Raw genomic sequence first — 144,179 nt, forward strand, 5'->3', positions numbered from 1 at the left:
GACAAATACGTGGGTTTGAGCAAAAGAAATGGTACCACATGGGTAAGTGGTGGAACCTGTTGCCACAGCTTTTATTATGGTCCCTTCTGCTTTCCCATCATACTTCAGCTAGATCACATTTCTTGATTATGCGAAAGTTACCACAGACCATAAAGGTAAAGTTAAAAGGTACCCCTGCCCGTACGGGCCAGTCTTGCCAGACTCTAGGGTTGTGTGCTCATCTCACCAGTGTGGTGTAGTGGTTAAGAGCGGTAGTCTCGTAATCTGGGAAACCGGGTTCGTGTCTCCGCTCCTCCACATGCAGCTGCTGGGTGACCTTGGGCCAGTCACACTTCTTTGAAGTCTCTCTGCCCCACTCACCTCACAGAGTGTTTGTTGTGGGGGAGGAAGGGAAAGAGGAATGTTAGCCGCTTTGAGTCCTGAAGGGGAGTGAAAGGTGGGATATCAAATCCAAACTCTTCTTCTTCTTCTTCTTCACTCTATAGGCCGGGAGCCAGTGCTGTCCACAGACACTTCCGGGTCACGTGGCCAGCGTGACAAGCTGCATCTGGCGAGCCAGCGCAGCACACGGAACGCCACAGACCATAGATACCACATAAAGCTTGGTTTGATTAAACAGTTTACCATATCACGTGCCCACGCTGAACTGAAATTCCTCTTTAAAGATTTTTGTTTCAGGGCTTCTGTGTATGAGATCTGCTGTGACATCTTTCCTAACTAGAAAAGGTCAGCAGCTTAAAATAGGCCCTACAGTGATTTAAGCATCAGCGACATGATTTCTAAGAAATCTGGCATACATTTATCTCTGGCTGTTTGACAGATACTACTAAACCAATTGATGGTGACCTTTTACATGTAATCTAATGCGCAGAATGTGCACCCCTTCCTTTTTCATTTCTTGTTGTCAAATTCTAACAAGGAAGCAAAGAGAGGGCAAGATGAATCCATTTTCACGCCAAAGCCCCAATGGGAATGAAAAATGGAACAATGCTATACATATTTGAGGATGGCATAGGCCTATCCAGGGAGCAGTGGAAACTTGGGAATTGAAGCAGGGGCTTCACCTGCCCTGAATGTGTTCTTGGGGTTGGAGGCAGGCTGCCAATCCACTTCTCACCAGAGATGTTGGTTGACATGCTGTGAATCAGCTGGACTGCAAGGAGCCTTTCCACAGCACATCCATTGCTGGCATAGAGAGATGGCAGATTCATTTGTTCCTAGAGCAATGTAAGAGTATCTTCTCTGTACTCTACCCATGCTGCTACAGTAATGCTTGGACTTAGAGCCATGCAGTCTGAGTCAATGATGTGAGCATTTCCTCCAGTCACATATAAATCAGCTCACAGTCTGTTCAGTTGGAGGGGTTAATGCTGAAGAGCAGTTGCATCACGAAGGTGCTTTTAAGCAGGCCCCATGTAGTGACTGTGCAGCCCAGCTCTAAGATGTGTGTTTTCCCATCGTGTTGATTTTCAATGCAGGAGCAGGAAAAGGTGGGATATCAACAAACTGGTTTTTAGCAGGCTTTGGTGGAGTGCTTCTTTATAGAATTCAAGGTGTCTGCTTAGTTGTTACAGGAATTCTCCTCTATCTAGGCAATCATTATCATAGCTCAAGGACACATTCCTTGAGCATTTGAGGAGTGTGCAGAGTAGGATCAGGGCCAAGGTGTGTCCTGTGGAAAGTCTTGAGGGCCAAATAGAGAGATCAGGAGGATATTGGGACTGGGGCTAGTATGTTTTGCTTGCCTTTTTAAGGAAAGATGAAAATATAAATATAAATGAGAAGCTTAGAAAAGCAGTAAGAGCTTTAAAAAAACTATGTAAAATGGTTTTCTGCATTGACTCTGATTTTCTGTCTGACAAGACATCCTTCTCCATATTGGTATGGACTGAACTGGGAAGGAGTAACAAACAACACAACACAAAGAAGTGTGAGTGGAAATGTGAACACGCTGGCTAAGAAGCTTGGTGTGTAACGTGTATTAATTAATTGGCATTATTTAATGACATGTTGAAAGACAAGCCAATTGTTTCCTTATTTTCTTCTCTTGCTTTGTTCCTTTCGAATTCTTAATGTATGGGAAATTTGGTTGTGTTTTTCAATACAGGCTGAGAATGGCTAACAGAATGCAATAAACAGTAAATTGGCTTCAGATCAGACCTGCTTCCCTTTATTTATTAACAACAGATTCAAGTGAAAATTGTTTGAAGGTAAGTGAACACTGAAATTTAATGAAAGGTATCATTCCAGCTAGACTCACAAAGGAGGGAAAGTCCTGTTCCAACAGATGCAGGTATACACAGAAGAAAATTTTGGGATTTCAGAGTTTAGAATAGAAACCAATATATACATACAGTAGTATAGAATAAATATATGCAATAAATGCTAGATATGTGGAATAACATAAAATATTGAATTAGGGTGCTGTCCTAACTCTAGATCTGCTGAGAATGAGCAATTTAGGATTGGGCAAATCTCTGGCTCAGGCAGCAGGTTCTCAGCTCAACCAGGCTAGGCCTGTGTGCTTCCCCAACCATGACTCAGCTGGAGATAGACTGGTGCAACTCCTTCATCCTGGCTAAGTTAGGGCTAAGCCAGCTGAGTTGAGGGGGGGAAAAGGCATTCTACAGGAATAGCAGGAACAAGATCAGAGGATGAAGGACTTATGCTGGATTCATACTCCATTGAGCTCTATTAATGTGACCTGGCAAGCTGGTGGAATTTACAATGGCAACAAGGGTGATGAAAGTCACACTCTATTTTTTCCATTTGCCAGGCTTAGCCTGGCTCAACCAGCAACAGCCCCACTCCACATGGAGTTTGGATCTGGAGTACTTTAATACTGGTTAAATTTGAGGTGACATAAATTAAGCTGACTCATCATATTTAGGATTGATCCCAATGTTATATAACAGCAGACTAGCCTATAAGTAATATTGTGGTCCCCCACCATGTATGTGAGCAGAGGTCCTTTAGGGATGTTGTTAAATGTTGTTCCTACATTTTGGACTGAGCTGAGCTGAGCACAGACATCAGTCAGCATCCGGTCCTCCCCACTCTCTTTTGTGGTCCTTGTGTGCAAAACCCGAAGCTTGGAAGACATAACAGTTTCCACTGCTAACTAATCTTCATTTGATATATTCATTTTATGCTGAAAACATGGGAGGGAGACAACGTGAGAAAGTCTACAAGGTTTACATCCATTATTAACTGGGGGGAGGGGATAGAATTTTAGGAAGCAGTGGATTGTTATCCATTAGATGCCAATACATCCCTTCACCCCTGTGTTATGAAACACAGCACAAACCAAAGCCACGGAACAAGAAAGGAAAGCCACTTAGCCCTGTTCCAATAAAGACCAGGCCAAAGACCCAAATCATTGTATGCTATTACAATGGTTTTGTTCAAGCAAGTTATAAGCAAGATATATACTTTTTGGTGTGTGTGCTTTCTTATAGAAATGTCATTTCTCAAGAAGGGGGGAAAGATAAGGAAATGATGTAATTATTGATCATTGATAATCCTCAAATATGTTCTTAGTACTGATACCTAGCCTTGCTGCCCAGAATACAATTTTACAATAATTAATATTGCATTATAAAGAGAAAAATGCTGTAAATGCAGTTAGGAAAGCTGTCCATATTGCCAAGTGAAATCTATCATAGTTATTGCAGTAAAATTATGACGTATTGAATCAATCATGTTTCAAAAATTATGCTATGGTGTTAAGGAACACAGTTTAAATGCACTGGGAAACATTACTGCTAGCTATCATTTTGGAGAAAAACAAAATTAGGAACATGGTAGTTGATTATGATGCTGATTTATTAATTTTTTTAGTCACTTTATCTTGCCCAAGGCAACCAATAGCGACTTACAATCAAACAGCCAAACAAGATGATAGATCTGAAAACTATGCCTGTTTAACCTATCCAGCCTGTGCCTTTGCATTTAGATAAATGATCAAGTTGAAGGAATAGGTGGATAAAGAAGAGCAACCAGGAAAACAGAACTTTATGTCTTCCATATTTCCGATCCACAGTCCACGTGCTATTTGCATTTAAAATGCACCATGCAAATGTGTGTAGATATTTTATCACAGAATCATAGAAAGAGCATGTAACAGTATTAATTCCCAATGGAGATGGCATGGGATTGGAAGAAAATGGGCTGTGTATCTGGGGCATGCAGTACAAGTGTATGCATTATTACTCAGAAGAAAGTCCCAATGTGTCCTAGGGGGCTTATCTGGCAACCAAAGAAGCTTATGATGATGGAATGATTGTAGTAGCATGCCACTGAATTTTACGTTCAGTGTTATGCAGCGTCTGAAAATGTGTTGCTTCACATAGCATTTCCTTCAGTGGTAGCAATTCACGTGAACATTTCCCCTTCTCTCCATAAAATTCTTCCTTGTCTATTGAGTCTGGTACTAGGCAATGATTCTTCGTCCATGTAACTTAATTTAGGATTTGGAATATTTTTCCCTTGTTGGCAGAAAGTGAGGAGGAATTAAAGAACCTTTTATTGAGGGTGAAAGAGGAGAGTGCAAAATATGGTCTGAAGCTCAACATCAAAAAAACGAAGATCATGGCTACTGGTCCCATCACCTCCTGGCAAATAGAAGGGGAAGAAATGGAGGCAGTGAGAGATTTTACTTTCTTGGGCTCCATGATCACTGCAGATGGTGACAGCAGCCACGAAATTAAAAGACGCCTGCTTCTTGGGAGAAGGGCAATGACAGGCCTAGACAGCATCTTGAGAAGTAGAGACATCACCTTGCCAACAAAGGTCCGTATAGTTAAAGCTATGGTTTTCCCAGTAGTGATGTATGGAAGTGAGAGCTGGACCATAAAGAAGGCTGATCGCCGAAAAATTGATGCTTTTGAATTATGGTGCTGGAGGAGACTCTTGAGACTCCCATGGACTGCAAGAAGATCAAACCTCTCCAGTCTGAAGGAAATCAGCCCTGAGTGCTCACTGGAAGGACAGATTGTGAAGCTGAGGCTCCAGTACTTTGGCCACCTCATGAGAAGAGAAGACTCCCTGGAGAAGACCCTGATGTTGGGAAAGATGGAGGGCACAAGGAGAAGGGGGCGACAGAGGACGAGATGGTTGGATAGTGTTTTCGAGGTTACCAGCATGAGTCTGACCAAGCTGCGGGGGGCAGTGGAGGACAGGAGTGCCTGGCGTTCTCTGGTCCATGGGGTCACGAAGAGTCGGACACGACTAAACGACTAAACAACAACAACAACAACATATACCTCAGAAGGCTGAAAAACCTTGTGGGGGGAATATAATCTTTGTGGGCTGAATTTGGTAATAAATTGTAGGCAAGTGTTTTTTGGAAGACTTGAATCCAGCCTGGTTTCAGACAGATGTCTGCACTGGTTCTCTTGCAAGGATTACCATTACAGTCTTTAAAAAGGTAAAGGTAAAGGACCCCTGACAGTTAAGTCCAGTCGCAGATGACTCTGGGGTTGCGGCCACTCATCACACTTTACAGGCTGAGGGAGCTGGCATTTGTCCGCAGACAGTTTTTCCAGGACATGTGGCCAGCAAAACTAAGCCGCTTCTGGCAAAACCAGAGCAGCACACGGAAACGCCGTTTACCTTCCCACCAGAGTGGTACCTATTCATCTACTTGCACAGGAGTGCTTTTGAACTGCTAGGTTGGCAGGAGCTGAGAACGAGCAACATGCGCTCACCCAGTTGCAGGGATTCAAACCACTGACCTTCTGATTGGCAAGCCCAAGAGGCTCATTGGTTTAGACCACAGCACCACCCGCGTCCATTACAGTCTTAGGGTGAGCTTAAAAAGTAATCCTAAATAAAGGAAGTGGTGAAATTCATACTGGCTTAATTTAAATCAGTGTAAATTATGCCTTTTCCAAATTCCATTCAGGAGCTATCACTAGCTGAGCTGGCCTAAGTCCAATGGAGGGGGGAAATGTTGAACTAAATTAGGGACCAGCATAAGTACCCCTTTCTTGGTCATGCCCCCACCCCAGTACCCCATTTTTCATGGCCTACAGCAACATCAAATCCACCAGTCTCAGTCTAGCCATCTAAGCCCCAGTTAATGCTGGATGAGGTACTTGTGCCAGCATATCTCTGGCTGAGCCAGGATATGGGGCTTGTTTGGGCATAGTTCAGTTGCGCTGAGAATCAGCCAGCTGAGTCAGAGATCTGCTGGCTCCTCACATGTGCATCCTGGTGAATACTGGGTTTGGTTTAATATTCGCTAGCATTTGTGTGTAATGTGTCTGAAAATGGCAGACAATTTCAAATCACCCAGAGATCTACCAGAAGAACCAGAATGACCTTCTACCCATCACTGCTCTGAGGTTATGATAACTGCAGGAGCTTCTGTTCTTCTGCATAACCCTAACATTTTTGCTATGACTGTCTCCTCCCACACCTCTTCCTTCCTTCATGTCAGTTCAGTTTCATCTTCCGGTTGGCGCCGGGACTTCCGGTTGGCGCCGGCGCTAATGGCGGCTCGCTCTCCGTTCTCCGGAGAGAGAGCTGCTCCGCGAGTTCGGGTCTGACCGCTACGGCGAAGCGGGGACCCCTAAAATCACAGGCGCGGAAGCCTGTGAGCAAGGAGACTCGGTGGGCATCGTTTGCGCCCCCTTTTACTGCGAAAGAGCCTTTTTAAAGGCTCCGGAGGAGCATCGGGGGAGCGCAGAGCTGAGAGTCGTTACCCAGCTCGTGGAGTGAAGCCGCATCGCCATTAGCGGAGAGCGCCGACTTCTTCCTGTTATTTGGACTGAAAGAGATTCCCGTGAGTAGGATTGGCAACCCTTTCGGGACTTTAAATTTAACTTCTTTAAAAATTTGGCCGAAAGTGGGGACGGTAAACAAAGGAAGTCTGCCTTCCCCAGATTGCATGACTGCTAAAGCAACGGACTTGGTAAGCTGCAATTGACATCTTTTAAGAAAAATTTTAAAAAAAAGGGATTAACCCCAGCATTGACTTAAGTCCCCCCCCCTAGGGAGCAGGAACGGGGGGGGGGGGTGAAAAAGAAAGGAAACCTGCAGGGAAACTTTTTAAGGGACAATCTACCGCAGACTCTATCTCTGGGAACGGACTGCCTGAGTGAAACACTTTGACAGGGAGCTGTCAAAGACATTGCAAAGAGGAGACTTTATTTGATACAATCTATTGAGACTTTGTAAAAATTATACGGTTGCAACTAAAAAGACTGAGAGAAGTTTTTAGTAACCTTTCCCTCTGAGGGTTCTTGGATTCATTGTTTCTTTGCTATATTGAAGATCTCAGCTCCCTCTAGAGGGCTGGAAGTAACAGTTGCAACACGATTGTTAACAACAAAGTCACTGGATTTTTCCATTCAAACCTGTTCCTGTGAGAACGACCTTGGGACATGAGCGGCCCTGGAGATGAGATAGCAACAAGATCCAAGTCTAAAGCAGCACATAAGAAAAGGGGCTCCTTATCAGGACTATTGCCAACAGGCCCAGGTGGACAGGAAAAGGGAATAAGTGCATTCATGGAGTCAGTGACGCAGGCATTATTGAAGATAAATGAATCTCTAGAAAGATTGAACAAACAGAGTACAGAAAATACTAAGCAACTGGCAGACCTAACGGCAAAATTGGATTTAAACACGAAGAGCGTAACGTCTAACACAGAGATTATACAACAGTTGGTAGAGGAGAACGCCACAATAAGGAAAATTGCAGAAGAGGCTAAATCTACTGCGGAATCCACACAGGAAAATTTAGTTCCTGTTTGTAGGAGGCTTGACCAGCATGAGGCGACCCTCTCTTTATGGGACATGCAGCGTAAGGAGAAGAATTTAAGACTTAGGTTGGTTCCTGAGAGTGAAGGGGACAACCTAGTGGACTTTCTCACAAAAGAAATTTCAGACTTTTGGCAGGAAAACCTAGAGGGAACAGAATTTGAGATTAAAACCGCCTTCAGATTGGGTAGAAGGCAAGGCAGGAAGATCCCAAGGGACTGCCTGATTACATTGAGGTCGAAAGAGGAGAGAGACAAGATACTTAGTTTGCATTACCAGAAAACACTCCAGATTCAAAACGTCTCTGTGCAAATTTACAGGGATATCCCAAAATATATTTTGGAGGTGAGAACTCAGTTCAAGACTTTGGTGGACCTGCTGAAGAAGAACAACATACCTTTCAGGTGGGAATTTCCACAGGGTTTGTCTTTCAACTTCAGAGGAAAGAAAGTCAAGATAAAAACTGTACAAGATAAAGAACAGTTCCTACATAAACACGGAGAAGACCTGGTGAAAGGGGTCCTCAACTCAACTGCAGACACAGATTTGGGGAATTTGACATTTGGACTCAAATCACCAACGGACGAAGAACAGCTGCAGGGTGCAGTTGGAGGTAACTAACCAACAATGTCTCTGAAAATTTTAACTTGGAACTGTAATGGACTGAACCTTCCCAGAAAAAGGCGTGAGGTCTTTCACATTTTGAAGAAAGAACAATTGGATCTAATTTGTCTACAAGAAACCCACGTGACAAGAGCACAAAGAAGATTACTTATAAATAAAAGATTGGGACAAGAATTTATCTCATCAGATAAAGTTAAGAAAAGAGGAGTGGTGATATATGCAAAAGAGAAATTGGCTCCAAGACAGATTTTCAAAGATGAACAGGGCAGAATCTTGGCAATTGAGATACAGATTCAAGGAGAAAAAATCTTGATATTTGGAATTTATGCACCAAATGAAGGGAAGGCAGAATTTTATAAGAATTTACATGAGACATTAACAAACTATCTGGATTATAAGGTGATCTTATTAGGCGATATGAACGGGGTCGTCTCTACAAACATGGATAAAGCACAAAGACAGGTGATCTCCAAGGACGGGAGACTACCTAAGACTTTTTTTGAAATGACTGACAACTTGGACCTGATCGACATTTGGAGAACAAGAAATCCCCTCGAGAGGGAGGGAACATTCTTTTCAGAATCACAGATGACCTGGACAAGAATAGATCAAATATGGATTACTAGTGGGATGGCTCCTAAGATAAAGAAAGTGGAAATCTGCCCAAAGACATGCTCCGACCATAATGCAGTAAAGATGGAAATGAAAACAACAACAGCTGGCTCCTTCAGATGGAGAATGAATGACACCCTATTTAAAGATCCAGAGGTGTACCAAAAGGCCCAAAAGACTTTGAAGGACTATTTTGAGATAAATCTAAGGACAGAAGTGGAGAAACGAGTGATCTGGGATGCAAGCAAGGCCGTGATGAGGGGTTTCTTGATACAGCAGAATTCCTTGAAAAGGAGGAAACAACAGGAGAAGAAAGATAAAATTTTGGAAAAGATAAAAGACAGTGAAAAGAAATTGAGATCTAACCCAAAGTCACATGAGATCTTGAGACAAATCAAATTGTACCAGAAGCAATATATGGAATTGATGAACCAGGAGATTGAATGGAAAATTAAACGAATGAGACAAAAGACATTTGAATCGGCAGATAAATGTGGGAAACTCCTGTCATGGCAATTGAAGAAGAGACTGAAATTGAACTCAGTTACAAGCTTGGAGGTAGATGGAAAGAATATTTCGAAACCAAATGAGATCAGCAACTGCTTTCAGAGCTATTTCAGAAGATTGTATGCACAAGGGCCGGAAAACGAAAGAGACATTGAAGAATTTCTTAAGAAATATGGATTACAAAAAATTTCGCAACAAAGTATGGCGTTTTTAAATGAGAAAATAACTGAACAAGAAATTGAGGGTGCCATTCAAAACATGCAACTGGGGAAATCTCCAGGGCCAGATGGACTAACCTCCAGATATTACAAAGCCTTGAAAGACTGGATAATCCAGCCACTTAAGGAGGTTTGTAACGAGATATTAGAGGGGAAAAGGGCACCTGAGACGTGGAAAGAAGCCTTCATCACACTTATACCAAAGACTGAGGTTGATAAAAAACAGATCAAAAACTACCGCCCTATATCACTACTTAATGTGGATTACAAAATTTTTGCAGACATTTTGGCAAAAAGATTAAAGAAGGTGCTGGTGGAGGAGATTCATAAAGACCAGGCAGGCTTTCTCCCGGGTAGGCATATATCTACTAATGTAAGGAATATAATTGACATTATAGAAATGTTGACAGTGAACATTAATACGAAGGCAGTTTTAATTTTTGTGGACGCGGAGAAAGCCTTTGACAATATATCTTGGAAATTTATGAAAAAGAATCTCCATGGGATGGGGGTAGGCCAAAGGTTTGAAAATGGTATAAGTGCAATCTATTCTGAGCAAAAGGCGAAGTTAATTGTAAATAATGTGGTTATGGATGAATTACCTATAGAAAAAGGGACACGTCAGGGGTGCCCAATATCCCCATTACTTTTTATATCGGTCCTGGAGGTCCTGTTAAATATGATTAGGGGAGATCAGCTGGTAAAAGGGATTCAGGTCGGAGCCAGACATTACAAATTAAAGGCTTTTGCAGATGATTTAGTACTGACCTTGCAAGAGCCAGACACTAGTACCAAAAGAGCTTTGGAATTAATTCAAATATTTGGCCAGGTCGTAGGATTTAAGTTGAATAAACAAAAAACCAAGGTACTGGAAAAGAACTTAACAAATGTTGAAAGGGAAAGATTCCAAGAGGAAACTGGGTTAGTGGTGGCAAAGAGTGTAAAATACCTGGGGATTAACATGACATCTAAGAATGTGAACTTATTTAAGGACAACTATGACAAGTGCTGGACTGAGATAAAGAAAGATTTAGAAATATGGTCAAACCTGAAGCTTTCCTTGTTAGGTCGAATTGCTGTGATCAAAATGAATGTATTGCCTAGAATGTTATTTTTGTTTCAGACATTACAAATTGTTGATAAACTGGACTGTTTCAAGAAGTGGCAGAAAGACATATCTAAATTTGTCTGGCAGGGCAAAAAGCCCAGAATTAAGTTTAAGATACTTACTGACTCTAAAGAAAGAGGGGGGTTTGCCCTGCCGGACTTAAGACTTTACTATGAATCGGCAGCTTTTTGCTGGTTAAAAGATTGGCTACTTCTTGAAAATGCAGACATTCTAGATTTGGAAGGATTTGATAATAATTTTGGTTGGCATGCATATATCTGGTATGACAAGGTTAAAGTGTATAAGGGTTTTAAAAATCACATTGTCAGGAAAGCACTATACAATGTATGGATACGGTATAAAGATTTATTGGAAAACAGAACTCCCAGGTGGCTTTCACCTATGGAGGCTAAGGAGGTAAAGAAACTTAATATGACAACCAATTGGCCGAAATATTCTGAGATTTTAGAACAAGAAGGTGGTGAATTTAGATTACAAAGTTATGAGAAAATAAAGTCCAAGGTACGAGATTGGCTCCATTATTTTCAAATAATGGAGGCTTTCAAACAAGACAGGAAAATTGGTTTCCAGGTGGAGAAATCGAAACTAGAAACAGAATTGTTAGAACCCAATACTAAGAATTTATCAAGAATGTACAACTTGCTGTTGAAGTGGAATACAATAGATGAGACAGTGAAGTCTGCTATGGTTAAATGGGCACAGGACATAGGTCATGACATTATGTTTGCTGACTGGGAGCAGTTATGGACCACAGGTATTAAATTTACGGCATGCAATGCCTTACGAGAAAACATAATGAAAATGATTTATAGGTGGTACATGACCCCAGTCAAGCTTGCGAAGATTTATCATTTGCCCAATAACAAATGCTGGAAATGTAAAGAGACTGAGGGTACCTTTTTCCACCTTTGGTGGACCTGCCCAAAGATTAAGGCCTTCTGGGAAATGATTTATAATGAAATTAAGAAAGTGCTTAAGTGCACCTTTAACAAGAAACCAGAGGCATTTCTCTTGGGTATGGTCGGCCAGTTGGTGCCGAAGAAGGATAAGAATTTCTTTTTGTACGCTACTACGGCAGCAAGGATTCTTCTAGCAAAGTATTGGAAGACACAAGAGCTACCCACGCTGGAGGAATGGCAGGCGAAAGTGATTGACTTTATGGGACTGGCAGAAATGACCGGCAGAATCCGCGACCAAGAGAAAGAGACTGTGGAAGAAGATTGGAAGAAATTTAAGATGTATCTTAAGAATTATTATAAAACTGAGGAGTGTTAAAATGCTGAGGGAAAAGAAGACGTAGAATTGCAGCGATAATTGGGTTTAAAATTTAGGGTGGAATAGAGAAAGAGGACGAATTTATATTTAATTGGGCAAGATAGGTTGCTGAATAAGGGTACTAAATTAAGGATGCAAAAAGGGAAAGGTATGGGGAAGTCCGGGAAAAGAGGGTTATGAAAATAAGGTTATGAAAATATGAGTTTTTTGTTTGTTTGTTTTTTGTTGTCTTTTGTTTCTGTTAAAAAATTGGAAATTAATAAAAATCTTTATAAAAAAAAAAAAGAAAAAGAAATTCATACTGGCTTAATTTAAATCAGTGTAAATTATGCCTTTTCCAAATTCCATTCAGGAGCTATCACTAGCTGAGCTGGCCTAAGTCCAATGGAGGGGGGAAATGTTGAACTAAATTAGGGACCAGCATAAGTACCCCTTTCTTGGTCATGCCCCCACCCCAGTACCCCATTTTTCATGGCCTACAGCAACATCAAATCCACCAGTCTCAGTCTAGCCATCTAAGCCCCAGTTAATGCTGGATGAGGTACTTGTGCCAGCATATCTCTGGCTGAGCCAGGATATGGGGCTTGTTTGGGCATAGTTCAGTTGCGCTGAGAATCAGCCAGCTGAGTCAGAGATCTGCTGGCTCCTCACATGTGCATCCTGGTGAATACTGGGTTTGGTTTAATATTCGCTAGCATTTGTGTGTAATGTGTCTGAAAATGGCAGACAATTTCAAATCACCCAGAGATCTACCAGAAGAACCAGAATGACCTTCTACCCATCACTGCTCTGAGGTTATGATAACTGCAGGAGCTTCTGTTCTTCTGCATAACCCTAACATTTTTGCTATGACTGTCTCCTCCCACACCTCTTCCTTCCTTCATGTCAGTTCAGTTTCATCTCTTCATTTTCTGCATTTCAGAATCATCCTATTTCCCCCATCCAGTCATTTTGCCTCTTCAGTCCATTGATTTATAAAACTAAGTAGGTGTCAAATACTGTGGTATTAGGGGAGAACTGGAAGAAGGAGAATATTTCCCCCCTATGCAATGTAGAAAGTAAGCAACACGTTAGGTCAGCTCTGCAGTAGAAATGTCAGTATTGCCAGGAGGAAAGCCATGATCTGTGTTTGTGCTCTCAAGGATTTCAAAATGAAAAGAAATCACTGTATACATGATATAAGATCACATGTGCCTTTATGAATAAAGTCAACAATCCTCGTCCCCTGAAAGTTTAAAAAATATATTAATTAAACCATCCATACAGACTGTTCACTATGGCTGAGCAGATATATGTACTGTTTTGTTAATGAACCTAACAATGTTATTTTAGAGCCTGGTTCAAATATTGACAATTGTGTGGGTATTTATAGGTCTCTTGTTAAAAAGTAAACATTTTTTTTCCTCATTCTTTTTTTTCTTTTTTGGCACATAAAAAGATGCCCATTCCAGATGATTTTATTATTTTTACCCTCAATTCAATATATGTCCAATTTTTCTCGTTTGAATGGCTTCCTGTGGTTTCTGTATATTTTGCTGCTTTGGGAGCTAAAAATAGAAGATGAAAGTGCCGCTGTGCCTATTGGTGTACAAATAAAACCCATCAATGGAAATTTGGCCTTCTGAAGAAATGTCATGTTTTCACACAAAGCCCCATGTTCTACACAAGTTTCTGAAGCTTCAGATAAGAGCATAATTCTTTAGCGCTACTTCATGGAATTATACAGAGAACGATGAGACATTTCTAATGTAAAATATGCATTTATATATTTTCTCTTACTATGACATCATCACATTTTGAAACGGAGCAAAAGTTGCACTTTGACATCACATTTTGCCAATTCAGCTCTGAAATGTGAGGGCACAACTCCCAACAGGAATCCGTCAGGCAAATCAATTTATTTCTGCAGCATGTCAATTTCATATCTGCTCATCATGTGCTGCTGCTGCATTCATTAGTGGTTCTGCCACCAAAAATAAAATAATAATCTGTACCACCCCCCCCCTATTAAAATACATATCACTTTCAAAATACGCAGTTCTAAACATATTTTTTCTCATAATGCACAATGTGCTCTTATTTTATTTCAAAATACTTATTGCAAGATGCATTTTGATTGGTTTGAACTGCTAAGAACAGTGTTGTGGCACTTAGTAAGTGCAGAGTTAAGTTTTGATCTGCAGTGAATATTAGGGAGCAATCCTATGCATAAGAAGCTGGCATAAACTGAGGTGCTATAAGATAGCCTGGGGTAAAGCTATACCAGATCCAGGCCCTGTTCAGCAGAGGGACTGCTGTTAGCTGCTGAGCTAAAGGCTGGCAGAGGGAAAACAAGCCTTTGAAATAGTGTTCTAAAACAGGTTGCCAGGTCATGTGTCTAAGCTGAACAGGCTTAGGTTCCAGTCTCTCTCCTCTGGCCCTGGCCCTAGCACCCCCTTGGGAAATGGGGGTTACATTGCCTTTGACTAAGCCAGCTTTTCTGAAGGAAATCAGCCCTGAGTGCTCACTGGAAGGACAGATCCTGAAGCTGAGGCTCCAATACTTTGGCCACCTCATGAGAAGAGAAGACTCCCTGGAAAAGACCCTGGTGTTGGGAAAGATGGAGGGCACAAGGAGAAGGGGACAACAGAGGATGAGATGGTTGGACAGTGTTTTCAAAGCTACTAATATGAGTTTGACCAAACTGCGGGAGGCAGTGGATGACAGGAGTACCTGGTGTGCTGTGGTCCATGGGGTCACGAAGAGTCGGACATGATTAAATGACTAAACAACAACAAAGCCAGCTTTGGTTGAGATGGCTGAGCCCTGGCTGTGCTGAGATGAGCATGTTTCATTGGCATATCTTCAGGTAAGCCAGGGTTGGGGACTTGACATCTGCTGAGCCAGTGATCAGCTGTAGTCTAAGCTGCTCAACCTGGTAGATCCTGCTTCCTTTACATTGCAGTCCAACTGAGGCATGTGAAAACCTGGCTGTCAGCCCTGTTTGCCTCAGGCTCCACACCTCAAATATTTATTAGTGTATATTTAATTTTACATACTGCTTTTCCACCTTTGGTGTGGTTTAAAGGTAAAGGTAAAGGTACCCCTGCCCGTACGGGCCAGTCTTGACAGACTCTGGGGTTGTGCGCCCATCTCACTTAAGAGGCCAGGGGCCAGCGCTGTCCGGAGACACTTCCGGGTCACGTGGCCAGCGTGACATCGCTGCTCTGGCCAGAGCCAGAGCCGCACACGGAAACGCCGTTTACCTTCCCGCTGGTAAGCGGTCCCTATTTATCTACTTGCACCCGGAGGTGCTTTCGAACTGCTAGGTTGGCAGGCGCTGGGACCGAGCAGCGGGGGCGCACCCCGCCGCAGGGATTCGAACCGCTGACCTTTCGATCGGCAAGTCCTAGGCACTGAGGCTTTAACCCACAGCGCCACCTGCGTCCCTAAGCGCCACCTGCGTCCCTTTGGTGTGGTTTACAACTGAGCAAATCATAGATGGCTGAACATCACTGATACACATTTTAAGAATCCGCTAATTATGTTACAGTAGATTCATTAACATTATCAGAAGAAAGTAGGGCAAATATTCCCAGTATAGGATAACCTCATAAGTGACAGAAGTGGTGCCCGTAAAAATGCTTCTTTGAATTCACTGGGAAGTGGAGGGATAAAGAGAAAGAATTCTCCAGGTTATTCTGGACAAAGGTATTTAAAAACTTTGAAGGTCAAAAACAGATATAAATTGCTGTGTATTACCTGTCATGGTTGCCATATCATTGTAGGGATGGAGGAATCATTTCATTACTAGCCCATGACTCCAACCCGCCTATTCGTCCAGGGGGTGCAGATCAGATCAGCTCATATCAGAATTTACAATGATCAAATTCCTCAAGCATCTCTGTTTCTTGATATACAGAAGCAAGCCTACAGGGCCTGCTAGCTTGTTGTTTTATAAAAAATCCTGTTATTTTAGGAATGCTAGACATTACAGTGCAGTAAGTGTGCTTAGAATGAAGCTACAGAAAAAGTAACCTTTTCAATTTTGAAAGTACTTTTTAAGTTGTGTGTGTGTGTGTTTGCAAATACATAATCTGGTGTGTTAGCCTTATAGAAATTCTAGATTTTTATAAAAATCCAGCAAACCTATAGCTGGCGCCCTTACTCCAAGAGTTTTTAACAGGTGCTTTGATTTGCTAAATGTCTTACGACATAATTCATTCTCCTCTCCTCTTTAAAAGGAAATTAATGAAGTAGTAACAGTGATACAGTATCAGAACTGGCACTGACCTGCTTTGCAGAAAGGTTTTAGAACCAGTGTGCAGCCTTAGGAAATTCTTTCCTGCCCAGCTGAAATCACATAGAGAATGTCTAATGTCAGGACAACCATTCATTGCTTATGAAAACTGGTCAGCTTTAGTTTAAAATTGTTTAAAAGATCCATGGCCTTTGAATTAAGGAGGAATACCTGCTTGCGCACTCTCCATTACAGCTCAAAAGCTCCTGCTCACAGCGGAGCTTAGAGAGCAAACTCTGTGTCATGAGTTCAGCTCAATTACGCCAATGCCCAGCCAAGTCTGCATTGCAGGCAAGATCTGTGCAGGGTACTATTCAACGGTTCAAAGACTGAACCGTCCAATTTGCAGAAGATAATCAGATGTGTCATAATCATTCTCACTGAAAAGGCAGTTCTGGAGAGGATTTTTCATTGATGACAAACATATGGAGTGACAAAAGGGAGCAGGTGTGAAATTGTCTTATATAATATAGAGAGATTTAGCATCTAGCTCAGCTTTCCTAGGATATATCAGCAAATTTATAATCTTGCCTTTAAACCTCCTCCCTCTAAAAGAACCTGTTCTTAGAGATGCCAGTCGTCTTCATCTTAATTTTAATGCAATTCAGCAATTGCATAATTTGTTATCTTAGCAATGGGTGTGTTTATTGAAGCTTGAATCGTGGCAAGATGGAGTTACTTTAGGTGAGTGGGTCCCATGTTTGAGAAATTGACCCACTGCCTATAATGGATAGGGTTCTTCTTCCCCTGAAAGAGCAACCATGCAGTAAGGTTCTGCTTTTGGATCTAGCATTGTCACTGGAAGTGCATAATATCTGACCATTGGCCATGCTGGCAATGACCTGGTGGGAGCTGGACTGCAAAAACATATGGAGGGCTGCTATTTTCCCATCCTTGCTTCAAAACTGTAAAGAGAATGGTTGCTTACCGGTCCCAGAGTGGGTGACTGTTGCGGCCAATCACGACTGGCTCCCACCCTCAGGGATCAGTGCTGGGGCTAAGCAGCTGGCATTTGGAGAATTCCCAATTTGCACCCAGTGAATTGTAGTTGGAGAAGTTTAACCACTGAGCCTAGGGCTTGCTGATCAAAAGGTCGGCGGTTCGAATCCCCGCAACGGGGTGAGCTCCCGTTGTTCGGTCCCAGCTCCTGCCAACCTAGTAGTTCAAAAGCATGTCAAAGTGAAAGTAGATAAATAGGTACCTCTCTGGCGGGAAGGTAAACGGTATTTCTGTGCACTACTCTGGTTCGCCAGAAGTGGCTTTGTCATGCTGGCCACATGACCTGGAAGCTGTATACCGGCTCCCTTGGTCAGTAAAGAAAGAGGAGTGCCGCAACCCCAGAGTCGTCTGTGACTGGACCTAATGGTCAGGGGTCCCTTTACCTTTATATGGGGAGCGAATGAGGCTTCTTTAACTCCTCAAACATCCATTGTCAAGCATACATTTTTAAAATGAACTGTCAGTGAATAAGTGGGGATAAACAAATCCATGGTAAATTGCTATAAGCCTCCTTTTTTCCCTATTCCACTCCCTTCACAATTCAGAGAATCATAGAATTTTGGGTTAGAGTGGACTCTGAGGGTCATCTAGTTCAACTCCCTGCAATGCAGGAATCTCAGCTAAAGCATCCTTGACAGATGACCACATAACCTCTGTTCAAATACCCCCAATGAAGGAGAGTCCACCACTTTCCAAGGGTGTCCATTCCACTCTCAAACAGCTCTTATTTCAGAAAGCTTTTTCCAGATGTTTAGTCACAGGTCGCAGGTCCTACCCTCTAGAACAGGATAAAACAAGCTTGCTCCATTTTCCATGTGACAGCCCTTTAGATATTTGAAGATGGCTATCATATATCCTCTCAGTCTCCTCTTAGGCAGGCTAAACATACCCAACTCCCACAACCATTCCTCATAAGGCTATAGGGAAGTTTTTAATGTTTGATGTTTTATTGTGTTCATAATATTTTGTTAGGAGCTGCCCATAGTGGCTTGAGCAACTCAGTCGGGTGTCATATTAATAATAAAATTATTATTATTAAAGTACTGGTTTCCATATTCTTGCTCATCTTTTAAATTAAGCTAAAACACTCATTTACCAGCTTCCTTGTCTTGACTAATGACTCAGCTACACAGGGCAATTTATAATATTATAAATGCATTCTAATAATGTGACACCAGATGGTGCTGTAGAGAAGCAATCTTAAGTGGATGAAAATTTCCATTGGGAGCTGTATTCTTATAGCATTTTTAATAGTTTTTTTAAAAAATATTTGTGTAGATCCAGCCTAAGCCCACAAAGGAATGGTTGAGGACACATGAAAATGCAGCACTCCTCTCTCCCTGGTGTAGTTTTTGCTGACTCTCAAAGCAAGGTATCTCAACAAAATGCTTGGCATTGCCAGCATCAGTAAGAAAAGGACCATGCAATAAATAAGCAGAAAACCTTGAAATGCAAGTTAAATGAACCACAGAAATATCAAATCAATTGAAAGCCTCAAGGAAACTTGCATACTGTATATGTAAAGAAATTCCAGGCTAGTAGATGGTTGCGGTTTTTTACCCCTTAGAAATGATTCAGCTATGGAGATTGATTTGTTTTCTAGAACATTCATATGAAGTCCCAGATTGTTGTGTATACTCCTCTGCAAATAGCTATGTTCACTTCAGGTTTGACATATTTAAAGAATGTTATGAAAAGGGGGATCTTCTGAGAACATGCTGCTCAATTAATTCTCCAGTGATGCCACTTCTGCATACTGAAATTATTCACAAATTGTGTTATATTTTAGCTTGCTTATGAGCTGCCATTTGGCCAAAAAGTTCCCTCAGGGCAACTTAGGGCTACTCAATACCAAATGAAGTCATTGGAGCAGTCATCCGGCATTTTGGAGTAAGGCATCAGCTCTACTTCTTCGTTAACTTTTGAATTATGAGAGACTGTAAATGTTCTGGATCAGTGTATAGATGGACTGGTGGACTGGATGAAGGTCCATAACTGTGCTTGAACCGCCTTGTGGGGGTTGGGGAGATAGGTAAGTCAGCTATCCTTGATGAGGTTTCACTTCCTCTGAAGGAGCAAGTACATAGATTGGGGCTACTTCTGGACACATGTTTGTCATTAGAGGCCTAAGTGAGGTATGCCTTTTACCAGCTTTGTCTGTTTCACCCACTATGGCTGTTCCTAAATTCTAAATAGCCTGCCGTAGCCCATGTGTTGATAACCTTGATGCTAGATTACTGCAATGATCTCTGTGTGGGCCTGTCCTTGGCTTAGTTTAGAAGCTCCAGCTAGTGCAGAATGCAGCAGCCAGACAGCTGGTGTGGGCACCTGGCTGGCAACATCTGACACCAGTGATAAAGTATATATACTGCTTCCCCATCCATTGCTGAGCCAGGTTCAAAGCCCTTCATATTAATATGCAAAGCCCTGGGCATCGACCCCAAATGCAGCCTTTAGTGTTATTGCTCCAGTCCTTTGGAATGCTCTGCCAATAGAGATTCAGCCAGCACCTCCTCCTCCTTCAACCTTCAAACCCCTCCTGAAATCTCTTGCACTCTGCCAGGCTTATGCAGGCAATCAAGAATACATCTTTCCATAATAGTTAGTTGATAGTCTCCGATTTTAATTTTTATGTGTTTTTGTTATATAGAGATATTATTGCAAACTACTTCAATATCTTTTATGATATAGCGGTATATAAATATTTTGCATAATTGCTCTGTTAAGCCAGGGCAAGGGACAAAAGGCCAACACGAAAAACAGTAAAATGCTTCTGAGATATGGGCCCACAGACATCATCAAGCTGGTCCTCTTCATCATGTGGGCTAGAAACTTGATTTTTTTTTAAGTACAAAAAAGGGGGGGAAAGAACTAGAAATTATCCAGATGCTGAATTCTGCAGTCATTACTAAAAAGTTATTGTTGCTTTTAAATCTCAAAGTGGTTGGTGCCATATTTTTGGGACGCCAGGAAATCAATCCTTGCGCTTTGGCAAACAATGGCTGAGTTTTGCAAGACAGAAATGAGAATCGCCGTGGGTTTTTAAAAGAATTTATCCTGATCTTTCATTTTTCCTTCTCAGAAAAGACAGCACTGCATTGTTACACTATTTGATATCGTATGCATAACATCTGGAACACAAGAGGAACAGTCTTCCGCTCTATCCAAAGCCTGGGGTGCACCCCATTTTCAACTGCGATTTCTGAAAGAAGACAGTGGTAGATTCCAAGAATCCAGGCTTCATGACAAATGTAAGTACATTTCGATGACGATCACACATCTCCAGAACAAGGTTCCCATCGTCTCATCTCAATTCTTACTTCCCACCCCCTAGAACAGGTGAGCAGGATGATGCCTGGATTGGGGTAGAGAGAGACAGGTATGTGTGTTCTTTTCCCCCCAAGGAAGGGGGGGGGAGGGAAGACATCACCAGGAACAACAAATGGACAGGAAACCTGCTCATATTAAATCTGCTTGTTTCCAGAATTGTGTGAGCACCAAGGGAAGATCGCAGCCCTGTCCCGTTTCACATTGAGAGGGATGGACACAAAGGGGACCCATGTGAACCCCAAAATCCTCAACAATGCAACAACAACAAAAAGCTTTTGTGCTACTGATGCTTTTTATGGCTTGGAAGTGTCCCCCGTCCTGGAGGTAGGCTGTATGAACTGTGTATTGATTTGTAATGATTTGTTGGGTCTCTGGACCATAATAAAGATTGATTGATAGATATAAATATTTTTATAAATAAAATTAAATAAATAAATAAATAAATAAATAAATAAATAAATAAATTGTTCTCCAACAGTCCCCACCCCCCAACATCTTATCTGAGCTTGCTCCATCACTACAGGCAATTTTACCTGTCAGCTTCTCTTCCAGATCAAATGAGTGCATTAGAAATGCAATAATATTGCTTCTTCATGATTTTATATGTGTGTGTGTGTTTTAAAAAGAATACAATATTTTTACATTTTAGTTTCAATTTATTGAAGTGCAAAAATTGTGGGGTTGTGACCCCAAACTATTGGGGTAGGTTAGCCTTGAGTTCACAAAGAAATAATAATATTCAGGGACAGAAAGGCATATAAACTCTTCCGGCCAATCGACAATGTATGCAACATTAGAACTTTTCAGGATGATTTAGTAATGTTCTAATTGTATAAGGAATAATTTAATTCTTCTTCACTCCCATTCTATTGTTTATCACTTCACTCCTACATTTCTCAGCACCGTGTTTCAAGTCCAGATGGACTCCATGCTGTCATTGATGTTTAGCACAGGGTACAATGTAATGGTGCAATTACACCTATCTCTAATGTAGAACCCTGTATGTTGATCGTAAAGAGCCAGTATGCAACGGAATCTATTGTGCCATCAGTATGTCTGAGATGCAATGATCCATATTGTCTATATTTTTTGGAAGAGCAACATGAAGTTTGTGGTTGTTGTTTTTTTAAAAAAGTAGACATAACTAGTGAAGTAACCTTCATTTCTTGCCAGCAGTCTATTACAAATAAAGATTTGACTGTAGTCCCGAAAACCGAACTTCTCCCTTTGACATCATCTATGTAGCCATTCAGTCACCAGATGTGCTCATCTCTCTCTTTGTACTCCTCTTCCTTTTATAGCAAGAATTAACAAGTCCCTAGGCCTTCACCTTTTGGTCTAGTCTTTTAGAGTCAGATATGCTAAGTTCATAATTGTGCCTGATGGTGTCACTGGTTCCCATATGGATGAATAAGGAGGGATAATGATCAGTAGGCTTAATAAGCTTAGCAATCTCTCCATCACATCCTGGATCTGTGCACTAGGGACACAACACATTGCATGTAAAATTCAACTCATTGTCTTCAAGGACAGTGGCTCCAACCGATTGTTCATCAAGGACAGTTATTCTTAACAGTAAGTGGGAAGAAGATAGCAGCCTCCACCATAAGAAAAAAAAAATGTACGAGAGAAAGATTGCCAAGTGAAGAGAATTTCAGAAGAGAATTTTTAGTATCTTCAATTCATATTATTTTTAGAATTGTCATTTTACACACCAATATATAAATGTTTAAATAATTGCATATTTCTTCCTTGGACAATTAACAGTTTCTTACTCTGGCCAGTCTGTGGAATTCCTTTGTAGAGATAATTGAAACTTTAAATCAAATTATTTAAAAGAGGGAATCTACAATAGTTAGTGTTGCTTAATTTAAAGCTGCTTCTTTAGTAATAAGGGCAATAGATTAACTTAAAATATTATGAAGAGCAATTACATTGTAGGGCTTATTTTAAAGTGCTAATGAACTGCTAGTGTTTCTTCAAGTAGATCAGCTGTGTTTTGAAATCTAATGTCATTCAAAACATTTGTAGGACTAAAAAAGAAATATATATGGATGAACTATTGATCCTGAGCCATAAAATTTTGCATTACAGCAAATTCTGGTTCTTATTTAAAATTGCCTGTTATTCATTCTTCACATCAAAGTCCACATTTCTTTGATTTTCCCTGACCTTCTGATGCCGTATGCTTCAAATATCTGGTCCTAAGAAACAATTTCCTTTTCCCTGAAATTGGCACCATCATTATCTGTTGATTGGCTGATTTATCAAAACCATTATTTTTGGTTGGCTGACTGGCATGCTGTCACAAAGAATGCCTGTAATTGCTTGTTGATTTACTTTAATGGGATAATGGCATGTTTTGCTGAGTCCTTCATAAAGGTTACATTCTTTTGTGTTGTTGTCTGGGAGACTATTCACAGAGTAGATTCATATGTTGCTGCAGGACTTCAAAAGAGTTCCTGCTCACCTTCAATAACATTACACAAGAATATGTTTAGGACCACAAGAAGCCAAAGTAAGCTTCAGTAGATGGCACTGAAGTTCAAAAGAGTAAATACTTGTCAACAGAAAATATTTCAGCACAATGTTATGGTTGTGATTTTCTCTGCCAACAACACAAAAATATGAACTTGTCACAGCTCTGGTCCCAAGCCCTCCAGCTTAGAAAGTTAATGGATGTATAGACAAAGCCTCAGCTGGCGAATTGAAACCCAGGCTGTATGGAAAACAATAACCAATAGAGAAAGGAATGTTAATGTAATAAAATAACATCTGGTTCATACCTTTAAAGGACAGGAAAAAAATACTTTTTAAAATCCGAGAAACAATTCTGTTTACCCTCAATGGAATCTAAATCGGAGTCACTTCTTCAACGGCATGTGCACTATTTGTTTCTTTGCCCAAATGCTTGAATTTGAACTCACAATGTTTTGAGTACTTTATCTGAATTTCATAAGGTTCTAACTAAATTCTACTCAGAGTAGATCCATTGAAGTTAATATACGTAAGTCAGGCTGCATTTGGAAAGCACTCTATTCCATTTCTCTGCCATTTCCTTACATGATAATTTTCACATTTTTGTGATCTTTCACACAACTTAAAAGCCACTTCTGGAAATCTAATGGAAGCTTAGCACTCATTTCCATGTAAATTTCCCCCAGGAAAAAAAATGCAGCCCTGTCAACCCAGAAGATCAAGGGAGTTTTGGATTATAATGTTCCTGTGGTTTTCATGGATCACACCACTGCTGATCATGTAGTGAAATTTGGGGTGGTATTCCAGCATAGTTATCTTCATGAGTGAACATGCTCATAAGTGTGGTCATGTGTCTGGTGATGTCTGCTGTTGTGGCACACCACACCCTTTGTTGTTGTTTAGTTGTTTAGTCATGTCCGAATCTTCGTGACCCCATGGACCAGAGCACGCCAGGCACTTCTGTCTTCCACTGTCTCCCACAGTTTAGTCAAACTCATGCTGGTAGCCTCGAGAACACTATCCAACCATCTCATCCTCTGTTGTCCCCTTCTCCTTCTGCCCTCCATCTTTCCCAACATCAGGGTCTTTTCCAGGGAGTCTTCTCTTCTCATGAGGTGGCCAAAGTATTGGAGCCTCAGCTTCACGATCTGTCCTTCCAGTGAGCACTCAGGGCTGATTTCCTTAAGAATGGAGAGGTTTGATCATCTTGCACCATAGGTCTCCTCCAGCACCATAATTCAAAAGCATCAATTCTTTGGAGATCAGCCTTCTTTATGGTCCAGCTCTCACTGGGAAAACCATAGCTTTTGCCCCTTCATGGATCACTGCCTTGCCGTGGTGAAGGGGCTTGAATAACTCAGAGAAGCTATGAACTATGCCGATTTATACATGCATTTATATTATGACATTGCTCCAGTTCTGATTTCTGTGTCCCTTTCCAATCTAAACTCATTTACTATATTACTTGTTTTCTCCTTTTCTATAAACTCAATATTTTATCTTACTCCATACTCACCAGCCATATGTGGGCAAAGTACAATAACTTAGAACTCCTATAAATCAACTTCTGTAACATTTTAAATTAGATGCCACTCAGCTATGATGCACTCATAAAACCATGCTCATCACATCATCTTTGTCATTGTTATAGGATGGATTATTAATTTGTTTTAAATTTCTGTTCAGCCTTGGTCATACTTTTGAAACATGTTAAAGAACTACCCATCACCCCACCAACAATGCACAGGAGGATCATGGGAAACGATTCTCTTTGACAACATGGTGCTAATGCTATTCACTTCAATTAACTGTATCCATAATGAGGTCTGCAAATGTAGTATTTATTTGTTTAAAATATATTTCTAAGACACCCAATAATATGCAAGAATTAAGAGTGCTTTAGAAACATTTTAAGGTATAAATATTGTGTTTGCAAAACCCATAATTCAGAGTGATCTTAAGTTGGGCACAGGTCCAACTAGCCATACTAAACGAGAATACAACAGAGGGGAGAGTTAATCAAGTAAAATTTATTTCAGAACAATTCACAACAATATAACAGCTTATAGACTCCCTAGATGCAACACTTAATTAAGCCTAAAAAGATTGAAAATATTTTTGTCCCATTCTTTGATGTTTCAGTCACATATTTTATTACACCACTTTTTCATATTCCTTCACATCCATGGGAACTATTGTGCTGTAAATGGGTTGGTCATTGTAGCTGCATGGTCCAGAGTTGAACGTTACCACAAAGTATTTGTGCTCCTCTGGATTTCTGTATGCTTTTTACACTGGATGATTCTAGACCAGCAGGTTTCAGATTCACCATGATTTATTTGGAACTCCAGCACGACCTGTCTTCAGCTGGAAAAAAAGTATGGACCCATGATGAGCAATGTTATGCACTTGTGTACTCTTGACTCAAATGTGACATTGTGCTACCCATCCACATCCCCCTGAATTATGGAATATTTAAGCTGACAGGTCTGATGTGGTGACAGGCAGACAAGTCCAGGGGCAACATTTTTCCTGCAATAGGTCACCTTCCACTGCACTTCTGTGACAGCCTGTACTCTAACCTCTCCACTAGTTCTTCCTTATTAAGTTCCAATAATGCTTTTAAGTCAGTTTCCCTTTATCAACTGGAAGAAGAAGAAGAAAGATGAGAGACCATTTTGATTCCATTCTATTTTCTTTTAATAACAGCCCACAGTAGTGACAGCTTTCTGTCTGACTGGAGATGTACTTTTGATTCATCATAGTCAGACTCCAATAATGGCTAAAGCAATAGCTAGCATGTCACTTGAGATGGAGTTTAAATTGTGTTGGGTGGGACACAAAAGAGTGAATGTGGACATCCTTCTCTTGCGTTATCCACTTTCTTGTTACATCTAGCTCATTATGGGTTATAAATGATTAGCACAGGAATGCTGAAATGAGGCTTTACAAAAATACAGAAACTACACAGAGGTGTGTGTATGTGTAAAAAAGGAAAGAAAATGAAACTACAAATCTAAATGGTTTCTATGTAATTTAAGAGCTGATTTATAGAAAGAGAAGTACTGCAAAATTGCATGATTATTATGTAATACAGGTTGCATTCTGTTAAAACAACAGAAATCCTGATCCATGTAAAAGCAGAGATTATTTGTCCTATGTGCATGAATTTTCATATCCTGGGAAAGAGAACTACTTGTTTCAAATTTAAGAAATGTTATTTCCCCCTGGGGGTTTCCTATTTTTGTTGATGTTGTAGCGTGGGAACCAAAAAATCCACCAGGGATACCTAGATGGTAGTTCAACACTCATGATGTGTAGTAGGAGAAGACATAGGCAACAACAGTACACTAGCAATATGTTCACTTTACAATACATTTGGGGACAGAAGGTCCTGCAAGGCTCCTAGCTTCAAGGGAGCTGCCTCCCCTGCCTCCCCCTCCAAAGCTGAGTGTATACTCCTGGGGGGGCAGGGATGGGATGTCAGATAACATGGAGTGAGTAGCAGAATGTGCCTGTCTCACTTCTCACCTTCAAAATTGAACATATACACACTCTTCTCCAACCCAAGTGACATCACTTGACTATATGTTTGGCTCTACAGTCATATGCCCCTTCATGGATCACTGCCTTGCCGTGGCGAAGGGGCTTGAAGAACTCAGAGAAGCTATGAACTATGCCGAGCAGGGCACCCAAGATGAACAGGTCATAGTGGAGAGTTTTGACCAAACGTGATCCACCTGGAGGAGGAACCGGCAAGCCACTCCAGTATCCCTGCCAAGAAAACTCCATGGACAAAGACAACAGGCATATAAAAGTTATGACGCTGGAAGATGAGCCCCTCAGGTCGGAAGGCGTCCAACATGCTACTGGGGAAGAGCGGAGGGCAAGTACAAGTAGATCCAGAGCTGATGAAGCGGCTGGGCCAAAGCCGAAAGGACGCTCAGTTGCGGATATGCCTGGAAGCGAAAGGAAAGTCCAATGCTGTAAAGAAAAATATTGCATAGGAACCTGGAATGTAAGAACCATGAACATGGGTAAGTTGGAGGTGGTCAAAAATGAGATGGCAAGAATAAATATTGACATCCTGGGCATCAGTGAACTAAAATGGACGGGAATGGGTGAATTCAGTTCGGATGACCATCATATCTACTACTGTGGGCAAGAAACCCGTAAAAGAAATGGAGTGGCCCTCATAGTCAACAAAAGAGTGGCAAAAGCTGTACTGGGATGCAATCTCAAAAATGATAGAATGATCTCGATACGAATCCAAGGCAGACCTTTTAACATCACAGTAATCCAAGTTTATGCACCAACTACTGGTGCTGAAGAAACTGAAATTGACCAATTCTATGAAGACTTGGGACGCAGGTGGCGCTGTGGGTTAAAGCCTCAGCGCCTAGGACTTGCCGATCGAAAGGTCGGCAGTTCGAATCCCTGCGGCGGGGTGCGCTCCCGCTGCTCGGTCCCAGCGCCTGCCAACCTAGCAGTTCGAAAGCACCTCCAGGTGCAAGTAGATAAATAGGGACCGCTTACCAGCGGGAAGGTAAACGGCGTTTCCGTGTGCGGCTCTGGCTCGCCAGAGCAGCGATGTCACGCTGGCCACGTGACCCGGAAGTGTCTCCGGACAGCGCTGGCCCCTGGCCTCTTAAGTGAGATGGGCGCACAACCCCAGAGTCTGTCAAGACTGGCCCGTACGGGCAGGGGTACCTTTACCTTTACCTTTATGAAGACTTACAACACCTTATAGAAGTGACACCAAAGAAGGATGTTCTTCTCATTATAGGGGATTGGAATGCTAAAGTAGGGAGTCAAGAGATAAAAGGAACAACTGGCAAGTTTGGCCTTGGAGATCAAAACGAAGCAGGGCAAAGGCTAATAGAGTTCTGTCAAGAGAACAAGCTGGTCATCACAAACATGCTTTTCCAACAACACAAGAGACGACTCTACACATGGACATCACCAGATGGGCAGCATCGAAATCAGATTGATTATATTCTCTGCAGCCAAAGATGGAGAAGCTCTATACAGTCAGCAAAAACAAGACCTGGAGCTGACTGTGGCTCAGATCATCAGCTTCTTATAGCAAAATTCAAGCTTAAACTGAAGAAAGTAGGAAAAACCACTGGGCCGGTAAGATACAATCTAAGTCAAATCCCTTATGAATACACAGTGGAAGTGAGGAACAGGTTTAAGGATTTAGATTTGGTGGACAGAGTGCCTGAAGAACTATGGATGGAGGCTCGTAACATTATACAGGAGGCAGCAACAAAAACCATCCCAATGAAAAGGAAATGCAAGAAAGCAAAGTGGCTGTCCAATGAGGCCTTACAAATAGCGGGGGAGAGAAGGCAAGCAAAATGCAAGGGAGATCGTGAAACATACAGGAAATTGAATGCAGATTTCCAAAGAATAGCAAGGAGAGACAAGAAGACCTTCTTAAACAAGCAATGCAAAGAAATAGAGGAAAGCAATAGAATGGGAAGAACCAGAGATCTGTTCAAGAAAATTGGAGATATGAAAGGAACATTTCGTACAAAGATTTCCATAATAAAGGACAAAAGTGGAAAGGACCTAACAGAAGCAGAAGACATCAAGAAGAGGTGGCAAGAATACACAGAGGAATTATACCAGAAAGAAATGGATGTCTCATATACCCCAGGTAGTGTGGTTGCTGACCTTGAGCCAGACATCCTGGAGAGTGAAGTCAAATGGGCCTTAGAAAGCACTGCAAATAACAAGGCCAGTGGAAGTGATGGTATTCCAGCTGAACTATTTAAAATTTTAAAAGATGATGCTGTTAAGGTGCTACACTCAATATGCCAGCAAGTTTGGAAAACTCAGCAGTGGCCAGAAGATTGGAGAAGATCAGTCTACATCCCAATCCCAAAGAAGGGCAGTGCCAAAGAATGCTCCAACTATCGCACAATTGCACTAATTTCTCACGCTAGCAAGGTTATGCTTAAAATTCTACAAGGAAGGCTCAAGCAGTATGTGGACCGAGAACTCCCAGAAGTGCAAGCTGGATTTAGAAGAGGCAGAGGAACCAGAGACCAAATTGCAAACATGCGCTGGATTATGGAGAAAGCTAGAGAGTTCCAGAAAGACATTTACTTCTGCTTCATTGACTATGCAAAAGCCTTTGACTGTGTCGACCATGGCAAACTATGGCAAGTTCTTAAAGAAATGGGAGTGCCTGATCACCTCATCTGTCTCCTGAGAAATCTCTATGTGGGACAAGAAGCTACAGTTAGAACTGGATATGGAACAACTGACTGGTTCAAAATTGGGAAAGGAGTACAACAAGGCTGCATTTTGTCTCCCTGCTTATTTAACTTATATGCAGAATTCATCATGCGAAAGGCTGGGCTGGATGAATCCCTAGCCGGAATTAAGATTGCCGGAAGAAATATCAACAACCTCAGATATGCAGATGACACAACCTTGATGGCAGAAAGTGAGGAGGAATTAAAGAACCTTTTATTGAGGGTGAAAGAGGAGAGTGCAAAATATGGTCTGAAGCTCAACATCAAAAAAACGAAGATCATGGCTACTGGTCCCATCACCTCCTGGCAAATAGAAGGGGAAGAAATGGAGGCAGTGAGAGATTTTACTTTCTTGGGCTCCATGATCACTGCAGATGGTGACAGCAGCCACGAAATTAAAAGACGCCTGCTTCTTGGGAGAAGGGCAATGACAGGCCTAGACAGCATCTTGAGAAGTAGAGACATCACCTTGCCAACAAAGGTCCGTATAGTTAAAGCTATGGTTTTCCCAGTAGTGATGTATGGAAGTGAGAGCTGGACCATAAAGAAGGCTGATCACCGAAGAATTGATGCTTTTGAATTATGGTGCTGGAGGAGACTCTTGAGAGTCCCATGGACTGCAAGAAGATCAAACCTCTCCATTCTGAAGGAAATCATCCCTGAGTGCTCACTGGAAGGACAGATTGTGAAGCTGAGGCTCCAGTACTTTGGCCACCTCATGAGAAGAGAAGACTCCCTGGAGAAGACCCTGATGTTGGGAAAGATGGAGGGCACAAGGAGAAGGGGGCGACAGAGGACGAGATGGTTGGATAGTGTTTTCGAGGTTACCAGCATGAGTCTGACCAAGCTGCGGGGGGCAGTGGAGGACAGGAGTGCCTGGCGTTCTCTGGTCCATGGGGTCACGAAGAGTCGGACACGACTAAACGACTAAACAACAACAACAACAACAGTCATATGTACTATACATATCACTAGATCATCTGCAAAAATTACAGGGTGTGTGCAGCACTTATACATTACAGGTAAACTCTGTGCAAGTGTGCAGTCTAGGAAACTCCGTCTGTGTGTAGGGACTGTATGAAGAATCAAGGAAAGCGATTCAGCAGTCATTATGCACACATGGGAAAACATCAATAGTATTCGGGTTGAAGGTCCTCTGACTCACAGACCAAATCTATCCAGGTCTATTTTGAAGTTATCTCCCTTGATTCAATGCAGCTTACACATAAGAACATTAACAACCTTAGCCATGGACTTCAGTCTTGTGGCTGTTGCTACTTTGTAGCCCTAAGCTGTTGCACAATGCTCTTGTGAAGACAAACCAGTGGTATATGTGTGTGCCAGGGACATGCACTATACTCAGAGCTGGGCAAGCCATTAGGCATGATGAGGCCACTGCCTCAGGTGACAGAAGACACCCAGGTGGCATGCCTGTGGGTGCCCTGCCCGCCCCACCACCTCCACCAGTGGTGGTGGAGAAGTGCTGCCATCATCCATACCAATTTTGGGTGAGATCACACCAATCTGGGGGGGAGATCTTGCCCTAAATGAATGAGACCTTGCCCAGAATTGCCACCAATGGCAGTGGTGCTTCTCTGCCAGCAGTAGATACAACAGGGTGTGCAGTGCTGGCAGAGTAGGCAGCTGCTGGAGCAGATAGGTGGCGGTGGGAGTAGCAGCAGTGGCAGGGCACGATGGTGCTTACCGTTTCTCCTCAAGTAGTCAAGCGAGACATGCTGTTCTTTACTATGCTGACTCAGACCATTGATCTGCATAGTCAGTAATGTCTAGTTTGGCAGTCTCAAGTAGAGGCCTTTCAGTGCCTGAGTATCTCTCATTGCTATTTATTTATTTATTTATTTATTTATTTATTTATTTATTTACATTTATTGCCCATCCTTCACCATAAGGCCCCAGGGTTGTTTACAACAATATAATATGCAACTATGGAAACAGACAATGATAAAACAGAGAAAGCCATTCCAGATGGAATAGAAAAGGAAGCAGAAGCAGAAGCAGAAGCAGCAGAAGAAGACCATGGTGGTGGTCCCACAGAACAAAAGAACTGACAAAGAACAAGCTAAAGAAGTGCATCTTCAACATACACTGAAAGTTGTGCAACGCTCTGTGGGGACGAATTTCCACAATGTAGCAGGGTGGTGGGACTGGTCCTAGTCCACCCTTCCCCACACTAGACATACCAAGGATTAGACCTTTTGAAGATTGTGGCTAAGATTAGTCTGTGAGAGTTGCATATTAGGCAAAATTTCATCAGGCAATGCTTGCTCTATCGCAGTTTTGCAAGGACAGAAGAAACCACTCACGGTGGGTGGTATTTTCCATTGAATGTAATTCCTGCAGCCCACTCCTTAGATATGCCTATACCCATTTGTTGAACATAGGACAGGGCTGTTTAAGCTGTATGGGCCATTATGACAGTCAAAGGAAAATTGTTTCAAAACTGTACTCATATATATGTATACCCCCCACTGAAATGTCTTAATTGCCAATTAGTAGTTATTAGTTGTTGTTCAACCTAACCAACTCATTTCTCCCTGTCATCTGCTATGCAACCCTCTCTAAAATATTGGCAGAATACTATCATACCACCCCAGCATCTTTTTCCCCTATGCTAAACAAGCCAAGTTCTTTTAATCTCACCTTATAAGATATATGGACTTACTAAAGTGTTAATGTTCTTGTAGTATGTTTGAAACATGTGCTGGGAATGCTAATTAAACCAGCTAAGTTATTTATTTCTATGTACTTCAGGTGAGAAGCAAAGTCACCTGTAGGTTGTATCAAGAAAAAAGTAACGAAGAATTGCACAGGGGGAAAACAAATACTGAAGGAAATGAATTTATAATTTTATAATTAAGATTACTTTAATTTCTTAATATATACTAAAATTGTAAGGCTGTTGTCATGATGCAGTTGTCATGCCAACTCCAGCACGATAACACAGTGGCAGGCAGGTGAGCGAGCAAGCAGCATGGGTGACAGGCAGCCAAGCAAGCTGTTTAAAGCAGGGTGGGGGGGTGCTTCAGCAAACTGCCCTCTGAAGCACCTCCCGCCTCCATTACATAACTGGGGGAGCGGGTGTTTAACAGAGTGTGGGAGCCACTTCAGAGAGTGGTTTGGTTCATCACTATGTGGAGACTTTTTCCTATTGAATCGTTGATATTTGTTTAGTAATGGCTTATGTTCCCTGCTCCACCTTACTCACAAGAGAGAGAACAACCTGTTTTTCATTTATATTGACTGAAATTGTTATTTATTTATTTATATATTATTAGTCAGTTAAAGGTATTATTATTATTCATAATACTTTCCCTAATCTATCTACAACATTACAGTGGTACCTCAGGTTACAGACTCCGCTAACCCAGAAATAGTGCTTCAGGTTAAGAACTTTGCTTCAGGATGAGAACAGAAATTGAGCTCTGGCGGCACGGCAGCAGCAGGAGGCCCCATTAGCTAAAGTGGTGCTTCAGGTTAAGAACAGTTTCGGGTTAAGTACGGACCTCCGGAACGAATTAAGTACTTAACCTGAGGTCCCACCGTACTCAAGAAGGTTAACAAAATCAACACAGTACAAAATAAGATTAAGTCAGAGAAGCAAGTGTAAATTTTACTTTACTGTGTTAAGCTAGTTTGTACACACACTCACACATTCTTTTCTATCCTCCATCCAGATAAAGAAGGGCCATTTATTAGACTTCATTGATCCATTTCAAACAGGCAAAAACAAAGGATGTGAAACAGGGTTGGGGAGAGAGGTGCAGGTCGAGAGGCCTGGAGGAACACATTTGGCACATCATCCTGAGGGCCCCCCACCCTTGGCTTATGGAGTTGTGTAACAAAGACCCTTAGGGTAAGTGCTAAATTACTACAAAGGCATTCCCCTCTTTGCTTGACTGAAGACACAAGTCTACCTTGGAACACAACAGGCTTCATAAAGGGCTTTCCCCTCTACTTTACCCCAGGGAATCCAATGGAGAAATTATGGGCCTCCAGATACAGCTGAGCACTAGCTCCTGTCATCCCTGACCATTGTGCATGCTGGCAAGCGCTGAAGGGAGATGGAGTCCTACAATCTCTGGAGGGCCACAGGTTCCCATTCGCTGACTTATACTGCCCTGCCTCTGACCACACAGAAAAACCTAATTACATGATGCTTCTGTCAGCTGATCACCTGGTTGCATTAATACAGAATTCTTAGAACCTCATTTTCAAAGCTTTGGGCCCAAAAGGATAATTAGTACATACATCAAGCAAATAATAAATAATATACCTTGATATATTTTTAAGGTGCCTATTTGAAAAGGTACAATTCTGCCATTTTGTATCATTGTGATTCAAAAAGAAATTGACATTTGGGAACGGTCTGAGTATTTCAGATAAGAACACAAAAAGGTGTTGATCAATAATGACTGTGAAGGCCACTGTAGGGCTTTTATTTATTTATTTATTTCCCCAGGCAGATATTGCTTCAGAGCTGCTTTATACAGGGATAACACAAGCAACATACTTCATGAATTGTTTAATTAGTGCATCAGAGGTTTGTTTGTTTTCACATTTGTTTTGCTCTACTCTGAATCATGACCAAAGAAATTACAATACTTATTTGTGTAGCTGTAGAAGCTGAATATTCACTACTGCTTGATTAGCTTTCAACGGAAATAAAAACATTAGCAGGCTCCCACAAGTCACAAATGTCAGTGTACTTCAGATATAATTATAGTAGATACTGAAACATGCAATTATATACCAAGTAATTAGTAGGCTATTACAGAGTAAAAGCAAAAAACGAAAACGAAAAATGAAAAATGAAAAATGAAAAATGAAAAATGAAAAAAAATAAAATAAAATAAAACCAAACCCTCAGCTCTTGGCTTGACATCATAAGAGGGAGAAGGAAAGAATAAGGGGGGGCGGGGATTTGTCAATGAGCTTCACAGTGGAACAGAAAATATAAATGCAAACATCTTCCCGTTTTGTTTACATAATTGTTAGTGTAAGGCTTAGAATTTCCACCAGTACATTATTTTTATGGATTGAAAAACCTGTTACAGATGGAATTTGTTTACCTGTTTTGCCAATAATTATGTTTCATAGTTTGATCCTATGCATGTTCCCCTGTGTTCAATGGGGCTTATTTCCAGGTTAATGAATACAAGACTGCAGCCTAAGGGCACAATATGTGATGCATTATTGCAAGTGTGATAATTTTATTCCATTTTATGTATCAGCAGCCAATCATTTCCAAGATGTTTCATATTTTATTTTATTTTTTAAAAAATACAAAAGCGTCATGGAAATAAAATAAATTAAATGTATTCATTACACAAATTAGAGCAAAGATAACCTTAAAGATCCCACAGGAATCTATCCAGCTGCTGAGATCATTGGCATCGGTCCAGATTTGGCTTCCCCTGCGTTACAAAATGTATTGGGTGCTTATTTGGGAACAAGATCCTTTCAGCAGTGTACTCTCATGCCACTCTTTGCCTAAATCTGTTTAATGCAAAAGAAGAAGAGAGGTCACTACTGGTGACACTTTACTCCAGATACCCCAATACCAATTCCCAGCAGGTTAAATGAATAGCAGAACAAGATGGAACCCTGTTTCTAGCAAAAATCATTGTTATGTTAGCCTTGTGCAGGTTAAGCTGAACATGCAGAGGTTGAGGTGGTCCCATCCTGCTACAACTCCACCACTCCTATTTTTTCAGTATATTGTGCCTGTAAATATAAAAAGAGTTTAAAGTAACAACACTACATACTTCACATCAATTGAAATACGAGACAGATACCAACCGTGATAAAGATTTTAGAAGGCTTCTTGAAATAGGAAGGCTTTAGCAGTCTCAAAAAAGACAATGGTGGAGATGCTTGTCTGATATTCAATGGGAGGATTTTCCAAAGGGTAGGTACTGCCACACTAAAGGCCTGATTCCAACATCATGTGGAAATGACCACATTATAGGATTGTATCTGCTGGATATCCTCTCCTGCAGAACCCAGTGATTGGTTGGGTATGAGGTAGAGGGAGATGTTGCAGGAATCCATCTTCCCTCATTCCTTACCAGTTACCATGCTGGTTGGGGCTGATGGGAGCTGGAGTCCAATGACATCTGGAGAGTCAGAGATTCCCCACCACTGATGTAGATGTTTTCCCAGGGAATCTCACAGGCACAACAGTCACCTGCTGAACCGGCCATCAGGTAACTCATAATTTCCCAGAAGAGAACCCAGATATACATTAATTTGATGTTATACATTATCATATTGTGAGACACTTTTCTGCTGGTTATCCCATGGTGCTAATGTTAGTTTAAAGGCCTGCAATCACATTGTAATGGGTCCAAGTTGACAAAATGTTAAAGACCCATACAATCTGTTCCACATGTGAGGCTGTGAGCCATTCCTTCAGCATGTGTCATGGAGACTAAGAAAACAGGTCTGAGCATGCTATAATTTGTCAAGCAGGTAGGTCAAGAAACCCCATCAAGACTGTGAGTTTATATTAGGAAATGAGAACCTCCAGTCATCTAATCTGGAAACCTTTCAGTTATTGCTTACAAACTGGCTGTATTCAAACGCAACCATGGTTTAGTATTACAGTGGTACCTCAGGTTACATACGCTTCAGGTTACATATGCTTCAGGTTACAGACTCCACTAACCCAGAAATAGTGCTTCAGGTTAAGAACTTTGTTTCAGGATAAGAACAGAAATCGTGCTCTGGCGGCACGGCGGCAGTGGGAGGCCCCATTAGCTAAAGTGATGCTTCAGGTTAAGAACAGTTTCAGGTTAAGAATGGACCTCCGGAACGAATTAAGTACTTAACCCGAGGTACCACTGTATAAGAAAGAGCCTTAATGAGCTTCAAGTCCCCCTCTCCCCTGTCTTTCCCCACCATGGCCACGAGGAGGATATTAGAAGCTTCTGTTTTAGATTGGGGGTCAGACAGTATCTCACATTGTAGCTAAACTGTGGTTAATCTTAACTATGGTTGGTTGAAACAGGCCAGCTTCATACATTTGGGCTTGAAGTTAGTTCGTCAGCTACATGCAGTTAATATGAATTGAATTAAAGCCATAATAAGATTAAGGATTAGCCAAACCATTTGATCAAATGACATAATAAACTGTGGCTAATGTGGAGCAAAAATGAAAGCTTCCAACCTCCTCTTTGCAGCTGCATCAGAAGAGAAGACAGAGCGTGTGAAACCAATGCTCACTGTTGCTTGCAGAAGATCCCAAATTTAACCCCCATCATCTCTAGGCAGGGCTAGGAGAGACACCTACATATAACCCTAAAAAATCACTGCTAGTTCAGTGTAGACAATGCTGAGCTGGATGGATCATTGGTCCAACTCAGTATAAGACAGTTTCCTACATTCACTTCCATTTTAACTGAAATTGCCAGATAATATGTCCAAACCAGCCTATTCTATATGAGTCAAAATTCAAAATTATTTTAAGCTCTCTTTCTCTTGAATAAATGAATGAGGTAAAACTAGAGATACTGAGCCCATTATAGAATGCTAGAAAAAGGTTGTTGGTTCATGACCACAGGATGCAACAAAACAAGGTTTTAATAAATAAATAAATTGTTATTTCAACAGTTTAAACATGATTCCAAAATTGTTTTTTGTCTTTTATTAAGCACCAATAACTGGGCAGAAATACATGTAGTTCTATATAGAAGGAACTGATTTCCATGGAAACCTTATGCACATGACAGGCTTAAAAAAGAAGAAGAAATCATTGCTTTCCTGGTGACATTTTAGCAATTCCAAAGGTATTAATATTGCAAGTGGACCTGAAATTTGTGAGATGCAATTGTGTGTGTATGTATGTGTGCATGTGTTAAAAGAAGCCAAGTCTGACTTTTCATCTTTTTAACTGTAACTTATGAAAGTTCAGTCACCAGTTCTAGAGTGTAGCCCAAAAGTTTCTTGCAACTAAATGAGTTTGTGGCGTGCCTGATTTGAAACATATGTGACTCTGGTGAAAAAAGCAAATGAGCTCCAGTATAATACATAATAAATTCCCTATACATTTGAAGGATTGCCTTGCTTTCATGCATTCCAAATTTGCAGGCAATTTTCTTGCTGCCGTCCGAGACTGCCTTACAAACTGCTGGCAACTAATTGAGAGAGAAATGTGGCAGCGTCTCTGAAATGCTTTCCTGAAAGAGTGTAACTGGTGAACCTTGCTATCTTGATTAGTACATTCATTATGAAGCAGGTGTTAGTGGACTGTGTTAATGGGCTTCAAGGAAAGGTCAAGAAGGTTTGACTGTCATCTCTTCCCCTCAGATTATTGAATATTTCACAGCTCTCCTGATTTGAATATGTCTGTGGAGGATTAGCATCTTTCCAGAGCGGAAATGAGAAGGCACTTTTCTTTCTCCCTTCTTTCCTTTGCAATTGTCAGATAAAAAGTGAATTCGAAGCAAAGGTGCGCAGTTAACAAGTCAGAAGGTGTGGGGGTGGAATGATATTCAACCAAGAGCTAACACCTTGACAGTTTTCAGTCCTCATGACATTCTAATACTGGGTGTGTACACACAGCCATAAAGTGCATTTGCTTTCTTCTGCAGACACTTTATCTACCATATTGGTGGTAGATCATTCTTCTGGTGTTTTCAAAGAACCATTCTGCAGAATGGTTATAAGCCATCTTACATTTAGCAATGCATTCCAAAGCGTCTCTTCCCTTGTGTCGAAACTAAGAGCACTTTCTCTTAGAACCTCCTATTGGGTTAATGTGCCATGATGTGGCTGGACTACACTTGTATAACCCCTCCATCACATTTCCATGAAGATTCACCTGAGAGATACCTGAGCCATTTGATGTTCAGGATTGCCTGGAAGGATTTGGTTTGTTTCAATAATTTATTTTTATTATTATTATTATTATTATTATTATTATTATTATTATTATTATTATTTTACACTCCGCCCATCTGGCTGGGTTTCCACCGCCACTCTGTGTGGCTTCCAACCAAATATTAAGAACACAATACAGCATTAAACATTAAAAACTTCCCTAAACAGGGCTGCCTTCAGATGTCTTTTAAAAGTAAGATAATAGCTTATTGCCTTGATCTCTGATGAGAGGGCATTCCACAGGGCAGGCGCCACTACCGAGAAGGCCCTCTGCCTCTGGTTCCCTGTAACCTCACTTCTCGCAGTGAGGGAACCACCCAAAGGCCCTCAGAGCTGTACCTCGTGTCTCATATATTTCTCCATGTATGGGAAAATATATGGATACAGTATTTCAATCTTTGGAAAGTTGCATAGGCTTCACAAATGTTTTACTCTTTAAGAGAAGGAGCAGAAACACCCAGCATTAACTCTTTCTCCTCTGTGCTAAAACCCCATTGGAAATGAGGTGGCTCCAGGCATATCATATTTTTATTTTATTTGAATTTAAATAGCGTCCTATACCCAGAAGTATATAATGAATAGAACAACCCAATAACACCCCCCAACACCCCCCCACACATTTTAAAGGGGCATAGGACATACTTTATTTTTAATAAAGTAACCCCTTCATTTTATCGCAGTCTCAAAGTTTTGCTCAACTTAAAAGCTGCAATCACACTTTTTTCCCACCAAGAACTGTATTATCTGACTACTTATGGCAGTTCAATAGATTTGAGGCCCATCAGTTTTGTGCATTGCCTTTCAACACAATGAAGCAAACGTTTCCAGGCCTCTCTAGTCAGTACTCAGAGCTCCCCTAGCTGCACCCCTCACTGGATCTGTTCTATGTCTCCCTTGAAGACTTTTGCATGACTGAAATATGTCCTTCAACTATGACAATGCCTCTGGCTTTCCTCAATGAAGAAATGTATGTGTGCAGATTTCTATAGTATTTGCTCACAGAAATACCTGATTCTTGCAGGGCTGGAATGTAGGAACGAAGGCAAGAGTCATAGCCATTGCTCTGTTCCACTTTTGTCTCTAGCCTAGGCCACCACTGAAATGGGCTCCCCAGAAAGTTAACCATGAGGGAATTTGGCCCTCAGACTGAAAAGTGTTATCCATCCCAGCACTACACTATACTTTCTTCCTACCTTGGGCCAATATTCTACTCTAAGCCTTGCCTACCTCATATGGTTGTTGTGAAGATGTACAGGGAAGTATAAAATGGCTACCAATTTGGATGTACTGCTTGCAGGGATCAAATTTTGGTTCCTTTAACCAGAGTGATGCATCCTTTTACCATGTTTCTCTGCTCCCTCCCATCCAAATTAGTGCAGCTCCAAGTATTCAACTGATCTTAACCTGGTATTCTCATTGGGTTTAATTGAGCATGTTCCAAAATAAATGTGTACCGGTTACTGATTCCTGAGGAGTTATTTTAGCCTGTAACAGCTTGAAGGTTCCCTATGTCTTTACAGCCTGTTTCCTTTGTCTCTACTGGGCCTTTGTCCCCCTTTCTAGGGCTGCTATATCCTGCAGGTTTCCCCAACATTCATTCTGTCTGATGTCCTGCAGTTGGGTTCCATCCCTCCCATTAGGCTAAAGAATGAGGGTGCCCACTCTACTCCTTTTCCCACAGGTAGAGCCTCCAGGCAATGTCCAAACATGGTCTTCTCAGAAGCCAATGCCTAGTTGGCACTTTGGTGGAGCCTACTTAAAGGGCAGGGTGCCAGCAAAAGACAAACAAGCTCTGGCAGTCCATTGCAGTGTGGTACACATAAACATAGGCAGACTGTAGTGACCAATGATGCTGCTGAGCCCAGTATTTTTTCACTTCCAGCTTGGATAAGCTTGGTCAGAGGATACAGAACGCTTTTCATAAGCTGTGTTGTCCATGGTTTAAATCAATCTTTTTCATACCATATTGAAAACATAGCTGACAATGCCATTGCAATTGGGGATATTTAATAACAATGTGCTTCTCGGGAAGCAGAAAAATGACAGTTCAAAAACTGTTCACAAGGGTAACCATTTGCTAACTTGGTTGTCAATGAATTGCACATTAGCAAGGCAAAAATTATATGTTACTTTGAGAAACTAATCCCTTTCAGTGTCTGGATTAGATCGGTTAAAATTTCTACTCACGCCAAAGTATCCTTCAGCTATTCCCTTGTGGTCTATGTCAGGTTTCAACAAAGCTGATATTCCAGTTTCCCAAATTAGCCTATATCCAGTACTTATCTCAAAGTCAGCAATATCTCCCCACTCCTTCCAAATGGAGCTTATATATATATGTCCTGTATGCATACAGACATTACTTCCCCCCATATTTAAGCCTCTTCTTCCTTGATAAATATGTTGCGAAGCAGCTTGATCCCATCAATGCATTTTGCATTACTATATGTTGTCTCTTCTGTCACTTGCATTAAACGAATTTATCAAGGTGTCTTTGGTACACCTTGGACTCCATTTCATTGCACAGGAGTGCTTCCCCCCTCCCCCCCTCCCTGCTCCTTCCAAGTGCCTGAATCAGGTCAATTGAGGAACAGCAGCAGAGTCATTATGTGACAGACGAGACCGCCTTTGGGAAACTGGCAGACATGAAAGTACATTGGTGGGGGGAGACTTCAATTAATTTGATAGAGAAGCAGCCCAGTCCTCCTCTCTTTGAAAAGAAAAAAAAAGAAAAAAGAAAGAAGACGAAGAACTGAGGAGCCATGCAATTTTCTGACAGGAACTTGAAGAAATAACCAGACAAATATGTGCAATCTCGGAGCCAATCTTTGGGAATCAGGCTGACATAAATTATCTTTGAAAAATGCTGATCGGAGAAAGGGGTTTGCTTCCAGCTCCCTTCCACAACACTATGGGATTCTGTCCTGACAGCCTTTAGTAGAAACTGCTCAGGCAAGGTTTAAAAACAGGTTAGTGTCAGGAGCCATCTGAGTTTGTTTCTGCAGATGAGGAAGAACCCCACCCTCATTTATATATATATATGGGGGGGGGCTATAGTAAATTATTCTGAGGACAATATGGTAAATGATTCTCTGGATCTCAAGGAGAATATGGAAAGCTGGAAAAGGTGCACAAAAGAGTAACCAAAATGATCAAGGGACTGGGACACCTCCCCTGAGAGGAACGTTCACAATATCTGAGACTTTTTTAGTTGAGAAATAAGGTGGTGAGGCGCCCTCATTACATATGTTTAGGTGCAAGGCAAGAGCATTCCTTTTCTCCCAGGCCTTTGGCTAATTAACCAATTTACGGCCTTTTGATTGCGTGTGGGGGCATTGTTTTTGCTTATTACAGTGGTACCGCGGGTTAAGTACTTAATTCGTTCCGGAGGTCTGTTCTTAACCTGAAACTGTTCTTAACCTGAAGCACCACTTTAGCTAATGGGGCCTCCTGCTGCTGCTGCGCTGCCAGAGCATAATTTCTGCAAAGTTCTTAACCTGAAACACTATTTCTGGGTTAGCGGAGTCTGTAACTTGAAGCGTATGTAACCCGAGGTACCACTGTACTTACTATGTTATGTATTGTTGTGTTTTTATATTGTAAACAGCCCTGTGATTGTCAGATGGAGGGCTTTATAGAAATTTAATAAATTTAATAAATAATAATTTTATAGAATTAGCAATCCTGCTTGCTTAAGGTTTTAGCTTGCAGTAACTGTGTCTGGAATCAGAAGTCTGTTCATGAAGCACTGAAAGAGCATCATAGCCACATGCTCCTTCAGACTCATCCCTTCAACTTATCACATACCAGCTCTGGCACAGAAATTCTGGCATATATTAAGCCAGAATTACCTGTAACTTCTGAACTAGGGAACTCAGATTTAATATCAGTTAACTAACCGGAATAATTAGCTCGGTCCTGACTTATTATCCTGGTTTCTTAAGCCAATTGGTCCCTTGGCTGAGACATAACAGGGGATGCTGGCTTAATGCAAACAAAGATATTCATGCCAAAGTCTGTGTGTGATGGGAGGAGGGAAGGAGCATGAAGCTATGACACTTGCTAATGGCTTCATAAACCATGGTTTATGAACCATGAATGAACTTTATAAACCATGGTTTATGAAGACATGGATGAACATCCAAATGCAGCCAATCAGTTTAAGCACTACATTGTCCTTGGCTTGCTGTCTCTTTCCAGCAAGTAATTACAGTGCTGTGGTCTAAAGCAGAAGCATAACTTAGGAAAGTAACGTCAAAAATAGGAGTGAAAAAGGATGAACAGGAACTCACAAATAATGCTTATTTCAAGGAGCAGCTTAGTTGTTTTTTTACAGCTCCATAACATTAAATGGGATGGGTGTGCACTAAGAAATTGCTGGATGGATAGTATTTAACTCTGGGACTCATTGATCAAATAAAAAAGTTGACCTAAAGTTATCAGGTCTGCCCTCATTAATCCTTGTACTACAAACTATTCAGAGGACTTGAAGTGAGTAATTCAAAAGTTCAAAAGCAAAGCATTAAGAATGAGAATCTCTGTATTTCTGCCAATAAAACCAAAGTATCATTTCAAGGTTAACACATTAACCCATACAGAGCAAAATTTAGATAATTTAAAACTGTATCTAAGGTCTCTGGCATTTTTGTGAATTCACATTAGTCGTTGACACTGATTTCAATATTTTAGAGCATAAATGTTTTGGCAATCGAATTCCTGTGTCCTGTGAATGATATTCCTCCAAGGTTCATGTACTGTAGGCTGATCAAACATAATTTAAAATGATTGACGCCAAGTGCTTTACTGTGCAAATTATCAAGCATGATATTTCCATAGATTTGCTCAATTTTATAAAGAAGAAGCCTGTTTTAATTTATGCAAACCTTGCACTGTTAGAAGGTCAGCTGTTCCAAGTACCGGTAAAGAATGTCAATATGTCTGCTACTCTCTAAAGTGTGCTGTAGAAAATGTCTATGAAAGGTTCAAAGTTTTTAGTGCTGGGACAACAACCCCTTTCTTCATGCATTAGTACGGAGAAACCATTGCAGTGCAATGCAAGAGTCTTGCACAATGGGATTTTTAAATGTAGGGGTAGGTTGGCCGGGCGATAGTGCCTTATTCTTTGCGCTCTTGAAAGGTAAAGGTAAAGGACCCCTGACCATTAGGTCTAGTCGTGACCAACTCTGGGGTTGCGCACTCATCCTGCTCTATAGGCCGAGGGAGCCGACGTTTGCCCGCAGACAGCTTCCGGGTCATGTGGCCAGCATGACTAAGCCGCTTCTGGTGAACCAGAGCAGCACACGGAAACACCATTTACCTTCCTGCCAGAGCAGTACCTATTTATCTACTTGCACTTTGATGTGCTTTCGAACTGCTAGGTTGGCAGGTGCTGGGACTGAGCAACGGGAGCTCACCCCATCGCGGGGGTTTGAACCGCCGACCTTCTGATCGGCAAATCCTAGACTCTGTGGTTTAACCCACAGTGCCACAGATTCCCTTAGCCCTCTTAAGAAAAGGTAGAAAAGGTAGAAAAGGTAGAAAAGCTCTGATGCTCTAATGCTATTAAACTTTGACTTGACACTACAGCATAAGATTCAGAACAGATTTGCCTTATACTGGGTGCCAGCAGATTTGGTTCCTTTGGGGTAAGGTCCATGGTTCAATAGCTTTGCATGCAGTAAGTCCAAGGTTGAACCCACAGCATATCCAGGTAGGACAGGGAATGTTCCCATTCTGAAACCCAGGAAAGTCACTGTCAGTCAGCACAGACTGTACTGAGCTAGATGACCTATTTGCTTGACTTAGTATACGACAAAACCCTCTGTTCCTAAAGTCCTACACAAAATGAGGTTTATGTGCAACCTCCAGGTTTTGGAGGCCATATGCCTCTGTTTGCATGTCATTTGCTACGGAACAAATGGTTCTCCATGTTAAATAGGAAGACACAAAGTTTTGGGTTTTTTTTAAAGGCATAATTCTTATTTGAACCTGAAGTAGTACATCTGCCCTCTGAAACAGTCTGAGCCAAATTGACCCACTTCCTGAAGCACTGAAGCATGGACTGAACCCACTCTTGTGTTCAGTGCACAATGCTATTTCAAAATTAGATATTCAGGAAAATATAAAATATTTGAAGGATACATCATAGATCTCTTGAGTTTACATACACAGCTCTGATCTGAAGGATAAATTATACATTTTTTTCAGGTTTTACAGATTTATAAATTATAAAATATCATAAATTATGATGTGGACATAATGATGTTGGAGCAAGGGACTAAAGAGGAGAGAATTAACATATCCCTAGAAGATCCAGTTTAGAAGCCTGAGGTTTCTTAATATTTGGTTCACATTCCACTGAACTCTAACACACTTTAATTAGTTGCCATTCACATATAGACAAATGAAGCAAGATGTTTTGCAGTATGCACACCATTCATTTTCTTTTATTTCCATTAGAAATAGATAAGTGCCATTTGGTAAGTTATCCAAATATTAATAAAATATTTTTATTTCCTGAAAATATTCAAAGTAGTTTAAGAACTGCTTTGATGCATTCGGTTGGTACTGCTAAGTTAGTGCTAACTAGCAGTGAGAATAAGATAGAGATACGTAGGTAGATACAGATAAAGATAACATAGTACATGAATGAAGTAACTCAGGAACAACACCTCCGAGCCACTGCTTGAGTGTGGGTAGGTAATTCAGCTCCAGCTGTTTCCAGAGTATACATTGTCTGACTCTGTTTCTATGTGGTTTTGGCCATGGAAGTGTGTTTTGGTATGGAATTGTATATGAAGGAAACACCTGAAAACTGTGTTTGGGTTGAGCTGACTTACACTTATCCACACATATTGGACTCTTCCAGGCAACCTGTTTATTGTATTTTCATCCTTGTTTGCTTCTACAAAGTTCACACACAGGTTACACTATATGTGGAGTAGACAAGCATAAAAATTATGTATTTATTTTATTACCCCTCATTCTTTTCTGGAAATAAAAGTATAGGGAACATTTCTCTAAAAGATTTGGGATGATCTTTCTTCTTCTTAAGGTTCCACATATTTGATGGGTTCCCCCCAATCATTTACCGAGCACATAGCATGCTATATTAAAGTGTGTCATTAGCTTGAAGGCATATTGTGAAGCAAGCTGACAAATCACTTCTACCTGTAATACATTTGTTAATTGGAAAAATATGTCTCTGTCAATTGAGCTCATTCTAAACTGTTTTCAGTTCATTAACTGAAAATATTAAACTTTAACTTTCCGACAAAGTTATAGATTTTAGTTAGTGCTCATTTTAAGTACAGAGTTCCCCCTTCACTCCTGCAAGAGAGACCTGTTGCGAATAAATGGCATGGAAATTGCTTTGACACCTGTGCTGAAAGTGTTTTAAGATTTTTTGTCAGCTGCAATTACACACTTAGGTAAGAAATCTAGACTGAAAACAATGGTCTCATTAGTCAATTTCAGTAGAATTTGCCATCCACTGTGACAAGATGTATTAGACATTATGAATTCAGTTGCCGTCAATGATGGCTATTATCTGTATTAAAATATATTTTTCCCATATGAGCCAAGAATTCTTCAACATTTGGGTTCATACCATCACACAAATTAAATTAGCAATTATCCACTAAATTCTCATAGGTAATGTTTCCATTTCTTTTCTTTTTCACATAATTGCTGGAAAAAAATATGTGATTTCTGCAAGTTGGGAGAAAATTACAGACAAGTATATCAAATGTACTCCTTAGTGTATTATATATTTGCATAGAAAAGGAGCCTGGCAATTACAAAACTTTTGAGCTCATTCTGTATAAAAAAATGTTTATATTGTCAAAGATTCCATGACTTTACTTTTACCTTCCTAGACAATCTTATATTAGATTCATTGTAGAAATCAATACAGTGGTACCTCGGGTTAAGTACTTAATTTGTTCTGGAGGTCCGTACTTAACCTGGAACTGTTCTTAACATGAAGCACCACTTTAGCTAATGGGGCCTCCTGCTGCCGCCGCGCCGCCGGAGCACGATTTCTGTTCTCATCCTGAAGCAAAGTTCTTAACCCGAGGTACTATTTCTGGGTTAGTGGTGTCTGTAACCTGAAGCGTATGTAACCTGAAGCGTATGTAACCCGAGGTACCACTGTATATATCAATTATTTTAGGATACTAAAATGCCAATCACTGGGTTGTTGTGAGGGCTAGCTAATTTCAATTGCTGGTTTCAAATGCATTTTGATGGCTTTTAATTAGTTTTTAACTAGTTTGTTTTTATTGCCTTGTATTTTATAATGTTGTTTTTAAAATATTGAATCCAAACCTGAGAAAAAATTGGATAAAAATACATTTAGTAGGATTAGTAGTAATAGTATATTGTCCACTCCCAGGAATGAAGAAATGAAGCAATGTGGGAGTAAGTGGACACAATATTCAATGAACATATTACCAACAAGCTAAAAAACCCTTCAGTGTTGGATGCTACATGTCAAGTGAGATCTGGAAGAATACCTTTCACATGATTCCATCCTACCTACACTGAGCCTGCCAAAGGTTGAAAATTAGTTCATCAGTCAACTTACCACAATAACCCCCCAATAATTACTTCACATAAGATCAGTAGCAAACATGTTTACTTCTATCAATTCTATGTGTAGCATCCAATACTTAGCTTGTAAGCTGCCTACATGCCCACAAGCTAATTGAGAATATTATGCAATGCTGCCATCTTGGTTTCTGGTCTTCTGTGATGAGGGCATAAGAAGTGATGGGATACAAGACTACCACAAGTAAAAAAGAGATAATATCATTTACAGTCTACAACAACAAAACCAAAAGAATTGGTTGAAACTACATTGAGAATTTCATCCAGAGGTATTGCACCAAGAAACAAAGTGCTAAATTATGGAGGTGAAACATCATTTTGACAATGTGCTTACAGAGAAACAAGTTTGTCAAATTTAGAAACAGCACCTTCAGCTCCCTGTACTCCTGGGACAGTCCATCATAGAGACCTTCCTCATTCTGAGTTCAGATCATTCCTGGGCCAGAGCTGCAGCTCACAAAAGGTGATTGGACACAAGCCCAAACTATTGCTTATTCACATAATAGCAGATATGGCTCAGGTGGTCCATGAAAAGTTCCTTACACATGATAACCCCGATTGATGTGCTCTTCCTTTCTGTGTGAGAAAAGAAATGTGAGAATCACTTCTTCAGGATTACATTCTTGAACTAGCTCCTTTTAAGAAGTAGTTTTCTAATTTAAAGACATAACAAAGTTTAGAGAAATGTGTGTATACAGATGGGTGGGAAGCAGGTAGCGCTGTGGTCTAAACCACTGGGGCTTGCCAATTGGAAGGTCAGCAGTCTGAATGTGCACAACAGGGTGAGCTCCCGTTGCTCTGTCCCAGTTTCTGCCAACCTAACAGTTCAAAAGCACACCAGTGGGAAGGTAAACAGTGTTTCTGTGTGCTCTGGCACTCGTCACAGTGTTCCATACACCAGAAGTGGTTTAGTCATGCTGGCGACAGGACCCCCGAAAGTTGTCTGTGGACAAATGCCAGCTCTCTTAGCCTGAAAAGCAAGATGAGCACTACATCTTTGACTGGACTTAACTGTCCAAAGGTCCTTTACCTTTTACTTTTACCTATATGGATGGGTCAGTGGGAAGTGGTAAAAAAATCTCTGGAAGGAATCTCGGCTAATTTGTACCATCTTCCAAAACTTATGATCTAATACAAATTGTATTTCAAAGTCACCATGTAGGGGGCTACATGGTGACTTTGAAAAGGACTTCTACGTGGTGATGTGTCTAACTCTCCAGTGGCTTGATTTTACCCTCAAAGGCACACTCTTCCATTTTTTCTAGACAGACAGATGCCAACAATCTGCCTGACTGCTGCATCACAACTGTAGATTTATTAGTATGTATAGGAACATAGGAACCTGCAGTCATACCCATTGCAAACACTCATCCAACTAGCTGAGTTTAATCTATTGTGTCAAGATTATTAAACTGACTGGTGATTTCTCTCCAGGGTTTCAGACAGTGGACAGGATTCGCTCTACCTGGAGGTGCCAGGTTTTGAACCTGACACTTTATGCAGGCAAATCAGATTCTCTACTATAAGCAGGTGCATGTTTATGATCATAAGGGAGCAATGACTGTTCACATTCAAAGATTCCAGCAGCCTAGACATCTGTAGTTTCCCTCTGCAGTTGAAATAGCTCCATGGTTCAGAATCCAGAGGAGAAATGTGGGACAGACAGACAGAAGAGATATTTAGACATTTTATGATACAGAAGAATGAACTGTATTTCACTCTAGGCATATGTATTGTGTATTTTCTTTGACTACTACTCATTTTCTGTAGCAGATAACAGTATTTGATAGAACTGAGATGCTAGTTCAATTGAACTTGTTGCCAGTGTAAGACAATTTAAATGCTACTATGGCAGTTAAATTGGTTCATGGCTATCTGCCATACTCCTCAACCCTTACTCCTTTTCTTAATAGGAATACTCTATCTGACCCTACTTAAAAGCAAGACATCTGCCTAATTTCTGAATGAGATGTACAGCACATGGATCGACTAACTATTTAAAACCTAAGTTTTCTTCAAGCGCAGCTTAAAAAACACACCACCCAGTTTCATGAGAAACCTGTACAAAGCAATTTTCATGCCAGGTTAATATCATGAATTTTTCCTGAAAGGACTTTTATCTCAAGAAATGTATGGGCCCTGGTGATTGATGGACACTCTGACAAATGTATAGATTTGTAGTATCACTAAGCATTGTAGTGGTGATTGCAAAAAATAGACATTAAAATTATTTAAAAATGGAATAGGGCCCAAAAGGGAGAAATTCACAGGTCAGATGTTTCAGAAATATTAAATTGCTCAATTGCCAACCATTAAGCTCAATTTCATTCTTGTTTTTGTGCCCAGAAAGAAGATCAAACATATCAATGAACAACTTGGAGAGTGCCAGAAACACCATCAAAGCCCATATTCATCCACAGAACTGCTTTTTCAAAATTACCCTTTCAATTTTAGACAGCAGAATTAGGGTGATGACCATAATTGTTCATGTTTGTATGAGGACTTGAGGCTGAAGACAGGTTTCTTTTCCAGGTGTGCGCACAGCTCCTATTTTCATAAAGCGTGTTCTCCTTCATGGAGAGCCCGTGTTGCGGTGGGGTCTGCTGAGCCACCCCTCTGTTACCAGGCAGGGTCTCTAAAGATGGCCTGGGGCAGTGATTGGTTCACTGGGTTGCTAGGGTAAAAGTTATGTTGCAATTTTGGTGGGAGGGGTAAAATGTTTAAATACTCTGCACGCAGCCTGGAGCTTTCTCTTTGCTGCATGCAACGGATCACCCGCCCACCTGCCCTTGAGTAAGGGGTTGTTGCATTGACCTTGCTATGCCTGTCATGGGGTCGTCTGCCATTGGGGCAGGAGCCTGGTAGGAATTTTGTCCATCTGGCTGATTGGCTGGGCCATTTGGTTTTTGCCTACTGCGTAGCAAATTGTCACAACTTGTAAGGTTGCGGTTAGGCATTGGTTATAAATTGGTGGAGGAGGGGTTAGGATAGGCTGGGCCTGCCCCTCCATGGTTGCTGCAGAAAGGGAATTCCATTAAAGGAATCCTGGGGCTTGCCATCTTTTCGTCCAATCCCTGGAATGGGACTAGGGCCGGCAAGCCTTCGGGGAGCATGCGGATGAGAATTGAGGGTCTGTGACTCAGCTCCATTTCTCCCCGACTTGCTTCCCCCGCACTGTCTTTCGGTGGTGCCCGGAAGTCAGTTCTGTCCCCAGGCGGGGGGACAGATAGTCTTAACCAATGCCTAAACAACCACTCACGGTTTTGTATTTAAATAAAGTTGTGGCCAAAATCATGCCAAAAACCTTAAACAAAAAATAAGTGTGCGTTGTGAGTTATTTGGGGGGTGGCTTGGGGACCTCGACACACAACTGCTTAAGAATGGCTTGCTAGGTACATGTCTATTATTAGATATGTGTATTGCAATCAACACATCACTGCTGTATAAGAGAGAAGATTATTCAAAGTAATCCCCCCCCCCATTTTTTGAACACAAATAAAATGACTTTCAGACCAAAAATCAAAGACCAAATAACTAACAAAGAAGATGGGGGTGCTAAATGGGCACAAGATGTTGGACATAACATAATGATGGCTGACTGGGAACAATTATGGACCACAGGTATGAAATTTATGGCATGTAATGCCCTAAGAGAAAACTTAATGAAAATGATTTATAGGTGGTACATGACACCAGTCAAGCTTGCAAAAATTTACCATCTGCCCGACAATAAATGTTGGAAATGTAATGAGATTGAAGGTACATTCTTTCACCTTTGGTGGGCATGCCCAAGGATTAAGACATTCTGGGAGATGATTTATAACAAAATGAAAAAGGTACTTAAATATACCTTCCTGAAGAAACCAGAGGCCTTTCTCCTGGGCATGGTCGGCCAATTGGTGCCAAAGAAGGATAGAACATTTTTTATGTATGCAACAACAGCAGCAAGAATACTCATCGCGAAGTATTGGAAGACACAAGATTTACCCACCCGGGAAGAATGGCAGATGAAGTTGATGGACTACATGGAACTGGCGGAAATGACTGGCAGAATCCAAGACCAGGGAGAAGAGTCGGTGGAAGAAGACTGGAAAAAGTTTAAAGATTATTTACGGAAATACTGTAAAATTAATGAATGCTAGGAAAATGTTGGAATGAAGTTATATGGCTTTAGTAAAAATGTTATAAGGAATTAAGTATAAATAGATTAATAGAGTATTAAAGGAAAAAATAAGGTTAGAATGTGTTAAGATAATTATAGGATAGAAAACAGAGAAAGATGGAAAGGAATTGCTGAAACAGTTAACAGAAGTGGAATACAAAAAGGGAGGTGTGAGGAGGTCGCGGAAATAAGTGAATGAAAGATAAGAACTGAAATTATTTGATGTGTTTTAAATTGTTTTTGTTTTGTTTTGTTTTGTTAGTTTAAATGTGTTGGTATTGTGTAGTCTTTTGTGTTGTATTGCATTGTTCTTTTTTTGTAGTGTTTAAATTGTTGGGAAAGTAATAAATATTATTTAAAAAGAAGAAGAAGATGGGGGTGCTGAAAAAGATGGATTATAGTGTTCTGGCCATATACAGTGGTACCTCGGGTTAAGAACTTAATTCGTTCTGGAGGCCCATTTTTAACCTGAATCTGTTCTTAACCTGAGGTATCACTTTAGCTAATGGGGTCTCCCACTGCCGCCGTGCTGCCACAACGCAATTTTTGTTTGCATCCTGAAACAAAGTTCTTAACCTGAGGTACTATTTCTGGGTTAGTGGAATCTGTAACCAGAAGTGTCTGAAACCTGAAGTGTCTGTAAAGTCTGGAAAGTTTGAGTATGTACTGTATGCTGATTTCCCCAGGTGAATGCAGTCAAAAAGCCCATCCCCATAATTCTCTATGCCAATATGAAATGTCAGTTGTTTGATTTAGTAAATACACCTGCTCCGAATCTGGCAGTGTCAATCCACCTTTAGGTCCTCCCCCTGCCTCACCTTCATTATTGTCTGAAATTATTTTCCAAGTGTGCGGACACAGAAAGTATGTTCATGCCTTTCTATGTTCCCTCACCAGACAGATTGAAGGAGGGAGGGAGATAGAGAAGCAGAAATGCTAAAGAAACACATACCAACTGATAACTAATTCCCGCTACCACTTTCTACCATCTACATGGTAGTATTGCATGGGCTGAATAGACCTATGAAGAAGTCATAATCAGAGCCAGCAAACACTCAAATCGTTTCACAAACTACCTGTTTTTTTTTGTTTTTTGTTTTTTTAAATGATATTTATTAAGATTTCACAAAATATAACAAACAACAACAAACAACAGACATCAGAAATACAAACAATATCAAAAAACACAAAAAACAAAACATACAAAAGATTCAACATAATAATAAAAGAAACATTAAAAAACAACTCTAGTTCATTCTAATAGTCTTCAAAACCTTATTTTCCTTGCTTCCTCCCGCCTTCCCTTCTTATATTCCACTTTAGAAAATTTTTTCAGCAAGCTCATTCAAATTCGTTTTATCCTTTATCTTTCCCTTTATACTCTTCCTTATCCTAATCACTGGATCCCCATCATTTCATTTACACTGCCTTTAGCACTCATAAATTTTGCAATGATTTTGTAGATAAACTTTGAACTTCTTCCAGTCTTCTTCCACCAACTCTTCTCCTTGATCTCGGATTCTGCCGGTCATTTCTGCCAGTTCCATATAGTCTATTACTTGTATCTGCCATTCTTCCAAGGTGGGTAGATCCTGTGTCTTCCAGTGCTTGGCGATGAGTATTCTTGCTGCTGCAGTAGCATACATAAAAAAAGTTCTATCCTTCTTTGGCACCAATTGGCCGACCATGCCCAGGAGAAAGGCCTCTGGTTTCTTTAGGAAAGTATATTTAAATATCTTTTTCATTTCATTATAAATCATCTCCCAGAAAGCCTTAATCCTTGGGCACGTCCACCAAAGGTGAAAGAATGTACCTTCAACCTCTTTACACTTCCAACATTTATTATCGGGCAAATGATAGATTTTTGCAAGCTTGACTGGGGTCATGTACCACCTATACATCATTTTCATAATATTCTCTCTTAAGGCATTACATGCCGTAAATTTCAAACCGGTGGTCCACAACCGTTCCCAGTCAGCGAACATAATGTTATGACCAATGTCTTGTGCCCATTTTATCATAGCAGATTTGACCGTTTCGTCCTCAGTATTCCATTTCAGCAACAAGTTATACATTCTCGACAATACCTTAACACTGGGTTCTAGTAATTCTGTTTCCAGCTTCGATTTTTCCACCTGGAAGCCAATTTTCCTGTCCACATTATAGGCCTCTCTTATTTGAAAATAATGTAACCAGTCACGCACCTTATCTTTAAGTTTCTCATAACTCTGCAGTTTCCATTTATCTCCCTCCTGTTCCAGAATTTCACAATATTTTGGCCATTTAGATTCCATGTTAAGTTTTTTTAAGGCCTTAGCCTCCATTGGAGAAAGCCACCTTGGGGTTTTATTCTCCAAAAGATCTTTGTATCTGATCCAAACATTAAACAACGCTTTCCTGACAATATGGTTTTTGAACGACCTTTGTACTTTATCCTTGCCATACCACAAATATGCATGCCATCCAAAAGCATTATCATACCCTTCCAGATCAAGAATGTCTGTGTTCTCAAGAAGTAGCCATTCCTTCAGCCAGCAAAAAGCTGCCGCCTCATAATATAGTTTAAAGTCCGGCAGGGCAAACCCCCCTCTCTCCTTCACATCAGTAAGAATTTTATATTTAATTCTGGGCTTTTTGCCCTGCCAGACAAATCTAGAAATTTCTTTTTGCCACTTCTTGAAACAATCCATCTTGTCAATTATCTGTAACGATTGGAACAAAAACAGTAGTCTTGGCAATACATTCATTTTAATTACTGCTATTCTACCCAGTAAGGATAATTTTAAGTTTGTCCATATTTCAAGATCTTTTTTCACTTCAGACCAACATTTTTCATAATTATCCTTAAATAAATTAACATTCTTTGAAGTCATGTTCACCCCTAGGTACTTTGTTTTTTTCACCACTGTTAAACCTGTTTCTCTCTGAAACCTGTCCTTCTCCATTTGTGTTAGGTTCTTCTCTAAAACCATAGTTTTTGATTTGTTGAGTTTAAACCCTGCCACTTGACCAAACTCTTGTATTAATTCCAAGGCTCTTCTAGTACTAGGGATTGGCTCCTGTAATGTCAAAACTAGGTCATCTGCATAGGCTTTTAATTTGTAATGTTTCACTCCGACCTGTATACCCTGAATTTGTTGGTCCCTTCTAATCATGTTCAGCAATATCTCCAGGACTGAAATAAAAAGTAGAGGGGAGATTGGGCAGCCTTGTCGTGTCCCTTTCTCTATCTTAACTTCTTCTGTAACCGCATTATTCACAATTAACTTTGCCTTTTGTTCAGAATAAATCGCCCCTATACCATTCCCAAACCTTTCTCCCACCCCCATCCCTTGCAAATTTTTCTTCATAAAACTCCAAGAGATATTATCAAAGGCTTTCTCAGCATCAATAAATATCAATACTGCTTTCATATTGATATTAACTTGTAATTTTTCCAAAATGTCAATTAAATTCCTTGTGTTATTTGACATATGTCTACCTGGAAGAAAGCCTGCTTGGTCTTTATGTATAATTCCTGCCAAAACTTTTTTCAGTCTTTTGGCTAAAATGTCTGCAAAAATTTTATAATCCACATTAAGCAGGGAAATGGGGCGGTAGTTCTTAAGCTGTGTCTTTTCCGCTTCATTTTTTGGTATAAGAGTGATGTAAGCATCTTTCCACGACTCCGGCGCTCTTTTCCCCTCCATAATTTCGTTGCAAACCTCCATTAGTGGTTGAATTAAATAGTCTTTCATCACTTTATAATATTTGGAGGAAAGTCCATCTGGGCCTGGAGACTTGCCGAGTTGCAAATTCTTTATGGCACCTTCCACCTCCTGTTCAGAAATTTTTCCATTCAATATGAGTTTATTCTCTTGCGAAATATTTTGTAATCCATTTGTTTCTAGAAATTCGTCAATCTTGGTCTCATTCTGTGGCCCTTGTGCATACAGTTGTTTAAAATATCTCTGGAAACAATCTTTAATCTCCTGTGGGTTTTGTACATTCCTTCCATTTACTTCAAGATTAGTCACAGTATTTAATTTTTGTCTTTTCTTCAGCTGCCATGCTAGCAGCTTTCCACACTTATTGGCTGATTCAAAAGTTCTTTGTCTCATTTGTTTAATCTTCCATTCTATGTCCTGATTGACCAGTTTCAAATATTGTGCCTGATATAATTTAATTTCTCGCAGGATCTCCTGTGACTTTGGTTTCGTCCTTAGCCTCTTCTCTCCATCTCCAATTTTCTCCAGAATCTTTCCTTTTCTTTCTTCTTGAAGTCTCCTCTTTAAAGTATTTTGTTGAATCAGAAAACCTCTCATAACCGCCTTACTCGCGTCCCAGATTATTCTTTTTTCTACAGTTGTCTTCAAATTTATTTCAAAATAATCTTTCATAGTTTTTTGGGCCTTCTTAATAGTTTCACAGTCTCTAAATAAGGTGTCGTTCATTCTCCATCTAAAGGAACCAATCGGTGTTAATTTCATGTCCATTTTCACCGGGTTATGGTCGGAGCAGACTTTTGGGCAGATTTCCACTTTCCGTATCTTAGGTGCCATCCCTCTTGTAATCCAGATTTGGTCAATTCTTGTCCATGTCATATTAGCTTCAGAGAAGAAGGTCCCCTCTCTGCCTAGGGGATTTTTAGTTCTCCAAATGTCAATCAAGTCCATATTGTCTGTCAATTCAAAGAAAGTCTTTGGTAGCCTTCCATCCTTTGTGACTACCTGTCTTTCAGATTTGTCCATATTTGTTGACACAACTCCGTTCATATCTCCCATCAAAACAATGTTTTGGTCCATGTAGTCGAGCAACGTCTCATGCAGTTTTTTATAAAAGTCTGATTTTCCCTCATTAGGTGCATAGACTCCAATTATTAAAACTTTTTCTCCATATATTTGTATTTCAATTGCAATAAATCGTCCCTGTTCATCCTTAAACAGAAATTTTGGTGCCAATTTCTCTTTTGCATATATCACTACTCCTCTTTTTTTGACTTTATCCGATGAGATAAATTCTTGGCCTAGTTTCTTATTTATCAATAATTTCCTGTGGAATCTGGTTATATGTGTTTCTTGTAAACAAATCAAGTCCAATTGTTCCTTTTTTAATATATGAAAAATTCTCTTCCTCTTACTGGGGGAATTTAAACCCCGGATGTTCCAAGTTAGCATCTGCAGAGACATGTTGTAATTATTATGGCGTTCCTCCGACTGCTCCTAAAAGTTGTTCTTCCTCTGATGGTTGTGTCTCTTTCTCTGGTCGATCCAACCCCAGGGGGTGCCTGTCCAAGTCAGGTGGTCCCAATCCTAGTGCCTCCAAATCTTTTGTTCTTGCCTCCTTTCGTAGTTCTTCACCAAAGTCTTTCAGGAAACTCACTTTATCTTCCTTTGATCTTATCTTAATTTTCTTTCCTTTGAATGTAAACGAGAGGCCTTGCGGAAATTCCCACCTGAACAAAATATTGTTCTTTCTTAGTAGCACGACCAAATCACTGTAGTTGGTTCTAAGATCTAATAGGTATTTTGGAATATCTTTAAAAATTTCAATTCTCTCACTTCCAATCTCAAGTGCTTTCTGGTAATGTAGGCTCAATATTTTGTCTCTTTCTTCTTTTGATCTTAACGAAATCAAGCAGTCCCTCGCCTTGTTCTTCCTTCTGACCCTTCCCAGTCGGAAGGCACTCACTATCTTAATTTCTTCAGGGTTTAAACCCCAGAAAGTCTCAAACTCCAGTGTGAGGAACTCTGTTAATTCTCCTTCCTCTGTTTCTGGGACTGCTCTTATTCTCAAATTGGTCTGCTTTTCCCTAAGTTCAATCAAAGACAATTGTGCCTTGTAGTCATCCAATCTTCTATTAATTGGCGGTATTTTTTCCTCTACCGCCAAGATCCTCTCTTTCGCTTCCTCTGCTGTCTGTTTTGTCTCCTTGGATTCCTGCAGTAACCTGTCAATTGCCTGGGTGTTGGAGTTCACTTTCTGCCCCACATCATTCACCTTTTGTCCAAGGTCTTTAATAGTTGAAGTATTTAAATCTATCTTGGTTGACAAATTTTGTAGAGCTGAGAGAATCTTATCCAATATTGCAGAATCTGATCCTACTGGTCCTGCTCCTTTGGCTTCTTCTCTTTCTGTGACTTGTGGGACAGAAAGGCCTGTTAGAGATGGTCTTCTGTGATGTTGTTGTTGCTGCGTCAACAATTGCTGCTGTTGTCTGGTTTTATATTTTATGACTTTCTCTTGCGCCTTCTCCTGAGCCTTATCTTGTGGTTTGTCTTGATCCATTCCTACGGCTCAAGAAGTCAAGGTCACTTACACAGTTCTCACAGCTCCCAGGATTGTTCTCAACAATAATAAAAAGACAGCTGCAGTGGAAAATTCCCAGCTATAACACAAGATGCCTCTGGGGGAGCAGAGTAGCTAAATGTTCCATGGATGACGACTATAGAAACAATGTCTTCGTAAATATAATAGTGTTACACAGGAAGCAACAATTACCAGCTCAGATAGTCCAAAAAGTTACCAATCTTTTGCAGAGATCTACTGTAATAGTTACAATGTCTATAAAACGGTGCATTCAAAGTGACCTTTCAATTATTTAAGGCAGACCGAAGTCAAGGATTAAGTGGTGGATTCAATCCCCCCCTTTCCCTTTTTTTTGGGGGGGTTCTTCTGTCAGGCAGTGAGATTTAGCTCTTTATAAAATTTCAAATTCTATGGTTTCCAGCTTCGATGTCCCTTGCTTTAAACTGTCTACAAGTCGGCAAAGCAGGCTTCCTGTTTAAACTTTGCCGATTTCAGGTTCAAATTCAAGATCAAAGTCCCAGGATCAAAGTGTCAAAGTCAAAGTCAAGTTACTGGTTCACTTATATTAAGTCCTTTCCTTTGATCCTTTCAGAGTTTCCCCAGTCTTACTCACGGGTAGATGTTTCAAATCGATGTTGCAGGAAAAAGGTCAGTGCTCTCCGGCAACTGCTATGCAGCTTCACTCCGTAGAAGTAGCGATCGACTCCCAGCACAGCGCAACCCCGCTCCGCTCCGGAGCTCTTTACAGAGCCCCTTTGACAGTTCGGGGTGCGCTCCGCATGCCCACTGAGCCCCACGGCCTCAGGCTTCCCCCGCCTGCAGGTTTTTTAAGGGTCCGCCGCTTCGCTGCAGCGGTGGACCCGATTTCTACGGAGCTTCTCCCTCCGGCTAGAGGGAATCCGCCATTGCCGATAGGCGCCGCCTTCAAACTACCTGTTTGAAGCACTTGTAATGACATGCAAAATCAGAATATGACTGCAAGCAAGGATGGTGAATCTGTTGGTTTTCATTTTTCTCAATTTTTCATTTCTTAACATTCATTTCAGTTCTCCATATTTTCACATCTGCTTTTATTTATTTTTTAAAAAATTCCTCATGAGATTTTACCAGCATTTTAGTGCAATTAGCTCCTACCATCTGTATGCTTACATGAAATTTTGCCTAATATACTGTTGTTTTTATGGGACGCAGGTGGCGCTGTGGGTTAAAGCCTCAGCACCTAGGACTTGCCGATCGAAAGGTCGGCGGTTCGAATCCCTGCGGCGGGGTGCGCTCCCGCTGCTCGGTCCCAGCGCCTGCCAACCTAGCAGTTCGAAAGCACCTCCGGGTGCAAGTAGATAAATAGGGACCGCTTACCAGCGGGAAGGTAAACGGCGTTTCCGTGTGCAGCTCTGGCTCGCCAGAGCAGCGATGTCACGCTGGCCACGTGACCCGGAAGTGTCTCCGGACAGCGCTGGCCCCTGGCCTCTTAAGTGAGATGGGCGCACAACCCCAGAGTCTGTCAAGACTGGCCCGGACGGGCAGGGGTACCTTTACCTTTACCTTTACTGTTGTTTTTGCAGAGTCCTGAGCACAGCGGAAGGATGAGCAGTACGTGCCACATACTTTACATTACTTTATTTACTCTTCAAAGCTGATAGATTACATACATGCATCTTGCTTCTGCGAGAGCAGAGAGGTAACTCCTCTCTCCTCGGAATCACCGAGGGAACTGTGAAAAACAGGAAACCAGTGTACGTCACATCCAGTCTCCCTTTCCCGTGGGAAACCCAACAGCAACTCTGACTGTGGAATGTAAACAATGCCTTGTGACTAGCATTTCGCTGCACAGTGAAGAAAGCAGAAACCAACATATACAAGGTTATAAATTTTTGCATATTACTTTCAGTGATATATTATTTTTTGATGCACATTCTACCCTAGTATATGTATTTTTCTATACATTACTTGACTGGAAAGCTGCACTGCAAAATTCAGAAAAGTGTGAACTTTGAAGGATGGCTTTCTGTTGTAGTTCAGGTATTGTTCCGTTAAGTGTAAATTGGGTAAATTAACCATAAAATGCCAACTGAATAAAATTTATTCCCCATCCTTAGCTGCAAGGAAGCATGCTCAAATGACACTTGAGCATGTCTCTCTCTATATATGTATGTCTGTGTGTTATGGCATGTAGACAATAACAAAAGTAATATCAGTCAGAACTGCCCCAAACCTCCCAAGTCTTCACTGAGAATCAGTGCACCAGTCCTGAGATTAAGCCACTGTTTCTGATAATATATTAGCACACCATGTTCCTTTAACCTCCTAATTATTTAATTACAGCTGCAGCAAGTTTAATGATTGGCTTTGGTTCAGATCTGGTTGCTCATTGGAACTGAATGATCAGCTTATTTAAGAAAAAATGGTTCCAGTGTCCTCAACCAAGAGCTCTGTGTGCACTACTGAATGAGGAATGACTATACTAACTTATTTACTTTAACTGGGGAGAACAGCACACCACCCATATCCACATGGGTTTGTTCTTTCCATTTAAGTGAATGAGGAAAACAATCTGTTTTGTAGGAGTACAGTGGAGCTCCACAATAGAGTTTCCATAGCTGCAAGGAACCACTTCATTAAGACAAATGCCTCTAGATGATATGCTACATGGAGAAGAAAGAAACCCAATAGGTTGGCCTTTGTGTAACAGCTTTCTCTAAAATAATGTCTGATGATGTGATAATCTACTGTTATGACTGGCTTTTTCTTTCTTTGGTGGAAAGCCTTCCTTTGTTCTTGGATTATACATTTTAAAGCAAAGTATTTAAGGGGAGATGGCACTCAACACCAAATTAAGCTCATAGGGTTTCGCTTGTAATTCTGGGATATAAAAAGGAGGAAAGTATATTGAAGTACAATAAAAAGGAACCCAGAGCTCAGGTTCACAATATGGAAGAGTGATAAAAGAGCAGCATGTATCAAAAGAGAATTTGACACGGCATGGTAAAAGTGTAGTTTCACAATATAATAAGAAGGATTAAAAAGAGAAAGACAAAGTAATGAAGTATAATAGTGTAATAACGAGAAACGATGACACTGTAATATAGAAAAGAGCAAGTGGGAAAATAGAATACATGGAGAGAGAGAAACCCTAAGGCATACAGCTATGGAGAACAGAGAGGAAATCCAATGATTGGAGAGCCACAAGACTTTTAAAAAACTGTTGCTTGTTAATCTGTTACTAGGATAATTGATTATGTCTAAGCCCCATCAGCAGCAGTCAAATGTTATCTTCCATTGTTCAAATTATACCTGGGGTATATTAAAGAAACTTTTGTAAGTTGGTTTATTTGTATTAAAAAGGCTGAGATTAGATATAACAAACAGTCTCTTTGTTGAAAGCACGGGGAATAAATAAAGTTAAACAAAGAGAAACTTCCATGTATGCATGATTACACTTAAATGGCTGAACATTATGAAAATATTGTTTTTTGTTATTTGGTTAAAGAATAAAACAAGAATTCCCTGGATGCTTAGATCCAGGATTGAACAAGTACTCTTTGAAACATGCAGCAAAGTGAAGTATAGAAATACAGACGGTTAGACCTTTAAAATACCCCCTTCTAAGTTGCTTCCAAAGCTCCCCACTTCCTCTTAGCATAGAAAGAGACCACACATTTGGTAAGTTTAAAATGGTTTACTTACAAACTCTTTAAAGGTCAGATTCATGTGTTTTCCCATGCAGCCGCAAGAAAAGACAGGCAGTACAACTTAGTTTCAAAAAATGGTAAGAGTTTCTAAATTATTTGTTTAGAAACACAAAGATGGCTTGCTAAAGACCACAGTTTAAGCTTGGCGCATCCAGCTTAGACATAATTACCTGTTAGATTAGAAAGAAAAAGAAAACAAAGTGTTTAGTGAGGGGGGTGATTATGTTTAGAGAGTGGGGGTGACTAGCTATGCCTGGCAAGATAGCTTACTCTATGGTCTTAACCCTTTTAGTCATTAGAGTTACACATGTTGGTTATATGTCAGGGAGAAAAATAGTAGATTTACTAAGTCTCCATTGGAAAATCATGTATTTTATTCAGTGACCTAAAAGGAACAGGCAGCTGATGCTGTTACATGACTGGCATTATTTGTGTTTTTCTTTGCCCAGTGGTGGATGGTGTCTGTTGGGACTGGTGGAATGAAAGGCAGATAGCCAAACAGACCGCAAAGCCAGAGCCAATGTCAGCTGGAGCAAGAAACAATGACAAGCAGAGTCAACTCATTCTAGTTTTGTTTGCAGTCTCCTCCCTGCTGAGTTCTATGGGGGGAATAGTGATACTAAAGAGGAGGAAGGCTATGACACACACACACACACACACCCGTACAGGTTGTAAGAAGGTAGGCAGGTGAGGGCAGACTGAGGTTGGTGACCTATTTGCCCTAATGGACCAGCCTCCACTGTTTTTGCCCAAGCGAATAGGCATGCACAATGGCTGACCACACCAAGCAGTCCACTAGCAGGATGGGCCACCAGGTGCTCATTATGATTTTTATTACAAACTGCCTTTATTCAAGTATTTGGCAGGCCACAGTTCATGGCTGGGCATTGCACAACCTGATAGGTCAGAAATTGTAGAGGTCTGATTTATGAGAGGAACTGATGATCACTCCGCACATTATCTTGACTTTCTGAAACAACTGCTATTCATTGAACTGGCTGACTAAAAGGCTCCGGTGTCCACTTATGTTTAGACTAGGCATTTATTGATCCATTTACTTATATATTACTTCACCCATATTGTTAATTTAATATTGAGCCATATCTAGATCATTACAAGGCAATCTAAGAAAGAATTTAGCCTTAGGTTACTGGCCTAATTTGCCTGTGTGATCCCCAAAAGTTTTATTTGAATCTCTTAATTGTAATGCTGTTTCCTTCTGGAAACCACCTGGTGAGAGAGCTGGCTTTGGAAAATACAAAGAGAACCCCATGAGTCTTGGATAAGCGGCAGTTGACTGTCTTCTATTGAAGTCATAAAACAATTGATGAACAATTAGAACAGCAGTAAATAAGAGCAAATATAAAAAACGGTTTTAGAAAGCGTAAGTGGAGCACAACAATCTCTCTATGGCGTGACATGACCAATGGGGAAAGAGGAGCTAGCAGATAAAAGCTGTCATGCTGACACCACACTTGGCTCTAAGGGTACTTCTGTTTTGTACATCCCTCACACAAATCCACATTATCACTAACTTTAATGTGTGTTCCATTGAGTTAGTCACATTGGGGTCAAAATGGATATGTTAAATGTGCCATGATGCTAGATGTGTCTTTGCATCTAACCTGCAGCATTTTTCTTCTAAATGCAAATTGCATCAGCAAGAGAATGTTGATAATTAACAGGATTAGAGTGATCATAGACGGGGCAATTTGCCCCTCTCACCTGCTTCAGCATTTGATTTGGTAGATGGAAACTGCTTATGGTGCAAGCTAGGTGACACTAATGTAGATAAACACTTTTTGTATCTGGTCCCTGAGCTTCATGCTGATACCACCACCAGAATCTTGGGGTTTTCCTGAGCACGAACCTCCCTCTTGTTTCTAAGTAGCTCCAATCTGGGTACATGGCTAACACAAATCAGCTGAATATAAGTATTCAATAAGTGTTCTTATTGTTTACTTAATTTATATACCACTTAATTGCCAAAGTGGTTTCCAAGCTATTTACAAATATAAAACTAATAACAAAAAATATAAACACACATTGAAATAAATACCCACAATTAGAATGCTCACTAAAACAGCATAACCATTAAAAGGCTCAGCAATTAAAGCACAGCAGGAGGTTGAAAGCCAGAGGAATGCTTACCTAAACAGGCATGTCTTTATGAGCTGGCATAATGCCATAACTGTTGGGGCCTTTCATATCACAGAGAGCTCTAGTGGTACATTGGTGCCACCTCTGAAAAAGCCTGCCTTCATCTTACCATGGCTACTGATCGCAATTTAAAAAACAGGTAAGTATCCTAAATATGTCAGGTGAACTTTGTACATGAGAAGCATCCCTTCACCCACCCCCCAAAAAGACATTATTTAGGACCACAATCATATACATAGAGCTAAAAGTTGTGAATTAGGATCTCTTTAACAGCCAAACACCTCAGCAGATTATGAGTTGCATGACAGAAAGTAAGATTCAACAAGGCCATGTAGCCAGGGAACGGTAACTCCAGTTTCAGCACATTAAGATATATTACATCTACCATCTGCTACCTTATAAGCATATAACAAAGTGGTCTCTTGGTACAAGAACATCCATGGGCAATTAAGATTAGTGTATTCTGATCTGGAGTAATATCCTAGAGGGATGGGGCTCTTCTCCTGTTAGAAATCCTATGGAAGACAATGTGTAAATAGCTTTTTCTCCTGGTGATTTGACTCAGCAAAGCAGGGCCTTAGATTTTACTTGCCCATTAGGTTGGCATTATATTTTTGTTTGTGTCTTATTTCTCTCTTAAACACCGAGATAGCAGATTGATGTTTGGCACTCCAAAAGTTATCATGGTTCCATGAGAAAGCAGCAGCACTCGCCTTCTCAGGCTGAGCAAAATGTAATTGCAGTGTTCAAAGTGGGCATCCAAAATACAGCTTAGTGGGCTGCATGTGCTGAGTGAGTCATAAAATAGCATGCCCCTGAGTTATCTCAGGTTCAGTGGTGAGGGGAAAGTAATAAAGAGCCAAAAAGTGTAGTGGTAATATGCTGTAATCTGCAAATCCAGGATCCTTTGCCTCAAGAGTTGAGTATTTAGCTGAGTATGTGAGTTGTGGGATGGAGAGTCCCAGATAAGTCTTCATCTAAGCCTGAGACCCCCAAAGGAGGGTTTTCCCCCTCCCAAGTCTTTTTTTCCCCTCTTGACAGGAAAACTTCTGACCTCAAAAAAGTGTAACTTCTTCTTTTGTTGTACCATTGCAAAAAGGTATTAGAGTCCAGGGAAGAGGAACAAGGACTTCCTCCTGTTTCCTGAACCTCTAAACCCTTTTTGCAATTCTGCCACACAATAGGGCATTTTTTTCCAAGGTAGAAAAAAAGAGGGTTCTGATTTTAGCAGAGGGCTGGTGGTTTCATGATCCTGATCTGGCTCACGGGCCACCAGCAACCATAATTATAGGAAGCCAGGCTGGTGCAAGTTCCCTCCATTTCAGGGGCCTTTGGGAGGAGTTACTGATGGCTGAAGCTAGCAGGTGAATACGAATTTGAGTGTTGACAATTGGGCCCTAGGCAACATAACTGAGCAAAACAGGGTTTGGGGAATAGCACTGCATACATTCCTCTGTTTTACGCTCTGATGGCTGAGCCCCAGTTTAGTTGGACTGATTTATACTAGCTGAGCCCTGGCTCTGCCAGGAAAGCCCAAGATACGTTTCATTCAAACTCTTTCATCCCAGAAGATCTTGGGTTTGCATTCCAACATTGCAAATATGTTCAACTTTATAAACATGACATTCACATCTCATTTAATTTCCAAACAATCTTATCACTCAAGTGGTAGAGGGTACAACCAACCATTCATGTTTGAACCCAGGGAATGAAGATGGCCAAGGTACAAGCACTCTAGCTGAATCATTCGAAAGCCAACTTTGGAATGAATGGACCTGTTTTCTACTTAACATTTAATGTATTCCTCCTGTGCTTTTATGATAAAGACTGCTTATTTAGCACCAGTATGCAAATAATTCTGGTTTAGTGATGAATCCTACATTTGTCACCTAATAAAGCATGATCAAAGAAGAACCCCAAGCAGCTGACCAGTGAGTTGGACTCCCCTACTGGATGGTGATGAATGGAGCTATTGTCAGCTGCTGTTTATTATAAAAAAACTCAGGTTATTATAGAAAACATGCCAATCATCCAAACTATGGCAGAAAATAGCAGTTGGATTGGCATATTAATGATCACAGGAGACTGATGTAAATGTCATGAACTATTGGGGAAGAATAAACTGAGCAGGAATACTTCTCCTCATCTGCTCCCAGTGTGCACAGATAAAAATTTTATCACAGCAAACAGCATGGTAGTTTGCATGAATTATTAAATCATATGCATACAAGAGGGTTAGTAATTAAACAGGAAGACTTACTGAGGATTATCATAACTGACAATGAGTAGAGCTTGCAAAGTCCAGCTATAAGTCAAGAGACTAACGTGTATGATTGCTTTTAATTTGTATGACAATTTGTGAGTTATTAATTTATAACACTTTCAGATGTTGCCATAGGGGAGTTGAACGTGCAATTAGTCTTCCAGTGTGCATATGTCAAACAGGCATAATAAATGGTGAAGATATGGTGTTATTTATACACACGTCTTCCCGCTTTCAAAAGATGAGCAACTTCATTGCCATCAGCTATTTAGTTCAAAAAACTCAGTTTAAAATGACTGCATCATCTCTTCCTATGCACAATGATGTTTGACCACCCTAATATGCTGCCTGTGTTACGTTTGGGCTGCTCACAACAGTCCAAAAGGCTTGTTGTTTGATCGTTGCAAAGAACTCTTTGGACTAACGACACTTATTTCAGATCGCAAGGCCTATGACATTTAGAATAATACTGGAGGTCCCTATTCAGCCAATTATTTGCTCAAGCACTGTACACTGTGTGTACAGAGAGCAGGCTGTGCGTTTGAACCTTTATTCACTAGGAAAACTAAAGGATCATGATGCAAGGATATACTGGATAGCACTAAAATAGAGATTCCTATCTCCTTATCTATGTTGCTGAACTGACACCAATATTCACCAATATTCGGGGGGGGGGGGAATCCAAGGCTTCATTCATTATCTTCATATTTGGGAGATGCGTAATGTAGTCCAAAGGTGTGATCAAATTGGGGAGGGGAACAGCTGAGATCACCTTTGAGCTCACATTTCATTCCTTCCGTACCCTCCAACTTTTATCCAAGGAAAATTGGGACGTCCTCTTCTATAGTAGAGGGACGCGGGCAGCGTTGTGGTCTAAACCACTAAGCTTTGGGCTTGCCGATCGGAAGATCGCAGTTTGGATCCCCGTGACAAGGTGAGCTCCTGTTGCTTGGTCCCAGCTCCTGCCAACCTAGCAGTTCAAAAGCATGTCCAAGTGCAAGTAGATAAATAGGTATCACTCCGGCGGAAAGGTAAACAGCATTTCCATGCACTGTTCTGGTTTTGCCAGAAGTGGCTTAGTCATGTTGGCCACAGGACCCAGAAAAACTTTCGACAAATGTCGGCTCCCTCAGCCAATAAAACGAGATGAGTGCCGCAACCCCAGAGTCGTTCATGACTGAACTTAACTGTCAGGGGTCCTTTACCTTTTTTATTCTATAGTAATAATTTTACTATTTATACCCTGCCCATCTTATTGGGTTGTCCTAGCCATTCTGGGTGGCTTCCAACATATATAAAAACACAACAAAACATTAAACATAAAGAAATTCCCTATACAAGGTTACCTTCAGATGGCTCGGGTGTTGGATAACGCCATACACTCTGACATTTCTCCAATGAAAATATGGACATCCTAATGAATAGCAGGACATTCCAGAATCAAATCAGAAACTGGGATGGCTTCTGTAAATCCAGGACTGTCCCTGGAAAATAAGAACGCTTGGAGGGTCTGTCCTTCTAGTTTAAGAAGGTTGTAACAGAGAAGCATTTCTCCCCTTTCAATTACACTAGTGTTTTCCTAACATCTATCTCTCTAATCCCCTTCTGTCTGTGCCCCATAACATGTACTTCCTCTGGGCTATTACTAGCTTTTCCAAATGCTTTCTTTCCTTTCTTTCTTTCCAGCACATTCTGTTCTCAGCATTCAGTATCTGGCTGCCCCCACCCATTTGGCCATCCATAGATGTATCTGCAGTTCTATTTGCTAGTCCCCCACTATCCTCTTTAGATATCTCTCCTATAGAACACTCTTCTTTTTCTGCACCACTAGAGGACTCCACTATAGACAGGGGACAAATTCAATTCAGTTTACATTTAAAGGAGAACTTGCTTAATTTGCACCGAAATGCAGCCATCCTTTGAAATTTGAATTTCTACAAATTGTGCCAGCCAAGTGATGGGCAAAAATATTAAAAATGCAGGTGTGTACATATTGGTGAAAATGACATTAAGACCCTTTATATTAGGGGAATATTTATAAGGTGCTTGAGGTTCTAAGATTTATTGCCAGTATTGTTCTTCTTGCCTAAATTTCTGCTGGTTAATATTATCAATAGCTTTTCCTTTAGATAAGTGCAATTCAAGTTCTCTCAAGGTCTAATCATTTCTTAAATGGTCAATATTTATTTCATATGAAGACAGAATTGCTCCAATGTCCTTCCAGTCTTTTGAACCTGTTTCTTGTAGGATTGATGTGCCATATTTTTACTGAACAACTTACAGCTAAAACAAAAACCACAAGTCCCTAACTCATTGAGGGTTTAAGACCCATTGGCTACCACCACCTGGTTTAACCAGCCAGTCAAAGCTATTCCCAGAGTGTGGCCAGTCAGCTGCCAGGAGCCACAGGTTAGAGCTGAGTGCATGGTGGCAACCAAAGGTGGACAAACTACCCCAGAAGGAGCAGAATGTGTCCCCCCCACCAGAGGTACTGCCCCTCCTCTAACACCCCATACACCCAAAATATCAAATGTATGCATAATTTTACCCTTACAATACCAACCCAAGCTAATTGGGCTGCTGAATGTGTCACAGCTTAGGGCTGCGTCAATAGCTAAGTTACATTAGCCTGAGCTTAATTTGCTCTGAAGCGTTTATGTTCCTGTGTTTCAGAAGAAAAACTGCTTTGGGGAAAAAATCAATCTGCATAGAAGTCTAAACATCAGTCAGATTTTATTCTGCATTAGTATTCATACATGCATTCTAAAACAGTGATCGTGAATCTGGTTCTAATGGCCAGATTCCACAGAATTGTGCTGAAATTACATTTTATAATACACATATAAGAGTGTGTACAGTTAATATGGATTTAATATCCAATATGTCCCATTTATTGCATGATCTGGATAGGCAAGCATCATCATCTGAAAATTGTAACTATCATGGTAACAGCACTTGACCAATTTATTTCCCATTATTCTCCATGGTTGCAGGAATATTTTTCATATTCTGGCTTTGATATTAGACGTCAAGGGACAGGAGAATGGGAAGTGCCCATAAGAATAGAATGCAGCAAGGTATGATGGAGTGTATGTGTGTTCATTTTTCTTCTCTTGCATTCACTTTTTTAAAAAATCAGGTATCATCTATAAATTCAACAAAATGAGGTAGAAGACTGCTGTGGCAGTAGGTGGGGTGATGCACCTGAGGGGTCATGCTGCCATGCTGCTGCTGCTGCTGCCTCCCTTAATGGGTTGCATGGCACTGCCCGTGAACTGATGTCAACAACAGCAGTTTCTGGTGTGATATTGCAAGATTTTGGTAAGATCTTTCCAGAGGCCAGCGCCATTGCTGTTGGTGGAGGTGTGGCATGAGTAGGACTCCCATTGGCTGCTGCCTCTTGTGAGGCAGCTGTGAGGCAGAACTTGGGCCTGAAGTACCTTAAGGATTGCTTGATTCCTTATGCTCTGCCTCCATCATTGAGAGCCTCTGATGGGGCACTGCTTGTGGTTGCTCATGCCCATGAGGTTCGATCAGTTTTTACCAGGGCCAAGGTTTCAGGAAAGAGGGCCCTGCCCTGTGAAACTTCTTCCAAGCAAATGTCTGGTAGGAGTTGTTCCTGCTTTCTTTAAAATGTCTCCTAAAAGTGGTGTTATTCAGATAGGCCTTTGCAATTTGAATTTCTTTTAGCAACCAGTATTTATTGATGTTTCTACTGATGCTTTTTTATTTATCTTATTGTAATTTTGCTTGCTGTATTTTACAAAAAGTGCAGTCTATAAATATTTTAATAAATAATAATTGTGCCACTCAGCTTGCTTGCTATCAACATCTCCTCCACCTCCACCACCCCTTTTGGTCGACTGACCTACGAACATCATATTTAACCTTAAATTACAAAGTGAATGATTTCTGTTGCTGCAATATGTTTTTTATAAGAGACTTTTAATGCTTCCAGTCAAGCTTCTAAGGATAACTCTATACCTTTTCTTTATATACTGCATTTACATTCCTACAATATTGTCCCCAAATGTATACCAGTCTTTAACACAATGAATCAGCTATGAATGGTGTGAGTGAGGAATGGATGCTTAGCTTAGAAAAGAATATACTGAGACCAGGTAAGAGGCAACAGAGAATATGAGAGCTTTGCCACACAAAGTTTCCAACACTGCAAAACAAAGCTGGCCAAAGATGCATGCCCAAGTCCCCGATGGTTCCCAGCAACTGGTATTCAGAGACACGCTGAAGATATATAAAACTCTGCTGATGTGTGTCCTTGAACTCCTCTAAATAGGACTTACTGGCATCCCAGTGGTATCAGACACATAAAAAATGCACCTGAGTATGCTGTAACTGCAAGCCAAGAACATTTGATACAGGTATTTCAACATTACAAGGCCTTGAAAGCAATCCCTGAGGAAAGCCTGGTTACAGTATTTGCTGACTTGTTCATTGGGGGATAATGCTTTCCCTGTAGTCATTCTTATGTGGTAGTCCCCAAACCATCTAAAAATATTTGAGCTAAATCAAATTCTCAGGTTGCTTCTTGTAATCTTCAGGGGCACACAATGGTCTGCAATAGAGGCTCCATGTCCATTAATTTCATTTCCCTTCAGTTTGCTTGAAGTTGAGACCATTTGAGCTTGATGTGAGGGCAATCTGGTTGTGACATCTGTCACCCCATTGATCGCTAGGGTTGATTCGGCTGCTTTGGTTGGCTAGGCAGATGTCCCCTTCTTCTTGGATTCAAAAATAGTTTTACATTTGTTCTTTCTGCTGTTGCTGTTGTTGTGAACTAGCAACCTGACTTTCCTAAGGCTGAGTCAAGGCTGCAAACAACTCAATGACATACAAATTTCACTGTTCTTTCTACTGTTCCAGGTACATGTTCTGTTCCGGTAGCTTTTCAGATATTTCTAGACTACAGCTTCAATCATCCCTGATGATATGGCTTTGCTGGCTGGGGTTGATGGGAGTTGGAGTCCAATGAAAATCCCTGTTCTACTCCATTATTTGTAGTACAGTAAGTCCTGTTCCTGTTCTAGTCCATGGTTTATTGTAAATCAGAACATATTGGTATACACCACCCCAATCTCCCTCCAACTGGTGACAGAATCTAGGGGTTCTGGCATTTACCCAGGGTTCAGTTTGCTTGGAATGAAGGTCAGTAGAGATTATGGTGTCTTTAGGATATATGGTTTTATTTACACACACATATATAACTTGATCATAGGATGAAGGGGCTCACAAAATTAATATCTCCAAAGATCTTGCATCCCCATTTGGTTTCTGTGTGATCCTCAAATCCCAGCACAGAGCAAACATGTCTCTCTCCCTTGCTTCTGGCTCACACAACTCCTACATAACAGCTAGATGAGGAGGGTGGGAGAGACTCATCCATTTGTTCTGTGGCACATAGCAAATTATTTGTTTATCCTAATTGTGGTGCTTAACTAGCTAGTCAATGTCATTGACTTAATAAAGGAACTGCTTTGGCAAACTTGCTCTTATACATTCTACCCCCACGGGTACAGGTTCTGAAGAACTAGAAAGGACTCAAGGCATTGTGCAGACTGACCCCCAAACTCATAACAATACTTTGAATATCATACACACTACGGAATACTGTGATTTTCACTCAACCCTTACCATCTAGAATGGAAGCTTCTGGGATCTTTATGCTTTGGCAGTTGTGTTTCATTGCAATGCCATTCTAAAATTCCATATGTCAATATCTTCCTGGAAGAACTGTCTGAAATGTGGAAATGCAATGCAATGGCCTACTGGGGTAGCATTAGAAAGACCTGCACAGAGCAAGCAAAAAATAAAATAAAAAATCCCCCATTGCATAAGCTTAGAAGTGCTCTAAAGCTTTTAGTAATTGTTTTGTTTCTTTTTCTTTTCTTATTTATGTTTCCCTGCCTCAGGCATTCCCTGCGGCAGTCAATAAGTCATTTTAAGAGAAACCTTTCCACACCTTGTAAAAAAAAATAAGAGAAGTAGATCGCTTGATAGGAAACAAAACTGGGAAGGAAACCTCAACTTTCTGATGCTTCTCTACTCTGTATATTTGTTCTTAGTAGACTCCAAATCTGTTTATGGTATTTCAAGACTGAAAAGAACTAAATTATGTAATAATTTGGCATGAAAGTTGTATACTGGAATCAGATTAAAACTAAAGGTTGAGCATCTTTCCTTTGATTGTCCTTATATAGAGAAACAATGCTACAAGCTAAGTACTGCATACTCTGCTACAGAGCCAAGGTGGTGTAGTGCTTGGAGCATTGTCCTAGGCTTCTGAGACCAGGGTTGGAATCTCCTCTCTGCTCACTAGGTGATCTTGGGTCAGTCACCATCTCTCACCTTTAGCTACCTCCCAAGGGTGTTGTGGTGTTAAAATTGGGAGAAGAGCTTTGTGCACCATATTGAGCTCTTTGAGGAAAGATGGGATAGAAACATAATCGTTAATAATAACATAATTATGTACTATGTAATTATAAATCTGTATAACTGGTTAAGGTGGTTTTTGCTTGTTACCTGTAAATTCCATTTGGATGGAAACCTGGACATGACTTGGATATGGCTGAGTGTTCAAAACATGATCCAGGTAGTTAAATGATTGGTTTCACTAACATGATAAATGGGGAAAATAAGAAAGAGTTGTAAGGTCAGTGCCTTTCAACAAAAGAAAGATCCTGGATGCAAAATCTACACACACACACACACACACACACACACACACACACACTGCCACCCAAACATTTGGCCCAGCTGCTCCAAGGGAACAAGACTTATAGCAGAAACAAATTATTCATAATTTGCATCTCTCTTCTATTTCGATTTAAAAGCCAGATACTTATTTCTCCTTGTTCAAAATTTTGGTAGATATTCCCTGAGGGCAAGTAGTAACAGTGCATTAAACAGTATATTTTAATCAGTCTGAAAATATATTTTAATGACCTTATTTGTCATTTTTGACACATACCATTCATTTCATTTTTGAAACACGCAGCCCATACTTTTGTCAGGCAATTCTTTTTGTCTGCTTCTGATAAAATTGCCCAACCATTGTCTAGTCGAAGGATAGGCAACCTGGTGCCCTCCAGATTTTGTTCGACTGCAACTGCTGATCAGCCCCAGCTAGTGTAGTCAACCGTCAGGAGTAATGGGAATTGTAGTCCAGCATTTGGCAGATGCCATGTTGACTACTCCAGTTCTGATCCATCTAGCCATCACTTGAGGTTTCAGAGCAGTAACCTAACTGACAAGGTGGTGTAGGGTAAATTGTAAATCACTACAACCAGTTAATAATCACACAGCTAGGCAAATACCTTTTCTTTCCATCCTGAATTGAAAATATGATACTTATAGGATCTGCAACTATGAAAAAAAAAATGAGTTCCATTATATTTTGAAGGTTTTCATCCCTTTTATATTTTTCAGCTTATTGTAAATAAGCTGATTCTGCCTAGTGGTAGTAGTAGCAGTAGTAAATTATTTATACCCCACCCATCTGGCTGGGTTTCCCCAGCCACTCTGGAAAGCTTCCAACCAAATATTAAAAACACAATACAGCATCAAACATTAAAAACTTCCCTAAACAGGACCACCTTCAGATGTCTTTTAAAAGTAAGATAGTTGCTTATTGCCTTGACATCTACTGGGAGGGCGTTCTACAGGGCAGGCGCTACTACTGAGAAGGCCCTCTTCCTGGTTCCCTTTAACCTCACTTCTTGCAGCGAGGGAACCGCCAGAAGGCCCTCAGCGCTGGACCTCAGTGTCTAGGCTGAATGATGGGGGTGGAGATATTCTTTCAAGTATACAGGACCGAGGCTGTTTAGGGCTTTAAAGGTCAGCAACAACACTTAAAGGTCAGTACGGAAATGTACTGGGAGCCAATGCAGATCTTTCAGGACCGGTTTTATATGGTCTTGGCAGCCACTCCCAGTCACCAGTCTAGCTGCCACATTCTGGATTAATTGCAGTTTCTGAGTCACCTTTATAGGTAGCCCTATGTACAGCACATTGCAATAGTCCAAATGGGAGATAACTAGAGCAAGCACCTCTCTGGTGAGACAGTCTGCGGGCGGGTAGGGTCTCAGCCTGTGTACCAGATGGAGCTGGTAGACAGCCGCCCTGGGCACAGAAATGACCTGTGCCTCCATGGACAGCTGTGAGTCCAAAATTACTCCCAGGCTGCACATCTGGTCCTTCAGGGGCACAGTTACCCCATTCAAGACCAGGGAGTCCTCCACACCAGCCTGCCCCCTGTCCCCCAAGAACAGTACTTCTGTCTTGCCAGGATTCACCCTCAATCTGTTAGCCACCATCCATCCTCCAACTGCCTCCAGACACTCACACAGGATCTTCATTACCTTCACTGGTTCTTATTTAAAAGAGGGGTAGAGCTGGGTATGATCCACTCTTGAATTATCAAGGTGTATTGAATTATCATGCACTGCTTTTGAAACTTTCCTTAGTTACAAAGGCAGTTTTCTGTTTAAGAAACCCAAGTCTGAAGTCATATTGGATGTATGGAACTAGTTGCAAAGCTCTTTGGATTCTTGGATGAGCTCCGCCTTTGGCTACATCTGCACCTTAGATTTCATAGAATCATAGAGTTAGAAGAGGCCACAAGAGCCATCGAGTCCAACTCCCTGCCAAGCAGGAAACACCAAAGATGACTGCCAGTGGTTCTGAGATCACATCTGCCAGTTCTTTTAATACTCTTGGATGCAGTTCATCTGGCCCTGGAGACTTGAATACATCTAAACTAGCCAAGTATTCTTGTACTATCTCCTTAGTTATTCTGGGCTGTGTTTCCTCTGCTGAATCATTTGCTCCAAATTCTTCATGTCGGGCATTGTTTTCTTTATTGGAGAAGACTGAGGCAAAGAAGGCATTGAGGAGTTCAGCCCTTTCTGTGTCCCCTGTTTGCATTTCACCATCTTCTCCTCTGAGTGACCCCACTGTTTCTTTGTTCTTCCTTTTGCTACGGACATGCCCATAAAAGCCTTTTTTGTTGCTTTTAATCTCTCTAGCAAGCCTGAGTTCATTCTGTGCTTTAGCTTTTCTGACTTTGTGTCTACACATGCTGGCTATTTGTTTGAATTCCTCTTTGGTGGTTTCCCCCCTTTTCCATTTTTTGTACGCATCCTTTTTTAATCTTAACTCAGTTAAAAGTTCTTTAGATAGCCAACTTGGCTTCTTTAGGCACCTTCCATGTTTCCGTTTCATTGGTACTGCCTGAAGTTGTGCTTTTACTATCTCCCTCTTAACAAACTCCCAGCCATCATGAACTCCCTTTCCTTTTAGTATTACTGTCCATGGGATCTCACCCAGCACTTTCCTAAGTTTTATGAAGTCGGCTTTCTTAAAGTCAAGAAATTGAGTCCTAGTATGCTTGGCTGCTCCTTTCTGCTGTATAGTAAACTTCAGAAGAGCATGATCACTCGCGCCTAATGATCCTTCCACTTCTACCCCACTAACCAGGTCATCAACATTGGTTAGGACCAGATCTAAAATGGCTGTTCCTCTTGTTGCTTCTCCCACTTTCTGGACAATGAAGTTGTCTGCAAGGCCAGTGAGGAATCTGTTTGACCTTATGCTCTTGAAGCACTATTACACCACTTTAACAGCCATGGCTCCCCCAACATAATCCTGAGAACTGCAGTTTGTTAAGGATGCTAATAGTTGCTTGGAGACCCCCTATTTCCTTCACAAAACAATCAAACATATGGTCAGTAGAGGGGTGGGAGAATAAGGAGATTATGTGTTTCCTTCTCTTCCTCTTGCCTTTGACTGTACTGCAGACAGCAGGATTTAAGATTTAATCCTGAGCTTAGTCCTGCTGGGTGCTCCCTGTGGGGAACACACTGGCAAAGGATACCCCTGCAGCCAGCTAATGGGAGGAGAGTTCAATTATGCTGGGGTCTGCTTCAGAAGCATGTTCCCAGCTGGTGAACAGAAGGTTCAGTTCTGCTCTTTGCAGTGGAGTTGGGAAGGGAGAGGTTTCAAACTCTAATAAAATATTAGGACTGGCCCTTGAATCAATTCAGCACTCTAATCTGGGTTGGATCGACCAGATTGGGACTAATCTGAAGTCTCAGACTGGGCTCTGGCTTGGATCACTGGGGCTATGCATAGCTCTAGTTGCAGCCATCCCAACCATTCAAGCTTAATTCCTTCTGGTACATTTAGAAGGGTTTTTTTTAAGAGAAGAAGAAAGAAAGAAAGAATTTCTACACCAGTAACTTTTGAAGTTGTTACTCTCTATTTGTAGCTAAGATTTAAAAGAAAGCCAACAATTTCCCCTCTGTGGCATAGCTTAGAATTTAGCATGAGCTGTGAGCTGAAAAATCTCTTTCAGATTTTGACCTCAGCATTATGTGAGAATTGCAGTGGATGAAGTGATGCATTGCATTCTGTCCAGGAACAGATCTCACTCAGAAAAGGTATGTACACAATTTAAATCTTGGACACTATCATCTCCCACATACCATGGATTAAAATCATAGGCAGTAATGAACACCTAGAGAAAAGAAACAGACAATTATAGCTCTTTGTTGAAGTGTATTTCAAATATCTGCCAGGTTTTTAAAGCTTATGGTGGATTAGTATTTAAAATAGCTGCTATTAGAATAGAATCATAGTGTTGGAAGAGACCACAAGGGCCATCGAGTCCAACCCCCTGCCAAGCAGGAAACACCATCAGAGCACTCCTGACATATGGCTGTCAAGCCTCTGCTTAAAGACCTCCAAAGAAGGAGACTCCACCACACTCCTTGGCAGAAAAATCCACTGTCGAACAGCTCTTACTGTCAGGAAGTTCTTCCTAATGTTTAGGTGGAATCTTCTTTCTTGTAGTTTGGATCCATTGCTCCGTGTCCGCTTCTCTGGAGCAGCAGAAAACAACCTTTCTCCCTCCTCTATGTGACATCCTTTTATATATTTGAACATGGCTATCATATCACCCCTTAGCCTCCTCTTCTCCAGGCTAAACATGCCCAGCTCCCTTAGCCGTTCCTCATAAGGCATCATTTCCAGGCCTTTGACCATTTTGGTTGCCCTCCTCTGGACACGTTCCAGTTTGTCCGTGTCCTTCTTGAACTGTGGTGCCCAGAACTGGACACAGTACTCCAGGTGAGGTCTGACCAGAGCAGAATACAGTGGCACTATTACTTCCTTTGATCTAGATGCTATACTCCTATTGATGCAGCCCAGAATTGCATTGGCTTTTTTAGCTGCCGCGTCACACTGTTGGCTCATGTCAAGTTTGTGGTCAACCAAGACTCCTAGATCCTTTTCACATGTACTGCTCTCAAGCCAGGTGTCACCCATCTTGTATTTGTGCCTCTCATTTTTTTTGCCGAAGTGCAATACTTTACATTTCTCCCTGTTAAAATTTATCTTGTTTGTTTGGGCCCAGTTCTCTAATCTGTCAAGGTCATTTTGAAGTGTGATCCTGTCCTCTGGGGTGTTAGCCACCCCTCCCAGTTTGGTGTCATCTGCAAATTTGATCAGGATGCCCTTGAGTCCATCATCCAAGTCATTGATATAGATGTTGAATAAGACCGGGCCCAAGACAGAACCCTGTGGCACCCCACTAGTCACTCTTCTCCAGGATGAAGAGGAACCATTAATGAGCACCCTTTGGGTTCGGTCAGTCAGCCAGTTACAAATCCACTGAGTGGTAGCATAGTCAAGACCGCATTTTACCAGCTTCTTTACAAGAATATCATGGGGCACCTTGTCAAATGCCTTGCTGAAATCAAGGTAGGCTACATCCACTGCGTTCCCTTCATCTACCAGGCTTGTAATTCTGTCAAAAAACGAGATCAGGTTAGTCTGACATGACTTATTTTTCAGAAATCCATGCTGACTATTGGTGATCACAGCATTCCTTTCTAGGTGCTCACAGATTGTTTCCTTAATGATCTGCTCCAGAATCTTCCCTGGTATTGATGTCAGACTGACTGGGCGGTAATTATTTGGGTCCTCTCTTTTCCCCTTTTTGAAAATAGGGACAACATTTGCCCTCCTCCAGTCTGCCAGGACTTCGCCTGTTCTCCAGGAATTCTCAAAGATGACTGCCAGTGGTTCTGAGATCACATCTGCCAGTTCTTTTAATACTCTTGGATGCAGTTCATCTGGCCCTGGAGACTTGAATACATCTAAACTAGCCAAGTATTCTTGTACTATCTCCTTAGTTATTCTGGGCTGTGTTTCCTCTGCTGAATCATTTGCTCCAAATTCTTCATGTCGGGCATTGTTTTCTTTATTGGAGAAGACTGAGGCAAAGAAGGCATTGAGGAGTTCAGCCCTTTCTGTGTCCCCTGTTTGCATTTCACCATCTTCTCCTCTGAGTGACCCCACTGTTTCTTTGTTCTTCCTTTTGCTACGAACATACCCATAAAAGCCTTTTTTGTTGCTTTTAATCTCTCTAGCAAGCCTGAGTTCATTCTGTGCTTTAGCTTTTCTGACTTTGTGTCTACACATGCTGGCTATTTGTTTGAATTCCTCTTTGGTGGTTTCCCCCCTTTTCCATTTTTTGTACACACCCTTTTTTAATCTTAACTCAGTTAAAAGTTCTTTAGATAGCCACCCTGGCTTCTTTAGGCACCTTCCATGTTTCCGTCTCATTGTTATTGCCTGAAGTTGTGCTTTTACTATCTCCCTCTTAACAAACTCCCAGCCATCATGAACTCCCTTTCCTTTTAGTATTACTGTCCATGGGATCTCACCCAGCACTTTCCTAAGTTTTATGAAGTCGGCTTTCTTAAAGTCAAGAAATTGAGTCCTAGTATGCTTGGCTGCTCCTTTCCGCTGTATAGTAAACTTCAGAAGAGCATGATCACTCGCGCCTAATGATCCTTCCACTTCTACCCCACTAACCAGGTCATCAACATTGGTTAGGACCAGATCTAAAATGGCTGTTCCTCTTGTTGCTTCTCCCACTTTCTGGACAACAAAGTTGTCTGCAAGGCCAGTGAGGAATCTGTTTGACCTTATGCTCTTGGCTGAGTTTGACATCCAACAAATATCCGGGTAATTGAAGTCCCCCATTACTACTATCTCCCTTCCTTTTGCATGCTTGGCCATCTGCTCCAGGAAGGCATCATCTATGTCCTCCGTTTGGCTTGGGGATCTATAGTAAACTCCCACAATGAGATCCCTGTTATTCTTCTCTCCCTTAATTTTGACCCAAATGCTCTCACTTTGGCTTTGAGGTTCTAAATCTTGGATCTCTTCACAGGTATACACATCCCTGACATATAACGCCACTACTCCTCCTTTCTTGTCTGGTCTGTTTCTCTGAAATAGATTGTATCCCTCCATTATTACATTCCAGTCATGGGAGTTATCCCACCAGGTTTCAGTGATGCCTATTATGTCATATTTAGTTTGCTGTACCAAGAGCTCAAGCTCATCTTGTTTATTTCCCATGCTTTGCGCATTAGTGTACAGACATTGAAGTCCATTAATCATTCCTCCGTGTCTCTTATTTAAGGATTTTTTCCTCCCACCACTAGGTCTGCGTGCTGTTTGCTCCATTCGGTCTATGACATTTGGATGATCATCTTCATCAATTGATAGACTCCTGCCTTCAGGAGCACTGTCTCCCTCCCCCACATTAGTCAGTTTAAAGCCCTCCTGATGAGGTTTCTGAGATTTTTGGCAAAAACATTCCTCCCAATCGTTGTGAGGTGCAGCCCATCCCTTGCCAGAAGTCCATCTTCAAGAAACTGCAGTCCGTGATCTAAGAATCCAAACCGTTCCTGTTTACACCATTTGCGAAGCCAGCTGTTCACTTCCACTATTTTTCCCTCTCTCCCTGGGCCACATCGTCCAACTGGGAGGACAGATGAGATGACAATTTGTGCACTTAATTGCTTCAATTTCCTGCCCAGAGCCTCATAGTCTCTTTTGATCTTCTGGAGGCTATTGCTTGCAGTGTCATTGGTTCCCACATGAACCAAGAGGAAGGGGTATTTGTCAGTGGGTTTTATGATTCCTTGCAGTCGTTCAGTTACATCTTGGATCTTAGCCCCGGGGAGACAGCACACTTCCCGAGACATCTTGTCAGGCCCACAGATCACTGCTTCTGTTCTCCTCAGTAGGGAATCCCCTATCACCACTACACGCCTCTTCTTAGGTTTGGTCGGGGTTCTTCTGTGAGCTGTCCGTTCCAAGGTCGCCTGCACATTCCCTGAGGACTGACTTTGCTGCTTGTCTTCATATACCTGATCGACTTTAATGAGGGAGAGATCCTCAAATGGAGTCTGCTCTTCGTCTTCCATGCTAGGGGAGAGGACCTCAAAGCGATTGTGTATTTCTAAACAATCAGAGCGAACCCTGGGCCTCCTACTTCTTTGAGTCACGTTTCTCCATATATCTGGCTCCTGTGTTGGTGAACTAGCCTCCTTCTCAGGGGAGTCCCCTGTCTCCTCTTTGGTGGAGACGGTGTGCTCTGTTGCTTCCAAAAAGAGCTCCAGCTCTCTAATTCTTTGGAGCGTAGCTACACGTTCCTCCAGTTGCTGGACTTTGTCTTTTAAGAGGGCAACCAACATGCAATTGCTGCAGGTAAATCTGCCTGCAACCTTTGGCAAGATGGCAAACATTGCGCAGGAACTACAGGCAACTGCAGCTGTTCCCTCACTCTCCATCTTGAGAACGTGTCGTTGGGGGTGGCTACAGCGGTCCTCCATCATAAGAAGCGTGCAGACAGGACAAATAACTCCCCCCAGAAAACCCTAGGTCTCCCCCAACAAACGTTTGAGACTTGCTCCCCTAAATCTAAGAGCTCCTCCCACAGCTAATCACCTACCTCAACAGAAACCCTGCCCCCTCTGACCTTTTGCACTGGGAGAGCAACTAATAAGCCACAAGAAACACACACAAGAAAACCCTTTTTGCTCCTTCTTCAGCTGCTGCCCTGCAAGCTCTGATAAGCTCCTCCCACAGCTAATCACCTACCTCAACAGAAACCCTGCCCCCTCTGACCTTTTGCACTGGGAGAGCAACTAATAAGCCACAAGAAACACACACAAGAAAACCCTTTTTGCTCCTTCTTCAGCTGCTGCCCTGCAAGCTCTGATAAGCTCCTCCCACAGCTAATCACCTACCTCAACAGAAACCCTGCCCCCTCTGACCTTTTGCACTGGGAGAGCAACTAATAAGCCACAAGAAACACACACAAGAAAACCCTTTTTGCTCCTTCTTCAGCTGCTGCCCTGCAAGCTCTGATAAGCTCCTCCCACAGCTAATCACCTACCTCAACAGAAACCCAGCCCCCTCTGACCTTTTGCACTGGGAGAGCAACTAATAAGCCACAAGAAACACACACAAGAAAACCCTTTTTGCTCCTTCTTCAGCTGCTGCCCTGCAAGCTCTGATAAGCTCCTCCCACAGCAAATCACCTACCACAACAGAAACCCTGCCCCCTCTGACCTTTTGCACTGGGAGAGCAACTAATAAGCCACAAGAAACACACACAAGAAAACCCTTTTTGCTCCTTCTTCAGCTGCTGCCCTGCAAGCTCTGATAAGCTCCTCCCACAGCTAATCACCTACCTCAACAGAAACCCTGCCCCCTCTGACCTTTTGCACTGGGAGAGCTGCTATTTGCCACTTCTGACACCATTCTTAAAGGTTGCATCCTCTGCAGCACAATGTAAGAAATAATGAAGTTCATTAGCTGCCAATTATTTACAAACAACAGTTTACATCATATTAAATTAGTCAAAAATCAATGCAAGCTAAGGAAAGGACTGGGAGATCTGTTTGTTTGTTTTTATCCTCAGCAAGGAAATTCTGAACTCGTAAGCAAATCATGAAGAGGGTTGGTGTGTTTTTTTTCAAACTTGTACCAGCAAAAAAGGATTAAGGCCCAATTTATCAAATGCAAAAAGCAGCCTTATAAATCATGCCATACTTCCAGCATTGTGAGGATGCAATAACTGTGTTTCAGGCAGATATATGAGAACAAACATTTAGAGCTAAGTTGCCTATTAGTGCATAATGTATCAGTTGGGCTTGTAACAACCCTAAACCCAATCTGGGTGTGGCTGAACATAGTTTTTGATCAATTTTAGCTTTGCTGTCTGAACTAGCTGAGAATACACCAATTTCATGTGTGTAGCACATGCAGTAGTAGCTGGTGTAGTAGAGTGGAGCCACACTCCCAACAGTGGCATTGCTGCACCTTACCTGGTTGGTGCTGGGGTAGAACAGGGCAGAGGTGAGTTTGGGGCTCTGTGGAGGCACCAGTAGGAGTGTCAGATTGGCTCCACCACTGCTTCCAACTGACTGTTGTTGCTGCTGTACAGCCCCAGTTCCAATTTGTAAGGCAGCATTGCAAATCCTCTGATCTCATGTGGGTGACTAGCCCTCCCCATTTGGCCCAAGACATTGTTTATCTTGAATCATGTCCATCTACTTGGACTGAAGTAGACATACAGAAATTTGGAAGCCATCAAGGACCACTTGAGTGAAACATTTGCCTTAGGAGGTTTCCTGATGCTGTAGAGCAGGGGTGGGGAACTCTGATCTATGGGTTAAACTTGGCCCATCAGCCTCCCCATTTGGACTACTAGGACATTTGGTGGGTGTCAGCCCCTGCCAAACCCTGTGCAAAGCACTGTGTGCCTGGCTTTGCAAGCTCTGACAATCAGATCACTGGGTGCTGCAGACCAAAGTGCATCTAAGTAGGTTCACACTAAATGCAAACTGAACCAAATTTCTGCCCCCACACCATCCCTGCCATATTCATAAGATCAAGTCTGGCAAGAATTTAAGCAGTCAGGATTCAATGAAGCTACAGTGTATGTGTGTGTTCTGTGTGTATTTCTTTCCTAGATTTGGAATCCCTTCCAAATTAATGTCACTAAAGAAATTGCTCTCATGCATGCTACAGAAATCCAAGACAATGAATGCATTTCAAGTCACTGCTGAGTTTTTTTGTCTCTTGGTCTTAGAGGGGAAAATGTTAAAGTTGTTCCTGGAACATCTCTTGGCTGCTATTCTAATGGTCAGCCTAACCTTTGCTGTCAAGAAGACAAAGTGCTGCTGCTTTCCTGTAAATCCCTCACAATATAGTGGGGGAAAACGCTGAAATTAGCTGAGCTGTGGGTGGTGCCGAGATCATTCTCAGTTATCACCAGATAATTAGTTTCAAAAAGTAAGCAAAAAACTTCGGCCATGTTTGGTTTTCAATTGCATTAAAAAGATTGTTAGAGTTATATACTCAGCTCATACATTTTAGTACAGTAAACCCACAGCTTACACACAATTAACTTCTGTGCATTCAGCTTTATGCATATTTATGAATAAATAAAAAGGGGGCGAAAATCTACTCTGGGACAGGTTTAGGGGGTGCATAGGAGGAGACAAGAGGTGGACATCACATTGTGTGCATGCATCTTGTTCTGCTTGCAAATACCCCACTTATTGCTACATTGAATTCCACCTCATATGTACCGGTATTTCATTCAGAAGGAGGGTGTCCTTAACTAGAAGTCCATCACTGAAAAAGTTATTATTACTGCAAACCATTAGCCTGGCATTGCTTATTGAAGGGCCAGAGAGCACCGCTCGCAATAGTAGGATCAGTACCCTGGATTGGATTCAGACTTAGTCATGTTTAGAGTTTGTTGGCACTGGTTGATGATCTCCGGCGGGCTAGGGACAAAGGTGAGAGCTGTTTCCTAGTTCTGCTGGATCTCTCAGCGGCTTTTGATACCATCGACCATAACATCCTTCTGGACCATCTAGAGGGGCTGGGAGCTGGGGGCACTGTTATACTCCTTCCTCCTGGGCCATGTTCAGAAAGTGGGGGGGGATGAGTGTTCAGACCCCTGGGCTCTCACTTGTGGGGTGCCTCAGGGTTCTGTCCTCTCCCTCATGCTTTTTAACATCTATGTGCAGCTGCTGGGAGAGATCATCAGGGGGTTTGGGCTGGGTGTTCATCAGTATGCAGATGATACCCAGCTCTACGTCTCTTTCAAATCAGAACCAGTGAAGGTGGTGAAGGTCCTTCCTGTGTGAGTGTCTGGAGATGGTTGGAGGATGGATGGCAGCTAACAGATTGAGGTTGAATCCTGACAACACAGAAGTACTATTTTGGGGGGACAGGAGGCAGGCAGGTGTGGAGGACTCCCTGGTCCTGAATGGGTTAACTGTGCCCCTGAAGGACCAGGTGCGCAGCCTGGGAGTCATTTTAGACTTGCAGCTGTCCATGGAGGCACAGGTCAATTCTGTGTCCAGGGCAGCTGTTTATCAGTTCCATCTGGTACGCAGGCTGAGACCCTATCTGCCCTTGGACTATCTCACCAGAGTAGTGCATGCTCTAGTTATCGCTCGCTTGGACTACTGCAATGTGCTCTATGTGGGGCTACCTTTGAAGGTGACCCGGAAACTACAACTAATCCTGAATGAGGCAGCTAGACTGGTGACTGGGAGCGGCTACTGAGACCACATAACACCAGTATTGAAAGACCTACACTGGCTCCCAGTACGTTTCTGAGCACAATACAAAGTGTAGGTGTTGCCCTTTAAAGCCCTAAATGGCCTCGGTCCAGTATACCTGAAGGAGCGTCTCCACCCCCATCATTCAGCCCGGACACTGAGTTCCAGCGCCGAGGGCCTTCTGGCGGTTCCCTTCCTGCAAGAAGCCAAGTTACAGGGAACCAGGCAGAGGGCCTTCTCAGTAGTGGCACCCACCCTTTGGAACACCCTTCCACCAGATGTCAAAGAGAAAAACAACTACCAGACTTTTAGAAGACATCTGAAGGCAGCCCTGTTTAGGGAAGCTTTTAATATTTGACGCACTATTGTATTTTAATATTTTGTTGGAAGCCACCCAGAGTGGCTGGGGAAACCCAGCCAGATGGGCAGGGTATAAATAAATTATTATTATTATTGGTTTCTGCTCTCTTCACTGTGCAGTGAAAGTGCTTGTCACGAGACAGGTGTTTACATTCCACAGTCAATTGCTGTTGGAGTTTCTCACGGGAAAGGAGACTGGATGTGACGTACACTGGTTTCCTGTTTTTCACTGTTCTCACAGTGTTCTCTCCGTGCTTTAGAGGAGAGAGGATGCTTTCTCTGCTCCGGCAGAGGCAAGATGTTTTTCTGTAATCTACCAGCTTTGAAGTGTAAATAAAGTAATATAGAGTATGTGGCACGTACTCCTCATCATTCCGCTGTGCTCAGGACATTGCGAATTCAACATTATTGGTTATCGGGCCCAGAAAGACGCAGTCATCTGAATGCCGGCAAAAGGATCGGAATGCAGAGGGACGGATCGGACGGTATCTGCTCTGCGCGTCAAGATGATTGATGAGGTATGTGCTCATGCTCCGGGCAGCCTGCCAGCTCCTAGTTAATGGCTTTATGGCTGGACTTTGGACTTTTAAAAGCCGATTGCCATGGCACTGGCATAGGCTCTAAGGCAAAGGCCTGGGGAGGCTGGAAACCGAAAGCAGTTTTGAACTTGCCTTTGGAATGAGGCTTGAAGCAGCAGAGACGCAGCTTGTATAAAGCAGCTTGTTTAAAGCAGCAGAGATGATGCAGAAGGCTAATGCCAGAGTCATGATGGCTAGCTGCAGAAGGCTGGCTGATGCTTGTGGCACTCAGATTGCTGATCCAATTGCTCAGCTCACAGTAGCCTGTGATACTGCCATGATTCAGAATAAAGCAGACCGCCAGGGTGATAGCTGCATGGGTAAGGGGGAATCTTCACAGACGTCATCCCAGAGTGCAGTGGAACCACCAGATGGCGCCAAAGCTTTGAAGGCAGTGAAATGCTACTCGTGTGGACGTCTAGGCCATATGAAGAGGGAATGCAAATATCCCAGGGCCAAGACAGAGCAGCGCAACGGAAGCTCATCGCGTGGAAAAGGCCGAGGCAAAGGCAAAGGTCCGGTGTCCAGGACAACGCAGCACAAGGCAATGGTCTCACGCTTCACTCCAGAGGTTGCAAAGGTCCAGAAGACGTCTAGATCTTTCTTCATTGTTGATTCGGCTGCAACGCACCACATGTGCAACGATAAGCGTCTGTTCGTGTCTTTTACACCGCAGGAAGGTGCAATTCACCAGGCGGATGACCACACAATCCCCAGTAAAGGCTACGGAACTGTTGTTCTTCACAGTTTGGACTTATCGATAAAAGATGTGCTTTACGTACCAGATGCCAAACATAATCTGCTCAGCGTTGGACAGCTGAATGAGCGGAAAATTGACGTTTCCTTTAAGAACAAAAGGTGCATCATCACAAAGAAAAATGATTATGTATTGCATGCTGAATATGTTGATCGTTTGTATGTTTTGTATTATGATGATGTTGTGCAGGATGACACTTGTTGCATTGCAGGTTCTAACAAAAGTTTGCATGCAGAATGTATTCATGATTTTCATCGAAAATTTGGTCATTTGCATTTTGAGGCAGTATCTAAAATGCCTGCCTTGGTTGAAGGTATGACTATTAAACCCTGCAGCTACCACATGAAGTGCAAGGCATGCGCAGCAAACAAGGTGAAAATGGCTGCGAAAGGTAAGGTGTCTAGTAGGCAAGCTACAGAACCATACCAAATTGTTCATGCTGATTTGGTTGGACCACTAGCGCCCTCTTTGGGTGGAAACAAGTACTTCATGGTTCTCATTGATGCATTTTCCAGGTATATTTATGTGTACAATCTCAAGCAGAAATCAGAGGCTTTTCCAAGGTTCAAAGAATTCTGTGCTTGGTTGGAAAATGTGCATGGTAAGAAGATAAAAATTCTTTTCACTGATCGTGGGGGGGAATTCACTTCTCAGCAGTTTGAAGCTTTTCTGACTGAGAAAGGAATTCAACACGATTTGTCTAGTCCTCGCTCACCATGGCAGAATGGACTTTGCGAGAGGGCAAATCAAACATTGCTTCAAGGGTTAAAAACCTTGCTGCATGATGCAAATCTTCCAGAGTTATTGGGCTGAATCTCTCTCGTGTTTTACTTACAGTTATAATCGCAGGTTGTCTTCAGCGATTGGTTGTACCCCCTATGAGAAGATGTTTGGCAAGAAACCATGAAAATTTTTTCTGACATGTGGGTTCACTCACCACAAAGCTCCAAGTTAGACAAGCGTGGATTGCATGGTATCTTTCTAGGTTATCAGAAAGGTTCTTACAGAATAATGATGACTGACTCTAAGACAATTAAGCTCACAAGAAGTGTTGAGTACAATGCCAAGTGGGGGGAGAATGTGGGAATTTTCCAATGTTATCCTGATGACAGTGATGAGACTGAGTATAGTCAACAGCAAAAGCAGCCGCAACAACCCACACCCACTGATGAAAGTTCTGATTCTGAGTCTGAAACTGAATCGGGTGATTCAGAGGATTTCAAGAGTGTGAAAGCCTCTATGCGACCCTCTGAAAGCTCTGATCAAGAATTGGAGGAACCATTGTTCACAATAGGCCACTTTTCTCCTAAGAAGGAAGAGGAAAGTGTTGAAGACTTAAGGCTAATTCGTAGGTCACAGAGAGCCACAAAAGGCAGACCTCCAAAGAGATTTGCTGATGAGTTTGCCAAGATAGCAGTAACAACTGTTAAAAGCTCCAAGAAGGTATTTGAACCTTCAAGTTTCCAAGAAATCCAGGATTTGGATTCAAAGGAAGCTGAGCCATGGTTAAATGCCATGAAGGCTGAGCTTGATTCCTTAGAAAGGAACAAAACTTGGGAGCTTGTTCCAGTAATTCCAGGAATGAAACTGCTTGGAAGCAAATGGGTCTTCAAAGTGAAGACTGATCAAAATGGCAAGATAGTCAGACACAAAGCCAGATTGGTAGCCAGAGGTTTTGCACAGGTACCAGGTGAAGACTATCACGAGACCTACTCACCCACAGTGAGGTATGAGAGCATTAAGCTTATGCTCAAGCTAGCTGCAGAGGAGAATCTACACATTAGTCACCACGATGTGAATACAGCTTTTCTGTACGGATCTCTAGATGAATCACTTTATATGCTTCCACCTGATGGCGTACAGGTAAAACAGGGATATGTTTGTGCTCTGAAGAAGTCCCTTTATGGTCTCAAACAAAGTGCACGGTGTTGGCACACAAAACTCACTGAGGTATTGTTTTCTCTAGGTTTTCAGCAAGGGAAAGCTGATCCATGTGTATTTATCAAAGAGGAGGGGCAAAAGAAATTGTATTGCTTGTTTTATGTTGATGATCTTTTATTCTTTTGGGATGATGTCACAATGTACAATAACGCCCTAGCTCAACTGAAAGAACACTTTGACATGAAAGATCTTGGTGAGGTAAACAACTACCTATCTCTGGAAATAGAGAGAGATCAAGATGGTAATATTCTAGTACACCAGTCACGGAAAATTGCTGATGTGTTAAGCAAACTAAACCTGATGGATGCTATCCCTGTAGACACACCGATGACAACAGGTTATCAGGTAGATGACACTGAAGAAGCATTTTCTGACACTACACTGTACAGAAGTGTGCTAGGCAAGCTAAACTTCGTTGCCAGATGTTCAAGACCTGACATTGCTGTTAGCTGTAATTTGCTAAGCAGACAAGTCAACAATCCTACTGTTAAGGATTGGAAAGCTCTGAAACACATAGCGCGGAATTTGAAAGGCACTATGCATTACAGACTGAGATTTAACAATCAGAAGTCTGGTGGTCTTGAGATATTTGCAGATGCAAGTTTTGGAAGTGACACTACAGACAGGAAAAGCATGTCTGGAGTTTGCTATATGTACAATCAGGGTCTATTTGATTGGTCATGCAAGAAGCAAACAACAGTTAGCTTAAGTACTTGTGAAGCTGAACTGAATGCACTGTCTTATTCACTCAAAGATTGTGAATGGTTGTTACAATTGTGCAAAGACATGAAAATTCCTGTCAAATGTCCAATCCAGGTTTACCAGGACAACAAAGCATGTTTGGCTTTGCTGAATTCTGAAGGTTGTAAGCAAAGCACGAAGCACTTGCAATTGAAGTTGCAACATGCTAGGGAACGTATTCAGAAGGGACTCGTAACGGTGTCCTATATGCCAGGTAATGAAATTCCTGCTGATGTATTGTCCAAGATTGTATCAAGGGATCAACACTGTACCTATGTGCAGAAGTTGGGTTTGTACTGGTATTGTACGAACACGCTGCCCAGTGATGTTCACAGAAAGGGGGAGGATGTTGGTTTCTGCTCTCTTCACTGTGCAGTGAAAGTGCTTGTCACGAGACAGGTGTTTACATTCCACAGTCAATTGCTGTTGGAGTTTCTCACGGGAAAGGAGACTGGATGTGACGTACACTGGTTTCCTGTTTTTCACTGTTCTCACAGTGTTCTCTCCGTGCTTTAGAGGAGAGAGGATGCTTTCTCTGCTCCGGCAGAGGCAAGATGTTTTTCTGTAATCTACCAGCTTTGAAGTGTAAATAAAGTAATATAGAGTATGTGGCACGTACTCCTCATCATTCCGCTGTGCTCAGGACTCTGCAAAATCAACAATTATTAGTCTGTCTCAAAAGTGGAGTGTACCTCCAGGTTAAGTCAAACCACTGCATTAGCAGCACCTGGGCTCCCAAGATGGCAACCCCCCCCCCCAGCATTGCTGATGTGGTCTAAAGGAAAACAGAGGAATATGATTGACACCAGATAATTAATTTTGTCCACTACAATCAACACCAAATTGCTACCAGCTCCAAAGTCTTCTAAAAGCATTATTTCCCTTTAAAATAATATAAAACTACAAAGCAAAATGTGATAATAAGCTTTTGAATCAGTTAATGTTTGGCACTGAATCTGCTTGATAAGCATGGTTATTAGGAAGAGCTAAGATTATATTTTCATTTTAAGTATAAGCATTCTGGGGCTTCTAAATTTTGTGAGCTCTAATATAGCCCAGAAATGGAATGCTTTGGGAAATTACTGCATACATTGAAAATCTGTTTAGATCATTTTCAAACTGTATAAAATATCAATATAAAATGAGGAGTCTAATATAAATTGGCTTAGCTTCATTGACTCCAGGAAGGCCAGTATATGCTGTTTGAGAACCAATATGTGATAAGCTCCCATCTTATCCAGAATGTGAACTGGCAACTGTTTTAGTTGAGTACATTTGCTCTTAAAATAGGGAAATCCCAGTCGATACCTCAAAATACAGAAAGAGGAGTGGTGAATTGTACAATTCAATTTCCAGAACAATTACTTTTATAGAAATCCTCTCCCTTTAAGACTCATGTGGAACCATCTGTCAGGAGCTGAGGTTGTGGCTTAAATCCAACACCATTTGCTTGTAAGTCTGCTGCAGTGAAATCAAAGGAACTTGCTTCAGACTTGATGTATTTAACATTGAGGACTTAACAGAACCACTCCCCGTGATCACTCTTCAGTAATCTGCATTTTATTTTCAGTTCCATTGTGTGCATTAAAAAAAGGACAAAAAATGAATGCATCTTCATTAGCCTGACAACTGCTATGTAATGTAAGTTTTAAAAAAGTCTGAGAAAGAACAGGTGCATCACATGAGTCCTGTATTCAGATGATGGTTTGAAGTATGATATGGTATGTTGAATCCATTGTGTAGAAGGAAACTAGATCACACCGACTGGACTGGCCTCCATGAGTAGAGTGGGACATGAGACAAGACTCTAAATGCATACAACTCCACAGATTTATGGGCTGTACTCATGATCAGGAACCCTTCCCAATTGCAAATATAGATCCAATGCATGGACAATTGTGGTCTCATGTTCTACCAAATTCTTCAAGGTTTGGGTGAGACCAGTGGATGCATTTAAGCTAGGACCAGGAGATGTGATCCCCTTAAAATACAAGGCTGTGATAGACCCCACCCCCTTCTCTGTGCTCCACAAAGAAGCTACAACTTTCAAAAACTGCTGGACCAACTGCCCTGCATTCCCATCTACCCCCATGAAGTAACAGGTGAGGGCATATTTACAAAGGTACCTTCTACCTGCCCCTGTATGCTGCAATCTGCCATCCTGACCAGCTCCAGAGAACCCCCCTTTATGCTGCCTGCCATGTAAAAACAATCTATACTTGCCACCTCTTCTTTCCTCCACTTCCCCCTCCAGCTGTCCACCACTACTTCTGACACTTGAGATGGACCTGGCCCTCTGCACTTTCTCAATAGCGATGGAGCGAAGAAGGTTCCTTACCCCTACCTTACGTTGTGAGACATTGACCACACTACTCTGTCTTATCTACATCTCCTTCATTGCCTGACAGGCCATTTCATGCCCACCTGCACCACAAATGGGGCTTTCCACAATACTAGCACTGCTATCATTGCTGGCTCAGTGCTGCACAGTAGTAGTTTAGAGATCAAGGGTAAAAAATATTCCCAGAAGCCATCAGTAGGAGCTGCCAGGGCCCTGCGCTGCTGCTATTATAAGACTAGGCCATTAAGGCTTAAAGAAATAACTCAGTGACAATGGTGTGTGCTGTGGCCTACAGCAATATGGTTTTATGCTAAAATAAAAATGGAAGTGGTATGTTTCTGGGTTCCGCTTCTTTTAAATTCTCTAATGCCTTTTTAGCACTTAGTGGAAGCATTCTGTGAGCCCATTTAAAGCTGGTAAGTAAGTACCTGATCGAGTGTATTTTACTGGCTTTTTTTTTTCCTTGAGGAAAATGGGAAATTTTGCACAAACAAACAAAAGGCTCTTTATCCAAAACGATCTCTTCAGGCAAACCATATGTGGTAAACAAATCCCAATATGTTTCAATCACCTTAGCGGCAGAAATGTGTGTCATACTACAACTTCTGGCCTCTCAGAATAAACATCATATGAAGCAATTGTTTACTTTACTCTTTCCAAAACCAATGTGCAATTTCTATCTTGTTTTATTACCAGCTATCCCAGTTTATGGTGGCTGGCAGTGCACTGTAGGACGTTTACGTTCATTATGCTGATCCATCTTTAGGAGGGCAATCCCGTTGCAAGATCCTCTGGGATGAGCAGCTTAGGATATAGCAGATCCCTAGCTCAGTAGGCTGATTCCTATAGCTCAGCCAGGGTTAAGTCCCCAGCTGCAGCTGAGTCAAAGATATGCTGGTGTAACTTGCTTATCCCAGCTCAGCCTGGGTTCAACTAGCTGAGCTGAGGTCAGTGTAAGTCTCAAAAAGTGGGCTTTCCAGGGATATAGGCAACATCCTAAGCCCATTCAGATGGGTGACGTGATTTGGCAACCCAAATTGAACACTAATTTAAAGGCTTGTTTTCACTCTGCCAGGTTTAGGCAGAGCAGCAGCAGCAACCCTGCTGCTGAACAGGATTTTGATCTGCTGTAACTTCACACTGGCTTGCTTTACATCAGCTTCTTGTGCATAGCATTGTTCCCTATGTAATAGATAAGCATGCATAAACTTCACAAGGCCACAGTCCTAAAGCTGGCCAAAGTCTAGATGGTGCAAGTACCACTGCACTGTGGAGCCCAGTGGTTGCGACACCACTTAGGAGCACTTACTCTAGACAAGCTCCTCCATATGCCAACAGAATGTACCAGTGGCAGTGTGTAGTGACTAGGGATGGGCAAACTTGTTGGTTTTGGTTTCTCTCAATTTCTCATGAAAATTCATCAGCATTTCAGTGTGACTTTCTCCTAACAGACACATTTTTTGTATGCATTTTTGCCAATGTACATTTTTGCAAAGCAATTTTCCTTGTATAATGCACAGTATAATCTATGCATTTATATGCAGACTTAAACTAGTATATGGCTTTTTTGTGCACGTTGCTTGGCTAGAGAAGGGCATTGCAAAATTCAACACTGTGTGAATGTTGAAGGATGGCCCGGTTATATTGTTTTGGAATGTGCAAATTAGGTAAGTTCACCTTTAAATACAAACAATCAAATTACTCCCAATCCCTGGTCACTACCAATAGGGATAGGAAGGGGGTATGTCAGGACATGCTTGGGATGGATCATAGGAGGCCTGGTAGCCACAGGATTCAATTCGCCCTCATACACCTGGCAGGTTCCCCCCAAAAGAGGGGAAACTGTCAGCCCTGTTGCTGGCATAGCAATATTCCCTTCAAAACAGACAATATTCCCTTCAAAATAGACACAAAAATCAGCCTGCCACCATCCAGGCTTAGCGGGTGGCCATTCCTCTGCTATGGGCTGTCTCTCACCACAACTTCAGGGTTTTTGGGGAAATTGGTTATTACAGTGTTTGAGTTATGAGAAACCCAGAGCAAGTGGATTAATATTATTTATTGGATCAAACAATGCAGCCATTTAAATTGCTGCAGGTTTAATTTAGTGGCATCTACTCATGTAGTGGTTCAGTCCCATCCTCTGTAATTAAAGTTTTGTTTTATATACTGTGTATACTGTGGCGTAAGTCCTTTCTCCACATGCCACCTATATAACATCATGTATGACATAGGCACTCGGCCAGATAAATAAGTACTGTGTGATGTTTGTATTGGTGAGAGGAGATTGCATCCTCCTGAAAAAGCTTCATGCAACCAATATTATGCATGTTTACTCTGATGTAAATCTAGCTGAGATCAATGGGGATCAATCTCAGGTAACTGTTCACAGGATTGCAGCTTTAGGACCATAGTACACAGATTACACCACAGTGGCGATGCAATACCTCTTCCTGGCACTTCCCAGCTACTTTATTGGAGACCCAGTTTTAAGTATTTATGAACCGCTTATAAAGACTATAAATTTCCCCAGCATGAATATTTTTGCAATATTTCTGACAAGTTCATCAACTTCTTCAAAATACACACAGGTCTTATTTTGTATTCATTGAAACTCATTCATGGTATATTCATGAATTTTTATATAAGTGTAAGTACCACTGGAAAATGTGATTTGTGATAATGTGCATAATTTTTTATTCAAAAAAATTACAATGCAAGATTACTTTGATATAGTTTCTATGTATACATTAAATCAGAAAACATGAAAGAAAAGCAAAAAAAAGTAAAATGAGCTTTTGATATCTAAGGTGAAAGATTGATTTAATGAATGAATTAAGTAGTTCTGATTAAAGTTTAGTTGGTAAAGCTGGAAACTTTGGTGAGTGATTACTCACTTCCTCACTGGAAAAAAAATGAAAAGAAAACTGTAAATTATTATTTATTATATTTTTGCACCACATACCATAATTATATCCATGCAGTACAGAAAAATTGAAACCAATACAAAAATAAAACAAACCACCATCAAAAACACAGAAAAATACAGTATATTTACAAAAGTTCACAGAAATATGGGTCATCTTCAAGAGATGCTTTGCTGGAATTACAAAATCTTAAGATAGCACCTAAAACACCTAACAGATGCAATCATGGAGGGCAAAAAATCCACAGTCTTGGTGCCACCACACTCAATGCTCTATTTCTAGTTGTTGTTGTTGTTGTTGTTGTTTTAATGTATTTTTATAAAAGATTTCTTGGCTTACAAAAGTAGGTGCTATGTCTCTTTTTTAAAGTTAAATTTCTACAGATCAGTTTCATTTGTTGAGAGATTAATGTTACATTAGGAGGAAAAGAGGGAAAGAGGTGGAGGGGGCCATGGTGAGTGGGGTTGGAGTCGGGTGGTGATGTTTCACTTTTACTTAATGTATGTGTGGGGTTTTGTGTCAGCGTTCCTTGTGTGGGTTCTCTTTACTATTCGCTTGTGTTCCTTTGGTGGTGAGAGGGGTTTGGGTTGGCCTAGGGTGCGGTTGTTTGTTTGTGATTGGCTGTGGTGAACTTTTTTTCATTTGTGAGTGGGTGTTTTTTAATCAGGTTAGTCATATTGACATGTATGCTGTTGGTGGATTCTTGTTATTATCATTTTGGGCTGTGTATGTGATAAAGGGGAGCCATAACAGGGTGAAGGTGTCTTCTTCCATTTGTATGCCATATTTCTAGTTGATGATAACATTACATTGCAAGTAACGCCATTCAAGTTTCCTTTTGGCCCAACTTGTCCCAACTTAGCAGCATAATGTTGCTGATGTCCTCTCTTGCTCTTAGAGCAAGTGAATTTGGGGAGTTGCCTCTCCAGTAGTGTGTGGGCCTTTACAGGTTAGCTGCACTACCAACCATCTCCACTGCTACTGTACCAAACACCAGGTGAGTATATAATCAATGCTGCCATGAGTTCAATAGGTTTTTCTTGCGTTCAGGTCCTTTCATCTTTATGGTCCATCACAATTGGGTATAACCTACAATTTCTGGTGTCCTTGAGCGGTGACAGAAGAGTTGTGGACAATGTTCAGCTTTATGGCCCATTTCTGCTTCTTTCCACCTTCCACACCCAAAGTTAGGGTATTGAGAATGCCTGAGGGATCATAATGGATGGGCCTGCTCACTACCAGCCACTTTGGACAGGTAGCTGCCCATTACCAGTTTGAGTGGAGAGCTTCAGTTGGTGGAGACTGTTTTGTTCCCTGCCGTGGCCTTGGTGGCTTTTTATGGTGCCTTCTGGCCAAATGAGCTCCAGTGGGAGGACATCTTGCTCAATGAGCATTTTGAGTGCAGAGCATTTTGAGATGGCATTAAGACCAATCAGAAGGGATGGGAGATTGGGTATGGCTGGCTCCCTCCCCATACCCTCTACTAGGTTCAGTCTATGTGCTGCAGAGTATGCAGTTGTACAACCTGAAGGACCATTAAATTCTTTTATCTGTATGGATAGTTCTGTACTGACTCTGTGCCAGATTTGGATGGTGCTCTGCCAGACCTTGCTGGCCAAACCCTAAGATCCAACTGCATCTCAGTGCACTCACTGCATGTTGATGCTGCAGTGGTGATTGCGCTTGTGGGTTGGCTGCATCTGAGCATGCTCATGACAGATTGTTGCTTCAGTGTCAGCTGCCCTCGGGGTTGCCCTCCTTTCTATGTTCTCAGTAGAAGACATACTCGCTAAAAGAACATGCTGGTTCATCATACTTGTGTGTTTTGCCTGGATTTCTGTGGCTGAGTGTCAAATTCCTATTCTGAATTCTCATTCCTTATTAATGAATGACAGAGTTCAACCCTCTTTTCCTATCTGGGTTACTTACATAAGACTTTCAAATGCTACTTTTAATAGCTTATGATCCTTGACCTGACCATTCACTGTGTGTCCTTGTGTCACATATTGCCCTCTTCAGACCTCTCAGCACATGACAGATCGGTCCTTGAATGCTATGATCATCTTCATGGCTTGCAGTCAGAAACATTTTTCTTTAAACTGCTCAGAGTGTTGACTGAATATTGGTGACATGGTAAAGGAACAATAGGTCAATGTCTCTTCACTTTGATAATTGCTTCCATGAATGCCTCTTTGAGTGTATGGGCTGTGTGTTGGGTGGCAGGCAGGAGAATGCATTTCTGCAGCTACCATACTGATAGAGATATTTTCTCGCCCCTGTCCTTCAAAGAGTAAAGGCTCTCTGGGAACCTATAGTTTGAGATGAAAGCAAGGACAATGACAATGGCGCTTTCTGTATTTGAATCTCTTGCCCATTGTAGCCTCATGGTGAATTGCTTCATTTATCAGGAACATATTAGATGAGAGAGCTTAAAATAATGCAATGATAGATACTCTCTTTCCTCTTGTTTTTCTTTAAAGATATATAAATGGCTTACTGTAATTGTGGAAATTACAGCCTTTGCTTTAAAACTTCTGGGAACTTGAGCCATAAGAAACCCTAACATCATTTGTCTATTTCTCCTGTCCTTCTAAATCCCAGTTATTGCGCTCTCTCTCTCTCTCTCTCTCTCTCTCTCTCTCTCTCTCTCTCATTAAATATCTCTGTGGTTTCCAAGCATTAGGAGTGCCATTTTTCAAAATCATGTTAGGTGCAAAAGTGGAAGAAAGAATTCCCCTTATCAACTTTGCTCTGGTCTTCAGGCTATCAATCGCTACAACGATTCACATGCTCCTTTCTTTAGAACTGAAGGTCCACAGGTTTAATTACACATAAAGGGAGATTTTTACTACTGGCAAACAATCGTGAAATGCATTTATTTAAATTGTGCTTATAAATTATACAGAGGTAATCACTGAGCAAACATCTCATCAAGTAATTTCCACTTGTATAAGTAAAGCCCAAAACTCCCATCAATAAAATGGCATGTGGGAAGAGATGATTTATTCCTTTCATTTGCATGCAAAGCCATTTATCTCTGCAATCCTACAGGCACCTGCAAGTGATCCTAAATTAAGAGAGGTGTAGAAATACACAAGGAACTGACACTGGGATATGAGACTGATGTACCATCCCACATACTTTCTATGGAGTTAATGCATGATTGCATGCTTGTTGTTTTTAAACATGTGTAATAAAATAGGGAAGGAACATAACTCAGCAGATGAGGATCTGTTTTGCATGCAGAATGTCCCAGGTTCAATCCCCAGTATCTCCAGGTAGGGCAGGGAAAGGGTTCCTCTCCAAAATGCTGGAGAGCTATTGCCTGTCAGCATAGACAATACTGAAATTTATGGACCAATGGTCTATTAAATACAGGCAACCTTGGTTAGATTAGATGCACTCCATTCCTGCTGATTTTTGCATTGTTACATATTTTTTTTATCCCGTCCTGTGTCCAAATTGCTCGAGGCAACTTCTATGACTTTTCCCTTTACAATCACAGCAACTCTGTTGGGGTAGTATGATTAGCCCAAGGTCACCAAGTGAGTTTCAGGTTCACACCAGGATTGGAATCCAAGTCCAACATTCTAACCATTTCACAATTCTGATTCTTGTTTCCCACAACACACACCCATTTCATTCTGCAGGTGAAATGTTTGTTCCATCTCACCACACATTACTTCAGCATTTTGGCACCAGCTCCTTGTCCTTTGTTCACCAAATTAAGTGATTCAGTATGTTGCCATACTGTAAAAGACAACTTGCATCATAAATGTATGTTCAATAAGATGTGCATTGTGTTTGTTTGTTTTTTTTAAAAAAATGTTTCTAATTAAAAAATGTTTCTTGCCATCTCTCTTCCTTAATTTAAGTTATTATGAACTCCAGCTTCTGTTGTGATAATTTGAGGCATTTTAAAGCAAAAAAAGGAGCTTTCCACATTTGAAGGAAACTTCAAGGTGGGGCGAACCGTTCTGAAGACCGTTAGAGGACCTTTGAGTGGCAAAAGTTTGGATGAAAGAGCAATGGTACTTACATTTTAAATTACTCTGTAGCCTGAGAACATCTTCATTGCTACCCCTTTCTAACCTTTAACTGTGGTTGTACAGTTAACAGAGCAGTCGCCAGCCCATGTGCCTTGGAGATTACATTGATAACAGCTATAATATTGCCCAGAGCACAGCCCACACATACTTTCAAAATGGTGTTCAGCATCTATTTTAATGTCGTGGGAATTATGTAATATCATCATAAAAGCCCTACTGGTGATGCTGCTGAGCACTGCCTAACTGGTCCTGTCCCATGACAGGATCTTCTCAGTGGTGATTCCCCATTTGTGGAATGCCCTCCCTTGTGATGCACACTTGTCTCCCTCATAATTGACTTTTAGGTGCTATTTTGAAACTCTTGATGGCTGAATGATACTGTTCTGGGCAACATTGGAGATATTAGCTGTGAGGATATGTAGTTGTAATTTTAAATGAATGAATGAATGTTTTCGTTGTGCTGTTTTTCTGTGTTGTTTGCTGTCCTGGACTTCTTTGGGATGAAAGATACACACACACACACACATATGTATGTGTGTGTATCTGCTCAGAGGCATTTGCAGTGCCATTTAAAAAATAATAATGGGAGTGGTGTTTGGTGCTCTATTATAGCAGTTATCAGTGCCACAAGCCACCAGGAAAAAGTTTCAAACTCACATGCAAGGAAATAATATATCCACAACCAGATCTCAGATGACAGAGCTGGAGATCAAGAGACCCCAATGCTATAATGAACTTAAGTGTATATTTTTGTACTGCTAACTTCATTTTGTCTCACAGGAAAAAAGGCCTAATATTTTATTTTTTTATGCCACAGAGTAGCTCTATAACCCTGAAGACATTAAGAGGTATTCTCTATATGAAGAAAAGCTAATTATCTCTTAGCTTTTTTCCCAAACACTATCCATTTTACTCCACTTCAAAGGGAGCAGCAAAAATGGGTCAGCACAGAAATACAGTGGGCAAATATCTGAGTAGGTTGTAATTCATCCTCATTGAAAAATAACTTTGACTGAAGACATATAAGAATTATGAATTAGAGATTGGCTTCATGGGGGTGATTCTTTAAATAATGAGATATAACAATTATATATTGTGACACTTTATGTCTTGCTAATAGTGCATAAATATAAATTAACAAAGGTTCCTGATTCTATTATACAGGATTGTCATTTCCAGATTTTCAATGATCGGGGGCAGTGCTCTTTCCTATAATATGCTTATCTTTATAAAGCTGTATAAAAATCATTGCTGAAATAGAATCCATTGGTTACTACAACATTTGAACACAGGCTCTCACCTCACATAAAGTTTGGGTTGCATAATTCAGACTTCCTTGGCAAATCTAGTTTTCTTTTTATGGCATTGTAATTTCAGGACAGAAGCTTTTACAATTTCAGTTTCTCTCTTTCAAGGTGAAATGTCATGGTTTGACTTGTATATATTTTGAAATCATATGAATTTGAGTATATTTTTAATACTGTTACATAGCTGCAACTTGTGGGTAGTACATTGCCTGTGATTACTTTCCGTATGTCATTTACATGACCACTTGAAATTTTTCTAGGAAAATTTGAAATATGCTGTAATGTAAAAATATGACTGATGCTCACAGATTATAAATATTTTTTAGTTGCTCTATTGATATTGGCATATATTCACATTTCAGACATGTGTGTATCAGTATTTCTTTATACCAACGCCATGGAGATGTCTTGGCAGGGATGGTCAGAGAGGGAGGAGGTTTGACATGAAACCACTGAGTATGATGTCGGGGAGAGGCCTAATGGTTTGTTAGGAGACATTCCCACCCAGTTAACAGTGGACACCCTGGCAGAGGAGGCAGAACCCCTTGAACCAGCCCCTATCCTGCCTTAATGTCTGCATGACTGTCCAAGCAACTCGGGAGGCACTTGAACCTGATTCAGACAGGGATCCAAGCAAGCAGGATGTCTTGTCATATGTGCTAGCACAAGCAGACTCACAATAGTGACTTCTTTCTTGTCCAGTGCCTACCGCCCCTCTTCCAAAGGGGAGCCAAGGGGGCATGTCAGGTGTTCTAACAGCGTCTTAGTATGTGTCTAGTCATGTATCTTCGAGCTCTGCTTTTGAATTTATGAACGGTGTATCCTGTAACTTGATCTATGTTTAAACTGTGTACTGACTTGCGGAATAAAGCCTTCTGGAATAACCGAGCCAAGAGTCCTAGTTCTTTGTTTGGTGGTGGGAGCCAGAGCAAATCTTACTCATAGCATGTGCTGTGTTGGGCTTAGAAACAGTGACTTACACTTCTAGCACATCATCATCTTGCATACACTGGCACTAGGCTTCATAAGAGATACACGTTGTTGAGTGGACATTCAAGCAGCACAACTCTCACTCTTACAAGAACAGTTTTTATTTATTTTTATGTATTTTTCTATCAAATATATACCCTTTTAGGCATTCAAGTTGCTAACAAATATATCAGACTATTACTGTTGCCCCCGCTTGCTTGAGACACATTTCTATAAATGTCTAATCCTCCCTGTTCAGGGAGTAAGCCTTCTTGAAACATGAATGACTGGGGGAGATTTAATTTCGCTCAAATGTACTGAAGAATCATTTCTCACTTTGACCCTGGCTCTATTCCATGGGAGGGCAATTTGCTATCTGTCTTGTTGAGCTGGCTTGGAAACTAACATGTTTACTAATATAAAAGAGCACCGCACAAGAAACTTTTTGTCATTTAGTGGAAGTAACGGAGAGCCAACGTAAGGTACTTAAGAAGCAAGAGGAACGAGACGAGAACTTTCCCAGAAATTGAGTTTTCTTGGGAAAGTGTATCAAAATGGCAATTCAGTGGTTAACCATGAAGGCTGTCCCGAAGAAATGGAGATGAGAATTGATGATGCAGTGATGCTGTGTGGTGGATTGCTTTGAGGGAATAGAAGAACTGCAGAGTGAATTGAAACACTGGCAAAAGAAAAAGAAAAAAAGAGCAAGAAAGTGAACAAGAGATAGGCCTTTCCTTCTTGATGCTCCATCCAAAAATGTGGGTGGGGGGCATGGGAGTTCTTAGAATCGGGTTAAATAAAAAAAGAAGGTAGGAAGTCTTTCCTCAGCCGCAGCAAGGCTTTATCAGGCAGAGACTATTGGATATGAGAGTGCAGGAAAAGGCAGAATGTGAGGAAGCAAAGTGAGATGGGATTGGGTAAGATAAGAATAAGGTCAGGGGATCTTTGAGTTGGCAGTGGCTACCCAGAAGCAGAGCTACTGCAACCAACCTGGAGCTCCCCTGCGATCGCCATCGCCCTGCCCATCCCTGCCCTGGTAAGTGACTACTATGAGGGTGCCCAGTGCACGATTTACGTATAAGCTAAACAAGCTATAGCTTAGGGCCCTACTCTCTTGGGGGCCCCCAAAAAATATAAAGAAAAAAAATGGATGTACATTTCCAAAACATAAGTTTAAAAAAACAAATAAAATAAATCCTACATACAACAACAGTGTTTTGTGTTGTGTAGGCTCCTATGGTGTAAGTAATGGGCCCCGCCTGCTAGCCTGCTCCCTAAAATATCACTGCTTTGCTCATTTCTATATATAGGGTGCCTACATTCTGCAAGTGCAAATGGCTTTAGATACCTATTAGATCCATAAATTACCATATAGCATATCTTCGACAAAAAACAGTGACAATTTGTTGTTAACAAAGGACAGTTGGACATATAAAGGGCCCCATTAGCTTCAGTAGCTTTGGGCCTCCTCAAACCTAAATCCAGCCCTGAGGGTGCCACTTAAGCTCCATCCACTCACATACTGCTGCTGCTCAAAGCTGGGACTCTGAGTCCCACAACTGTGTGTAGGGGGTGTTGGCACAGCACACTCCACCATTACAATACAAGGTTTGGTCTGAAAATGTTCACGTCTCCTTGCTCTTAGATCTTTACTAGATCATGTTCCCAGGCAAAATGTAGCTTTCAGAGCCAAGCTCAACATAGTGGCACAATAGTGCCTTCTGGCAACATTACAGGGTTTTTTAAAAAAAATATTATTTAAGTAAACAGAAACTTCATATAATAATGAATAATTTCTCCAGTATATGTAATTAGATTGCCATTGGGAATTCTGGAACTGGAAGTTTCAATCCCATTACCCAGTGGGAAGATGCTGCCATCTCTACCTTCCTGTACCCCAAGGTAAGCTTCTAGGCCTACAAGTGTTTCTGGTTGAGTGGGATGCTTGTCCATCCCCATACCTAACATATCTACCCTCCTGTCTCTGCTTGGAAAAGTCCCTGATGCCCCAATGGATAAAAGTCAGAATAATCCCTGAAAGGTCATTTCCACCAGGGGCAGGGGCTGGAAATACCTCCCTGGTTTCATGAGGACAGATTAAGGATCAGAACAGAAATGGTAAGATTACCTTCTTAAATGTATATACACTCCATCCTGAGCATCTCTCTTGTCAAAATTGTTCCACTAATCTGACAACTTCTGCATCCTATCCTGAAAGACAAGAAACATTAAAGATTGGAAACATTGTCTGACACTGCAGAATAAACTACATTTTTTAGAACCATGTTGTTTCCCTTCATATGTACTATGTTGTGTTCTTCAGGGGTTAATGAAACTGTGGCCATAATTAAGGCTGAAGTTTTTTCTTAAGTTGGGGAAGCTCCACAGTTTTAAAATAGCCAACTACAGTAACAGCAGACAGTGCACTTAGCTGCTTTTGTTTCATTGAGAAAAGATGTTTCTGCTAAATCTTCAAGCATCATGGGTGTATTCTCTTGTCTAGTGTCTTTTTGTCAAAGCTGACAGTATGGTATTTCATTTTTTTTTAATACAAATTTATTGAAATTTTTGGATAAAAATACATAAATAAAGAACATTACTTATATTATAACATAATTTCATCACTTCTTTGGACTCCCCCACGTCTCCCGCTCACACTTACATCGTTACAGAAAATAAAAATTTTCCAAGCAAATTACCCACTTGTTTAGAATCTTATCTCCGCTCCTTTAAATAAAATCTAACAATTCTCCAATAAATTTATATTTTCCTTAATCTCGCTTATTGTCAAAATCAGATCTAATTCAGTGGTAGGCCATTATTTATGATCTAGCATCCTTCTTAACATTCAACCAGATTACAATATTTTTGTAGATAAGTCTTAAATTTCCTCCAGTCCTCCTCAATCCTCTCCTCTCCCAGGTCTCGGATTCTACCAGTCATCTCGGCCAGTTGCATATAGTCCATCAGCTGCATCTGCCACTCTTCCAGCGTGGGTAGATCTTGAGTTTTCCAGCTCTTAGCGATAAGTATCCTTGCTGCCGTTGTTGCGTACATAAAAAATGTTCGGTCCTTCTTTAACACCTTCTGGCCGACAATACCCAGAAGGAAGGCCTCTGGTTTCTTAGTGAAGGTATACTTAAATACCTTTTTCAACTCATTATATATCATTTCCCAGAAGGCCTTCACTCTAGGGCAAGTCCACCAAAGGTGAAAGAATGTACCTTCATGTTCTTTACATTTCCAACATTTATTATCAGACAAATGGTATATTTTGGCAAGTTTAACTGGGGTCATGTACCATCTATATATCATTTTCATTACATTTTCCTTCAGAGCATTACATGCAGTGAAGTTCAGCCCAGTGGTCCACAACCTTTCCCAGTCCTCAAACATAATATTATGCCTGATATCCTGAGCCCAATTTATCATAGCCGATTTAACCATTTCATCTTGTGTATTCCATTTTAACAGCAGGTTTTTTCTTAAGTTGGGGAAGCTCCACAGTTTTAAAATAGCCAACTACAGTAACAGCAGACAGTGCACTTAGCTGCTTTTGTTTCATTGAGAAAAGATGTTTCTGCTAAATCTTCAAGCATCATGGGTGTATTCTCTTGTCTAGTGTCTTTTTGTCAAAGCTGACAGTATGATTCCTGGTTATACACGCACTGCCTTTTAAAGTTCCCTGCTTATTATTAGGGAGGATTATTTCAATTATGGGACCACTAATGGATTGGAACTTTAAATCATAATTGGGTTCGATGCCCCTAACTGGGTACATATGCGCTGCATTCTGTAAAATTCATGGGAACATATTCTGCTACTCTGCTGTGTTTCATCCTTTAACTGCTCTCTTTCCTCCTAAATTGAATTAAAGTAACAAGCTATCTTCATGAATATAGCTTTAAAGCACTCCTAAGGAGATGGGGTGGGGGAATTGCAAATGATTAACTATGAAATGTGTATTGTATCTTCCTCTTAATAAAACACAGTTCCCACTTTGTTCATTGAATCTGCTGAAGAACTTGGTCATTTCATATAACTGTATTGTTGGCAGCTGTCTGTCTTGTGAGACAATAGATTCAACCTCCTGGGGGTGAAGTCAAACCTCTGTGTTAGCAGCACTGAAGGGACCTCCATGAAGCACAAGTCTGGGCAGTGTGTATGGAGGTCCTGGGCTGCCTGGACAACAAATTCCCCCTCTTGGCCTTGCTTATATGATCCAAAGAAAGGAAAGCAGTACATTTGGCACCAGCTTGGCTGCAGGGGTTGCTAGAAGGAAGCATAGAAGGTGCTATCCAATCATTCCAATCATTTTAGGGACTCCACTTGGATTTATGTAGGGTTCACTTCATAGCCTTTTCTTCACCTAAAGATATCCTGAAAGGGAGAGGAGATTTAGGATCAGAGTTTTCCTTCTCCTAGACGGCCTACCTTCCCAGGTTGACAAGCCCCCTACAACACATGCAGAAACAGCCTTCTTGACCCATTAGGCAAAGGTACTCACATTTGGGCAGAAGTGTAGTCACACTGTTGTTCCAACAGTCCAGCTTGGAAGAGGGGATGCCACCTACTTAGTTGCCAGAAGTGTGTGTGTGTGTTCAGTGCACCTTCGGAGCTAGTGCAAGTGTGTGCTTTGTCAATAAAGAAATTACCAACTGTTTGCAATCCTTGGGCTGGGTGTGCTCAGAACACTAATGCAGCAGAAGGGAAGCAGTGCTGCATGCAGCAAATACAGGGCAGAATTGGAAATGATGTCTTCTTTCACTCCTGTTTCAGCATCACTCAGCATGGGCACTTGCCCATGAATGGTCCACCCCTGTGTCTGGAGACAGTTGCCACCATCAGCTATGACATACACATTTCATGACAACTCTACATCCTCAGTTCCCTTGGCCCTACAGAATGCTGAGACAGCAGAATCCATCTTGTATCCAAGGCTGCTATTCTGCTTCCACAGCAAATATCTGCTTATGCTAAGGAATTTCCTCCTCCTCTCCCCTTCAGCATGGTTGGGGGATCCACCTGAGAAGGCTGGAGAGAGGGTGCAAGTAGGAAGGGGAAGTCCCATTGCATGAACAGAATTCCACTTGTGCAGCATTTGATACTGCCCTCCATGTCTCAGTTGCCACTATGCTGATTCCTCTAGTAAGAGTGACAGATTACCATATCCATGCAGCAATAACCAATGGTAGTTGATAGCCCCCAGCAAACTGTTGTGCCATCACTGTACAGAAATGCTTATGTAGAAATGCATCACAACACTCTGGAAATCAGCCTTCTGCAAAAATAAAAAAATTACAAGATGCATACTTTATAACAAGTCTCATCTATATATGCATATCTCAATGGAACTACAACATTTTATATTGTTACCACAGCTGAGAAATAGCAAACACCGAGGCACTTGTTTTATGTGACAAGCATAGGCCATCAGTTACATATGCCTGTACATTATTTGTTTTAAAATATTTAATAGGCAATAAAATCCTGTTTTCATGGATCAATGGGAAATTCTTTACAAAGCCAGAAGGATAATATAGCTATCTACATTTCAATTATGTGTACTCTGCAAGTAGAAAATGAAGACAGTCATTTATTATGACATTAATTAAGTTAGTGCACTTGCAATAGTTTGCACATGCAAAACATGCCATAAATTATTGTAACCACCATTTAACCCTTCGTGAGTCTGGCAAAGAAGAGAAAAACTTCTAAATAAACACATAATCCGGAAGAACCACCCTTAATGAATTTTTGCCTTTAAAAGCAATTTGCATTTCCTCCCCCCCCCCCAAAAAAAATATCTGGTGATGATAGATCACTTGGACAGCTTTATGATGCAAAGAAGACCCAAAGCCCATGGAAATATATGAACCAGGCAGTGTCACCAGAGGTTCTCTCTTTGGTAAAGATAATTTCACAATCAAACTTCTTTTCAATAAAGATGTATTTGAGAAGTGCAGTGTTTTGAAAACCCATAAATTAAACATTTGAAGTAAGGGCATTTTAAACTAAGATGCCTATACTTGAGACTTAAATTATCTTAATATTGGTATCTTTACTTCTAGCTTCACTGAGCAGCTTGACCAAGTCAAACCACTATGAGCATTTATTCTATAAAATATCATATCGTAATGTCTCATGTTTAGGAAAGTGGAGATGTAATTAAATGTTGCACACACAACCAATGTCAAAGTGGCGTGAGATTTCAGGGGTTCCAGATGCTTACCCAGGGTTCTGTTTGCTTGGAATGAGAGACACTGGAGACTATGGTCTCTTTATGAAATATGGCTTATTTATTCAACCTGAGTCTACAATGGAGAGGTCCATAGCATCAACATCCCAAGAAGGCCTCCCATTTCCACAGCCTAGGATTCAAGCAGAAATCAAGCATGTCTCTCCCTCTCCAGCTCCTGCCTGCAGCTTGCTTCTAGCCCAGCTCAAACACACAAATAAAAAAATGACACACCAATAACACTTAAACAAAAAAAGAAAATGAATAAAAAGAAAAACAGACTTCATCTGTTAGGAATTTAACTACCTAATTAAATACTGAAATTGCCCAAAATTAAAAATAGGGAGGATCCTATGAAGCAGATGAATTAGAAGCTTGGAGAGGAAAGATGTGCTTTCAGAATGCAGTACAGCACTGGTAAAGTTTGGAACAATGTGCCAGGGCAGGGAATTATACCAGCTGGATGCCAAAACACACACATACACAAAAACTCCCAACACATCAGAAAAGATGAATGCAGCACTTTTTTCTGGGGGTACTCAAGGCTACAAAGTATTGGCACTTTTTTTTCTAAAAGGTTAAATGTGTGGCACTTACTGTAACAACTTCATGGTGAGAACTGGCACCTTTTATTCTAAAAGAAAAAAGCACTGGATGAATGTATCAATACAACACTCACATTTCATCATCTCCTTGCTTCCATCTTGAACAGCATATGGGAAAGCTAGGCTCATGTGTATGAAAGCTCATTCCCCATTAAAATGTGTTATAGCGGCAGCTTTTTTGTTGCTGTTCAGCCCTCCCCAAAGGCTAAATTATTGTAGGTAACAAACAGGCTGCTTGCCTGATGAGTCAGAAAATGGAAGGATCTCCTTAACTATCCCTCTGAGTCCCTGCTTTGCTACAAATGCAAGAAACCAGAAGATTCTGTCCTAAGAACTAATGAACTTACTTGACAATCCTTTGAATGACTTCAGATGCGTAAGAGAAGATACATGTAAGACTCAGAAAGACATATTCAAATCTTTGGGTATATCCAAGGAACCATCTATGGAAGCAAAATTAACCATTACTTAAGAATCTTTTCAATGTATTTCTGCTTTTTTTGCATGGGAAGAACATCATTTCCACTGTTTCAAAAGCAGGCACCGGTCTCCCCATTTGCTGCAATGTCATAGTTTAACTGCTGAATAATCAAACAAACCATAACATTGGTATTTAAGGATAATTGTTTGAAAAGCAATGCTCACCTGGAAACAAATAATGACTGCACGCCTGCTTTGTATATGACCTCACAGCAATATACCGTGAGAACAGCATATGGTTTCATTGATGGAAGCTTAATGGGAAATGACAGGCTGGTTGAAGATGCTCTGGCGCCAATTTCATGAATAATGCATTAATGTAACAGGTATAATCAGTGTAGTTTAATAGTCTGCAACCTCCAGAGAAATAATAGCAGCATACATAAAAAAAATTATCCCTATATGAAGACCACCTGCATTAACCTTCTTTTCCCCATGTCTCTTCTTTTCTGACATATTTCAATTATTTTTAACATCAGCATTCTAAAATGCTGAAGAAATTAAAGATGAGTTTTGGGAGAGATTACTTGGTGTGTCTATCAAAAATAAAATTGTGCTATTGGTTTAATAATTGCAAGGCACTTGAAAAATCAATGCACATTCAAACTGTGATTCCCATAATTTAAATGCTACCAACACTGACATCATTTCTATTAACCAGTGTCATTTAGTTCCTAAAGAAATGTGCAATATATGGAATTGTTTCTGCAACATAGTTGCTTCAAGAGAATTATCATATTTATACCACCATGTCTGTATTCTGTATAAATGATTACATCTAGACTTTATAAACTATACAGAGGGAAACATGTAGGAAAGATATGTACCACTTCTAGCCTTACTATCTCTGTTCCCTCCCCTCCCCCTCCGTACACACACACACACACACACACGGAAAATGTTATCCTGCTAACTAACATTTCTTTAAACTCAGCTGGATTATCAAACACTGCAATCCAAGGAACAGAACAGAAAACAAAGATAGGCATTGAATAGATGCACTGATTAGTGCTGTTGTTAAAAACCACTTAATTATTATACATTGTCAGGCTGGAAAGAGATAAAGATTTGCTCAGGAAATGGATTAGTTTTGCCAGTAATTTAATAATATAACAAAATGAACATTTCACAGAAAGATAGTCCAGTTGGGCAAATCCTTATTCCAGATTTGGAATGCTCGATTCACCCTCTGTTCTTAATTCACACACCACCACCACCCCCACTCCCAAATGGAACAGCATACCTGGTAGGTTGAATAAATGTTGGAATGGAACTTTGCCCAGGCACACTCATTCACCTGTGGCTAGCTGTGCTAGTGCTAGTTATGTAGGGTGCCAGGCCTCAGCTTAGGGTCCTCAGGTGTTCTGGATGTTGACTACACATGGCTCTACTTCTCCTTCACATCTGCAGGTCTGGCAGTGGATGTCTAGACCAGTGTTTGGCCTCAGTGTCTGGCCAACAAACTGAAGACAGACAAAACTGAGGCACAGTTAGTGAGTGGCTCCCAAGAACAGATGGATGGGAGCTGGCCTGCTCTGGATGTTGTTACACTCCCTTCTGAAGGAGCAGATTCACAGTTGGAGGGTGCTTCTGCATCCATTACTGTTGCTCAAGGCTCAAGTGGCCTTGGTGATATAGAGTGCATTCCATGAGCTTTGACTGGTGGCCCAGCTCCACCCCTACTTCAACATCGACCGCCTAACTTCTGGTGGCTCTGCTCTGATAGCCTCTAGACTGGACTACTGCAGTGTGTTTATATGTTGGGCTGTCATTGAAGATGGTTCAGAAACTGCAGCTGGTGCTGAATTCAGCAGCCAAATTGCTGACCATGGGAGGGTGGTCTGAACATATGCAATCTATTCTAGCACGAGGGCACTGGCTACCAATTAGCTTCCAAGATCAATTCAAAGTGCCAGATGTGACATGTACCTCAAAGACCAATTCTCCCCACAGCAACCCACCCAGACCCTGCAATCAGCAACTGATGCCATTCCCCATGAGCTTCCTACAAGAGAGATTAGAAGGGTGATAACACAAGGGACCTTTTCAGTGGTTGCCCCTGCTTGTGGAATGCTCTTTCCAGGGAAGCACACCTGGTAACATCATTATTTTTAGGTGCCAGGCAAAGGATTTTCTTTTAGCTGGGCTTTTGGTCCTTAATTTGAAAGTTATGGCCTCTTTTGGTGGGGTAGAATCTGTAAATCCTGCCTTTAAGCTGTGTGACTGTTTTTTTCAGAATTTTGTTGGATGCTGTTAATTGGTTTCAATGTAAGTTGCTTTAGATTATTCTGTGAGAAAAAGTGACTAGATAATAACAATATTTTCATACACACACACACACACACACACACATACACACACATACATACACACACACACACCATGTATATATTGCCATCTTCATCTAGAACCTAGACTCATCTTAGAATGGATACAGTAAGCCACTTGAAAAGAATTGTAAAAGATAAGTGGAATACAGTAATAGAATTACTATGAACAATTCATGGAAACTGAAAATTTAAGCATACTTCAATTATGGATTTAGCTCTTTAAATAATTTCCCTGCAACATCTTCGTTTGAGACATACCCTTCAATCTGCATAATTATAGTCTTCTTTTCTTTTGCATATAACCTGTGCAGCTAAATATGAAGCGGGGGTGGGGGCGCACTGAAAATTCCTTGCTTTCATATACAGTTGAATCACAGCTTGGATACACTGCTCAGGTTACCATAAAAGCATATAAAAACCTTTATTAATATGCACAGCTCTTGCGTTAATTAAAGAGCACTGTGACTTTTGAATCAAGAACCTCTAAAATAGGTAAATTAGCTTTTTAATTGGCTCCTGTATCAAGAAATGATGATCTCAATATAGGCATATGTATGTGAAAGGGAAATGAAGGCTTCTAATCTATATTTTGTCAATGCAGGATTTAACCTGACAAAAGTAAGAAGTTCTTTCACAACCATTGTTGCAGAATGAAATCAAAGCATCATATGCCCAGCATACACATGTTGTTTAAAACATGAAGACATGAATACGGTATGTGTTGTTTAAAACATGAAGACAGACATGTGACTCCAACTCTGGTGACTTTATTAAGAGGTATTTTAAATTCTGAGGTGGTGCAGACATTTTTAATAAGGTGTGAGGTTTGAATTTGCCTTCATTGGAGCAATGCACGGGGGGGGGGGGAAGGACATATAATTAACAAATTTTATTGATTACAAATATTCTATCCCAACTTTCCACCTTAAGAAGATCCAAGGTGGCTAAATATTCTATGATATAAACCACTAAGAACAAAACCAAATTATGAAAAACCTTAGCTTGTGGCGATTGCAGTAGTCACCACCCTGTTCATTGTTTTATTGTCGTGAAGCAATAGCAATTTCCACAACTCATTCAGCAAGTCACTCTAACTCTTCTAATAAGTTAGTCAAGAAGAACAAAAGTTAAGTGTGCACATGATATGGTTCACTTTTCCAAGAATCCTCTCTATATCCTCAGCCTTCACAAGTAAAAAAACAAACAAAACCCCTATAGAAACATAAGAAAGGGTCATAGACACATCCAGTAACAAAACTGAACTTATAGAACCTAAGGAGCTGTAAAGTTTGTAACGTGGTCACAGTGTTCCACCCTGGGATCTTTTTTTTTAAAAAAAATATTTTTTATTAACCGACCAATCAAATCAAATCAAATCAAATCACATCACATAAATTCCGAATTACAAAGCCGAATTTTAAATTTTTTGTTGGGGGACCCATATTTCAAGATCCGAAGGAGATTCCAATCATCTTCTTGCTGCTGCGTTAATATCCACAAATCTGTCCAAATAATGTTCATAATTCTATCCAGTCCTATCTTGCTGTTCCCACATCTCATCTTATTCATATATTTTTCTTTTTTCTTTGTGAACTCTTCTGATAATTTCCTTAAGCAGGTAAACACCAGTTATAATCCTGTGTGAATTTTTCCGTTCGTCCAATCACCATATCGAGATGGTTTCCATATATCATCACTTCCATAAATAAAAGCAGTCTTTCCATCATTAATCTTCACAAATCTGTCGCCTTCTTTAGTCCCTCTGAGGAGGCTCGCCCACAATATGAAAACAGATCCATTCCTCCTCCCAGACATAAGTCTTTCGACAGAACTTGCCAAAATGGTGACGCTGTTTTTTATTGCGTCATCCCAAAGCTCTTATACTTTCCACGATCTCCTTAAAACATGCTTTTGGTTAGAAAATTATCTCCACACAGTCTTAAATCATCAGCTTAGGTCATTTAAGCGGCATTTCTGACTTGTGGGGGGAGATTCTTGGTTAATCACATAGAGAAAAGAAAGGAAAGTCCCCCCCTCATCCAGTCCCGTTGCCGACATACCGAGCCTTGGTGTGTCTTCTCATGATATATTCCTGTTTATCCGACCCGTCTTCTTTCTCAGAGATCTCTTCAATTAGCAGTCTTTACTCCGCATTCTTCCTTGAAATATGTGCATTAGCTTCCTCCTAATTGTTTCTTTTGAAGTTGCTGCAGCTAGAGGCGCGAATCAGAGACAGCGTCCAGGAGATCCGAAGTCCACACAAAGGCTTTCTGCCTAGTGCCCCCACCCCCTCAAATTCAGGGGTGGTATAGGGCACAGCAGGCAAGGGCAGTCCCCCCCACTCGCTTGGGGGGGTCGGGAGGCTGCTTACTCCCATCACAGCCTCTTAATTACCTCATGTGGGTCGGAGAGATGTTATTGTTGGCCATCTTCCAATGCGCCCCTAGTGCCCCCCCCCACCGTGGGCTCTTGAAGGAGAAGCTGTGAAAAGCTACTAAGTACTTGAAAAGCTCTGTTGGATACCAATGAAAATATGCAATTGTGGTAGGAGAGCATGTGGTAAATTTGGGCCTTATGCAGACAACCTATTTACTAAGCATTTGTCCTGATTGCCTTGCACAAAGTTTACATGGAAGTTAGATAATATCAGGTCATAGAATCATAGAATCATAGAGTTGGAAGAGACCACAAGGGCCATCGAGTCCAACCCCCTGCCAAGCAGGAAACACCATCAGAGCACTCCTGACATATGGTTGTCAAGCCTCTGCTTAAAGACCCCCAAAGAAGGAGACTCCACCACACTCCTTGGCAGCAAATTCCACTGTCAAACAGCTCTTACTGTCAGGAAGTTCTTCCTAATGTTTAGGTGGAATCTTTTTTCTTGTAGTTTGGAACCATTGCTCCGTGTCCGCTTCTCTGGAGCAGCAGAAAACAACCGTTCTCCCTCCTCTATGTGACATCCTTTTATATATTTGAACATGGCTATCATATCACCCCTTAACCTCCTCTTCTCCAGGCTAAACATGCCCAGCTCCCTTAGCCGTTCCTCATAAGGCATCACTTCCAGGCCTTTGACCATTTTGGTTGCCCTCCTCTGGACACGTTCTAGTTTGTCAGTGTCCTTCTTGAACTGTGGTGCCCAGAACTGGACACAGTACTCCAGGTGAGGTCTGACCAGAGCAGAATATAGTGGCACTATTACTTCCCTTGATCTAGATGCAATACTCCTATTGATGCAGCCCAGAATTGCATTGGCTTTTTTAGCTGCCGCGTCACACTGTTGGCTCATGTCAAGTTTGTGGTCAACCAAGACTCCTAGATCCTTTTACATGTACTGCTCTCAAGCCAGGTGTCACCCATCTTGTATTTGTGCCTCTCATTTTTTTTTGCCCAAGTGCAATACTTTACATTTCTCCCTATTAAAATTCATCTTGTTTGTTTTGGCCCAGTTCTCTAATCTGTCAAGGTCATTTTGAAGTGTGATCCTGTTCTTTGGGGTGTTAGCCACCCCTCCCAGTTTGGTGTCATCTGCAAATTTGATCAGGATGCCCTTGAGTCCATCTTCCAAGTCGTAGTCCATCATCCAAGTCGTAGTCCATCATCCAAGTCGTACTGAGCATTCTGTACTGAGCATTCATTCTGATTTGTTTGTGAGGAAGCCATATAACAGTGAACATTCATTTTGAATTCCTTGTGGGATATTTATACTTCTTCTCACTAACAATTCATTCATTCCACATGTTTGCATTCATTTTCGCCTCACTTTCCTAACAGCAAAAAAATAATTTAAAAAAGTAGATTTGTTGTGCTAGGACAGCAGAACCCTTTCAACCACTTTACTTGTGCAAATCTACATTTATTGGAATGTGCTTCCTGCAAAATACTTACCCTCTGCAGGCATCCTTAATGATGCACATCTTCCAGCACCACAGCTTATGGAAGTTGTCATGTCTAATATTAATGTGCTACCAGTTCATCATACTCACAAAATATAGATGTGACCTGGTGTATCATTGTAATCAATCTCTAGTTTACATCACACATGACTAACAAGACAATAGCTGTTTTTATGGCTTACTTGAAGTATGATAATTGTGGATTTGTACATTTTAAAACCTAATTATTATCTCATACACATTTATGCTATATACTGTAACTTGTAACAAAAGGAGATGCAAAACATGAAGCAATATATTACACCATGGCAGCGAGAAACTATCACCAGGGAGTTATAGTTTTGTTTTATAGTGGTTTCAGCATAATTAGTGTCTCACCAAATAAATGATTACCAATAAAAATACAAATTGTCCCTTTCAGCAGGAGTAACATTGTAACATTTGCAAGCCAGAGAAGGAATAAAAAATCTTGCTTTTTATAAAAATACGGTCACAAGAAGAAAAATGAATTTGAACTTGGCCAATGCAGTGTTTTTGTAATAGCCTCTTGAAGGAGTTTCTTCTAAAAAGTATTTTGGTGAAGAACCTTACAGTCCTTAATATTGTTAATCAGTAACCAAATGATTAATCACTATTGGGTAAATGTTACTGTATTTCATTGCTGCACTAGTCTTGCAAGCTTCTGTGAGACCATTCATGGTGAAAGACAGGATACAAATCCCATAATCATCAACAGCAGCAGCAGCAGCAATCTATGAAAGCTAAAAGTCTGAGACCATGGTTCCCTTTATGTTAGACCAGTGACATGGGAACTCCTTTTGTATTATTTCAAATATTCATTCTTTGACACACTTGACCCTGGCTGGGTTGAGATGGCATGGGGACGAGGGACTCCCTTCTCTTGCGGGGGCCCAATTAGTGCCAGTGCCTTCTGTTAAGAGTTTGGGTGTAATCCTTGATGCCTCCCTTTTCATGGAGGTGCAGGTTACAGCAACAGCCAAGGCGACATTTTTCCACCTTCGCCACATCAAGCAGTTGGTCCCTTACCTTTCCTGCCCCGATCTGGCCACAGTGATCCATGCGACAGTCGCCTCCCGGCTTGACTACTGTAATTCACTCTATGAAGGGCTGCCCTTGAAACTGTCCCACAAACTCCAGCGGGTGCAGAATGCTGCAGTGAGGCTCCCCACGGCGTCCCTGCCATGGGAGCATTTTCACTCAGTGCTTTACCAATTGCACTGGCTCCCGGTGGAGTATCAGGTCAGGTTTAAGGTGCTGGTTTTGACCTTTAAAGCCCTTTGTGTCTTAGGGCCCTCATATTTATGGGACCGCCTCTCCTGGTATGCCCCGCAGAGGACCTTAAGGTCCATGAATAATCACAGTTTAGAGGTCCTGGGCCCTAAGGAAGTCAGATTATCCTCTGCCAGGGCCTTCTCAGTGATGGCTCCAACGTGGTGGAATGCTCTGTCCCATGAGACCAGGGCCCTGCAGAATTTAACTTCCTTCCGCATGGCTTGTAAGACAGAGCTATTCTGCCTGGCTTTCAATTTGAACTTAGCCTCCCCTTCCTTCCCTCCCTCTCCCCTTTTTATGAAGATTACCCGCTCTGGGATTCCACAGCTAATTCTCCCCTGGTCTCCTCGCTGGCCCAAATAGGACTAATTTAGCCAGCTAGCCCTGGTGATCATCTAATGTTTATTGGATGGATTTGTCAGAATTCAGGCTCGATCAGAGGTATGTGCCTATCTCTCCAGGCACCGGCTGAATTCTTTTGACCTCCCTCCGGCGACTCCCGGCAGGAAATACACACGAGGTCCGTTCCGGCGATTTTCCTCAGGCTGTGAGAAAAACACACCAACTGCTCTCCTCCTCCCTGCTCTCCAGCATATCCCCAGGGAGGGGAATCAGACACAGACAGAAATGTACCTACATTGCTTTTATTCCTGTCTTTCACTTCAGTACAGAGAAAACATGTCTGCTCTCTTCCACAAACAGAGAGAAACTCAAAACTCCACCCATGTACATCCTCTACAGGTCATATGACACACACACTGAGCTAACATCCGGTGCTCAGTACAGAATGGACTGCTCCTTTGTTTCCATGGCAACAGTCACAAACTTCCTGTTTGGCTTTCCAGCCACAAGCAGCTGACTGAGCTGCTGGGGCCTTTGCTTGCTGCAGCATTGCTGCTTTAGAATAACATACTCCCCCTAAAGTATCAATGCGTGCTGCGAGCAAAGCGTCATCCAGAGAAGAAAACAAACAGTTGTTATACTTATAACACTCCCCTGTTGTTTCAGTTCCACCCTTGGAACTACACGCCACTGGTTTTACCAATGTACCTCTCTGGTTGTGTGACTTCCAAGGAATGAGTGCTTCTGCATTACCTTGGTCAGCAACTCTCTGTTGTGCCTTTGTCTCTGACTCAGACACAGCTTCAATTTGACCTTGGTCGTTTACAACAGCAACACATGCAATAGCTTGGTTGGCAAACTCTTTTGAATACCTCTTGGGTGGTACACCCTTCGTTGCTCTCTCAGACCTACGTAAGAGGTGCTGCTCTCCCTTGCTTTCTGGTTCAGCCTCTGAACTCTCTGAAGAACCAGTACTAAGCTTAATCAGTGGTTCATCCTCCTCTTCTGAGGGTCTAGTCATTGTGTGAGATTTCTTCTCAATGACTGTGACAACTGAGCTGTCTGAGCTATCGCTGTCATCATCAGTACTACTGAACTCAATAAGATCAAACTCATCATCATCATCATCAGAATCATCATCATCTCCTGTGGGAAATGTGTGAACAATCACTCGCTCCTGTTCAGGAGCACTCTCTAGAAATTTTGTGAGAATCACCTGACCAGATTCAGACAAAATTACTCTGTAGAGACCCTTTTCATAACCCACAAAAATGCCTCTGGCATTCTTTACTCCACCTGGAGCTTCTGTTCTCACATGAGACCCAAAAACCTTGAAATGGGCAACAGAAGGTTTTCTGTGGAACAGTTTCTCAAAAGGAGAACATCCCAAGTCTTTTGAAACCTTTCTCATCCACGTGTAACAATATGACATTAGCGACTCAGCCCAGTACTCATGTGGCAGATGTGAACTAAGCAATTGCGCATGCATTCCCTTTTGCAATTCTTTGTTCACCCTAACACAGACACATCTGTTCCAAGCTTCTTCGGAAGCTGCAATTTTGTGTCTTATCCCTTTCTTCTTCAGGAACCTCTGGAAATCCTGTAAGAGAAAAATTGGCTTCTCATCTGTACAAAGACAATCTATGTCAGCACCATGCATATTTTTAACCTTGTCACAAAACTCTTTAAACCTTTCTAAGGCTTCTTTCGGTCTCTCCAAAAGATAAATCCAGACAAAACCTGTGAAAGAATCAACACATATTAGGTAATACTTTGCATTGCCTCTAGATGGTGCTAAAGGACCAATCACATCAGCATACACCCGCTGAAATGCCTTGTCAACCCTCGAGGTGACCTGCTTGGCGTTCTTCTTGGCTACACCTGCAAAAGAAATCATGTTAGAATCACAAGAATTACATTCCATATAATCACTTTGATTAAAAGTCAACAAATACAGTCCATCTTTCTCTTCGGCAGAAAGATACAACTCTCCATCTTTGTAGATCTCGCAGTGTTGATCATCATAGGACAGTTTTAGTCCCTTCTTGGCAATCTGCGAAACGCTGAGCAGATTGTACTTCAACTCTGGAACCAAATAAACATCGTTTATAGTCAAGTTCAGACTTTTAAGATACACAGTCCCAATTCCGGTGGCTTCCAGCTCTTGACCGTTGGCTTGTTGTACAACGAAACTTTGCTTCTTAAACGACGAAAACAAATCCCTACGATGGGTCATGTGAACCGTCGCTCCTGTGTCTAAAACGAAGGAATTCCCCACTTGTGGTGTGGCTTTTAGGGACATCAAAGCCTTTGCAGGCTTCGCCTGTGACTTGGCATGACTTCTGCCTGACGCCTCAGACTTCGTGGAGCTTCCCTTGGCTCCTTTGTTCTGACGTGGCTTCCTGCAGTTCCGCTGAAGATGCCCAGTCTGTCCACAATTGTGGCATCGGACAACGTTCAAAGCTACGGCGTCTCCTCCAGTAGCTACAGCAGTGGGGGTGTCAGAACTCCGTTCTTGTCTCCCCCTGTCCTTGACTTCCAGGGCGGCAAGTCTGTCATGTTCGTTCAGAACCACGGCAAAGACCCTGTCCGAAGTCAAGTCTTGCGCTGGGAGAGACCCCAGCTGACTGGCAACCGTTTTGTAAGTCCGATTCAGGCTGTTGATCACCATGAAGCAAAACACTTCCTCATCCAGACGGAAATTGCGTTCCACCATCTGCTGACGCAGAAATTTCATTTCCGTCAGGTGCGCTTGAACATCTCCATCAGGCGCAAGCCTCAGGTTAGTCAGCTTTTCAAAATACAGCAACGCTGAAGAACCTGCATCTCTCTGATGTGTCCTTCTCAGCGTGTCCCAAACATCTTTCGCGTGCGGTAAATCTTGTATATGAATAAGCTGAGAGTCTGACACGCACAGAATTATAGCGGTTCTGGCCTTCACATCCTGTGACTCCCAAGCACGCGTTGGTGCTGCAGGGATGGGGTTCTCAATCACCTCAAACAGTCTCTGATTCTGCAGCAAGGCCTTCATCTTAATAGACCAAGATGCATAATTGTCACTGGTCAAGAGGGGTGGAGAAGGCAGGCTTCCCTTCTTGGCATCCATTTTGAGTCCTTGCATTGACTCTCAAACACAAGCCTCTAAAATCCAATAGCTGGCTTGTTTACACTCTGTGCACCTGGCAGCAATAACACTGGCTGCTTGGAAAGTCCCCTTTCACAGTTCCTTTGTAAGGGCCTAGTCAAAACACGAGCTGTTTGTGCCTCTCTGGGCATAGCCTGACTTCCAGCCCTTATCTGCGTTGCTAAGCAACCACATTCCTTTCCTTGGACAGGAAAAACCACAGGAATGTTTGGAATGCAGACTCTTCTCTCTCGGAGCTGTTTTTCCCAAACGTTGCTCCTATGAAGCAGAGAATTAATCCATCTGCATTCACACCCTTAAGCCCGAAAATCTCATACCTGGGCTCCGTAGCTTGGCTTTCAGCTTCTTCTGGTCAGCTTCTAGCTGCAGAGAATCAGCTTCCATCTCAGGCTTCCATGGAGAGGGATGAATACAGTCTCCTTGATGCAGACTCCCATGGATCGTAGCAACCGTCAACTGCTACCAATGTCAGAATTCAGGCTCGATCAGAGGTATGTGCCTATCTCTCCAGGCACCGGCTGAATTCTTTTGACCTCCCTCCGGCGACTCCCGGCAGGAAATACACACGAGGTCCGTTCCGGCAATTTTCCTCAGGCTGTGAGAAAAACACACCAACTGCTCTCCTCCTCCCTGCTCTCCAGCATATCCCCAGGGAGGGGAATCAGACACAGACAGAAATGTACCTACATTGCTTTTATTCCTGTCTTTCACTTCAGTACAGAGAAAACATGTCTGCTCTCTTCCACAAACAGAGAGAAACTCAAAACTCCACCCATGTACATCCTGTACAGGTCATATGACACACACACTGAGCTAACATCCGGTGCTCAGTACAGAATGGACTGCTCCTTTGTTTCCATGGCAACAGTCACAAACTTCCTGTTTGGCTTTCCAGCCACAAGCAGCTGACTGAGCTGCTGGGGCCTTTGCTTGCTGCAGCATTGCTGCTTTAGAATAACAGGATTTTCCCCTAAATTGATTTTTGAATTCTGAATTTATTGTTATTCATGTTTTATACTGTATTTTATGCTATTTTTTTGTTGCATCAATTAAATGTTTTAAATTTGTTGTTAGCCGCCCTGAGCCCGGTTTTCTGAACTGGGAAGGGTGGGGTATAAATAAATTGTTGTTGTTGTAATGTTTAAAATCCGAGCACCACATCCAATCCTCAGTGGGCAATAATTGCATGGGAACAAATGTGCAGTTGGGTCTCAGACCATGTAAGGCCTTTAAATATTACAGCAGTATCATAAGAGGAAGCAAAAAACAATGAATTAGAAATGTTTTAAATAAATTAAAAGGTCTTTCATTTCCCAATCCCTGGATTCTCAAGCCTCGAGAAGTCACTTTGTGTCTTCTCAGTACCCCTAAGTGCTAGTCAGTGATGATTCATTCTCCTCCATCTCTCTCTCTCCCCGACCTGCCAACTGTGACCAGATATGGGTAGTTTACCCAACTTGAAGGTTACAAAACATGATAAATAACATAAATACTAAGAAACGAGGCAAATAAGTTACAACCAGTCCACTAGAATAATATCAACACTAGCACTTTGTGGCTTGTGGGTGCAACTTACACAGAGCTGTAAGATAAGGGGAGCGGTAGTGCAGGCATGTCTTTCTGAAGTCTTGCCAGAAAGAATGAGAATTCTCCTGATATAGCTGCTCAGATTCGAAGCCAAGGTTAAGTTTAACTGAAATTATTCAGAGGCAAGAGAGTGCTTGGCATCTCCTGCTGTAACCCTAGTGCTGGTTTGTGCTATGTCCAATTTACTGAGGATCCCCTATGCAAAGGGATAATAAAGTTGTGAAGGCTGGTTTAAACCAATAACATGAGTCTTGCCTCCCATTACAGGTGTAGGCTTCCACCCCTTCGGCCATCTTCTTAAAGAAATGATTCAGTTCGCCTTTCACTTGCCTCCAGGCATGAATAATGGTGAATAGATCCCTATAAATAATATTATAATTCTCTACTTTCTTTTCTCTACAGAGAGCAGGGCAGTCTAGATTTAAAAACCTGCCCTCTGACACATAACACAGTTGCCGTGCTCACATTTTTTTCTTCATCAATGGGCATGAAAGAACGAAAACATTAACATAATAATAAGTCAGCCTTCCGTGGATGCTCTCTAAAGACATTTCAAGGAACTTATCTCCAAATTCTCTACAAGACCTCCCCAGACAATTAGACAAATAGCAGGGTTAAGAACAAAAGAACCATATGGATGCTTTCTCTATTTGTATGAACATACAATTAAACCCAGGCAATGGTTCATTACATACAAGGTTGGGATGATATTATTATTATTATTATTATTATTATTATTATTATTATTATTACTAATATTATTTGTAAAGGAAACTCAGCTGCCTACAGCACAGTATATGACTCTTTTCACAAATTTTCAAAAGGATATGTATTCTAAAAATTGCTGAAATGGCACTCTGTGTGCATGTGTTGCATCCTAAACCACAACGTGGTGACTCCTGCCACTTCATACTATTTTGAATTAGTCCAATCCCTGCTCAGTTCAGGAATACTGCAGCTGCACCACTTCAGAGAAAAAGCTATTTAGGGAACAATCTGTCAGGAGCTCATTCTACAATCGAGTAGGACCCTGGTAGAGACACATGCCCAACTGGCATGTTCTCTCCCTCCTGGTCGAACGTTCGGGAGCTTCATTAGCTTTCTTCTGCCTGAACATCACAGCGACCGATGCCAACAGACATCGGCACACTCAGGTATCCACAGAGTCTTCGCAGTTTGCATGACAGACCTCAGCAACTCAGCATTTTGGCTAATCTACTTTTATTTACATATAAACACACACAGAGCACTGCAACATGGCTCCCTGTCTCTCTAGCATCAGACAGCAAGGAGAGAGAACAAAGGACAATAGTCCCATTTCGGAGAACACAGTAACACAAACATCCTGTCTCTGTCACTTCCCACTCTGTGGAGTCAAAACATACACCATCATGTGATATGCAACAATCCCAAGACTGCAACCATGGAGCAGGAATTCTAACACAATCCTATGGCAAGATCCACTGGGATGACTACCTTAGGATGCAGTGGAACTCTGATTCAGCCAGATGATTCCCAGCTTTGCATAAATTTCTCGTTTTGGATTAGCTGGCTGAGGCAAAGCTGGCTGAGTTGAGGCCCAAATAAGTATGGTGGGGGAAGGATTTGAGAAGGGGTGACTTAGGTTGGATCCTAAGCCCATTCAGTTTGGTCACACAAACTGGCAACCCAGCAAAAAAGCACTATTTTTAATGCTTTGCTCCCCACCCCACCCCTACCCTGGTCAGGCTTAAGCAAAGAAGCAGTCCCAATGCTGAAAGAGGTTTGAAACTCAAGCTGCATTCAGACTTGGGGTTTATTGCTTTTGTTTTGCTGATTATAATGGTAGTCCTTCTGTTCTGATTTCTGCCTACATACCACCATGTTGTGCTAAAGTTCATTCACACCAGTAGCTGCTGCAGTGAAAAATGAATATTAGAAATTGGGACAGAATCACTACTGTTATAATTGTCCCCTCTGTTCAACAGCAGTTGAGAGGAGAAGGCAATCCTGTTTCAGGCAGGGGGAATGAGACTCTGCAAATGGCTTAACCTTATGATCTGGATGTGTGAAAGCTGTTTATATAGTCTCACATACAACCTGCAGGATCCAGGGTGGGTGGAGTGGGGCTCTGAACCCTGCAGGATCCTGGAAGCGGGTGAGGGAGACAAAAGGTGGCTGGATCAGGGTGCTTGTTCACTTTGGGACTGACCGTGTTTTCTGTAGAATTTGCTTGGCACAAGTTGGACAACAACAGTGACACATAGACACTTGAGCAAGACCTGTGACTACCACAGAAGAATTGAAGTGTAAAGCTCTTGTGTATTTTCCAGGTCCATGGGAATGTAAACAGATTATTTCTGGAATTGTAACACACAAGGATGAGAGCAAAACATGCACCATATTCTGTTAGTTTTCTAGAAGTAGCTTTTTATGTTGTGTGAACACTCAAATATAATGCACAAATTGATAGTAAGAGAAATACCAGCATGCTTGACACCAGGATCTTGCACATAGCATAGCATCCTTGGGCTGTGATTACATAACCCCAGAGTAGGAGAACACAGTAGATCCCATGGCAGTCTGGTCCACTGATGAACAGATTTTTAAAAGGCTTCTCCTGCTGTTTAGCCAAAACTGTAGGACCCATTTTCACCCATTGGTTCTAGTGCTAATGGAGCAAGGGAGAAAAACCCTGCTCCATTTTCTATGTGGCAGCCATTCATGTATTTGAAGACTTCTAACATGTCTTCCCATGACCCAAAAGCTGTCTGCGGACAAATGCCAGCTCCCTCGGCCTATAGAGCGAGATGAGCGCCACAACCCTTGAGTCATTTGCAACTGGACTTACTGTCAGGGGTCCCTTTACCTTTAACATGTCTTCCCTTGATCTTTATTTTTTCAGGTTCATGTGCATGTGGAAAAACATCTACACACTTATTCATTCCATAGATGTTTGTAAGAAAACAGGGTCCATTCCCCCCACAACTAAAAAAGAGTAAAAAAAATCAGTGGTTTGATGTTTGCTTTTAGGCTCAAGCTATCAGCTACAGGTGATATTGCTAGTAATGATCAGTATGAGCTATCTCTGGCAAATAGTCCATATCTGGAATACAGTATGATAAAAGAAAATGAAGGTTTTGCACAGAGTTAATGTGACAAAGGGCTGTTTTGAATGACAGGCCACAGCTCTGGAATATCATAAAGAGAGCTGGTTGCCTCTGAATTTTGACAGATTGCACTTCTTTCAGCAAGGAAAAATAATAACCCAGCCATTATAATCTGTAACCAGAGGGCAAAGGATTCTGGATGAAAGGATGGGGCTTTCAGAATAATAGCAGTACTGAGCTATATTCTTAATCAATACAGGCAATTTTGATTGCAGTGATAAACCAAATGCACAACTGAAGGCGGTGTCAGGAATTGCTCAATCCCATCCTGCCCAAACCCACAAAATGTGGATTTACTTGCTGTCACTAGTTGCCCTGCTTTCCTTGTCTCCAGTCCATAATGTGTGTGGCTAGTCTCTTTAAGAGACATGCCTACTCTGTAAAAGAAACTCCCCTCCACTGTCTGGTTGTATACCTGGACTCACATGTGTGCACCTGGCACTCATGTATACACAGTGCTGAGAGGTTTAGGATCTTTTCCTGCAGTTATGAGGTGGGCTTGTTATAAATGGGTGTTAACCCTTAACCTTGTGCCCACAAAATGCTCTGACACAGAGAAATAAAGATAGCTTGGTTTATTATATAAAATAGGCACAACAGTGTGTATATATATATATATATATATATATATATATATATACAATGCTTCAGACAGCAAAGTTAGAATCTAAGCAAGTAGCAAATTCTACAATACATACACACCTTGATTAAAGAGAAAACAATTCCCTATTTTTAAAAGGTTCCAGAAATGTGGGCATGACAATTTAGCCATAAACCTACACTAGAAGTAGAGAGGGGTGGGGAGGAAAGTATACTTGTCCTCATAGCAAAGGGAGGGGGTTTGGGATGAGCCATTCCTGTCTTTCCCCCTGAGTTCCTGCTCATTTCTCACCCTGCCCATCCTAATGAGAAATGGACTAAAAACTGGCCATTCAGTTTGTGTAACAAATCATATCCTCCAACATGTTGCAGTGGAAAACTGGGATGCCCTTCTTCTGGGTCCATGCTCCTGCATGAGTCACAAATTGGGATTTCCCAATTCAACCAGGACAGTTGAAGGGTATGTAAAAGGGTAAAATACTTTGATAGGGGGCTTCCAGTTCCGCTCTGCCTTAATGGAGGTAGCCCCCATGACAGCAGGAGATCATAGGTGAAGGAAAAACAAGGATGATTTAGGGTAAAACATCTATGCAATTTCCCCTCAGGGCAGTGGGGGGGCCTTCACTCGCAGTTCATTTTGGTACCTGGCTCTTGCTCCGGCATGGAATGATGGCAGGGAGGCACTGAGTACAAAAGCACTTCGCCTGGTGAAAACCCTCCAACGCCACCATTAATAAGCAGAGGTTCTCCTGTTAATTAGAGCTCAATTGGAGTAAAGTACAGGCATGTGCTAGAAGAGATGAGATCACAAACTTCAGAACAAACCAACTGCAAGGACTTTAAGGTTTGAATTTTAGATAAAACTTCATTTGTTGCAAAAGACGGTGGGGGGACAGGAGCCTGTGGTTTCTTTATTTAAAGTTTTCTTCTCTGCCTATATGATTCGGCAGCCCTCCTCTGGATGTTAGTTCAAATTATATTTGTACAAGTGATGATGGAAGAAATTGAATTATAAATATGGAATATAACATCAAACAAAACTGTGTGCGTCAAAAAAAGGAAAAAGAGAGGGAAGCTCTATTTTGCAAAAGGTTTACAATGGAAACTTGGAGCTGACTCTTCCCCATCTTTTAATATCTATGAAGTGAACTGAGTAATGATAAGAGGACTTGGAATGTAATTTAATTGAGAGAATATTTGGTTATATATCTTCAGCTGGAAGGAAGGATGAAAGGAGTCTGTGAGCTGCTGTGAACTGATAAGGTTTTTTATTGAGTCATCTGCAGTTTGGCAGATCACTCTTCTTCCCAAGCTAAGAGGAAAAATGATGAAAATAGTTTATTTACTGGGACAGAGTGACTTTTGCAGCTGTTGTTAAAGTTCTTGATGCAAAACAACAAAGCACGGGACGGAGCAATGGAGAAATTTCTGGAACAACAATGGGATATTGGCTCTGCCCAAGGCCCAAGGATAACAGCAACAATTCGGGGGGGGGGGTAGAGACATAAAATCTTACTAGGACAGGAATAAACACCACGGACAGTATAATTGTCACACACAGGAAGAACAAGGATATAGTTCAAATTCCTCACTTCACATTTTGTAAATCATTTAACCTGTCAACACAAATAGAAGTTATAAATATTGCAGTTGTTGTATAAGGGATTATTATTTTTTTGACTGGAATAAAATTGAAACTAATAAGATTTTGGAAAGCAGAAATAAAGAAAATAATCAAATCAAGCACATGAGGGGCCACTTTAACTAAATTATATAATTCGGTATTTGAATGATTGGTATTAATACTTGTATTATACATTGGTATCATTATAATGAGGCTATTTTTGGACTGTAATTGAAAATTAATGAAAATTTTATTATTTAAAAAAGAGACTTTGATTGGGAGCCATATTCTGAACCTGGCCATCTCTGTCTGCCATCTGCCTTCAAATCACCTTATCATTGCATGGATGTTTCCCATTGAGAAGTTGAGTATCCTGTACTTAGTAACTAAATGTGCATGTGTTAATATTTAGGTCAGATGTGGGTGAACTCAGGATATGTCTGAGTGTTTTTCTGAGGCGGGAAGGTCCAGAGTCACCAAAGTTCATCATAAGATTGACATATTGGACTGTGATCTACAGAGATAAACCATATTGTAAGTTCCAGTTCACACACATCTCTTCACAGTTCCCTCCATAGCTAAGAATGAACCAGTTGGAGTCTTAGGCTACATTCACATGGCAGTTTATTCTCTCTCTTTTTTTAAAAAATTAATTTTTATTAAATTTTCCATTATACAAATTTGCCATATCAAACAATTTTCACAAATTTCAACTTTTTGGACTTCCCTCAGCTTCTCTGCCAATCATCCACATTTTCCCATTTTTACACATTTTATAAATTTAATATTGCATTTTTAGATTACCCTTACTGTCCACGGCAGTTTATTCTCAGGTGAACCATGTTCATCCAGAATTTTGGCATCCAAAACTATTACATCTGGTAAACAATGGCATATCTGAGAAACTGTCAGCAATGAAGAACAATTTTTTTAAAGGTCTTTTGTTAAAATATTTTCTAAACTAGAGGTGATATTTTTAAACTTTGTATGAAGAAAAACACTTTAGATATCAAATGCTAATGAAACAGTTTTGAGAAAAACAATGACTCGATAGGATGCTAGGCATCGGAATCATGAGTAATATATGCTGTTTTGCTATTCCTGGTGGCCCAGCAAAAATAAACCCTCATTTCTTAACTGTAACTGTGATGCACTTATGTTCCTCGTATTGTTTATAGTACTGTATAAGATTTAGAAACTCATGTATTCAAGTTCGCAGACAAAACTGGTAGTGGTCCATATGGCTGTGTGGTGCTTAAGAGCCCTAGTTCCAAGCAGCAGAGATAATGATGATAATAATAATGATGATGATGGCATGTGGCTTACTTAGAAAAGGATTCATGAGGAAATCACATGGTTTAAATTCCCATGTAGATATGTGAGGAAATGTCTTCTCTGTCAGATCTCTATCAGAAATACATGTCTATGGCATGAAAACAACTATGCTATAATGTTGTTGTTGTTAAAAGATGCTCATTTTTCAACTTCCTGTTATTTTGATTAGGCATTTTATATTTACTCTTATAAAATCCCAGTGGTTGTTCTGGTGGAAAAAAATTAGAAGCAAGAAGGATATTCAATGCTTCTTCTTGTTGTTAATAAGGGGTTTTTGTGTGTTACTTCTGCTCTTAACAATCAGAGGTGTTCCCATAATGTTGAAATGTTGATCATGAATATTCATAAGTGATTATGTATTCGTCAGAATGAAACCATCCAGCCAAAAATCTTACATAAGCCAGTTTCACTGCAACTATTTATGGTTCATAATGCTTTTGGAATTAACCATGAAATTGCATCAAGTGTTTGATATTTGACTCAATGTAATTCCTAATGCTATTGTTTCAGCAGTTCTTTATGATTGGTTTGAGCATAATCAAAGTTTATAATGGGTTTGGGTGGCAAATGGGGGAAATAAATGAAGAACTTTCCAGATGATGACTCAAGTTCTGCTATGAATATGAAAATGAAACAGCTAGTAACTACATAAAACAACTGAATAATCTGAAGCAAATGCACAATATCATTAAATTCCCTACTTTTAGTTATTTGACAAGTAGCTCTTAAAATGGGCTTTTTACAACTTTTTAATAGGGTACTTATGTGCCTGTGTGCTGGTGTTTTTAATCCCCCGAATGAGCCTATAACCAACTATCTTGATTGTCAGTTTGCAACATTCGTTCAGTGACATAACTCCTGCTTCTTCCTAATGCAAGGTGTCATATACCAACAGGACAAGCCATAATTGTACCAAGGATGGAATATGAAATGCAGTTAGTTGCTTTTTCTTGACAAGGGATTTACATTTATATGAGCTCACATGCAGCTGGATCCCAAAATATGGAGCAGGCCTGCGGCCAAACCTGAAAAATAATGCATACAGTCATAGTTAGTATTTACCCAGAATGCATCTGCAACCATTCCAACAGCATTCTTATAGAACTCTGAAGTTGCTTTTCTAAATGCAAAGTGCCTTTCATCCATTTCAGCTTTTGACCTCTGTTAAAAAACAACAACTCAAAACATATTGCATACGAATGTGTGAAATAAGGTTTAGAAATTTGTAAGAAGTTATCTGGGGGGGGGGAAAGATCTTTGTGAAAGAGGTGTTAATTAAGGTAGTTCAGAAATACATTTGTGTAGTCCAATATTACAAATGCTTACTTGAAAACAAGTCCCACCAAGTTCAGTGGGCTTCCTCTCAAGTCAGTGTATACCTTAAATATAAATTAATAACAGGTGAAATGGTGCTAAATTAACCTTCAAGGTTCCCCACCTTCAAACAGTTTTTATTTTAATTCTATGCCTCCATTGCACTGTAAAAACCTGAAACATAGCCAAGCAAGTCAATTCAGATCTAATGGTGTTAGGCACAGTATAAGCCCCTATGTAGAATAAAACCTAGGGATAATAACACTTGTCTTTAATTCCCCACATATGGAGCTTTCATTTTTTTTTTTAAGTGCTTTCAGGATTTTCATTGTAGTGTAAAAACTGAAACTTAGCCAAGAAAGTCAATACTGATCTAATGGTGTCAGCTGCAGTATAAGCTCCTACATAGAATAAAATTTAGGGATAATAATTCTTGTCTTTAATTCCCCGCATGCAGAGTGCAGTCAGCTTTTCCTAAAAGGATGAAGATAATGTAGTTGGTGAGAGGGTAGGGAAAGACTTAATACTCTCATTTGATATTCATATATTATTTGGGCCTTTCTGTAAGTTTCAGTGTGTGACAATCACAGGCGAGCCAGAAAACAGTTTAACCCCAGTATATTCAAACTAAGATGATTGGGGGAAATCCAATGGGGGAAGGGGAGTAGAACCAGGGCTGAGGTGAAACATTATTCCCAACTTCATAGTGATATTTGTGGACTCCAGGGGAAAACTACCCTTGATTATTTTGTGGAACCTGCAAACATGGCTGCAAGGATCACAGCATTCCTGTGTTACCTAGGCGACTGGGCAAAACACCCTTCATGGAGACTTACAGTATAGTTCAGGAACATAGGGGGAAATATCCTAGTTATCGAACCAACTGGTTGGCTTTTGTTCCCTTACAGTGGAGTGATTTAAGCCTCTTGGGAGAAAGGAAATGTTATTCGGTTGCCTTGGAAATGCAACACCCCTAGCAGGTTTGAGAGGACCCTGGATGAAAAGGCATTCTGGCAGGCAACCTCCTTCCTCAGGAAATGCTTACAGCCTTAGGTGGTGGCAGGAAGCATAAGCTCTGTGAGCAGTACAGGACAGCTGACAAGCCATCATTTTGGTTTCCCAATGTCATGTCTATCCAGGGCATTGTGGGAAATGAACTGTTACCCTGACACTAAGAATCTCTGCAGTGTCTTTCTTGCATTTTGGACAGAGCACAACCCTCTCTCACACACACACCCTCTCTCTCCCTCTCTCTGGCAAGCTTTCCAATTCTTATGGCACTTCCCCCCACCTTGTTTTCCTCGGATGTTGTGTGGTAACATAGGCATCATAGGAAGTGCTGTGAGGCAAAAGGTCATATCTGTAAAGTATTCTGTGAAGCTGTGAGCATGTGCAGAGTGTTTCAAACAAGTTGCACAGCCTCCGGTCACCTCTTGTAATATGAAAGTTAAGAACACCACCCATTGCCACCTCACTGAGAATATTCTCTGATGTTCTCACCTTGTGGAAGGCCAGATGAAATATTTTCTTTTCCATAGGGAGGTAAGATTTTCATGGAAATAGGGGGTTCCACACAGCACTGGTCTACGCTGCTCTGCCACCAAGACGTGACCTCATGGTGGCACAGGAATTTCCAGGTACAGTTCTGCTGCTGGCAGTTTAAGCACATCCATATTACTGATTTTGATTTATTGGGGGGGTACCCCTCTACTTTTTCACAGTGCAGAATGGGATGTCTCTTTCCCAACTGGTAAGTACAAACCACTATTTTTTCAAAAATAGCTCAAATTTATTCATGGGGACAGACTGTTGAGCTAGATGATGGATGGGCAAAAAAAGTACAGAAGGGACATTTGGAGTATGGGGTGGGGGTAGAAAGCAATTTCACTCATGGGGAAGAATGATCATTTACAGATTGAGAACTGCAGCCTCCTAACCCTTTCCTCATCATTGCTAATTAGCTCCATCATCAGCCAAAAATGTATATTTGCCGATCTTGATAATAGCACGTCCCAATTTCCTGTGACAGTACTCTGAAAGATATATTTGCACTTTTCAGTCCCTGACAGCTATGTTCATATATTGCAGAATATGAGAAACTAAATTTAGCTGGCAGATAATAAAGGCAAGAGAGATTTTCTTTGTTTCATGGAAGGAAATTACCACATAGGGATAAACTGGATATGTGGATGGCCAGCATTCTCATTTTCAGTATTTAATACATCTGTCATCCACTATAATTAGCTTGTTCGAAATCTTTCTCAAAAAATACACTGTAATAGCATCAAATGTTACACATGACAAAATAACAGACATTCCAGCATTGAAAGCAGCAATTAATAATATATATGATGTTTATAAAGTTAAATGACCTATTGGGGAAAATAGAAAACAGTTTATTGTGAAAATCTTTTAATTTTGATCAGTAAAAAGAAAGCATATTATTTATAAACTTTGGGTTGTGTCCAACTAGGTTTTACTCCATGGACCCATTAAATTAAGTTAGTCATGTCTATTAATTTCAATAGGTATATTCTGAATAAAATTTAGTCTTACTGAACACTTCCTTTTCTTCTTCTTCTTCTTCTACTACTACTACTACTACCACCATAAAAACCAGGAATCAATGGTGGCTGGTGCTCATTGAGACTGGTAGGGTGGAAGGCAAGGAGGTCAACCATAGGTGTAGTCAGTGCCAATGACAGGCATGGCCAACTAATTCTACTTCTGTCCCCATCTTTCTCCCTGCTGATTTCTACAAGCTCAACTCTGAAACTAAGGAGGATGAAGCTGACAATCAGGCTCACCTGGACTAGTGTAAGAAGGCAGGCAGATGGGGGCTGGCTGAGGACAAACTGAGCTTGGTGGGGCAATGTCCTAATAGAACAGCTTCCGGTGCCAGAAATACTGCTCAAATGATGGCACTGTCCTTTGATGAAATATATACTTCAATCTGGAATAAGAGCATAAATCCACTATTGATTTTTTTTTTATTGTATGACTGTCTTGCATTTTGCACCATCAAAGCAGATCATAACAAATAAAATAGTTATTCACATCCAAATACATTAACAATCCTAATTGCATCAACTTAGAAGGATGTCCCAGTTAGCTCAATGGGTCTTCCTCCCAAGTAAATCTGTGTAGCCCACTAAGTTACAGTGATCGAAGTAGAATTTTCTTCTGGGTAAGCATGTACAGGATTCCAGTGTCAGTCAGAGAAAGAGCTCTCTGAACCTTTTATTCGTTTTATCTTGTTTAGAATTCTTGTGAGCTGATATTCAACAAACACAGCATAGAATTATAAAATTACAGAAAAATACAACAAAACCAAATTGCAGTCAGAAATCGTAAACGACCAGAAGGGAAACTAACATATCACAGATTAACCACTGAAGCATCAATAAATATTATTTTACCAATTTTGATGCCTAAATTAAGATAAAATAAGTGTAAGCATAAAATAGTGGAGTGTCGGCACTTATCTGTGTTGGGGGGGGGATACAGGTGGTGACCATTTTAGGCATGTCCAATTGATGCACGATCACTGATGCTCATGTCCTTTTGGTCCTGAGAGAAACTAGGGCTGGGGCATGATGGGTAGGGGCACACTTATATGTGTGCTGGTGTCAGGAATGGACCCCCCCCCAAAAAAAAAAATGGAGGGTGAAGAAAGAGCTGTGAATGAAGCAGGTCCTTTCCCCATCCTCTGGACCCCCTGGGAAACCTAACAAATCTTTTGCACCTGGAACTGTGTGTGGAATGTGCCACTGAATACAACACAACTGTGGGCAGTCTGAGGAAGTACCAGCCACCTTGGACCTGCCCATAAAAGCAAGACTAGAGTGAGAAATTGGGGTGATGTACACTGTTTTCAGGAACTATTCTTGTTGTGAGACTCTTATGAGTGAGCAGAAAGCTTGTTTGGACCCTGGATGAGAACCTGGAGACTGAGAGGGAAGGTGTGTCAGAAGGAAAATGAATGGATATTGATCTACAGTGGTACCTCGGGTTAAGAACTTAATTCGTTCCGGAGGTCTGTTCTTAACCTGAAACTGTTCTTAACCTGAGGTACCACTTAGCTCATGGGGCCTCCCGCTGCCACCATCGCGCAATTTCTGTTCTCATCCTGAAGCAAAGTTCTTAACCTGAGGTACTATTTCTGGGTTAGCGGAGTCTGTAACCTGAAGCGTGTGTAACCTGAAGCATCTGTAACCCAAGGTACCACTGTGTGTGTGTGTGTGTGTGTGTGTGTGTGTGTATATATATATATATATATATATATATATATATATATATAACCAGTGCTATTTTTCTAGAAAAAGAGGTGCCAGAACTCACCATGAATGCCTCACTTGTTGTCTTATAAAGGTAATGGCACCCACCTGAGAGGTGCTGGAACTGAGTTCCGGTGAGTTCCAGCTGATAAAAGCCCGGTTAGTAACTTTGCATTAATGTAACATTTGTCTATGTAACTGTGTATATGTAACAATATTTTCTTTAAGTTGTCTGTTGGTGCCTTGGTTTCTTAGAGATAGTTTTAATATATTAAACAGTGTAGAAATTAAATAAGCAAATCAAATATTGAGAGGGCATTACTGAACCTTCATTGTTGCTGTTGTCAGCAGAGGGGAATAACTGTTCAGGGTAAATCTAACTGAAAACAGCCTAGGGGTAGGCACCTGGTTTTAACTCTTAATGATAATTGTTTCAGGTAATGAGTTTTTGCTTAAATCTTCACTTAAACATTCTGTTATTCCACAATCATTTATAATCCCTGCCTCACTTATCTTCAATAAACAATAATAGTTTGTGCGCAAACCACCAAATCTTTCCTTCTGTATAGCTGCCATTCATTTTCATAGGCAGGAGGAAGGGGATCATGCCAGCAGCACAACTGAAATGAATGAAGCCCGTGTGACTGGCAGTGCTTAGTAAATTGCTCCCTTTCGGAGGAATGTTATTTTAAGCTTCCAGTGACTAAATGTGATGCTTTGTGCTTCGTGAGCCGCTAACTTGTTGTCAATTTGATATGTCATGCCCTGCTTCCAGGTGCAGCTTCAAGGCTATAAAAATGCTAACAGATTTGTTTTCCATTTGTCGCAGAAGGAAACAATATGCCTCTGAGTGTACTGGGGGATGGATTGTCCATATGGTCTAGTTGACTTCATGCACTTCAATTTCATATCCCAACCCCCTTCTTCATATTATTTTCTCCCCAGGGCAAAATGAGAACATAAATTGCACAATCTAAATGGTCACATATACAGGCTGAGCATAAAATAGTGCCTGAACACTCCCATAGATCCTGCTCCCCCCTTTCGTTTCTGAGGGAGCATCCCACTGGCCTAGCACTGGATTCAGCATACAGGACTAGTCGGGCCTCTTTTCGTTCAGCTCAATACCAAAGACAAAATTTCACTTTGTTCTCTTGTTTTATTTGTTTAATTATTTCACACTTTACGGACACCACTTTCAGGTGAGCAAGCTGGAATACCTGCCCACTTCTGCTCACTTTCCATAGGGTCTCCAGCTATTGGCTTCTCTGACAACTTACTTTCCTAACCACATCATAGTATCCCAAATCCATTTTGCTTAAATAACAAGTCTGTTAATGGTGTGACCCTAAACAGCTTCAATTTCCAGGAATTTTGGTGCTGTGGATATGGAAAATCCTGAACAGAACATGCTAAAACTGAAAAGTTTTTAATTGAATTGAATTATAGCCCAAGTGCAGCTCCCAAAAACAAAAAGGAATTCGTCATAAGCAACAGAAAGTTCTACGTGCTGGAAATCTCCTGCTCTTTAATGTTAACTTGCTCTGGATTTTGCATGTAATGTCCAGGCTATGCCAGTGCACCATAACTGTGAAGCCTTTGCTGTTAAGTTGTGAAGGGACACGGGTGGTGCTGTGGTCTAAACCACTGAGCCTAGGGCTTGCCGATCGGAAGGTCGGCGGTTCGAATCCCCACGATGGGATTAGCTCCCATTGCTCGGTCCCAGCTCCTGCCAACCTAGCAGTTCGAAAGCTCATCAAAGTTCAAGTACTGTAGATAAATAGGGAAGGTAAACAGCGTTTCTGTGAGCTGCTTTGGTTTCGCCAGAGGTGGCTTAGTCATGCTGGCCACATGACCCGGAAAAACTGTCTGTGGACAAACATCGGCTCCCTCGGCCTGTAAAGCGAGATGAGCGCCATAACCCCAGAGTCGTTCGCGACTGGACTTAACTGTCATGGGTCCTTTACCTTTACCTTTTTTGTGCTGGCTTTATTATATAACCTGATGGTAATGGCCATTGTGAAGGCGTGACGCTGCAAAGCCACCCTATCAACATGGACCTCACTGCATCATACCTGGGCAGGGTGGTGATGTCAGGGTTGCATTGATGCATGGCAGAGCTAATCCAGCACTCTCCCCAGTGTGTCCACACAGTCCTGACCTTGCTCCTGCTCTGCCACACCCCCATCCCAAGCCAGGAAAAGCTGCTGGTGTTAGGAGGGACCTGGCCACTTGTAAATATAATTTTGGCCACTGGGCCACTGACTGAAGAGAGTCACACCTGGTAATACAGGAAATGGCCATCTCTGTTTTCCGATTCAAAAAAGGCAGTAAAGAATAAGAGGCTCATATTTCAGAAACAGCCTTGGTTCGTAGAAGTTCAAAGCAGTGTGGTGGTGTTATAAAACTGTCCCTGTGTACGAGTAAATTGCTAATTGAAAATTGAGATGTCTCTTTTGGCACTGTGGGGTTGACAAAATACATATCATGTTTGCTTTGAACGTAGTTCTTCTTCTAGTTTTTAAAAAATGTATTCAACTAAATTCTTCTTCTCTCATAGGAGCAAATGTGTGATTGCACACTATCATGAGAGATGGGAAATGAATAGTAAATCAAAGAGCTTATAATTCAGCTGAGAGACAGCTACTTGGTAGCAGATAGGCCATTCAGACCTTAACCTGGCAAGCATGACACTTCTTCTAATTTAAAAGTTAGCATTAATCCTGGCTGCTGCTTTGATCTGAAATTCTACCATGTGTCTGGATTGTTCCTCTGTCACTTCGGACTCACTTTAAATTGTTCTGCTTACTGCTGTTTGCAAGAGATTTTATGAAGAGCGGGAGGCTTCATTTTGCTCTTTTTGTCTCATCACATCGCTCACTTGCAATGCTGGCTACAATGCACATTTGCTTAATTTCAACATTTCCAGCACGGCTAGACAGAAGCCATGTCTACATATATACAGTGACAAGTTTTACAAGTTACATCTCATGTAGCTGCTTCTTTTATGTGCAATTCCTTTCCCCAAAATCCAAAGGCAAGATTGACTACTGTGTCTACTGTAGCATTAATACTAAAAGGCTCCTGTGACATATTACTCTCACAGTGATGGAGTTTCTCTGGCAGCCTGTAACTTAATACTTTTCATTTCAAAACAATCTCCAACCAAACCACTGAGGTGTGTCTAAATCAAAATGTTAAACAATGGATAACCTCCTGCTGCCGTGCTCATAAACCTAGAAGATTAAAAATGTACACTTATTTTTTGCTCATATTAGTATCACTGAAGTTAGTTCGGGAAGTGGGTCATGAACTTTATAGCATTATCCTTTCCAGAGCGGTTCCATTCCTGCAAATGATTGGTGACTGTTGACTATCCAGAGAGTGCAATGTTCAATACGTCAGGCAAAAGAAACGGTGATGCTTAGACGTTATTTTTATTTATTTCCCTTTTATTTCGTTCACCCAGGGCACCTCTAGTGTGCTCTCAAGGCTGTATTGCCATAATCTTATTCTCTGTAATAGCTTCGAGTTCCTTTTATTCAAAATATTCATCTTGAGATTTTGCATATTTTGTATAATGGCTTTGCTATCTAGCCGAACAATAACTCATGTGAAGACATAACAAGACCAGGGAGAAAAGGCAAATGAAGTATGTAACAAAAAAAAAAAAAAGGTTTCACTTTGTCTTGACTTTTGAATAGGCATCCTTTTATTTCTTATAACAGCCCAATGGAGTGGCTGTATTTTTTGGCTTGAGCTGCTGCAGCCATATCAAAAGAGGTGGCTTCTGCCCTGGAAGTGGGTACATGTCTGCTCTTGCTTACCTTTCAATGTACATTTAAATAAATAAATAAATAAATAAATAAATAAATAACTTACTAGAGCACTGTTGAAGAGCAATATTCTGCTGTGGAAAGAATTGCTACTCCAGCTCTTATATAGGGGAGCCAACAGCTCCCAATGGCTACCACTGCACCTCTACTCCTCTTCTAGAGGGGTCAATGTGTTCCCTTGGTGTTCATATACTATCATTTTGTCAAATGCTATGGACAGCGGCATAGAACTGGCTGCAAAATTGCATACCTATTGCTCCATTCTTTTCTTTATTCTATCTTGTGTTATTTAAAATTAATTTTTTAGTACATTAATAATATAACGAATGAATCGCTTTCCATATAAATTGCAATGAGATTTGCAATTATACAATAAAAACGGTAAAATGTAAGTTTATATAGATAAACACCCAAGGCAGAGACCTAATCCCCACTCACACTGGGAAAGCTTGTCGAAACAAAAGTGCCTTCCATCTAGTCCAACCCTCTGCAGTGCAGGAATCTGCAGCTGCCCCATACTGGGATCAAACCTGCAACCTTGGCATTACCAGCGCCACACTCTAACCAAATGAGCTATCCATGTGGTGTATCCTAGAATAAGGTGCAAATGGAATATAAAGAGGAAGAAATTGTGCAAACTCTGCAAAGGCCTGCAATTCTATACATATATCTGGGAATAAATCCCATTGAACTCAGTGGGACTTACTTCTGAGTAGTATAAGATTTCATGGGGGGGGGAGGGATGAAACCATCCCATTGTGAACCAAACCTTAAACTCAGCATAGTATAGGGACTGTAACCCTATACCCTATACCTACTTCCCTGGTTGTAAGTCTCATTTAACTTTATATGTGGAGGATTGGACTGTATAAGAAGTGATTTCTACAATGGATCCATGCATTGTGGTTTTTAAGCATACCCCATAGGTGAAATATAATCTATTGCTTGTCTTCTGTAGGTTTCAGACTCAGTTCAGAAAGTATTAAGCTGTTCTATATTTCTAATTACACTTTCACTTAGTATTTATATGACATAGCTCATATGCCCAAGATTGCGTTCACATGCATCCATAAACCATATACTTTTGAAAGATTTCTTATGAAAATTGTAGCAGAAATGAATGTTAAACTGAAAACTTTTCATTTTAGCTGCCTATAAATTCTGATCTTGTTTCACAGAAATTCATCATGTTCTATTTGTGAAATTACTGGCTCCCTTCTTTATGGAACATTATTTGTGTATTATATTCTTTCGTGACAAGAGAAATTGCAGTACATTTTTCAGTAGTCTGCAAATTTCATTTGGAGCTCAAGCTTCATTGTTGTTAGTGTCACAGATATTACAAGTTTAACTGAAGCAAAGTCAACATGTTTTCATAAGTTGCTTTTCATCCAGAAGTGCTTAAGATCCATTTGTATTCCATTTGTGTTAATAGAACTTCTTTCTTTCTTTCTTTCTTTCTTTCTTTCTTTCTTTCTCTCCCTCCCTCTCTCTCTCTCTCTCTCTCTCTCTCTCACACACACACACACTTTCTGTTTGTTTATTTATGTGTTGTAGCAACAGCAGCAGTAGGTGGTAGACATTTAAAACACCCACACATCTGCTATACATGGTGAACACAGTCCCATCACACAGGACAATAAAGGTACCATTTGAAATGTGTACAGCACTTCGCTCCTGCATTTTAACTTTGGTCACTCATCAAGAACCCTTATCACTGTGTTTTATGAGATGTAAGAAAGTAGCCTGTACAAATGGTCCGACATAATGCTCTTTTTTGTAATTTACAATTGAATTTATCCAAGAACCAGACTTTGAAACTTGTTCTTTAGCAATGACCAAACTTCCCCAGGAATTTTTGCGATGACTGATTCTGAGAATAGTAGAAATATAGTCATTTTTGCTCGGTTTCTAAATTCACTAGTATATCCAGCCCTATATCTCATTGACAATGAACTCCAGGACCCCTCTCACCAAGTGGCTTCTATGTAACAGGGATTTGTCAGTGGCAGCAGCAGAGAAATTGGTTCTTCTGCCCTTCTATCTCTTCTTCCTCTCTTCCAATTTTCTAGCAGCTGGAATACTGTGGGCCATACTAGATGTTAATCCTAATGCCTAGTTGGCAACCACATCAGAAGATTTTTCAGTTTAACACCATGTATGGACACCTTTGATTTTCATCAGAACAACATCCGTCCGTAGTTTAGCATTCATCTCTGTAGCCATAACCCTAAGAAAATCACCCCTAGTAGCATAGAAAGCTAGCTACTTATGTGAAGTGGGGTTGTGGTGGCCCTGGTCTGCACAACTGAATTATAAACCAGCTTTATATATTGCACATGTAAGTGCATATGTTATGGATTATTCTGCACATAAACACCATGACGGTTCTCAGGTTTTGTGGTACCCTTGGTCAAAATGCTCCCTGTGTGGGTTTATCTCTTCCTCACCGCTGTTACTGTTCTCCATCCTCCTTTCACTGCTCCCTCATTCAAAGAAGGCATGTATAAGCAATGGAGTGGAGCAGGAGAGCTCAAGAACTGGCAGAATTCCCCTACTTGGATGTGGGCCTCAGCAGATACCCAGCGTTGCTGACCCATGACACTGCCAACCATCTTCATTTTGTTGTATGTTTGAGCTATGTCAATCATAGTTATGTGTGGCATTTCAAGGTAACAGAACTTCAGCTGCAGAGTTTAAAACAGTCCTTGGATTACAGTACATCTCTGTTGGTGGGATTCTTAACCTTACTTTATTTTACTTGGAAGGAGTCCCTGTGCTCTTTGGTGTCTAATTCTAGTGCAGGTAAATCCCAAACATTGCTTCAGAAGCTTATGCCATGCCCAAGTCCTTCAGTCTCTGTAACTTTTCCATTCATGTATTAGCTCTTCTCCATGCACATATTAATTAAAGTTAGCTTCCCCCCTTAATTCTGCTCGCAATACAGTTCAGAGGCTCATTATTTCGGTGACTCTTTCAGACAAAATATATGTCTCTGAACTCTTTTGCCTTGTGCATAAATGGAATTCACTTACTAGGCAGCATTATTCCGGGGTGGATTTTTTATTTAAAAAAAATGCTCATACATACAAGACTGTAAGTGGAATATTAAAGGCAATTGCACTTGTAACAAATAAAAGAATTATTAATTAAAAGATAAGTAATTGTGTCAGAGTAAAGTATGGCATGCTGTAATCTCCATTCTAACTAACAGCTTCGGTTTAATTAAAAGTACTTAGGATCATAAAATGTTAATGTTATGTACCAGCCATGCAGCAATAAAGAATGGTGTGACATTATTTAAGGTGCATCCCTGGGATTCTAGAATGCTGTGATTTAGCCAGGCTGCTTAGAGAATGGTGACATTTTAAAATTTATTTTTACGATTCCCTTCAAGAATGCTTTGGAAAGCATTTTGCAAAACCATAAACAATGGCACACATACAAGACTTGACTCCAAGTCAAAGGCTTTTGGAAAGCTTTTGTCCTGTGGTCAAGAAATACCACTCACCAAAAGCTAGCAGGGTGCCTCTTCAGGTATTATTGCTTACACAAATACACTCAGATCAGTGGGAGATTGTGGCCTTGACTCATGTTCAGATCTGATGCCAGATCCCATGGAGAAAGCAGCAAGGTCCACATAGCTTCTAGTAAGCAGCTTGCTTCAGCAAAGGCTGAGATTAGACTGAACCATTGTAAGCTTCTGCCCCTCTTGTGGCTAACTTTAGAGTCTTAAAATGCCAACCCTCTTTCCTGAAGATAGGCACTCCTCCTCCATTCAGTAGCCTCCCACCAGGTGCTCCCCTTGCACCACAACGGACCAATGAATTTTGCAATGCAGTTCTCTAGCCAAGTAATGTTTACAAAATGCATATCTTAGTAACAACAATAAAATAATACAACATTCTAAAATCATTTCATTATAAAATTAATTCAAATCAAATTAATGGCAACCATTGGGCTAGAGAGAAAATGAGAAAATGAGAAAATGAGAAACTGAGAGGCTCAAGTTGGACAGATCTGTCCATCCTTGTTCTCCACATAACTGCAGTGTGCATAAACTTGATACCATTTGCAACCTGATGTACAAGACACATTTGAGCAACCTCTGGTCCACTGGCTGCATAAGGCTCTTACAAGCCATTCTCTGTTCTCTGTCTCTCTGTTTTTGATGAGTAGGGTAGCACCAGGAAGCAAAATTGAGTAGTGGGAATAATCTCTCTCTCTCTCTCTCTCACACACACACACACAGAGAGAGAGAGAGAGAGAGGGAGGGAGGGAGGGAGAGAGAGAGAGAGAGAGAGAGAGAGAGAGAGAGAGAGAGAGAGATTATTCCCACAACTCAATTTTGCTTCCTGGTGCTACCCTACTCATCACAAACACAGCTGTTTGCTGGGCTGGAGGGAGTGCAGTTCTGATGGACAGATAATGAGGCATCTAATCATGAGCTTAAAGATTTTCAAATGTTCATGCCAGGCAGAAGACCAGCTGCCTAAGAACCTTGGCAAGATGTTTATTCTCCTGGACAGGGGGCCCCCTGATTTATAGCAGAAAACAATTCTCAAAGTCGTAAAAAGGGAATTACAGGCTGAGAGCCAAGGTTACACTGACCCTACATATTACAGAAGATAAAAAAAAGAGATAAACATAATTAAGAGTGGGTAAATAGTAAAATAAAACCATGTGCCTCCCATTAAACTTGAGCCATATTTTCCTAAGGTTGAAAGGTCAAGAGCAGTGAAAAAGGCAACTGGCTTGGCTGGAGAAGATAGGTTTCTTCCTATCTTATTTTGAGGCTGGAAACTGTTCCTTCCTTTTTTACTTTGAAAAGGTTTATTCTTCTAAAAAGCTATCTATGTTATGTATTAAATATATTGGCTTAAATGTAATTATGCAAAGGATTTAGAAAGAAAGAAATGTTAAATCCTTATGCTAGATTCTTATTTCATATAGTTGGAAGAGATCACAGGGGCCATCAGCCATCAGCCCAGCCCCCCCTGCCAAGCAGGAAACATCATTAGAGCACACATATGGTTGTCAGGCCTTTGCTTAAAGACCTCCAAGAGAAGGAGATCTTTCAATGATGATGTGAACTCAAGATCCTTGACATCTGTTTAAGATAAAAATTTAAGATTAAACCATCTGTTTTGGAGGGCAATAGGGCGAGGTGAGCTGGTAATTAAGGTTCCTTGTTGAGACACATGTAAGATATATTACTACTTATTTGTCATTTATAGATAGAAGAATATATAGCTTTTTGTTTCCCATAAAAGGGCAAAAGGAAATGGGTGTATCTTTTGTGATTGGTTCTAGCAAACAGCCAATAGGAATTTCAACCAGGCTGATTGGACAGAGGCAGCCACAGGAGGAGCAAGGGGGCTGGATTAAGGAAATATAAGTGCTGGCCAGAATGGCAGGAGGCCAGGCCAGAGCTTGGTAACCATATACCACTGTGCCTCTCATTTATTTGTCTGACAAATAAATTATTATTTTAATTTCTCTATTGCTGCGTTGAATATTTCATTCCAGCTAAGCGTTAACCACAAGCAGGGTGCTACAATAAAAGACAAAAGGATGCATCCAGATAGCAAAAAAAAATAATAAAAATGATTTGGGACAATACATGCTATTATACAATAAAATGTAAATGCATTGTATTGTATTTTGCATAGAATTAAAATAATGGTTTATGGAGTATCTTTCCAAAGTTAAAATTCCATGTGGAAAATAAAAAGAGAGAGGCTAATATATGGCATATGGCTTTGTGAGAATTATTTTTTGCAGTGGCTAATAGAAGTAGAGTATTATTAAGTCTTGAAATATATCCTTTGCTGTTAATGGAATACAATTTGTGACCCATCAGGTCATTCTCCTTTTAGCGTCTGCAATATCAACTAAGTGCTCCTAGTAGTTTGAAAATGCTTTGTGATATAAATGGATGATCCCCTTATTATAGTCGTGACAACTTAGATATTTCATGCTTGCATAAATTCATAATTTGTGTGATTTAAATACAGTATTAACATCTTCCAAAGCAAACAGGGACACTAACACTATTGTAAACAATGCTGGCATTAAAATAAAGCAGAAGGCTTTTGTGCTTCTTTTGACGGGGTGGGAATAATAAATACATCCAGCAAGGTGTATGTGACTGGGAGTGGGACTGGTGCAGTGAGTTCAGTGGGTGGTTGCAATGGTGCTAGTACAATCTGAAAGGCATTTTGTAATGGTGCTGGGGAAAAAATGGTTATGTATTTGGTCTAATGTTTGGTGGTATCACCCATCTAATGAACTTCTTAGGTCTTACCTTGATATCAAATATACCTGCACTGAGTGTGAAAAGGTTAAATAAATAAATAAAAATGTCACAGAACATAAATATATGAACAGCATATCCCATAATTTTAATGATTTACTTCATTTTATGGTTTTATCCCAGGAGTGTGAGGACAGTTCAGTGGTCTAGCTAGCTGTGGTTCAATTTCTTGTCATTTACTATAATATATAGAAACAGAAGACTAGTATCACGATCCTGTAAATGTGTACTTAGGGGTAGGTCTATTTAGTTCAATAGGCTTACTGTTAGGTACAGTGCTGCAGCCTAACAATGCAATCCTTTGCATGTCTGCTTGTAAGTAAGTCAAAAATCTATCAGTGGGGTTCATTCACTAATAAGTGACTATAGAGTTGCAGCCTTAGAATGTCACTTGGAAAAATACATCTTTTCTCTCAGAGTTTTGATGAATTTTAGCAGTTTGTTGGGTATTCCATTTAAAAAAAAATCTGTAAAGTGATGAAATTGCTGACCTGGGTGATGACAGCCCAAACAATGATTGTTGTCAGACAAAGACTACCTTTTATCTTGGAACTTGAGAAATATTAAAGCAAAGTCAACTGTAAGCTATTTGATTTCTTTAAAAATTGGTCTTCCAATTATCTTTCTATTTAGATCCATTTTCATTGCACAAAGGAGAGCCAAAAATATGTGTTGTGTGTATGTCACAATCCCATTTTCTGATGAAAGATCTCTCCTTTGTAGTGCATAAAAAATAATCATCGAATTGAGACTTTACAGTGAAAGACATGCCGTTCCTTGCCCTTTGCATTGTAGGCCTCGAGTGTTGTAACTGAAAATCTAGACAGTTAAGTAGTGGAAGGAAGTTCACATTCCGTATGAAGTTGTTGTATGGTCCAGAAGGTTTCTATGGGTGAATTCAGACATGGTAATATTGTGTTAGCTTTACTCATTATATTGCTAGCATTTCTGACCCATTTTCTAATGCTCTTTTCACTTCTTTCCCCACATGATTCTACCTTGAAAACAGCAGTGTGCTGATATACTGCACCAAATTCTTTGAGGGAGTGGTTATGGTAAAGATCAGTATGACCACTGAGAATTTAGGAAGAGAAATTTACTACTTACATAAGGATGTGTGTCTGTTCACAGTCCCTTATGTACATTGCTTTATCTAATGACTTAAAAGGCAAGAGTTTCAACAAAATGGTCATTCACACAGCAATATTATGGAGAACTACCAAGCCTTAACCCTATACCTTACATATGGTTTCCATTTGACTAAGGTTGCACATAGTTATAATGCAGCTCCATAACCTACGTGGTCCAAAGCTTGTACCACAAACTCACAAAGTGCTTAAAAGTAAGGCACTATTCTCTTTCCTTCATCTCTTCTGCAGATTCTACACTAAGGGGCAATATTAATCTGCCTTATAGGATGTTTCTGGATTACACATGTAACCTGTAATGGTTCTAGGGGTTGCTCGTGCATAAATCGGCGCCACGCTTGGCTGAGTTACCTGAGTGAACCCTTTCTGTCCGGACAACCACTCACCCGTGGCTGTCTCAATCGCTGGCAGAATCCGTCAGTGGGTGTTTCTTGAACTTCTTCCAGCAAAGAAGCTCTTTGACGCAGGGAGGGTGTGGGCAGCAGAGGACCCGTGCTCTCCCCGCTGGTCTCTGGTGAGGAGTCCTGGAGCCACCTCGCCGATTCCCCCATCTGCCCCCCTTCTCCACTAGTTTTACACTGATTTCCTTCCCCAGAAGATGGGCTGCTTCTCTCCCTCTCAGTACGCTCTCCAGAATCCCTCTGGAGCCCTCCCTCTCCCTCTGGCTCTGATGG

The 144,179-nt window shown here is 41.1% G+C and overlaps 1 long non-coding RNA gene across 1 annotated transcript; it reads right to left on the minus strand.

Annotated features, from left to right (window-relative positions):
* Positions 1–25,514: 25,514 nt before the first annotated feature.
* Positions 25,515–72,210, minus strand: LOC307219668. The gene is made up of 4 exons (XR_013840503.1): positions 72,094–72,210; positions 71,200–71,360; positions 34,852–34,994; positions 25,515–25,584 (listed from the first exon to the last, which is right to left on the minus strand). It is a non-coding gene; the product is annotated as an uncharacterized lncRNA (long non-coding RNA).
* Positions 72,211–144,179: the final 71,969 nt, after the last annotated feature.

The sequence above is a fragment of the Podarcis cretensis genome, assembly GCF_951804945.1.
Source record: "Podarcis cretensis genome assembly, chromosome: 7".
Lineage (NCBI taxonomy): Eukaryota > Metazoa > Chordata > Lepidosauria > Squamata > Lacertidae > Podarcis > Podarcis cretensis.